At 43.3% G+C, this 144179-nt stretch overlaps 3 protein-coding genes across 4 annotated transcripts; 2 read left to right on the forward strand and 1 right to left on the reverse strand.

Moving 5' to 3' along the window:
- Positions 1–12013: 12013 nt before the first annotated feature.
- On the reverse strand, positions 12014–16210 carry NDUFC1 (NADH:ubiquinone oxidoreductase subunit C1). Its single transcript, XM_075929933.1, has 4 exons — positions 16053–16210; positions 14013–14116; positions 13005–13099; positions 12014–12159 (listed from the first exon to the last, which is right to left on the reverse strand). Exons 1-3 carry the CDS (start codon positions 16111–16113, stop codon positions 13010–13012), a joined length of 255 nt encoding a protein of 84 aa, XP_075786048.1. The 5' UTR covers positions 16114–16210; the 3' UTR covers positions 12014–12159; positions 13005–13009.
- Positions 16211–22437: 6227 nt separating this feature from the next.
- On the forward strand, positions 22438–95275 carry NAA15 (N-alpha-acetyltransferase 15, NatA auxiliary subunit). Of its 2 annotated transcripts, XM_089777984.1 has the most exons (21): positions 34404–37435; positions 40751–40923; positions 46168–46252; positions 47103–47207; positions 48067–48224; positions 50366–50500; positions 50685–50838; positions 54325–54444; positions 55568–55663; positions 55790–55896; positions 56384–56456; positions 58866–59035; positions 59479–59631; positions 60808–60936; positions 62523–62736; positions 68513–68706; positions 73106–73214; positions 74751–74849; positions 80647–80790; positions 83121–83218; positions 88363–95275. In XM_089777984.1, exons 2-21 carry the CDS (start codon positions 40894–40896, stop codon positions 88561–88563), a joined length of 2574 nt encoding a protein of 857 aa, XP_089634110.1. In that variant the 5' UTR covers positions 34404–37435; positions 40751–40893; the 3' UTR covers positions 88564–95275. The 2 variants fall into 2 exon arrangements, with proteins under 2 accessions (XP_075786046.1, XP_089634110.1); XM_075929931.2 differs by lacking the exons at positions 34404–37435; positions 40751–40923 and adding an exon at positions 22438–22769.
- Positions 95276–130276: 35001 nt separating this feature from the next.
- RAB33B (RAB33B, member RAS oncogene family) lies at positions 130277–143643 on the forward strand. Its single transcript, XM_075929930.2, has 2 exons — positions 130277–130805; positions 139183–143643. Exons 1-2 carry the CDS (start codon positions 130566–130568, stop codon positions 139624–139626), a joined length of 684 nt encoding a protein of 227 aa, XP_075786045.1. The 5' UTR covers positions 130277–130565; the 3' UTR covers positions 139627–143643.
- The last annotated feature ends 536 nt before the right edge of the window (positions 143644–144179 follow it).

Consider the following 144179-nt stretch of genomic DNA (forward strand, 5'->3'; position numbering starts at 1 on the left):
CAGCGTTGGCAAGCCGCCGCTTTTTTTCATTTTAATTTTTTTTTTAAATAAAGAACTGGAGTGAGGGCTCGGAAGAGCAGAGGCAAAGACAGAAAGACTGCGGGGAGAGGGGGCGGAGCCTGTCTGCATATGAACCCGGGGGCTGCCGGGAAGGGAGAAAGGCAGGAGGGAGGGAGGGAGTCGAGCGGGGTGCTGCCCAGAGGGCCCCCGGCGCCCCACCACCACCTGGGCCTTCCTGGGGCGAGGGAGGGTAGGCCGGAGGAGGCGCGCGGGGCGGCTGAGTCGGTCGGTCTCGCTGTGGTCGCCGTGAGCGAGGAGAGGGCGGCGGGCGGTGAGCGAGCGGGCGGGACTTAGAAAATTTCTATTCCCCCGCGCTGGGGGATGTCTTGGGAGGGGGAGAGTACGTCTGTGTGCGCCGTAAGGTGAGGTAAGCTCGAGTGTCGTATCCGCCCGGGGTCCTGTTTGAATATCGCCTGATTAAGCAACCGCCGTGGGATCGAATCCTTTGCTCCCTGGGACCCGATCGGATCCAGCCCTTTTTAGGGCTTCTGACCCCAAAACTCTGCAATCAACAGCCTTATTTCTAGGCCCCTCGGAAACCGCTCCGGAGCCTAAAAGTCTCCAGTTGAGTGCGGTTTCTTTTTTTTAGCCTGGAAGGGATTTAAACCCCTCCTGCGGTTTTTCTGCCGGCCGCTCTACAGCTGATCTGCAATCAGCTGTTCAGGCCCCGCCCAGGCACGTCTTTTGAGACTGCCTATTGGCGGAGGCTCTTCTGTTGCCTTAAAGCAACAGCTGCTCTTTCCTTTTTGCTACACTGGATCCTCTGCTATCGGCTGTGGATCTGCTCCGCTGGATCTGGATCTGGACCTTTGCTCCGCGTCTGCCTGGTCTCCTCGCCCCCCGCCCCCCCCCCCAGCGTCTGCTGCCCCCCCAGCAGACCAGGGAGACGCCGAGCAAAGCCGCGGGGAGCAAAGCCACTCCGCGTCTCCCTGGTCCGCTGGGGGAAACCCCCAGCGGACCAGGGAGACGTGGAGCGTACTTTCTCGCTGCGGCTTTGCTCTGCCTCTCCCTGGTCTCCTGGGGGAGGTTTTTGCAAAGGCAGCGTTGGCAAGCCGCCGCTTTTTTTCATTTTAATTTTTTTTTTTAAATCAAGAACGGGAGTGAGGGCTCGGAAGAGCAGAGGCAAAGACAGAAAGACTGCGGGGAGAGGGGGCGGAGCCTGTCTGCATATGAACCCGGGGGCTGCCGGGAAGGGAGAAAGGCAGGAGGGAGGGAGGGAGTCGAGCGGAGTGCTGCCCAGAGGGCCCCCGGCGCCCCACCACCACCTGGGCCTTCCTGGGGCGAGGGAGGGTAGGCCGGAGGAGGCGCGCGGGGCGGCTGAGTCGGTCGGTCTCGCTGTGGTCGCCGTGAGCGAGGAGAGGGCGGCGGGCGGTGAGCGAGCGGGCGGGACTTAGAAAATTTCTATTCCCCCGCGCTGGGGGATGTCTTGGGAGGGGGAGAGTACGTCTGTGTGCGCCGTAAGGTGAGGTAAGCTCGAGTGTCGTATCCGCCCGGGGTCCTGTTTGAATATCGCCTGATTAAGCAACCGCCGTGGGATCGAATCCTTTGCTCCCTGGGACCCGATCGGATCCAGCCCTTTTTAGGGCTTCTGACCCCAAAACTCTGCAATCAACCGCCTTATTTCTAGGCCCCTCGGAAACCGCTCCGGAGCCTAAAAGTCTCCAGTTGAGTGCGGTTTCTTTTTTTTAGCCTGGAAGGGATTTAAACCCCTCCCGCGGTTTTTCTGCCGGCCGCTCTACAGCTGATCTGCAATCAGCTGTTCAGGCCCCGCCCAGGCACGTCTTTTGAGACTGCCTATTGGCGGAGGCTCTTCTGTTGCCTTAAAGCAACAGCTGCTCTTTCCTTTTTGCTACACTGGATCCTCTGCTATCGGCTGTGGATCTGCTCCGCTGGATCTGGATCTGGATCTGGACCTTTGCTCCGCGTCTGCCTGGTCTCCTCGCCCCCCGCCCCCCGCCCCCGCCCCCCCCCAGCGTCTGCTGCCCCCCCAGCAGACCAGGGAGACGCCGAGCAAAGCCGCGGGGAGCAAAGCCACTCCGCGTCTCCCTGGTCCGCTGGGGGGAACCCCCAGCGGACCAGGGAGACGCGGAGCGTACTTTCTCGCTGCGGCTTTGCTCTGCCTCTCCCTGGTCTCCTGGGGGAGGTTTTTGCAAAGGCAGCGTTGGCAAGCCGCCGCTTTTTTTCATTTTAATTTTTTTTTTAAATCAAGAACGGGAGTGAGGGCTCGGAAGAGCAGAGGCAAAGACAGAAAGACTGCGGGGAGAGGGGGCGGAGCCTGTCTGCATATGAACCCGGGGGCTGCCGGGAAGGGAGAAAGGCAGGAGGGAGGGAGGGAGTCGAGCGGGGTGCTGCCCAGAGGGCCCCCGGCGCCCCACCACCACCTGGGCCTTCCTGGGGCGAGGGAGGGTAGGCCGGAGGAGGCGTGCGGGGCGGCTGAGTCGGTCGGTCTCGCTGTGGTCGCCGTGAGCGAGGAGAGGGCGGCGGGCGGTGAGCGAGCGGGCGGGACTTAGAAAATTTCTATTCCCCCGCGCTGGGGGATGTCTTGGGAGGGGGAGAGTACGTCTGTGTGCGCCGTAAGGTGAGGTAAGCTCGAGTGTCGTATCCGCCCGGGGTCCTGTTTGAATATCGCCTGATTAAGCAACCGCCGTGGGATCGAATCCTTTGCTCCCTGGGACCCGATCGGATCCAGCCCTTTTTAGGGCTTCTGACCCCAAAACTCTGCAATCAACAGCCTTATTTCTAGGCCCCTCGGAAACCGCTCCGGAGCCTAAAAGTCTCCAGTTGAGTGCGGTTTCTTTTTTTTAGCCTGGAAGGGATTGAAACCCCTCCCGCGGTTTTTCTGCCGGCCGCTCTACAGCTGATCTGCAATCAGCTGTTCAGGCCCCGCCCAGGCACGTCTTTTGAGACTGCCTATTGGCGGAGGCTCTTCTGTTGCCTTAAAGCAACAGCTGCTCTTTCCTTTTTGCTACACTGGATCCTCTGCTATCGGCTGTGGATCTGCTCCGCTGGATCTGGATCTGGATCTGGACCTTTGCTCCGCGTCTGCCTGGTCTCCTCGCCCCCCGCCCCCGCCCCCTCGCGAGCGTCTGCTGCCCCCCCAGCAGACCAGGGAGACGCCGAGCAAAGCCGCGGGGAGCAAAGCCACTCCGCGTCTCCCTGGTCCGCTGGGGGGAACCCCCAGCGGACCAGGGAGACGCGGAGCGTACTTTCTCGCTGCGGCTTTGCTCTGCCTCTCCCTGGTCTCCTGGGGGAGGTTTTTGCAAAGGCAACGTTGGCAAGCCGCCGCTTTTTTTCATTTGAATTTTTTTTTTAAATCAAGAACGGGAGTGAGGGCTCGGAAGAGCAGAGGCAAAGACAGAAAGACTGCGGGGAGAGGGGGCGGAGCCTGTCTGCATATGAACCCGGGGGCTGCCGGGAAGGGAGAAAGGCAGGAGGGAGGGAGGGAGTCGAGCGGAGTGCTGCCCAGAGGGCCCCCGGCGCCCCACCACCACCTGGGCCTTCCTGGGGCGAGGGAGGGTAGGCCGGAGGAGGCGCGCGGGGCGGCTGAGTCGGTCGGTCTCGCTGTGGTCGCCGTGAGCGAGGAGAGGGCGGCGGGCGGTGAGCGAGCGGGCGGGACTTAGAAAATTTCTATTCCCCCGCGCTGGGGGATGTCTTGGGAGGGGGAGAGTACGTCTGTGTGCGCCGTAAGGTGAGGTAAGCTCGAGTGTCGTATCCGCCCGGGGTCCTGTTTGAATATCGCCTGATTAAGCAACCGCCGTGGGATCGAATCCTTTGCTCCCTGGGACCCGATCGGATCCAGCCCTTTTTAGGGCTTCTGACCCCAAAACTCTGCAATCAACAGCCTTATTTCTAGGCCCCTCGGAAACCGCTCCGGAGCCTAAAAGTCTCCAGTTGAGTGCGGTTTCTTTTTTTTAGCCTGGAAGGGATTGAAACCCCTCCCGCGGTTTTTCTGCCGGCCGCTCTACAGCTGATCTGCAATCAGCTGTTCAGGCCCCGCCCAGGCACGTCTTTTGAGACTGCCTATTGGCGGAGGCTCTTCTGTTGCCTTAAAGCAACAGCTGCTCTTTCCTTTTTGCTACACTGGATCCTCTGCTATCGGCTGTGGATCTGCTCCGCTGGATCTGGATCTGGATCTGGACCTTTGCTCCGCGTCTGCCTGGTCTCCTCGCCCCCCGCCCCCGCCCACCCCCAGCGTCTGCTGCCCCCCCAGCAGACCAGGGAGACGCCGAGCAAAGCCGCGGGGAGCAAAGCCACTCCGCGTCTCCCTGGTCCGCTGGGGGGAACCCCCAGCGGACCAGGGAGACGCGGAGCGTACTTTCTCGCTGCGGCTTTGCTCTGCCTCTCCCTGGTCTCCTGGGGGAGGTTTTTGCAAAGGCAGCGTTGGCAAGCCGCCGCTTTTTTTCATTTTAATTTTTTTTTTAAATCAAGAACGGGAGTGAGGGCTCGGAAGAGCAGAGGCAAAGACAGAAAGACTGCGGGGAGAGGGGGCGGAGCCTGTCTGCATATGAACCCGGGGTCTGCCGGGAAGGGAGAAAGGCAGGAGGGAGAGAGGGAGGGAGGGAGTCGAGCGGGGTGCTGCCCAGAGGGCCCCCGGCGCCCCACCACCACCTGGGCCTTCCTGGGGCGAGGGAGGGTAGGCCGGAGGAGGCGCGCGGGGCGGCTGAGTCGGTCGGTCTCGCTGTGGTCGCCGTGAGCGAGGAGAGGGCGGCGGGCGGTGAGCGAGCGGGCGGGACTTAGAAAATTTCTATTCCCCCGCGCTGGGGGATGTCTTGGGAGGGGGAGAGTACGTCTGTGTGCGCCGTAAGGTGAGGTAAGCTCGAGTGTCGTATCCGCCCGGGGTCCTGTTTGAATATCGCCTGATTAAGCAACCGCCGTGGGATCGAATCCTTTGCTCCCTGGGACCCGATCGGATCCAGCCCTTTTTAGGGCTTCTGACCCCAAAACTCTGCAATCAACAGCCTTATTTCTAGGCCCCTCGGAAACCGCTCCGGAGCCTAAAAGTCTCCAGTTGAGTGCGGTTTCTTTTTTTTAGCCTGGAAGGGATTGAAACCCCTACCGCGGTTTTTCTGCCGGCCGCTCTACAGCTGATCTGCAATCAGCTGTTCAGGCCCCGCCCAGGCACGTCTTTTGAGACTGCCTATTGGCCGAGGCTCTTCTGTTGCCTTAAAGCAACAGCTGCTCTTTCCTTTTTGCTACACTGGATCCTCTGCTATCGGACAGAAAGACTGCGGGGAGAGGGGGCGGAGCCTGTCTGCATATGAGCCCGGGGGCTGCCGGGAAGGGAGGAAGGCAGGAGGGAGGGAGGGCTTTGCTCTGCGTCTCCCTGGTCTGCTGGGGGGGCAGCAGACGGGGGTGGTGGTGCGGGAGTGGGGGGGCCAGCAGACCAGGCATACGCGGAGCAACGATCCAGGCCTAGAAATAAGGCTGTTGATTGCAGAGTTTTGGGGTCAGAAGCCCTAAAAAGGGCTGGATCCCATCAGGTCCCACGGAGCAAAGGATTCGATTCCACCGCGACAGTTGCTTAATCAGGCGATCTTCCAACAGGACCCCGGGCTGGATACTACACTCGAGCTTACCTCCCCTTACGGCAAACACAAACGTACTCTCCCCCTCCCAAGACGTCCCCCAGCGCGGGGGAATAGAAATTTTCTACGTCCCGCCTGCTCGCTCACCGCCCAACGCCCTTTCCTCGCTCACGGCGACCGCAGCGAGACCGACCGACTCACCCACCCTGCGCGCCTCCTCCGACCTACCCTCCCTCGCCCCAGGGAGGCCTGGGTGGTGGTGGGGCGCCAGTGGCCCTCTTGGCGGCGCCCCACTCTCCTCCCTCCCTCCCTCCTGCCTTCCTCCCTTCCCGGCAGCCCCCGGGCTTATCTTCAGGCAGGCTTCGCCACCTCTCCCAGCAGTCTTCCTGCCTCTGCCTCTGCCTCTGCTCTTCCGAGCCCTGACTCCCTTTCTTGATTTAAAAAAAAATTAAAATGAACACAAGTGGCGGCTGGCCAATGCTGCCTTTGAAAAAATCTCCCCCAGGAGACCAAGGAGAGGCGGAGCAAAGCCGCAGCGAGAAAGTACGCTCCGCGTCTCCCTGTTCCCCCCAGGGGACCAGGGAGACGCCGAGTGGCTTTGCTCCCCGTGGCTTTGCTCTGCATCTCCCTGGTCTGCTGGGGGGGCAGCAGACGGGGGTGGGGGTGCGGGGGCGGGGGGGGCCAGCAGACCAGGCAGACGCGGAGCAAAGGTCCAGGTCCAGATCCAGATTCAGATCCATTTCCAGATCCAGCGGAGCAGATCCACAGCCAATAGCAGAGGTTCCAGTGTAGCAAAAAAGAGAGAGCAGCTGTTGCTTTAAGGCAAGAGAAGAGCCTCCACCAATAGGCAGTCTCAAAAGATGTGTCTGGGAGGCGCCTGAACAGCTGATTGCAGATCAGCTGTAGAGCGGCCAGCAGAAAAACACGGTAGGGGTTTAAATCCCTTCCAGGCTAAAAAAAAGAAACCGCACATAACTGGAGCCTTTTAGGCTCCGGAGCGGTTTCCGAGGGGCCTAGAAATAAGGCTGTCGATTGCAGAGTTTTGGTGTCAGAAGCCCTAAAAAAGGCTGGATCCCATCGGGTCCCAGGGAGCAAAGGATTCGTTCCCACGGCGGTTGCTTAATCAGGCGATCTTCAAACAGGACCCCGGGCCGGATTCTACACTCGAGCTTACCTCACCTTACGGCGCACACAGTACTCTCCCCCTCCCAAGACATCCCCCAGCACGGGGGAATAGAAATTTTCTAAGTCCCGCCCGCTTGCTCACCACCTGCCGCCCTCTCCTCGCTCACGGCGACCACAGCAAGACCAACCGACTCACCCGCCCCGCGCACCTCCTCCGGCCTACCCTCCCTCGCCCCAGGGAGGCTCGGGTGGTGGTGGGGCGCTGGGAGCGCTCTGGGCAGCGCCCCGCTCGACTCCCTCCCTCCCTCCTGCCTTCCTCCCTTCCCAGCAACCCCTGGGCTCATCTGCAGACAGGCTCCGCCCCCTCTCCCCACAGTCTTTCTGTCTTTGCCTCTGCTCTTCCGAACCCTCACTCCCTTTCTTGATTTAAAAAAAAATTAAAATGAAAAAAAGCGGCGGGTTGTCAACGCTGCCCTTGAAAAAACCTCCCCCAGGAGACCAGGGAGAGGTGGAGCAAAGCCGCAGCGAGAAAGTACGCTCCGCCTCTCCCTGGTCCGCTGGGGGTTCCCCCAGCTATTTTAGTAGAGGATAATTCCACATTTTAAATTTCATGTGTAACTATTATAAGTTTGTCACACATTGTACCCCAAATTCAGTTGTTGGTATGTTCAGAAACAGGAGCAGCCCGAGGCCAGCTGTGGCAGCTGGCACCCCAGGCAGAACACGCCATCGGTGCCCCCACCTACACGGCCGTCAGTGGCATGACGTAATCATCGAGCGCCCGGTTGAACGCGGCACCCTAGATGACCACCAAGTCTGCCTATACTCATGGGCTGCCCCCTGTTCAGAAATATATTAGGAAGAGAGTAACAGCTGCTGATTCCTGGGGGTGTTTAACTGGCTAGAAGAAACAGACTAGCTCCATGATTACAAAGAAGTTTCTGGATGTTTTATCTGGGTTGAAGAGTCTTCACTTCATGTTGTATTTGGGTTGAAGAGACAGGATGGGGAACCTCAGGCCCAGAGGGGCCAACGCGGCTCCTGGCTTGCCTGGATCCAGCCCCCAAGGCTCAGGGCCCCCCTACCCCGGTATTGGGACACCCATGCTAGCACTCCACTCCCCCCCACCTGACCCTACTGCACCGCTGAGCACACTATCTACTAGGCTAGGTTCTGTTGTGTGAAGGAAACATGGGGAGTGTCTTTCTCCTTCTCAGTTGGGGGCCACAGTAAGGGCTTGGGGGGTTTTTTGTTTCTCCTGGTGTGCAGTCCCCAATTGATTTTGTGGGTCGGTGGCCCCTGACCCAAAAAAGTTTCCCCATTAGAGCTGCTCATACAAATAAGGGCCAGAGGATCAAGTTTTACCTAAGACCTGCAAAGGAAACAAAATTCCGTGTTGCTTTGTGATTAATCAAGCAAACAAAGACCTTTCCACTTCCCCCTCCCACCCCCCAAAAAAAAAGATTTGCTCCTTCCACAGAAATTTTATCTGACCTGAGTTTCATTAAAGGTATGGTGGCTGCCTGCAAAAACAGTAAGTTTATGCCATCTCACTTTTAAAGGAAATAAAAACCTGTTTACCTGAGAGCGGAAATTATTTTAATTCAGTCTGGTGGGGTTTTTTTTTTTTTAAGTTAGCAAAACATTTAGAACAAAAGCTCTCTGCATCAACATTGTTTCTCCTCCAAGGACCTCCACTGCAATTGTTTTAAGATTAGACGCATGCACTGATGTAACCAAATAGATTTAAAATCTAGTTACATAGGTTCTAGCCCTTAATACAGATGCACTTAAGCAATTTTTAAATCACCCAAACAGATTCATTGATTTAAAATGATTACATATAAATGATTACATTAGAACTGGCATTCTAGATCAGTGGTTCCCAACCTTTTTGAACATACAGACCCTTTTTCAATCAATTAAAATTTCACAGACCCCCCCCTCCCTGGCGAGAGAGAAAGAAAAAGGAAAAGAAAAGTAAGGATCAGGCCCACTATGGTGAGCTCAATCCTTTTTTAAAAAAAAATTTCCAGCAGTACTGTCGCAGAGCACCAGGGATCCGCAGACCACAAGCTGGGAACCACGGTTCTAGGTGATCTTGGGCAAATTACTTCAACTCTTTGCTCCAGTTTCCTCATCCATAAAATGGGGATAATGACACTATGTAAAATTCTGTGTCAGGGCAAGGTATACTAACTTTTTGTATCCCAGTGTACTAAATTAAGTACATCAATGTTTAATTTCACAACTGTAATTTTCTAATACAAACACTTAGTTATCACAGTAAGAAAAAAATCAAGTAGAAACCACAACTCCACTTTTTTCTTTTAACTGCTGAAAACCTTTGACTTTTTTCTGTACATCCTAAAAAAGTTTTTCAAAACAAAGAATCTCAAATCCATTTTTACCCTTTCCAAGTAGTCTTTAAATAGGAAGAAAACATCATATATATAGACTTTGAAATGATTAAACATTTCATGCAAAAAACATGTTGAGAGTTGCAAACCATCTGTATGAGAGGCAGCAGCATGGGGCAGGGGAGAGGGAAGGAGTCAGTGCTCATGGGCAGTAAGGATCTTAGAAACTTTTTTTGTAAATGTGTAACAATACAGAGGTACAGTGGGCTTTTAAACTGGCTTCCTGTGAGCACTGGCTCCCATCTGCCCTCCGTCTGATAGAGACAGCAGCACGGGGTGGGGGTGGGGAATGGTGCTTGAAAGCTGGCATCCTGAATGTACCCCTTCTCCTGCTCCCACGTTGCTGCTTCTGTCAGCAGTGCAGGGGGAAGGTAGCTCCATAGGAGTGAGGGGGAAATCTCGCTCCCCTGGGGTACAGAGCCCCCAGAAGGGTCCGAGGCCAGAGGTCAAATCAGTGAGGCAGGAGAGAAACCTAGAAGGAAAAACTTTATGATGCATGCTGTCACTTCCAAGAGTGAAAGCAGCAGCAATGAGAGACAGATTCAGGTATCCTATATACAGAATGCTTAGACAGTTCAGTTGTTGATTGTTCTTCTTTAACATATCAAAGTCTCAGCAGAAGTACTCTGAAGCAAAATGCAGGACAATGTAGCACTTTAAAGACTAATAAGATGGTTTATTAGATGATGAGCTTTCGTGGGCCAGACCCACTTCCTCAGATCAAATAATGGAAGAAAACAGTCACAACCATATATACCAAAGGATACAATTTAAAAAAAATGAACACACATGAAAAGGACAAATCACATTACAGAACAGAAGGGGAATGGGGGGGGGGAAGGAAGGTGAATGCCAGTGAGTTAATGATATTAGAGGTGGGGAAGGGGAAATGTCTGTGAGTTAATAGTATTAGAGGTGATAATTGGGGAAGCTATCTTTGTAATGTGTAAGATAGTTGGGGTCTTTATTAAGTCCGGTGCGGAGGATGTCGAATTTTAGCATGAATGCCAGTTCAGAGGATTCCCTTTCAAGTGCAGATTTGAATGTCTTCTGAAGTAGGATGCAGGTTAGCAGGTCATTAAGACTGTGTCCTTTCTGGTTGAAATGACAAGAAACTGTTTTCTCTTTGTGATCTTGTCTGATATCTGTTTTGTGGGCATTAATCCTTTGGCGAAGTGTCTGAGATGTTTGTCCAATGTACATAGCAGACGGACACTTTCGGCACATGATAGCATAGATTATATTTCTGGAGGCGCAGGAATATGTGTTCTTGATCTTATAACTCACTTGGTTAGGTCCAATAATGGTATCAGCAGAATGAATATGTGGACAAAGCTGGCAACGGGGTTTGTTGCAAGGGAAGGTACCAGGGTTGGTATTAGTGTGGTATGTCCTGTGGTGGTTGGTAAGAATCATCTTGAGGTTAGGTGGTTGTCTATAGGAGACTATGGGTCTGTCTCCCAGAGCCTCTTTGAGTATGGTATCCTGTTCCAATATAGGCTGTAGTTTATTGATAATGTGTTGGACAGGTTTAAGTTGGGGGTTGTAGGTGATGACAAGTGGTGTTCTGTTGTTGGTTTTCTTGGGTCTGTCTTGAAGTAGATGGTTTCTAGGTATTCGTCTGGCTCTTTCAATTTGCTTTTTTATTTCTCTGGGTGGGTAGTTGAGGTTTATAAATGCTTGGTAGAGATCCTGAAGCTTCTGGTCTCTGTCAGTGGGATTAGAGCAGATGCGGTTGTATCAAAGGGCTTGGCTATAGACGATGGATCGTGTGGTGTGTTCTGGATGGGAGCTGGAAGCATGTAGGTAACTGTATGAGTCGGTGGGTTTTCTGTAGAGAGTGGTGTCTAATTTTCCATTGTTGATTTGTACGGTGGTGTCCAGGAAGTGGATCTCTCGTGTAGAATGGTCCAGGCTGAGGTTGATGGTGGGGTGTAGAAGTACTCTGAGACTTCTGTTCACCCCAGGAGTGCTAGAAGTAAGTTTTTACAGTACACAAAGCCACATGAGAATTTGAGTGGAGGAGTCTACAAGGCAAACTGTGACAAAGATAAGGGTTTACATGACAAATTGTGACAGACTAGGAGTATCCATGAACTTGAGATAGGAGGCATTGTAAGGGTCTTGATTAGAGTTAATTTGATTTCTCTCTGTTACAGGGAGAGAGGTCTGGAAAACTTTTTAACCCTTACAGCAGTTTTCTTTTAGAGAGTTTTGATTTCCTGCACAGTCCTCCCTTTAGACACAATTGGAGTTATTTGATTTTTCTCCCACAGGAGTGAGTACACGCAGGGAGCCAGTTTGACAGATAACTTCCTGCCTCTCTCAGAGGCAGCAGCGGGATGGGGGAAGCGGCTCCACAGGAGCTGTGGGATGGGGGGAGCTGGCTCCCCAACGTAACTGACAGAGGCAACAAGGGGGGGGGGGGAAGCGAGCTCCCCATGTGTGCCAGCTCCCGCAGAGCTGCCTTTTCATCTGTCCTAGGTAAATGAAGCTCCACATTTTTGTTATAGGGCAAATGAACCCAGAGTGCATCTTGCAGACAGGATTGGAGATATATTCTAGGAACGACTTCAAGTTTGCATGCAGATGTGTAAACATGAGTTGCAGTAACTCCTGAAGCAACTCTTCCAAGGCCAAGTGGCATTTCAAACAAGACTAGTACTTTGAAAATAATTTCTTCTTATAATGTTCACAAATACACATTTGTCCAGAAATACACATTTTAGCATTTATATACAGATTGCAACTTTGTTAGTACTTTTCTTTCACAAAACATGTAACACTGAGTTTATGCTAAGGTGAAATATCAATTGAACACACTTTTTCTGTTTGTCTTCAGAATAAAAGATGTGCAGCAAGAAAACAGATTCAACCATCTCCTTACATATTCATTACTGTTTATTTCACAGCGCACTATACAAAACATTGGGAACAGATAAATATCCAGATATTTTCTGATACCCTGTTGATCATTTCCTTGTGGATTATAACTATCACTCAGTCACTTCTTAGATAATATCTTCAATCTAGGAAAAAAACAACAAACTCATAAGGTTGACGTGGAAAATTAAATGTGTGATGTAATTAATATTTTCTGTGTTTGTTCCATTTTTAGCTGCACAGTAAAGGTTTTACCGAATATTGAATAGAAAATGATCAGCTTTAGGGGTTTGCCAATGTACAATGTTCTTTTAAAGCTGCATAGTAATTGCCTCTGAACCCATAACTGTATTTGTTTGTAATAGTAAATAAATGTTATTTAAACACAAATGAGAGAGAAATACCCATTTATGATTTGGTTTAGGCGGGATATTTTCATTTTTTCAAAAATAAAAGTGTGGCCCAATTCATATACATTGATTTATAATTTCCTCTATATAAACAGGTTATATAAATAAAAGACACAGGAATATTCTCTGATATGTGAAATTGGGAAAATACTGATTTCCATTATGGGCCTGATCATACAATAAGCTGAACAATTTATTGAGATGTCTTATTAAAACACATATATTATGGAACTGCCTCAGTACAAATGTCAAGACACATACATGCAAAAAGAGAATTCAGGCCTTTGCAGCCTTACAGTCCAAAAGCCAAACAAAGGCTTGGAAATGGTGATAAAACATACATTTAAATGAATATAGCAATGAAGTGGCACAGTTATCTTAGTTACTATTTGAGCTGGATTTTTTTTTTAAATTTTTAATGAGGGGCTGAGCTAAGTAAAGCGGGAATAGGGAACGGGGGTAGGAAACAAAGAAAGAAGAGGAACAGCCAACATCCATTGTTTAAGACAGGTCACCTTGCAAGAGACAGGTTTTTCTAAAAACATAAATCAGTCTACATACTTCCAGTATGTATTACGTACACTTACTATGAACATCCTGTGCATGCATCATGTTTCTCTCTCTCTCCTCTTCTCCTTTCATATTCTATTACATCATCATTATGTTGCTTGAAGAGCTAGAAGATGACCGTATGATTTAAAAAAAAAAAGACATTCAGGGAAAAAGCAAACTGGAACAAGCATTTTTGTAACAAATACAAGTAAGTTTTAGAATATTAAAATCTGATTCAGAATGCAAGCCAATGTTTGACAATTAGAGTTAGGAGGAGATTCTCTAAGAGAAAAAATTATCCCACTATGACCCATGGGGAGGTTTCTTACAACTTCCACAGCAGCATCTTTTGCTGGCCACTCACAGGAGACAGGGCACTGGATATCAGATATGTTGAAACAGTAATATGTTCCTCTGACTGCTGCTTATTTTGCATAACATGTTCATTTTACAATCACTACATGCTCCCTCCATCCACAGTCGTTTATCCTGGACCCTGATGTGTCTCAGACAGACATTTTATTTAAGAATTTGCACATTTATTTAAGAATGGTGCCCTGATAGTTTAACGCTTTATCTGGTAAACTATCAAAAAATATGAGTGTCTGTCGAGTCATAAACTTATGATTGTCCTAATAAGAGTCAAAAAGAAAAACATATGGTTTTATTATGGTTTCTCCCTACAGCATGTCCAGTTTTTCTTAGAGCAGAAAAGAAATTACTATTAAGCACCTCTACACACAAAAACACATACATGCCCACTCCTTGTTTGGGAGAGAAGTTGGTAGACCTATTGAACATTAATTTTTCAGTGTCTAGTCGTTTGGTAAGTGGTAGAAAAGAAGAATAGCTTCATGAATCTATAGCTTTTGAAGGAATACTACAGACTACCTGGGGCTTTAGCTTGAAATTTCCTTCAATTATCTTATCTACTACAGAAAATGAATTCATATACAACCTTATCTTAACAGTAACTACTGTTTTAAAACTTCTCTAATGAATAGTTAAGTATTCTCACATTCTTATACTATACTTACTAGGATCCACAGAGCTGCAGTGGTGCCAAAAGTCAGTCCAACCTTTACCCAGTTTGGGTTTGCATGGTCAGATTTTCTTGCGATGAATGCAGAACGAGTCAATGCTAAAATATAAGAATTTTACACGTACATGTTAGCTTCTGTTAAATTTATTTTGATTATCAAACCAATTCATGACAGTCTTGTCTGATGTGTATTACAGAGATTTTCTGACCAACTTTATTACTGATGCAGATGGTCTTCTTGCCATCTCATTTAAACAATTTCTGCAAAGATCATTCATTGAGCATAGGGATTAATCCAGGAAAGGGTGAGAAGCAACAGTGATAGCACAATTCTGACTAAATTACCTATTTCCATCCCTCCAGGAATGTAGGACTGTACCCTACTGTGTTTTACTCAGATGCCCCAATTTAGAAATTCTAAGCAATGAGTCTTCTATTACTTCCCTACATTTAGGCTACGTCTAGACTGGCATGATTTTCCGCAAATGCTTTTAACGGAAAAGTTTTCCATTAAAAGCATTTGCGGAAAAGAGCGTCTAGATTGGCACAGACACTTTTCCACAAAAGCACTTTTTGCGGAAAAGCGTCCATGCCAATCTAGACGCCCGTTTGTGCAAAAAAGCCCCAATCACCATTTTCACGATTGGGACTTTTTTGCAGAAAACAAATCTGAGCTGTCTACACTGGCCCTTTTGCGCAAAAGGACTTTTGCCTGAACGGGAGCAGCATAGTAGTTCCGCAAGAAGCACTGATTTCTTACATGAGATCGTCAGTGTTCTTGCGGAAATTCAAGCAGCCAGTGTAGACAGCTGGCAAGTTTTTCTGCAAAAGCACATGCTTTTGCGGAAAAACTTGCCAGTCTAGACACAGCCTTATTGTCTATTAGGGCTAATCATCACAAAGAAAAGAAATGAAAAAATACTATGTTGAAGACTGGTTAATCAGGACTTCAAAACTCAAAAAAATAAAAATGAAACCAGAGCAAGATGATGTGAATTTCTAGGGAAAAGCAGTTTAATATACTCAGGGAGAAATTAACCAATTATCTGTGATGACAGAACATTGCTAAGCTAAAGGGTGACATCAAAGAAAACCTTTCTAGATCTATATAACAGGCAATTATATTCTGCATTTCTATATAAGTGACTTGTGATCCTGGTAGTCTTTATTATGTTGTTGAGTACCAAACAGTAAGTTGTTATAACTCCTTTCAGACAATGTTCCCAAAGCACCTTATGTGTCTCAAAATAAAGGGGGGTTTGCAATAGGGATTTTACTCTTAGTATAAATGTTATATGCAAAAATGTTTTAAAACATAATCCTAATACTACCAGACAGGCAGTCCTGTTAGCCTGAGCATACCCATAGATAGCAGTAAGAGGTTGAGGGCAAACGGAGGGCAAGATTCGCCTCTGTCTGTTCCAACTTGTGTGTGAAAATATAGGGGAACAGTCTAGTAGTGAGTTAATCTAGATTTAGAACTGGTAATGAACTTAGAGGCACTAGAGAAGAGGGGTCGGAAGAGGTCATTGGTTTGCTCCGTCCAGGGCTGGCCCCAACTAGCCCCATTTAACACTGAAACAGAGACTAGGACGGGCAAGTCCCTTTAATGTTCCGCTTCCCATCATCGAATCTCTCCTAAAGCCCCAGCTGCTGGGGACCAGCAAAACCCGCTTTCTCCCCATAAAGTCTGCTCAGCGACCTCCCAAGGCCGTAAAGGGCAATTACGGGATATCTCCAGGGCAAATCCCACGTCGCGCGCCAGCTCCTAACAGCACGACCCCATTCCTGCGGTGCAGCGCCTGCCAGCCCCGCCGACACTCCAGGCAACGCGGCCGCCCCTCTGCTGACACGGGGCCGGGACAAGGGCGCGCAGGGGCCCAGCGGGAGGCTGAAGGTCGCTCCCAGCCCAAGCCGGGGGCCGCCAGCTCGCCCCGCGGAGCGCGGGCGTCAGGGGCGCTGCTGGACCCGGGTCCCGGACCCGAGAGAGAACACCCGGCCCGCGCTCCCCAGGGCGGGGCCCGCGCGCACTCACTGCGGCTCAGGCTCCCGGACGCCAGGAACAGTCGCTGCGCCAGCCCCAGTGGCGGCGCCATCTTCCCGCCCAGCTCCGAGTCCGCCCTGCGCCGCCGCAGCCGGGCCTGAGCAGCCCAGGGGCGGGGCCTCCAGGCGGAGCTGGGGCGCTGAGGGTTCCCCCTGCTGGGGAGAGAGCCCCTGGAGGCCAGTCTCGCCTCAGTCTCATTCTGACTGAGGGGCTGCCTGAAGCCCTGCGGCCACAGGGTGGGTCCAGCGCTTAATTTGTGCCAGGGCTTGCTAGGGCTGAGCCCCAGCACTTCTAAGCTTGGCAGTTCATGCTCTGCTGCTTGTGGACTTGTTGTATCAGGGATGCACGTAAAAATGTCTTAAGGAGCCCTACCTGTTTCATTACAAATAAAGCACTTGCAGGATGCCCAGCAACCTGCCCCCAGAAATGCCCCCTTGCTGGCTGTATAAAGTAGCATTGATTTCCCTCTCCTTCCCCCTTATATTTTCTATCCTTCCATTTACCATTGAAAACAGAGGGACAAATCAGTGTTTACTAGACCCTTCCTAAATCTGAATGAATCTCTCGTTTCTCACTCATCCCTGCATCTGCATTGTTTTAATTTGGGTGGGCGGGAGGGGGGGGGGATGTTCTTTTGTAACTGTCCAGTCTCACCTTCTAAGCACCATCTCTGGACCTTTTAGTTTTCTTCTGCATCTTTCTACTTGAAACCTTCAATTAGAGATTATCAAATTGACAGAATTCATCATCTAAGGTGAAAAAATCTCCCAGAGCTTTATCCCTTCAAAATTGGAAGGTACAGCAGTGCCAGACTCAAGTATTAACAAACCACATCAGGTGCCCAACAATCTATGCTTGACTTAGAAATCATGCTATTTACAAACAATAAATGTGGGGTTCTTTTTACTAGCCTTTTTTGTGCTTTAGAAATCACATTTTCAAGCTTTGCAGTTAAGGCTATCAATTTAGGCTTCATTTGTTATTTTGTGAAAAGCAAGTTCAGATAATGCCATGGCTCTTGGAGCTGAGGATTTAGAGAAGACACCGTGATACTCAGGAAATCAAATACCGTGATACTCAGGATAAAATCACAACATAGGGTGGTAGTAAAAAGGTACTTCAGAGACTAAAGACAAATGAAGTATAGATGAGATCATGATTAACATACTTGCACATTTCCTTGCTTTGTATTGTTTGGTGGAATACACTATCTAGTAACCGTAACTCACAGAGATCTAAATATGTGTGAAGATTTTCCAGCTTTTTAAAATTATGCATTAGTATGTAAGAATGACTCACGAGTCCCAAGCCTGCAAACACTTATACATGTGCTTACCTTTACTATCATGAATAGCCCTATCAAAATAAAGTAGACTATTCACCATGGCTACGTCTACACTGGCCCCTTTTCCGAAAGGGGCATGCTAATTTTAAACTTCAGAATAGGGAAATCCACGGGGGATTTAAATATCCCCCCGCGGGATTTAAATAAAGATGTCCGCCGCTTTTTTCCGGCTTGTAAATAATCCGGAAAAAAGCATCTAGACTGGCCCGATCCTCCAGAATAAAGCCCTATTCCGGAGGATCTCTTCGAAGTAGGAATAAGAGATCCTCCGGAATAAGGCTTTATTCCGGAGAATTGGGCCAGTCTAGACGCTTTTTTCCGGCTTATCTACAAGCCGGAAAAAAGCGGCAGACATCTTTATTTAAATCCCGCAGCGGGATATTTAAATCCCCCGCGGATTTCCCTATTCTGAAGTTTAAAATTAGCATGCCCCTTTCGGAAAAGGGGCCAGTGTAGACGTAGCCCATAAGTGGGATGTTGGCAAACTATGCGTCAGCTCATGACAAGGCCAAGAGCCTCGCTGACCAGTGACAAAAGTCTAGTTGGAAACCAGTGTGGCTTAGGACAGTTAAAATAGCTATTAGAAAATGTAGACTTGCTTGTAGGATGATACGTGTTAATCCTACTTGTAATATCTGTATTCCAGAGTATATATTGAGTGTTTGCATTGTAAATCTCTGTGATTGTGAAACTTACCAAACAGGAAAGGACGCATTAATAATGAAGGTAAAGTGTTCATCTTGCACACAAGATAACCCACTGAAAGCATGAGCCCACTTCCACACTCCAAACCCCTCAGCCCCACTCGAGCCCCTTCCCGCACTCTGAACCCCTCATTTCTGGTCCCACCCCAGAATCAAGGGGAAGCTCTGAGCCTCCATGCCCTAATATGGGGCTGATGTAGCCTGCAACTCATTTTCTCTGTGGATCAGTGGCCCTTGATAGAAAAAAAAGGTTCCCTCCCCCTGCTCTAAGACCTTACAAGGTAAGAGGTCCCAGAGCTCCAGCTGCAAACATTTACACTGAAATTAAACAGCCCCTTAGCCCAAACCCCTTTGCCTGAGTCAGCTGGCATGGGTGAGCTGTGGGCATCTAACTTCATTATAAATATAGTCTGAGGAGCAAAGGATTCCTAAAAATAAGCAAGAGATCCTGCTGGCGTGGTTCAGCACTAAAAGTTATATAGAGAGGATTTTAAAAACTTATATTATCTTTTTAAATCTAACACTAACTTGGCTGTGTCTACACTGGCGCGATCTCGCGCAAAAGCGGCCGCTCTTGCGCAAATACTTGCTTCCCATTTATACTGGCCGCTTGTTCTTGCGCAAGTACACTAATGTTCTAATGTAGAAAGTCAGGGTTTCTTGAGCGAGAACTCTGACACTCCCACTCAGGAAGAAGCCCTTTTGCGCAAGAGTTCTTTCAGAAGAGGCCGGTGTAGACAGGCAACATGAATTTCTTGCGCAAAAAGCCCCTATGCTTAAAATGGCGATCAGAGCTTTCTTCCAGAAGAGAGCGTCTACACTGGCCTGGATGCTCTTGCGCAAAAGCACATCTCTTGCCCAAAAGCACATGCCAGTATAGACACTCTCTTCTGGAAAAGTTTTTCCAGAAGAACTCTTCCGCAAGAGATTTTGCACGAGATTACACCGGTGTAGACGTAGCCACTTCTGTATGCTTTTTGTTTTAACTTTGCAAATAAGTAGGGGTGTTTTTTTGTTAATAAACCTTTACTTAATTAGAGGATTGACTATAAATGTTCTTTGGTGTGTGAGCTGAAGTGCAAATTCACCAGGGCTAAGTGACTAGTTTTTTGGGACTGGGAGTAACCTGAATCATAGAATCATAGAATAATAGGACTGGAAGGGACCTCAAGAGGTCATCGAGTCCAGCCCCCCGCCCTCAAGGCAGGACCAAGCTCCATCTACACCATCCCTGACAGATGTCTATCTAACCTGTTCTTAAATATCTCCAGAGAGGGAGATTCCACCACCTCCCTTGGCAATTTATTCCAATATTTGACCACCCTGACAGTTAGGAATTTTTTCCTAATGTCCAATCTAAACCTCCCCTGCTGCACTTTAAGCCCATTACTCCTTGTCCTGTCCTCAGAAACCAAGAGGAACAAATTTTCTCCTTCCTCCCAGTGACACCCATTTAGATATTTGAAAACTGCTATCATGTCCCCCCTTAATCTTCTTTTTTCCAAACTAAACAAGCCCAGTTCATGAAGCCTGGCTTCATAGGTCATGTTCTCTAAACCTTTAATCATTCTTGTCGCTCTTCTCTGTACCCTTTCCAATTTCTCCACATCTTTCTTGAAATGTGGCGCCCAGAACTGGACACAGTACTCCAGCTGAGGCCTAACTAGTGCAGAGTAGAGCGGCAGAATGACTTCACGAGTTTTGCTTACAACACACCTATTGATACAACCTAGAATCATATTTGCTTTTTTTGCAACAGCATCACACTGTTGACTCATATTCAACTTGTGGTCCACTATGACCCCTAGATCCCTTTCCGCCATGCTCCTTCCTAGACAGTCGCTTCCCATCTTATATGTATGGAACTGATTGTTCCTTCCTAAGTGGAGCACTTTGCATTTCTCTTTATTAAACCTCATCCTGTTTACCTCTGACCATTTCTCTAACTTGCTAAGGTCATTTTGAATTATGTCCCTATCCTCCAAAGAAGTCACAACCCCACCCAGTTTGGTATCATCTGCAAACTTAATAAGCGTACTCTCTATCCCAATATCTACATCATTGATGAAGATATTGAACAGTACGGGTCCCAAAACAGACCCTTGAGGAACTCCACGTGTTATCCCTTTCCAGCAGGATTTAGAACCGTTAACAACAACTCTCTGACTACGGTTATCCAGCCAATTATGCACCCACCTTATCGTGGCCCTATCTAAGTTATATTTGCCTAGTTTATCAATAAGAATATCATGCAAGACCGTATCAAATGCCTTACTAAAGTCTAGGTATATGACATCCACCGCTTCTCCCTTATCCACAAGGCTCGTTATCCTATCAAATATTATTGATATTATTGTGATTTCTGGTGTAAAGTGACCACCTGCCATATAATCTGTCTTCTTCAGTAACTAGATACAGTGAAATAGCCAGATGGATTATCTACAACTCCTTGGTAAGACTGTTACAGTGCTTCAGTTCACACTTGTTACTAGATTGGTGAAATCTAATTATAGAACACCAGAAGGCTTACCCCTATGGTAGCAGGCAAGATGGAGAATCGCAGGCCCCAGCTGGCCATTGTCTTGGTGGTGTGGCTGTCCTGAGTAAAATTCTCCCATGCGCTCACTGCCCCAGTGTCCACTCCAGTATTGTGTCCCTCCAAACTGCAGCCCCCTCCCTTTTCCATGTAATGGAAAACAGTCCCATTCCAAGGACTTCCCATTTTCCTGGCACAACCAAACCTTGAGCTTGCTTAAAGTTAGGATAACAGGAAGCTTTATATCAAATTTGGTGGTCCTAGCAGTTACCGTTTAGGAGGAGTTCTTGAACAGACTCATGGACAGACAGACAAGACAGACAGATGCACATTTCTAAAATACATAAATAAACAAAATTAGCTTGGGGTTTCTGCCCTATTTTTGACAGTCTTCTCTGAGACTGACATTCACAATCATGAGCTGTTCCAGACAGCATGACAAAAGTAAAATTAAACACACGAATACATCTTTACAGGCCTGGTATCTTAGTTTAGTTAGGTTCTTCTGAAGCTTTTCAAAGCATTCTTTAGACTTCTCATATGCAAATGTTGTGCACCAGTGTCCAGCTGTTTTTCCAACTAATTAATATACTAAACAGCTCATATGGCCTTATCCAAAGCCCCATTGAGTTCAGTGAACCATCCATCAGGCCCCTAGTGCAGAAGCTTTAGACACCCCATCATTAACCTTTTGCCATGTTGAAACTAGACCTTTTTTTTTCCTATTCTTTGTTTTCTGTTTCTTAGCAAGTTTAACTCTCATCTCATTATTTTGGATGTTAAAAATAGTTCAGATTATTCATTATTTAGGGTACAAAACTGTTTTGCAATATCATCTGCTGAAGATATCTACAGATATCCAAGTGGGCAGCAGTCATCATGTTTTTTAGGGTTCTAAGTCCCAGGAAGTAAGCAGAAGAGAGCAACAGCGACCCCAGCAACAGTCTTGGGGCAAGAGTTGATTAGCTCCTGAGATGTTTTGCTGGGACAACACTGTGAGGGTGGGTCCCAAAAAATAGCAGCCACCTTTTTTGTAACTCGACTGGTTCTGCAAGATTGAGGGATAACAAGTTGATGCTGCAGGTGGAGGTGCGGTGTCAAAGCTGCGTAAAGGGAGCTGGCATGGCCCCAAATGCGCACACACGGTATCTACTCAGCAGTTATGGTAAAAAGCCAGAGAGGGAGGTATGTTCCTGGGGATTAAAATGGCATCTACCCAGGCCTGATGCAGAGTGGGGTTTAAAGGCATAAAGCTAACAGGAGCGAATATCCCAATCATTCTAACGTAACCACAGCGCAGCCCCTTTCCCCCGACTTCAGCCCCACCGGGCTGGCACCGTACGGGCAGCGACCTTCCTTCACGAGAGGCGCCTACAACGCGCTACCTAGCACCAGCGACCCGCACGCCTGACAGCCGCGCCCAGCCTCGGGCGGGAGAGACACGCCCGCAGCCAGCTCGCGGGGCCGCTGCACCCCGCCCACAGCGGCGGCCCGGAGCCCGCCCTGCGGGAAGAGCCGGGCCGGGCCGTGAGCCGGGGAGGGCTGAGCGCTGCCGCGAGGCACCATGGGAAGTGCAAAGGCCCCGAACGGCCTCTTTCCAGCCCCGGCTCTCGCTGCCGCGGGGGCTGGGGAAGAGTCACCACAGCCCAAGCGGGGACGCCAGGGACGGGCCCTGAGTCACCAGGGCGGGACTCGGGAGCGGCCCCACTTCCCGGCATGCCCCGCACCGGCTCCCGAGCCGGCCGGCTGGGCAAGAGGGTCACGGCGCATGCGCGTTCAGCACCGTGACCCGGCTGGGGAAATCCTAAGCGGCGGCGGCCATTTTGGCGGCGCCTCTCTCCGGCCTGTTCAGTTACCACGTGAACTGTCGCCTGGGAGTCGGTGCGGGGCGAGGGGGGACCCGGCGCGGATACGGCGGCCTGGAGGGGCCGGGCCGGGGACAGACGCGAGCAGGAGGCGGCGGGGGCGGCCCGGCGGGGAGTCCCGGAAGGCGGCGGTGACCGAGCGGTGGCGGGAGACACCCCGCCCCCCGGAGCCTCCAAGCGGAGCCGGCCGAGGCAGCAGGAGCGATGCCGTCCGTGAGCCTCCCGCCCAAGGAGAACGCGCTGTTCAAGCGCATCCTGGTGAGTGAGCCGGGCGGGGGGCGCCTGGCCAGGCCCCTGGCTCCGGGGCGCGGAGGGAGCTGCGGCCCTGGCGGCTTGTCGGGGACGGGACCTAGGGGGCCCCCGCAGCTCTGACTGGGCCGCCTCTCGTCACCCCTGCTGCGCTGGTTGCTGCAGCCTCCCGGCTTCGGAGCCTGCCCCCCGCTGCTCCCTAAAGAGGAGCGGGAGGGCGGGTGCAAGGCTCCCTGCTCTCCCGGGTGCCTGAGAACGAAGGGTTTTCCCTGGCATCGGGCAGGAGGCCCAGGAGAAGAGGGGCCGGGGAGGGGCTGAGCGGGAGATAGGCGAAAAGTCTGCAGTTGAGGGGGAGTTTTCAACACCGTCCACGATAGTAGTCCCCGTCTGAGTCTCTTTCTCCCGTGCTGCCGTGGGTGAGCGATAGGGGGAGAGTTGGCTTCACTAGCTGGGTTTCGCTGAGGGGGGAGCACTGGTGAATTTTTATTGTGAATTATTTTCCTTATGGTCGGGTGAGGGCCCAGCACCTTGTGCACCTTGCATTTTGCATCATACGGACTACTTCAGAGCTGTGTAAAGAGAGTCACATGCGAGCTAGTGCGAGATCCAAGGCTTCTCAAAGTACCCCGAATTCACCAGTTCTGTTTCTACAGTAGCTGGAAGCTTTTGAGTTACGGTGGGTTTGTTTTAAAGTCAGAATTGGATGGCGAGGGGAGGTTACAGTTCTTGTCAGTCACTGAGGAATGTGTTTTTTAGGAGGTTGAAATGTAAAATAGTGAAGGTTTTAGAATTACTTCCTAGACTAATTAAACCTTGTCAGTCTAAAACATTATGACAGTTAACTTTTCCTGGATTCCGATTATGGCATATGTTAACGAAACAAACTCTGCTCCAGCAAATAATTACTAAGGGTGCAAATGAAGACTTTCCATAAGTGTGCTTGAAAAGAATGCATAATTCAGTATGCAAAGCAATATAATAAGAGCACATGAGCTTTGATTCAGTACAGTATGAAATTTGATTGTAAGGCACTTTGGGTGAATGGAGTATTGTAAGAAGATGAATCAATTAATGAATTATCGTCATTAATTTCATGATTAGAGCTTCATGATCAGAGCATCCTGTATTACTTAATCTTGAAATATCATGTAGAGCTCGCCTACATTTTTTTCCAAAATATTGCATGTTAGTTTAAATTCTATAGTATTTGTGTGTTTTTGAAGACTCTTAAAACTATTATGCCTTACCAGAGATCAGGAATGTTAAGTCAAATACTGTAATTTATTTGAAATGTTTCAGACTACAGAAATAGTAATTGGCGCCACAGATGAAGGCAGTTGATTTGTACAGAGAAACCGAAGATTGCAGTTCTATACATTTGTTGTCTTTAATGCTTGAAGTGTTTAGTTTAAAAAATACTATGCTAGAAAGAAATGTACAAAATTGTAGAAAATTGCATAATAAACCGTGCAAAGGTATGTATTATCATACAACATCAGTTAAAGAAGAAAAGTTACCACCCAAATGTGGACAGAAGTACATTCTAAATCCTTGCCATGCAATCTCTTCAGACTTGCTTTGAAAAGTTTCTCAGGTGTGAAATTGTCTTGGCATTCCACTTCAAAAGGTGTGGCTTGGAGTGTTCTGTCATAGCTGGATTTGAGTGAAGCTAGTATTAAGGAGCAATAAAGCTTGTCCCAGTTTTGAAAAAGTCAGTTTAATCTAATTTAGTCCAATTCATAAAAGCTGCGGTCTGTTCCAGACCAAACAGATTTTGTTTAGCCCGTGCAAAGGTTTGTTTTCACATCCTGTGTGGGGGTCTCTTTTTCCAATTAAAGCAACAACAACAACAAAAACCTATTGTCATCAAGCTACAGGGTGAATCTTTATAGCCTGAATAACTTCAGTTCCTTTGTGATACACACTTTCGTTTTTATTTTGTAATGCTCCTTGCTCTTTCTGTCCTCTTTCCTTTCGCGACCACTATTCACGTTTATAGACCACTGTGATTTTCAGATTTTTTGCGAAATAAAATATGTAGATAGAAAAATAAGTTTTTAAGTAGTCCAATTGAAAGCTTAACCAGTGAACATGTGGAATATGCCACCTTGTTTCAGATATGACATTTCTTTCTATAAATAAAAAAGTGACTTACAGTTTCAAGGCTTTTTCTGCAGGCAGAGGTGTGATCCAGTCTAAAGGGTACCCAAAAGATGTATATTGCTTCTCAGCAGATGATATTGTTACAAAGAACTTTTTTACCAGAATACACAACCATCCAAGCTAGAGATGTTAAAAGAAGTTTATTTTGGTAAACATGTACCCACTGCCTCTGTAAAGACAGCTCATCAGTTAAGTGTTTACACTATCACATCCCTAATCTAAACTGGTTCTTTAGGTTGTTATAAGATCAATAATTCAGGCAACTAAACTGCCATTTTATTTTTGTAAGCAAAGATTTAAAACGGTCATAGACACTTTGGACATTAAACCAATTTTGTATACTTAAGCAGAGTCTCACTTATTTTTATTATTAAGAAAATTTACTCTTAGTTCAAAACCTGAATGTTATGCCTTACAAAAATAGGACAAAATCTGATCAGTCTGTTGGGGAAATAATTTCTTTTAATCAGTAGAGGTTTGGAGCAGATGCCAATTTTTTTAAGATCTCAAGATTAAAAATCTATAACAGAAATCTTTATGTAGAAATCTGTTTGCAAACCAGTTCTTCCGCTTATGTATGTGTGTTTTATCGATGTTTGCTAAAAGCACTAACTAGAGTACGATCTTCCTAATCTGCTCATAGATGTGTGGCTGTTTTACTGGGAATGTGCTCTGTACCACATGTAATGTTTTGGCATTACTGTAATACAAACAATCAAAGCCTGAAAAAGTAAGTTGCCCAGATTACCATCTTCTGCTGAACTTTAATTTTGTAATATGTTTCTTTAGCCCAGCATTGGGCAATAACTGGCACATGGGGTGACTGTGGTTCTCCAGGGTTAGCCCCTGGCAGGCTGCTGCTGCAGTATTTACCTCCACCTCCACGGGGTGTGAACCAGGATGCGGCTTCCTGCAGCTCCTATTTGCCAGGGACGGTGTTCTGTGGCCAATGGGAGCTGCAAGCACCCCTACACGTAGTAAATACAGCACCATTGGCCATCATAGGCTAACCCTGGTGAACTGCCCTCCATCCCTCTACTTTAGCTCTTAGAGATATGAAAGTATGAAAATGCAAACCAAGATTAAACTAATTGACTGTTATCTTAAATCTGTGGACAGATGGCTCCAGTACCTCTGCTACTGCTAAGAGATTCCACAGGTTTCAGAAGAAGGAAGAAGGGTGTCCTGAGATGTCATTTCTCATGGTTTCATTTTGATCCCTTTGGACCTTAGTGAAACTGATATGAATTGAGTCTATTTCATTCAATTGCACTTGGACAGAATCTAATACTGGAACTGCTTATTGTGAAGGACTAAAATTGGGGTTGAGAAGAGGGAAAAGTAATAAACACCCACTTCACAGTCAGTAAATTATATAAAACAACACGTTTGTCCTTTCTGGTAGCTGATGAGTTGTAATGTAATGTGGAAATGCAGTTTCCTTGGAAGGAAAGGAGAAAGTGGAGTGAAGAAAAAGGCAAAGAAGGTAAAGTAAAATCAAGGCTTTGAGTTAAAGTTTACAAATAACTGATAAATTTTACAGTTTTTTTGACAAATATTCAGTTAATACTTATGCTATTTAATGAGCTTTTATGCACTGGGACTCAGGCCTAGATTCAGTTCACAGACACCTTGTGACCTTGGGTGAAGTCTGCTACTGCTTCTGTGAAAATGGGAATAATATTTCCCTACTTTACAGGAATGGTAAAGATTCATTTGTTCGTTTTTTATGCTCTTAGTACTATGTAAGTACTGAAATAGCTGTCTACCATCAATAATATCATGGAGTTTACTAGGGATGTAAAAGTCACATTTTGAATGTGTTCATTTTTTTGATTGTCTCCTTTGGTATATATGGTTGTTCCAATTTTCTTCCACTATTTGATCTGAGGAAGTGGCTCTGGCCCACGAAAGCTCATCACCTAATAAACCATCTTGTTAGTCTTTAAAGTGCTACATAGTCCTGTTTTTTGTTTCAGCTACACCAGACTAACACGGCTACATTTCTATCACCATTTACATGGGTAACCAGTGAGCCTGGGCACAGGTATCAGAGGCAGAAGCATGGGTCAGCAAGTGGAAACTGCCTGCCATCTCCCCAGATAACTGGTGAAATTAGCAACAATTACATAATTAAACACATTTTAATATATCTAGATTTTACACACAAAATTCTCTGCTCAAATGTTTATAGTATTTATCATCATTTGATTCTCTGTTTTCTTCACACTTACATGATTAAGCATGAAGAATAAAGACCCTTGCTTGTGATCCAAGATTTTATCTGAGGCCCTTACCTGACAGGAATAGGAAAAGTCTCCTAGTCAACTATAGCTGTAAATACAGAAATTAGGAATCCAGAAGCAAGTATGAATTTAGCAGAACCCAGAGGTTATGCGTTGCATGGTAGTCTGGATTGGGGAATAGTCTCAGTAAAGCAGATGGATGCAAACTCAACTGCTTTTGTATAGTATCTCCTGTCAACAAATACCACTTGCTGTTTTGTTCCAACTGAATCTAACCTGGTAATTTGTTTGGTGTCAGGAGGCTCTCCTCTTTTTCTTTTTCTGGACATCCTCAGTTTAGATAACATCTGTTTAGATAACACAAAATAGATCAATGCTGTTATCACTTTTCACTTTTAATTGGTGTCACAGATGTTGAGTAAGAGTAGTGCCAAGCCTGACCTTTCTGGACTTGATAGATGCAGGTCCTTGAGGAAGATGAGCAATTGTGTATTGCTGCTCTTACGCTGATTCTGTTCTCAGACCTAACATACTTCCATCTACTTCTGTGAGAGTCTTCATTTAAGCTATCAGAAACTCATGATCCCTGGTATTGAAAAATGTCATCAGATCTAGTAATATGGATCTTCAACTTCCATCCCGAGAGAGATGCTCCATCTGTGCTACAAATATGATCTTTATACCATACTCAGTCCTAAAGCCTGATAGAAAAAAAAATCTGGACTCCCTATAGATATCATATTAAAGATGTGGGGAAATTCCACAAAAGGTATCTGAGGAAATATTGGGCATCATGTGGCAGGACAGATGGCCCAATGTTAGTGTCCTTGCAGAGGCTGATTTCTGCAGCATCGAGGTAATAATTGCCCACAGGCGGCTATAATGGTCTGGTTACATGATCAGAATGCCAGATTTTTTTAGGCTTAGCTGAACACCAGGACAAGATCTTGTGGTGGGCATAAGAAGCATTACAGAGCTGTCCTTAAGAATGCTTTGATAAAGTGTGGCATTGATGCTGACACCTGGAAGAGGTAGATAGAAGATTGGGTAACCTGGAGAATCACCATCAAGAGTGGTGCCTGACACTTTGAGATCAAGTGTCATCTCCATGAAGAAGATCAGATAGCCTGACATAAGGAGCATACACAGGCCTGCATCAGTGCTGCTGGTGTCCGTGCCAATGGAGATAAGAGACCTCATGTGCAGCCACTGCCAGAGAGTGTTCCTTGCCAGAACTGGCCTAATTTCTCATTTCGCTCTCATTAGTTATAGGTGTCCAAGGAGAAATCTTACTTGATTCGAGGGATCCCAGAGAGAGAGGGAAGTCAGCTGTTGTTTTTATTTGGCCTGCTGCCACTTCTTGAATAACTTTCCCAAGAAGGAGAGACCAAAAATAAGGCAGTAGTTGCTAAGATAGTTGATGCTGAAAGATTGCCTTTTGAGCAAGATTCACACTTACCTGATTCATGGATTCTGATGAGTTTGTCAGCATGTATTCCTCACGGGATTTTTACCAGCAATGAATGGAAGAACAATTCAGATGGTTGTAAAGATGGTTGTAAAGATTTTTTTCTACAGCCCTCACAAAAGAAACATCGCTTCATTTCTTAAGACTCATCTGAAGTTAGTAGGGGGAAAGGTTTTTTCTTTTAAGTGATTTCAGTGGACCTGTGATACTTTAAATCAGTCTTTTATGAAAAGTGCTACTCAGACCTTTCCAAAATTGTATCTGAGTGATCATGGACAAGACTTGTCAGTTTTCATTGTGGCTGTTTATAACTTTGGGTATGTCTAGACTACTTTGCTCCATTGACGGAGCCATGTAGATGAGTTTACTAGACATAGAAAAATGAAGCGGCAATTTAAATAATTTACATCAAAATGGCCGCTGCGCTGTGTTTGGCGGCACAGCAGGGCAGTCTGGACGCACCACAGTCGACAGGGGAAGCCTTTGTCAACCACTCCGTTATGCCTCGTGAAATGAGGGTTACTGGAGTGGTCGCCAAAGGCTTCCCCTGCTGCCAAACAGCTGATCGGTGCAGCGCAGTGGCCATTTTGATGTAAATGAAGCTGCAATTATTTAAATCGCCGCTTCATTTTTCTATGTCTAGTAAACTCATCTACATGGCTCCGTCGATGGAGCCATGTAGTCTAGACATACCCTTTGTGTGTACCCAATGAAATAGATGAGAATCAAGTGGAGTTTTATTCTGTGGCACTTTTTTGGGAAACTCTAAGCAGCCAGTGCAGATTTTAGAGCTATTAAATAGAGAGGAGGAACTTAAATAGGAAGCTGCAAAAAAGATAAATAGAAATTACCCTGTGGTATCAGCTGAAATATGTTGGGGCATTTGATCAGTCCAAAATAGTTGGTCATTTGTAAACATTGACCAAATATCATGGAAATGTTAAAAATGGACAAATATTTTAAAGCATTAATTTATTAGAATAATAACTGTAACAAAAAAAAGTAAGACTTTGTGCTCTCCAGTAGGGATGAAAGGGAGTAGTCGACTACTCGCATTTCCCCCCTTCTCCTTCCCATGCTGCCTCTGTATCAGAGGCAGCAGGGCAGGGAGCTGGTACTTCCCAGCACCGTTTCCACAGTGCTGCCTGTCCTTCCTTTGCTGCTACCTTTATCAGGGAGTGGCAGGGAGGGAGGAGTAGAGATTGCTGCTGCAAGGGGAGGTTCCAACTCCCTGCTGGGACCCCCTGTGGATAGGATGGCTTGGCAGGCAGCCAGGCTCAATTCCAGCTCATGCCCAGTCTGGGACCAAACCCTGCTGAGGCTCTGAAATTTAAAACGCAGTAGGAGCCAGTCGGGGGAAGAGGAGTGGGCAGGCTGCCCGGCTCCTACTGCCTTTTATGTTGCAGAGCCACAGCGGGGTTTGCTCCCAGACTCAGCACAAGCCGGTACTGAGCCAGCTGCCTAAAAATAGAATTTTTATTGATTACTGGATTAGTTAAATACCAAGTTCTTAACATCCCTAGTCTCCAGTAGACTTAACTTAGACTCTTATGCTTCATTACCAAAAAAAAAAAAAAAAAACCCCACACACCAAATAAGGTTAACAACATTGTTTTAACTAAGAAAAAATAAAAACACAAAGAAAATAGTCTAAAAATGAACTGTTCAGTATGGGATAATTGTCACATTCTTTTATTATTTTCTTTGGTAACAGAAATAAAAAAAGCATAGCAATTGTAAAGGAAGTCATTTTTAAATGTTTTGTGTATGCAATAGGAGTATAGAAGTATTAAGGATTTCTGCTGCTTTAGCTAGATTACAAAATGGTCATGAACTTTTCCACCATGATAGAGAGAGCTGTTTTAATTCAACTGCTGGGATTGCACTTTGGGTTGTTTTACAGCTGAATGGATTGTTTCTTGCTTTATAATTTGCTACCTCCATCAGAATTGTTTGTATGTATATCCTTTAACATTTGCAACAGCTACTATGATGCCACCAGCTGAATCAAATTAATCATCAGAAAGCTCTTGACCCTAGAAATGTGGATCAAAAAGGCAGGCAGTAATATGGGAAAGATTATTTGTTTTTTTTTTTCTGTGATATCTTGTCTGGCTTTTTCTAATCCTTTCTATAAGTGGAAAGTGTTCAGTATTCTCATGGATATTTTTCATGTCCAAGATGATATCCTTGGTGTCTACAATATAGACTATATGACGTCAATGTACCTTACCATTTTTTATAGTTTTTTAATTACACAATCACAGAAATTTTCCTTTCCAGTGCGAATGGGAAGTTTGGAGATATTATTTATAGGAAGTCAGTGTCAGACCAATTTATCTTCCTTTGGCCTACCAACATCTGAAAACAAAAACAAGGATCTAGAATTTTTAACTACCCTGTCTGTAACCAGTTGGTTCATTTCCCAAGAAAGCACCAACTATTACTATGGAGTCTCCATTTCAGTGCCTCAGGTGTTAAGTGTTTGATTCAATTTGTAATAAGCTCTTAGGTTCTTACCCAAAGCACATTGAAGTCAATAGGTGTCTTTCTGTTGACTTCATGATCATAAGATCAGGGCCATAGTTGTTCAAAAGAGAAAACTTGCTGCTATTTTTACCTTGTATTATGCTGGGCATCATAATAAAATTTTAATTCTTGAGTAATTTTGAGTACCTTCTAAAATAACGTGGACATCTAAAATGTGTGTAGACATTTTCATACTTTTGATGATTACAGTGTGTATCTTAGTTGACTTGCCTTAAACCTGAAGATGAAACATTTCTGTTAAACTACATGCAGCTAAACTATCGAGAAGTAAGATCCAGTGTTTCTAGCATGCAAAGTATTGTAACAGCTGTTCTTCAAGTTGAACTGCAAAGTTAAAAATGTGTCCCCTTCCCTTTATGGTGCTATCTTTGTTTCTATACAAGCTGCACTTTGAAATCACTGTTAGTCCCTTCAGTGATAGAACTAGAATGGTTAAGTTTTATTTGCTTTGTTGTACATTGGCAGACTATTAGGTTTGGATTTCACAAAACTGCAGAGGAGTGTTTAAATGTTGAATAATAAAAATCTGTTCATGCATTTAAAATGCTTATTATAGTCTTTGTTCTGAACAAATCCTAACTTTCAAAGGTAAATTAAAGTGGAACATATGAGTGAGAGAGCGAACACAGGCAGCATTAGTAACTTTAAATATCTTTGCCATCATGATGATATTAAAGGAACACTTCAGTATAATAAGAGCAGCTGATTCATCTAATTATAAAGAAGAAAACAAGTGTTTTGTATATAATAGAATAAAACACACAGTAACTTCTGTGTAATGATTAGTTTTGCAGTTAAAAAAATGCTATCCAAAATACTACAAATCATTGATCTTTTTCTTTACATTTTGTCTTATTGCACAGTGCATCTTCTACAAAGTAGGGATGTAATAGCGTAGTCAATTAACCGATAAGGAAAAGTTCATAGGTTAATGCTATAGACTACATGTATTTCCCTCCCCGACCAGTAAATTTTTAGCAGGCTAGCCAGCAGCCTGGCTTAGTTCTGGCTCATGTTGGGTCCGGGACATATCCCCTCTGTGGGTCAGCATTTTAAGTGTATTAGGAGCCAGGCAGGCAGGCAGCCCTGCTCAGTTCTGGTTCACGACGGGTCTGGGAGCTCAGACCATCATGCAGACAAGGGCTATTGCCACCCCTCGCTGCTGCCCCTTTATCAGAGGCAGCAGCCTAAGGCGACAAGCAGCTGCTCAACAAGAAGAGCTGTTTTTTTAAACTGGCTCTCATCACGGACTAGCTCCTGCCTGGCACCCCACACTGCTGCCAGCCCGCCCCCCAGGGACTATAGAATAGTCGACTAACAACCAATGAGAATTCACGAGGTTACTCGACTATTCAATTAACCGATGTTTAACATCACTATTACAAAGGTCTTTTACTATCTATTTAAATAGCAAATTCTGGAAATCCCATTTCTTATAAGTAGATACTTAGGCCATGTCTATACATATAGTGCTGCAGCACTGTATATATAATGAAGGCACTCTCAGTCAGAGAGTTCTTCCATCAGCATAAAACCCACCTCCACAACATAGCACTGTGTTCGTGGATGTTTATATCAGAGGTAAAAACAATGACTCACCTCTCATAACTGTTGTTCTTTGAGATGTGTTGCTCATGTCTATTCCACTTAGGTGTGTGCACACTGCATTCGTGGATTTCAGGGATTTTTTTCCCCCCAGCAGTACCTGTTGGGCCAGCCAGGGAGCCCCCTGGAGTGGCGCTGCTTTATCAGTGCATATATACCCCTGCTGGCCCTCTACCCCCCTCAGTTCCTTCTTGCTGGACTCCTCCGACGAAGGTGAGGCAGGTAGGATTTGGAATGAACATGAGCAAGACATCTTGAAGAACAGCAGTTACAAGAGGTAAGTAACCGTTTTTTCTTTGAGTGCTTGGACATCCATTCCCCTTAGGTGACTCCCTAGCTCTACCACAGGAGGCGGAGACTAACTGGAAATGGACTGCAGCACAGCCCTGCCAAAGGTCGCATCATCTCTGGCCTGCTGCGCAATGGCATAATGGCTTGTGAATGTATGCACCAACAACCAGGTGGCTGCCCTACAGATGTCAAGAATGGGCACCTGTTCCACGAAGTCTGTAGATGATGCCAGCACCCTCATGGAATGGGCTGTAAGGGGGCTGCTGGCCTGTTGGCAAGGTCATAACATGTTTTAGTGCAGGATGTGATCCATGATGACCAGGGCTTGACAAACTGCGGCGAAATCCACTCGCCAGCCCCGCACTGCGCATGCGCACGCTGCCGGTGAACGGGGTGACTGGCTGAAACCTACTCGCCCGTGGCGAGTAGATACACTGATTTGTTGAGTCCTGATGATGACAAACGCTGGGCTGATATCGAGAAGCCCTTCATCCTTTTGGATATGGAAATCAAGAGTTGAGGTGACCTACGAAATGTTCTCATCCTATCTATATAAAATGCCAAAGCTCTCCTGACATGTAAGGAGTGCAGGGATCTCTGTTTACGGGTTGAGTGAGGCTTTGGGAAGAAAACTGTAAGGTAGATGTCCTGGGACATGTGAATATGAGATACCACTTTAGGGAGAAATGCAGGGGGAGGGCGAACCCTGTCCCTATCATTAAAGAAAGCTGTATAAGGTGGCTCAGAGGTGAGGACGCTCTCCTGGCCGATGTAATGGCACAAAAAAGCTACCTTCCATGTAAGGTGTTTCATGGAGCAAGTGTCCAAGGGCTCAAATGAGGGGCTCATCAGCTTCTTGAGAACAAGGTTAATATCCCAAACTGTTACGGGCTGGCAAATCTGTGGGTATGACTGTAACCAGCTTAATCGCTTAACCAGCACCTTCACAAATACCATCCTGCCCTCTTCACCTGGGTGAAACCGGAGGGACGATATGGAAAGGCCCTGCTGCCTAAGGTCTAGGACTGGGGTGGGCAAAGGAGCCTCCACGTGCCAAATCCGGCCTGCCAAGCTGCTGGATCTGGTCTGTGCCGCCCTGCTGTTCCCCCACCCCCAGGCCAATTGATACCTGGGGGCAGGGGAGTGTGTGAAGTCTCCCCACTCCAAGGGTGCACAGTGGCTAGAGAGAAATCCCGGCTGTTTTAAAACAGCTGGCATTTTTCTTTAGCTATCCTGCACCCCTGGCAGGATGGGAGCAGGGTGCAAGAAACTTTGTACGCTCCCTCCCGCCCCCAGGCTCTGATTGGCCTGGGGGTGGAGGGAGTGCGCGAGGTCTCCTCCTGTTGTGATGCCTAGAGGGAATTGCTGATTCTCTCTAGGGATGGGTGGGGGAAGCTTCATGTGCTCCTCCACCCCAGACCAATCAGGGTCTGTGGAGGGGGAGGGAGGAAGTCTCCTAGCCCTATCCCTTTTGTCCAAGGTCTCACCCGTTCTTGAGCAGCCCAGAGCCACTTCAGAAATTTATGAAGTGGCCCCCTTTTAAAATTTATTGCCCACCCATGGTCTAGGAGGTAGTCCAGAATGAGATGGATGGGGCCCTCCGCTGGCTTCACGCCCTCTGGGAGGCCCACAAGGAGAAGCACCTCCACTCTGCCAAGTAAGCAGTTCTAGTGGAGAATTTCCTGTTCTCCAACAGGACCTTCCTTACTGCCTCAGAACAGAGGCATTCAGCCCCAGTTAACCACAAAGTTTCCATGCTGGAAAGTGGAGCGATTGAAAATTGAGGTGGCACAACTGCCCCTCTCCGAGGTCCTGGGAGATTAGGTCTGGTACCAACGGAAGCACCATTGGTTCTTCTAATGGTAGGTCCAGGAGAGTTGGAAAACAGTGCTGGTGAAGCCATGCAGGTGCCACCAGGATCACAAGGCTCTGAACCGCTTGACCCTGATAAGGATCTTGTGTTTTAGAGGGAAAGATGGAAACATGTACAGTGGCAGGAGAGGCCATTTTACTTGTAGGGCATCCACCATAGAACCCGGCCCCATGGCCAAGGCAGGAGCAGTAGTCTGGACGCTTTTTGTTTCTGTGGGAGGCGCACACATCAAATTGGGGTTGACCCTACTTCCAGAAAATGTCCCACTTCCAGAAAATGGTCCCACCCTCGAGGGACCATTCTTGAGCCCTGATTGATCTGTTGAGCTTGTCTGCTAAGACATTCTGATTCCCCAGAAGGTATGCTGGTGGATATCATGGGTGATGCAAAAATCTCAAAGGAGCAGGGCTCCTGACACAGGGAGAAGAACAAATTGTTGATATAGTACATTTCTGCCGTGTAGTTTATCAGGACCAAGGACACCTCGTCTTAAGTGAGACAGAAACACCTGACAGGCTACATCTGACTTTGCTGAGCTCCCTGACACTTATGTAAAGGGACCGTTCTGTAAGGGACCACGAGTCCAGAGTTCCAAAAGATCCCATCCCATGTCTGATGCATCTGTGACCAGTTGCATTGATAGGCTCCCTGGTAAATGGAACACCTGCACAGACTACAGGCTCCTGCAGCCACCAGTTGAGGGAGTGCAGAATGTCCTGAGGAATTGTGAGGCACGTGCTGGGTTGTGCACTTTCATTAGTCATGCTCGCAGAGACCAGAGGCGTCGTATGTGCAAGGCTGCCTGCAAGGCCGTATGGGAGACTACCTTCCGATCTTCAGATAGGGCCCAGAATTCTTGGCGGGACTCCTGTGGGAAAAGCTCCCTGAACTTGTCTACCTCCTGCTGACCAGGTGTTATAAGCATATCTGCTTAACATCACCTGCTGGTTGACAATGCACAATTACAAGCCTCTCCATGGCATAGACTTGGGTAGCAGAAGGGCCTGGTTAGGAGGCCTGCTGCAGGACAGTCGATCCAGCGGTGGCAGCCCAACAAGTTCAGTCACATAGCCTGCTGCAGGAGCCCAAGTGAGGCAGCAGCAACCAGTCAAGGGGTCAGCAGCTGGAACCAGGAGTGAAGTCTGGCAATGGGGCTGAAATTGACCTTCCCTAGTCTAGCAAAACCCCTTGTTCAGGACCAGTAACTTGGAGAGCTTATTTAAATAATTTTATTTTGGAGAATCTCCTGCTGCTGTTGTAAAACCTCAAGGATTTCATTCACATAACTATTTTTCTTGTAGTTGTGAGGAAATATAATGTAACCCCCAAAGGTTTAAAGCTTATGTGTAACTTTGTACTTGAGAGCCCATGGGAATGTTCTGCCCCAGATTGCTCCACAACTTTTAAATCACTATGTTTAAATTGGTGAAACTCTATCCAAGTGTTTCACGTTGCACATATTATGTTAGGGATGAGAACATGTTGTATATGGTTAACTGATGAGCCAGGGCTCATCCATTAATGTGTACAGTTACACGTAGTGCCTCCCCTTCCCCACCTCGGTGCTACTGCCTATGTATTAGAGACAGCAGCAGGGGAAGGGGAGAGGCGGGAGCTGGTGTGAATGGGGAATTGGCTTTCAAGTCGGCTCCCTGAACATCCATGGAGCTGCCTGCTCCTCCCCCCGTGCCGCTTCCTCTGATACAGAAGCAACAGCACAGGGCCAGCTCCCCACGGGCTACCTCCTCCTTTCCCCCCCCATTCCATGTTGATCCCTATGAAACAGGGGCGCGGGAGAGTGGTTGCTTCCGTCCCTACCCTGCTTGTAAACATGTAACTGGTGAATTTTTCAGCAGTTACACATTTACATAAATAAACCCATTTTATTATTCCTAATACATGTATCTGAGTCTTTTGATGCATCACTCATTGCTGAGTATGATCATCTTCCATGGGCGTGTGGACACTCAGGTGGCTGTTCAGGCTGATCCTTGAACCACAAGTTCTGTTACAATGAGCACAGATGTTTCCAGGTACAGAAGAAGGCTGTTGACCATAATTAGAAGCCAGTCTCCCCTTCCTCCTGTGCTGCTTCTCCACAGCTTGTCAGCTGGAAAATTCAAAATGCAGGGAGCCATTGCGTAGGACTTCTCTCCATTCTGAGTGATAATGGGCACGTGTCTCCCAAGTGTCAATGCCAATGTTGCACTTCTTTAAGTTATTGTTTAGCAAGTCTTATAACGTTTCTGTTGTCCTCCCATGTAATAGTACCCTTCTTTCAGCTGAGAAAACAGGACCTGTTTTGGAAGGTGGTGATCTGGTATCTGGACAACATGACCAGTCCTGCAAAGTTGCTGATGGATGATCATTATCTCAATGCTGGTGGTCTTTGCCTCTTCCAAAATACTGATGTTAGTGCGCTTGTCTTCCCATTTGATCTTCAAGTTCTTGCGGAGGCAGCGTTGAAAGTCCTTGAAAGGTATCACCAAGTGATGTCCGTAGGTTGTCCAGGCTTTTTCAAAAGGTCCTGTAAACCATAGGCTTTTCGAAAGAACTGTGCCTAGACTGTGATTTTACTTTCAAAATAGTGCTTTTTCGAAATAGCGCCATGATGTGATTATGCAAATGGAACGCGGGAAATTCAAATCCCAGCTTCATTTGCAATTTTGAAGTGCCTAATTTACATCCCTCTGTCGAAAGAGGGATGTAGTCTAGACACACCCTAAGGGAGCACATAACTCCAGGCAACATCACTCTCGGGGGTCATTGGAACACACAAGCCTCTCCACCACTACAAGGTAGTGATCCGTGGAGAAGCGTCTAAGTCTTAGTGCTACTGTGTTGAAAATATTAAAGAAGCAGAATAGATCTGGTGTTATTCCTGTAAGGAGAAAAAATATTCAATTTAGTATTTGACTTCCTACTGGCTTCCCATTAGCTGGGGAAAAAATCTGGTTCAGATCTGTAATGATCTGAAAACTTCTTAGTAAGGGTTAAAAAAATAGATATATAAATAACATTTATTAGCTACTTTCAATTGAATATAATTAGCAAGAACAAGACAAAGGGAGAAGAGAAAAGAAAAGGATACAATCCTCATGACATGGACCAACTCCTTGTTGCTAAGAGCATCTTAACTATATACTTCCAGGAATGAAGACCATATTTCTTCAGGAGAAGACAATCTCTGATTTACCAAGAGGGAAATTCTCCAGACTTGCTAAATTGCTGAACTTGTACCTGACACTAATAGAAAGTTCAAATGCTTTTCTGCTTTCCATTTCTTTGCAGTACAGGTAGTCCGTGAGTTACGCGGATCCGACTTATGTCGGATCCGCAGTTATGAACGGGATCCTCCTTCTCCGTGGTCTCCAGCAGACCAGGGAGAGGAAGCAAAGCGGCGGAACACGTGGGCAGCAGGACAGCCACGCGCATCTGGGCTGTCCCGCTGCCCCCGTGCTCCGCGGCTTTGCTCCGGACGCCTGTGGTACAGCAGCTGGGGCGCTGCCGGTTGGTCCCATAGCGCCGCTCTGGGCGCTACTGGACCAACCCGGCAGCACCCCAGCTGCTCTGCCCCAGGCATCCTGATTCAGCCACTGCTGGTCAGTTTCAGCAGCGGCTGAATCAGGACGCCTGGGGCAGAGCAGCTTGGGTGCTGCTGAGTTGGTCCAGTAGCGCCGAGGAGCGGCGGCGCTACTGGACCAGCCCAGCAGCACCCCAGCTGCTCTGCCCCAGGCATCCCCAAGTCAGCCGCTGATGAAACTGGCCAGTGGCTGACTACAGGAAGCCCCTGCCCTGGGCTTCCTGGAATCAGCCGCTGATCAGTTTCAGCAGCAACTGACTTGGGGATGCCTGGGGTTCTTAAGTTGAATCTGTATGTAAGTCAGAACTGGCGTCCAGATTCAGCCGCTGTTGAAACTGATCAGATTCAGTCGCTGTTGAAACTGATCAGTTTCAGCAGCGGCTGAATCTGGACGCCAGTTCCAACTTGCATACAGATTCAACTTAAGAACAAACCTACAGTCCCTATCTTGTACGTAACCCGGGGACTTCCTGTATAGTATTTTTGTGATTAGTGAGATGTTATAATTATATTCAGGAATAAATAGCTAAAAATCACATGATAAATTAAAAATCAAATTCAAATTAAGCTTGATAAATGTTTTCAGAAACCTTTATTTAGTAACCACATGATATATGTCTGTGACCTAGTCTACAATTACAAAGTTAAGTTGACATAAGTGGCTTTGCATCAACCTTATTTGTGCATATGTCTGCTAGGGATGTGAAAGTGTAACTGTGTACATGGTTAACTGATGAGCCTGGCTCATTGCTTAACCTTCACTGATACACGCAGGCTTTCTCCCTACACACACCAGCTCCTGGGGAGTCGCTCCCCCCTCATTGCTGCCTCTGATACGCAGCAGTGCAGGGGGACAGGTGGGACCGCTGGACCCTCCACATTTAACTGCTGACATTTTCAGCAGTTATACATTTTAACTTCTTTAGCGTCTACTGAATACTTTCAGATTTGTCAGTGATGCTCAGTTAGTCACACAGTAATCTACCTTTCCAACTGAGCCCTGATTGAACTACTTAAGTTCATGTAGTGCAAGTGAAGACAGCGGGTGACCTGTATTGACCAAAACAGTGTTCCTGCAACTGACCCACAGTGCCCCATTCCCAGCTGCCGTAACTATTCTAGTCAATATTCTGAGTTCCATTGCTAGAGTCAAAGAGACTGGAAGCTACCCCCATACCCTGTTTAAAACACCCACTGAATTTTCCTAATTGCCCAGCTTGGTGAGCACATCTAATAGCTCTCCTTTGAGTGTTCAGCTACCCAACTTGACCAAACCAGCTCCACTCATTCAACTGACTTTTCCTTGATATGGACAGATGTATTGTGTCTCCTGGGTCTGTGGGGAGAAGAGCCTCTGCAAGCATAGCTGTAGAATATGGACAATCTTCAAAAAATAGCACAGAGGATGTAGAGAAAGGATTAAAAAATGCCATGTTAAAGTGAAGGAACTGCAACAGGCATACCACAACAATTGATCTTGTGCTGAGCACTTTTACACTGAAGGTGCATCTAGACTGGCAAAAGCTTGCCAGCTGTCTACACTGGCCGCTTGAATTTCCGCAAAAGCACTGACGATCTCATGTAAGATTGTCAGTGTTCTTGCGGAAATACTATGCCAGTGTAGACAGCTCAGATTTGTTTTCGGCAAAAAAGCCCCGATCGTGAAAATAGCGATCGGGGCTTTTTTGCAGAAAAGCGCGTCTAGATTGGCACGGACGCTTTTCCGCAAAAAGTGCTTTTGCGGAAAAGCATCCATGCCAATCTAGACACACTATTCCAAAAATGCTTTTAACAGAAAACTTTTCCGTTAAAAGCATTTATGGAAAATCATGCCAGTCTAGACATAGCCTGAGGGTACGTCTAGACTATAAGCCTTTTTCGAAAGAGATCGTCTAGACAACCACAAGACTTTAGAAAAAGCAATCCACTTTTTCGAAAGAGCACCCAGGATGCTCTTCAATAACGCCTTTTTTCAAAAGAGCTCTTCCAAAAAAAGTCATTCTTCCTTGTAAAAGCAGGTTCACCGCTGTCGAAAAAACCGCCATGTTCTTTAAATTTAATTTCTAAAGAACGCAACGACTGTCTAGATGCAGGTGAAGCTTTTTTGGAAAAAGGCCACTTTAAAAAAAAAAAAAAAAAAAACCTCTAGTCTAGACATAGCCTAAGCTTCTTGCCATACTTGGCAGAGTACTCATATCAGCACCCCACCAGGAAAACTTCGACGGCATCTGAGATTCCTGCCTGTAAACAGTGAAGAGGAGTAAGGAAAATGCAGTAAAGGGATCCAGCCATGCCACAAGCCAGAACCTACTAGAGACTCCATCACTGTCTAGCCAATCCTACTAACCAAACAGATGAGCCTGATGAAAAGGAAAGAATCTTGGGTAAGTGTGTGCATCAGTTTTCCCTTGCAATGTTTTAAATTATCTTGTTGGCAGGGTGCCATTTTTAAACAAGACACAGGTATTGACTTTGCATTTTTTTACTCTTAAGAGAAGAAGTAGTGGCACAACAACTAGAGGTAGAGTTGATATCTACTTTTCATTTTCTTATTGAGTTTGGTGGGCAGGAACAATCTGGTATGGTAATTTATGTAAATAGGGATTCCTCTTCTATTCTTCCATGAGATCTCAGTTAAACATTCATAGAAATATTCTGCAGTCCTCTCCCAAAAGTTTCTAGGGATGGATTCCTTATTTCCGCATGCACTATAGGATACTTTCCCGTGTCATTCCACAATGAGTGTGTCTGCCACCAGTGCATTAAACAGTCTAGAGGCATACAGGAGCAGCTGTGCTTTCTCTGTCTTTGTTTTCCTCAGGAGGGAGAGATTAGCTAAAATCCTCATGTCTTGTGGTAAATAGTGCCAGTATTCAGTGCCATTCCTCTATACTTGTAGCTATGGAATAAGGACCACATTTTTTATTCGTGCAATCAAAAATCGTTACTGACCTCCCTCCTTTTGTGATGGATCAGACACACCTTGGATGGGGCTGGAGATAGTGCTATGCGAAGGCACTCCAAAGCTAACGTGTTAATAAGCATGTTATATTAAATGTTTTGTTTTGTTTTTAATCTGGAATAAGGGAATGGAGTTCTGAAATTTCTTTTTTTCTGTTCTGACTATAAATCCAGTGATATATGTCTGTTTTAATCAGCAGCTGCTACCAGTTTGCCTTAGTGGATGTCTCTTGATGAGAAGAAGAAAGAAGAGGACTAGGGAGGACATGTTCAGCCAAATCCTACAAGCCAGTGTTGTATCATACCATAAAAAAAGGGCTGCGATGGCAGACAGCAAGGAAAAGAATACAGTGGACAGAAGATAGGCCCAGGAATCCAGTGGGAAAAGGGGAGGGAGATACGGACACGATGTGGCTTCTCAGGCACCAAACATAAAAGCAGAGAAGACTCTAGTTTACATACAGGTCCCGCAGTCCCAGACTCTGTACCCTTTGCGGGTAGAGAATTGTCTGAGAAATGCATGGTACCAGATCCTTACTTTCCTGAGCCTTTCATGTCGGCTCATGGGCCATCTCCTTACCCCAATTATTTCACATCAAGGGACAGCAGGGGAAATCACAGCTTCTCATAGCTGACTTAACCATGGCTGGTGTATATTTAGCCTCAACTTTAATTGCATTGCTATTTTTGTATGTTTTTCCTGAAATGTTTTTACAGCTCCAATAAATTTCTATTTTTGCAAATAAAATTTTCTTTATTAATTCACAATACATCATGAAAAATACATAGCAGTACTCAAAGAATCTAGTACTTGTAAATATACAGCACTCAGGTGTAAATGTAAATCAAGTACCGCACAATTCATAGCTTCAGAAAAAAATCTTGTATAAATGTACAGCAAATACTACACAGTTGCTAGTAGCACTCAGTCTTGTACCCAGAGAACAGTGCAGCACAGAACACTACTATGCTGATGGTTTAATTGCTTATCAAAGCCTTCTTCATCCCCATCACTGCATTTTAAGGTCTTCTAATGGCCAACTTGTCTGCCTGTTCAAACTCGGTGAACAGCTTCTCCATTTCTGTCCTTCACTCTGGCTGCAGCTTTTCCCCTTTTATCTCACACTTACTATGCAGGACACAATAGACAGCTATAATCATTGGAATATTTTTTGTCACTGAGATCTAATTTTGTGAATGAACACTATCAAGCATACCTTTAATCTATCAAAAGCACATTAAACTGTCATTCTCCATCTGCTCTTTCCTTGATGCTTTTCAAAGTGGCCTGTGTGTGGCTTTATGTGGGTACTTTTAGATGGTAGGCACAATGTTTGAATTTAGTAGTAAAAGCTTTACTCTTTGTCCTGTAAGACTACAGAAGGTGAACATGCGGCTCACCCAGTGGCTCATCCCTTTTGTCACTGGACAGCTACAGTGGCATTTGGCAACCTGATTTACTTTCAGAGAGATTATAGAGATGTGAAATTTGCTGCTTTTCTTAAGCTTTTCTGCTAACATAGCCAATGAAGATTATATTTTGCATTAATAATCTGTATGATGGAGACCAATTGATGCTAGCTGGCAAAAGGCATTACTTTTCTTCACAGGCTACTCCTGTCTACGATCTGACAAACACGCTGGACATAATATAACTTTTTTTTTATTATTTATCTACAACGGGTGATGTCTGTACTGAAAGCTTGTAACTTATCAGTATTTATAATAATTATGAGACATATATATATATATATATATAGAGAGAGAGAGAGAGAGAGAGAGAGATCATATTTAAGGATTAATGTAATTGTGTTGAAAAGTATTCCCTTATGGTCTTAGAGTAAAAGTTAGTCCTCAGGTGATGACCCATTCATAGGACAGGGAGTTGTCATCCTGCCCTGGCTAGCCAAATATGTAATGTGATATTCAGTTGCCTAACCTTGCCCCACTCAAGAACCGTCACTGGAAAATCACCAAAAACAATGCAAACAGTCAGAACCACTTGGAGGTTAAAAGGAAAAATGTAACAGATAAGATCGCCCTATTTATGAATAAAGACAAAAGATTTGATTAATTATGTGACTGGGCAGAAAAAGACCCTCTTCACCTATTCACTGAGGAGGAAACTTTATTAGTAAAGTAACTTAATTGTAGGCCCTAGTTTGTGGTCTGTGATTTTGTTTTATATGGTAACTGTTTCCAGCTCACTTGTTTTTACTGGAACCTCTATTCTTCTTTTTTATTTTTTTATTATAAGTGCTCATGAGCTGTGTGTTACAGAGGATTGATGATTTAAGGTGAAACTGTTAAATTGGGCTACCTTGTTTCTGTGGGAGCAGAGGATCTGATTTCTATGAAAAGCTGGATAGTGTACCTCTTATCAAGGGAACTCAGAGGCTGGTTTGCACCTCCAATAGCTAGGATAGCATGGAGGAGTTGTGGGACTGCCACAGGCTAGACTTACTTATGTAGTAACTGGGTACCGCAAGAACAGTCACAACTTCCCTTCTTCCCACTTGTCCAGCTAGAATATTTTCATTAAGCTATATTCCCATTTTAAAGGGACATGATGCCTAAGTTGATAGAACGCTTGTAAGGTATTTTTATTTAATGAAAATGGTAATCTGTTTTAAAGGAGTTAGATATTCATATAGATAGTTTTGATATGGCTTCCATAATGTAGATTTTGAATGAATATCAGTTGTTATGCAGGAATTAGGGCTGTCAATCGCAGTTAACTCACAATTAACTCAACAACATTAATTACAATTAAAAACATTAATTGTGATTAATCACACTGTTAAATGATTGAATAAACCAGTTAAAATTCACTGAATATTACAGGTGTTTTTCTACTTTTTTAAATATATTGATATCTATTACCACACAATACAAAGTATTGTACAGTATTCACTTTATATTCTTTATAGAAATATTTGCACCGTAAACATAAAAAATAGTACTTTTCAGTTCTCCTCATATAAGTACTGTAGTACAATCTTCATAATGAAAGTGCAACTTACAAATGTAGATTTTTTTTTTGTTACATACCTATTCAAACACAAAACCAAGTAAAACTTTAGCACCTATATGTCCACCTACTCCTCCTTCTTGTTCAGCCAAGTTTGTTTACATTTATGGAAGATCATGCTGCCTGCTTCTTATTTACAATGTCACCTGAAAATGAAAACAGTCATTCACGTGGCACTTTTTTAGCTGGCGTTGCAAGGTATTTACATGCCAGATACGTTGGCCCGTCTTGCTTTGGCCACCGTTCCTGAGGCATGCTTCCATGTTGGTGATGCTCATTTAAAAAAAAAAAAAAAAGTGTTAAATTAGTGGCTGAACTCCTGGGGGGAATTGTTTCTCTCTCCTGTTCTGTTTTACCTGCATTCTGCCATATTTTATGTTATAGCAGTTTTGAATGATGATCCAGAATATCTTCATTTTAAGAACAGTTTCCCAGCAGAGTCCATAAAATGCAAAGAAGTTACCAGTGTGAGATATTTAAAAATAGCTTCAGCACTCAATACAAGGTTTAAGAATCTGAAATGCCATCCAAAATTTGAGCGGGACAAGGTGTGTAGCATGATTTCAGAAATCTTAAAAGAGCGACAATCCAATGTGGAAACTATAGAACCTGGACCACCAAAAAAAGAAAATCAGCCTTCTGCTGGTGGTATCTGACTCAAATGAAAATGAACTTGCATTGGTTCTCTCTGTTTTGTATCATCGTTAAGTCAGACCTGTCATCAGCATGGACCCGTCCTCTGGAATGGTGGTTGAAGCATGAAAGGGCATACGAATCCTTAGCACATCTGGTGCATAAATATCGTGCAGCACTTTGCAAACACTTGTGCTCACTTTCAGGTAACATGGTAAACTAGGAAGCAGCGTTATCACCTGCAGATTGTAATCATACTAATTTGAGCATTTGGTAAACAAAATGTAGGACTTAGTGAACATGTAGGCTCTAAAATTTGTAATTTTTTAGTGCAGTTTTTTTACATATTTCTATTTGTAAGTTCAACCTTTGATAGAGATTTTACTACAGTACTTGTAGTAAGTGATTTGAAAAATACTTTTTTTCTAGTGCAAATACTTGAATAAAAAATAGTGAGCACTATACACTTTGTAGTCTGTGTTGATTGAAATCAATATATTTTAAAATAGCCAATATATTTTAATAAATGGTATTCTATTTAACAGTACAATTACTTTTTTAATTGCTTGACAGCCCTAACAGGAATATTATCTTCAAATATTAATCACTAATATTGTCACAAGTGTTTAGATAAACTACTTAGCCTGAATATGAGTACAGTATGAAGGTGGTTTTTTTAATTTTGATGAAATGCCACAGATAGTTAATACAATTATTAAGGATATGAAATGCAGCTTTTTCTGCCAGAAAAAATATATTGTTTAATGCAGTAATCTCCAATATATTGGTACAGGTGACTGATATTCTTAACACTATACTATGTCAATGGAATATTGCCCATTTGTGTTTTGAAATTAGAACTGTCCAAGCAGACATTTTAATATATGAAATCATAGTGCTATACTTTTTATTTAAACTTTATTTTAAACTTTATTTAAACTTTTTATTAAAACATTTATTACTTTTGTGAAGTAGCTTACTGATTTTTATTGTTCTTCTACAGAGGTGTTATGAACATAAACAGTACAGAAATGGGCTGAAGTTTTGTAAACAGATCCTTTCTAATCCAAAGTTTGCAGAACATGGAGGTGAGGCTTGAGATGGCATATTAAACGGTCATAGACTGCTTATGATACACTTTAAGACAAATAATACATATTTTAAGAGACTTTCTGTATCTCAGAATACGATAAATATTTTAGCATCTTTTTGTTTGTCCTTTGGATAAGTGATTTTAAGGGGAAATTGATGAAGTACAAAGTGTAACTTGGAAACCCTGCACCATAATGTAATACTTGGTTGCTGATATAACATTTTAAATATGTCCTTCATTTTATTTTTTCTATGTCTTGTATCTGAATAAACAGTACAGAATTTGGAGAATGGATGGGGTAGGAACACACAGGCTAGAATCGTTAGCTTGCTCTTCCAGCGAGGGAAAAGCAGTTTGAAAGAGGGGAAAAAAAAGGTTCCCTCACTCTTTGGTTTGAACCTCTTTTTCAAGAATTTGGGGGGGGGGAGGTTCCTTTTTACCTGTTCAACTGGAATGATTATTCTTTTCTGAAATGTTCTTCAAATGAATGCCTTTTCTGTTAAATAATGGGCTATTTAAGTAGACATGGCAGTCTTTTCCAGGAGGGGAAGACTGTGTTTGCCTACCATTTGTATACAGGGAAACCTAACATGCTTTGAAGTAGAATAGTGGTTCGCTTTAACTGGATTTAAGATACAGAATTTACAGTTGATGCTTTTAGTTTATTCAGTGAGGGTATGAGGTTTAATCTTTTGTAACTTTCAAAATAGAATGAGAATGTTTGTGTTACTAACTTTCCTGAGTCTAAAGTCTAAGGTATGAATATTTATATGCTTTAAGGTATTAGTTTATATGTTACCTGTTGAATAAAATAATCGGTACCAATGGAATCCTAATGTTTTTAGAAACCCTGGCGATGAAAGGACTGACGCTGAACTGTCTAGGGAAGAAAGAGGAAGCATATGAGCTAGTGCGTAGAGGCTTACGGAATGACTTAAAGAGTCATGTCTGTATCCTTTTTTGAATATACCTTCCATTTGTGAATGTGGAAAAGGTGGGTTTTTTTTAGAGTAACTGCTTATTTTAGGGAATGTGTACAAGAGCCAACATCTATTGCTGATCCAAATTGAAAGTGTACAAGTGGTAAGTTTAATATGTATACAAGTACATTCTATTTAGACTTCTGTGAACAATTTCATACCCAAATTGTTTGTCCCAAAGCTGTCCTTGGAAGCACAAACCATTAAAAACTCATTCTCACTTTTGTGGGAAGAATTATAGTTGTTGAATCAAAATCGTGTTCTTTTGCATTACGTTTGCAAGTATGACCTTTTTCCTTTGGAATTTCTTGCTGTAGCCCTGATTTTAAGTATGTACTTGAGCATGTGCCTAACTTTAAGCACACAATTATCCTATTGATGTCAGTGGGACTAGTGTCATGCTTGAAGATTAAATACATACATTAATTTTGTGCCTGAATTGAGGCCTGTATTAGATAACAAAAATACAGATAAGACAAGTTGATAGTTGTTTAAGATCTTTTCTATTGTTTTTAACTGTAGGAAAATTAATTGCAGTAGTGTGCAGTACATACATACAGGCGCTCTCTCTCTCTCTCTCTCTCTGTCTCACTCACACACACACACACACACACAACATGTTCTTGTAATAAATTGGAGAAAGTTTTATATCTTCAATTTTAATGGGTTTTTTTTTAGTACTGTTAAGAAAGATATCTCTAGTGTTACTGTCTGTTACAAAGCTGGATTTTATTTTTTTAAATTAAACCTAGTAAGCACTCTTTTTCTGCCATGCTGGATTGATTTTCTTCACCCTCAAATGCAGTAGTAACCTTAACAAAATTTCCAGGCTGGCATGTCTATGGTCTTCTCCAGAGGTCAGACAAGAAGTATGATGAAGCTATCAAATGTTACAGAAATGCACTGAAATGGGATAAAGACAATCTTCAAATCCTGAGAGATCTCTCTCTGCTACAGATTCAAATGAGGGATCTTGAGGGCTACAGGGTAAGTTGAGTATTTACATTTTATAGGTTTCCAGGGAAATACAGCAAGAGAGTTGGTTCAATAATTAGTAACTTGCATACATTTTAAGACCATAGGACTCAAACCATTAAAATCTTACATGCTTAACGCTCTTGACATTCATACTTGGATAAGTAGAAGACCACTTTTTCATAATTTTCATATAAAGAACGTAATTTGCTATGTTATCTTTATATCAAAGCAGAATTATTCACGAATGCAGCAGTTCTCTGCTGGGTGCCCATGGTCCCCTGCAATCTGTGAGCCCAAGCCCATGGGTAGAACTGCATGGAAACAAAAGGGTGGTCTGTCCTCAAACTTCAATGCAGAGTTGGGCAGTTCCACACCTTCTCCTCCTGCCTGTCCTGAGACCTTGCTCTGGCTAGGTTGGAGATAGGAAGCCAGAGAGAGGGCAGGGTAGGGCAGCTGCTGCTCTGGCTGGTGCTGTGATACAGGCAGCCATGGTGCTCCCCCATCTCCTTTCTGCTGCTGCTGATGGTTGGAGCTGTTCATCAGCTCTCAGCCCCTTTTGGCTGCTCACATAGCAAGTAAAAGCTGCCCCGGCAAGTGGACCAAGCTTGCAGAGCCCTCAGCAGCAACCGCAATCCTCCCAGACCGCCGCCTCTAGCTAACCCTCTCCTTGTACCTGAACTAAAAATCTCACTGATCACAGCCCCTGACTTTCCCCTGTCTGCCCCCTGAGTGGTTTTCACTGTTTGTGAGCTGTGTTTTCCCCCCTGTGAGTTGTAATTTTTGTGTCCCCCACCTGGTCTGCTGCGGTGAGTAAAGAGTAGCTGTGGCCCGGGGCTCCACCATGCAGAGTTGGCCCAGCCCTTTACCTGCTCCCACCCACCAAATAGAAACAAAACTATGTCTATGCCTGAGGCACATTCATTCCCCTCCTATCTCACCAGCGGCCAGAGTTCATGTGCCAGACAAGGGAAAAGCCTGAGATGGTTCTCTGTCACCCTGCCTGCAACTTGGATCAGAACCTTACCTCCCTCCTCCTTTCTGCTGGGCTCTGGAATTTTGTAGCATGTTCAGGGAGCCTCAGAAAGAAAGAGAGAACACTCTGCTAGAGTGGTGGCTCTCCAAGTGTGGTCCACAGACCCCTAGTGGTCCATGGCCACCTGGAAGGTGGGCCACAGCTTGAAGCTCAGCCGTCTCTGCAGCATGGAGCCCCCTCTAGCATTCCATACCTGTGCCTCTCCTTCTATGAGAATGGTGTACCAGTGCCAGCTTCCTGCTGTGTGGGGCGGAGGGAAGCTGTGAGCCTCATGGGCTGGATCTGGCTCACGGCGGCCAAGAGGGGAAATGGCAGTGCAAGGAAGTACTGCCTGGAGGCTCTCTCCATTGCTTCCATTGGCCAGGATCATGGCCAACAAGAGAAGCAGAAGGTGGTGCCTGGGAGAGGTGGGAGGCAGGTAAACATCCTCCATCCCCCACACTGAAATCTCCCTTCTGCTCGCTCCATCTCCCTTGTGCATCCCCTCATCCTGCTCCTGTACCCTCCCTCCCGGCCTGACCACCCATACACTGTGCTAGAGGACACTTTGCATGTTGTCTAATCTATCATTGTACTAGGTGTACACAGTAGGGATATTAGTGTATAGTCATGTAAATAATTAACTGATAAGCCTGGCTTATCAGTTCGAACGATTACTCGCACTCCCTCTCTCCTTACTGCCTCTGTATCACAGGAGAGGCGGGAGCCCACTTTTAAACAGGTTCCCCACAAGCACTGGATCTCACAGAGCCACCTGCCATCCCCTACCTGCTATGCTGCTGCCTCTGAACATCTAACATCGCTAGATTCTATTTATTTAGCATTTTTTGGACAGGAAAAAACATGCCTTGATGCCTACATCATTAATGTTAGTCTGGCTCATGAGGACAGCTTAGCTGGAAATAGTACTTCTTTAGTACTGTTTTAAAGTTGAATATTAATTTTTTTCACTTTACCAAGGTTAAAACTTCTTAATTTGGTACAGTTGCTAGTTTTTCCTTTATGATATGTTAAGTAGTCTTGGTAAAATGTATAAAAATGTTAAAACTATAATATTTTATGGAGAATTTTAGAAGCTATGAGAACAGGAAAATTAGTAGTCATCACTGTCTTACAGGAAACCAGGTACCAGTTACTTCAGCTCCGACCTGCACAGCGAGCCTCGTGGATTGGTTATGCAATAGCTTATCATCTGCTGGAAGATTACGAAATGGCAGCAAAGATTTTAGAGGAATTTAGGAAGACTCAACAGGTATAAAAAAGAAAACATGGATTTCTTCATCTGTTTTGATTAGCTGTGAGCTTAAAAAATGTAATTGTTTTTCAAACACACAAACTATTTAATATAATTTAGATTTTAAAAACAAATACATTCAGTTTACCCTAAGTGTAAATATATACCAGACTGAACGCTCATATGCCTTGTTGACATTCAGACATCTCCTGATAAAGTGGACTATGAGTACAGTGAGCTGCTGTTGTATCAGAATGAAGTCCTCCGAGAAGCAGGACTCCACAAAGAAGCCTTGGAGCACCTTGTTACCTATGAAAAGCAAATCTGTGATAAACTGGCTGTTGAAGAAACTAAAGGTAATTGCCTCCTTAGTTTTCTGTCATTCTTTGTACTTGTACATTTCTGCATTGTGGAATCTTATGTATGGATTCTGTATATATTGGAAAATCAAAGAAATAATGTAGTTTTATATAAGACTGAATTATGAAATGTATTAGATCAGTTTAATTCTACAACTAAACAAAAACCATTTTCACTGGACTTTAGAATAGTCATAAGTTCTGTTAACTTCATTTTTACAAAAAAGCTCAATTGAAAACTGCTTTGCAGTGTTTGCAAAAGCGGCGAGGAGTCCTGTGGCACCTTAGACTAACTGAAGTGTAGGAGCATAAGCTTTCGTGGGCAAAGACCCACTTCGTCAGATGCATTCGTCAGAAGTGGGTCTTTGCCCACGAAAGCTTATGCTCCTACACTTCAGTTAGTCTATAAGGTGCCACAGGACTCCTCGCCGCTTTTGCAGATTCAGACTAACACGGCTACCCCTCTGATGCTTTGCAGTGTTTGTATCCTATCCATTGCGGTATTGACATATGAGTCGGAGTCACGTAGACCAGTCATTTTTCATTGCTCAGAATGGGAAATGAGTAAGATAAATCAGCATTAACAGAGGGAGGAAATATATTATGAAAAGTGAATTTTATGATATAAGGAGCTGTCAATAAAACGTGTGGGAAACAGGGTTTTAATTATTTTTGACTGGATTCTGTCCCTTTAAGAAGTACACCATTGCTCACACCACATTTAATGAGTGTAGCTATTTGTCAATATGGTGTAACCTTTGTTTCTCCCCATTGTTGAGTATTAGCCAGCACAAGCTAATATTTCAGATTCTGCACCGCCTGATATGATGGTATAGTTCCTTGATGCTCATGTGTGTGTATATATAAAATACAGAAGGCTTTGGCATGAAAAATGCAATGTGAACATAAACTGCAATTACAGTATACTGCTTACATGGTATATCATATGTTAGGACAGCTATTAAGTCCTCCATTTAGATGGTTTAGCCTAATGGTGGTTAATGGTAATGCAGTGTAGCTGAAGCTGTGTCAGTACCGGGATATTAGCGACACCAAGTGGGTGAGGTAGTATAGGCAGTCCCCGGGTTACATGGATCCGACTTACATCAGATCCCTACTTACAAACGGGATGAGGCAACCCCGCACTAGCTGCTTCCCCCCAGCAGACCAGGGAGACGCGAAGCTAGCGCCGCCCCCGCCCCCGCCCCCAGCAGACCAGGGAGACGCAGAGCGGCTTTTCTCAGCAGACACCTCAGCTTGAGAATAAAGGACTGAGGGAAGTGAGGTGTGGGAGAATAAAACTGAGCTCTGGAGAAATGTTTGGCTAGAGTTTCCCCTACAATATGTACCAGTTCCGACTTACATACAAATTCAACTTAAGAACAAACCTACAGTCCCTATCTTGTACGTAACCCGGGGACTGCCTGTATATTTTATTGGACCAACTTCTGTTGTTGAGAGAGACAAGCCACCACAACTCTTTTCAATGAATGGTAATGATTGTTTAACTGCTATAGTATCAATATGCATTTGTCTTGTACAAAGTAGTTTGATAGTGAGTGACCAAATGTTTAATTGCTGTTGCAGTCTAATTTTGCGGACATTGATGTTCCATTGCCTTTGAAAGAATGGCAACATTCTCATGATGTATAGACAGTTTGATATTATAAAATGTAAATGCTCTCATACTGTTGTCTTGCAAGATATCAGAGCTTTGAAACTAGAAAACTTTTCCTGCTACCTTTCTTTTGAAATTCTGTAGAAAAAACTACCAATGCCATTGAAGTTCCCTGGTGAAGATCCAAGGACCTGATCCTGCACATATTTACACTCTTTAAGCACAGAAATAGTCCCATTGAAATCATTGAGATGATTCCCATGATTAAATATAAGCACACAGTGGTTTTTATCTTGCAAACACAAGTCAGGAAATGCCACAATTGATGTATGTTGATTTTGAGCTCTGTCCTTTGAGTTTCTATTATATCCTTAATTACAAAATCATGTACTGTTTATCAAGCATAATGTCCTACCACTTTTCTACAGTTTGAGTTGTATCTGAACTACCTGTAGTACTCTGTATACTAAGGGAACATCAGACAAATTTTGGTTAAGTAACAGGACTTAGAAATAGATCTGAGTCTTGAATACGGGCTTTTCTACAGGCTTCTTTGAGTTTGAACAAATGACTTAATCTGTTTTTCACTTTCTTAGTAAATATGCTATCATACTCTCCTATTTTTTCCCCAATAGACTTATGAAATTATATTATTAATGTCTGAGGTGTGTAGGTACTGCAGATAAATTGCACAGAAGAGTCAATAATAAATGGCTTTTATATATAAAAGATGCATAATAAAATATACTATGAATTTAAAATAACTGAGTAATAGTGAACATGTACTGGCATTTATAGGTGTTTAGAATTCTTACCTTCCATAACACAATTTGGGTCTTTTTGTAGTGAGAATTACTTTCTGGTTCTGTTATGCTTGGTGGGGGGGCCATGTCTATTTCTCCCTGTCTTGAGATTATTGGAGGTGGCTGCAATGTGAAGAATGATAGCCCAAGTTAAGATTTTTTTTGTAGTAAGTACTAGCTTATGTTGTGAAAAGTTCTGAAACAAAGAAGGCCAGTAAGACTTTGAGGTTTTACTCAAAAAGCTATACCTTCTTAACTACCAGATCACCTTTCACGAGTTCAGTCATGTATGCTTGCTTTCACAGGGTTTGTGGAGGGGTGTCATCATTTACATGATGTCTAGTTACTTTAAGTGTGTGTGCGCGCGCACGCATAACATTATTTTTACCTTTTTTAGTACTACCAAATCAATGCAGCTATGACATAGTTAGATGCATTCTGTTCTGTCTCTAGCATCAACAGAAATGTTAGGTACACGTGCTGGTCCAAATTGTACTCCTGTGCCATTCCATTTCCAGCTGTCAGTGAGGACAAAGCTTGCCTGCAGAATCTCTCAGTACAATAGTACAACTCAGACAAATAACTTGAAATACAAATCTGAAAAGGGTTTTCACACTCACATTTTGTAAACCTATTCTTTTACTTGCAAGTGGAAGCATACTTGATTTGGACGATCAACCAGGAAGAGCACATACCGGTTTTAAGCTCTTTCCGTAGTAGAACTGTACTTAAATATTTATTTGTTAAAAAATTTTAATCAAGATGCATCTGATTTTTGTTCCTCACTCTTTTAACAGAGTAACTCCTTCTACCTGTCTAAATCTTCAACTAAAAAGCTTAATGTGTTATAAGCTATGGCCATGAAAACGTGCTACATCTCAAAATTGGAGATATTTGTCAGTCAAATTAAAATTATACCTGGCATTGCTTCATGCCATTGACGTTCATGTCTTAAAACCTGGATTAACAAAGAATTGAGAGATGTCTAAATCAGATTAGCACTATGTTTAGCTGTTGCATTATCCCTCAAACTTAGTGTATAACTTTATGAATTTTAAACAGGAGAACTTCTGTTACAACTCTGCAGGCTGGAAGAAGCAGCTGAGGTGTATAGAGGATTGCAAGAAAGGAACCCTGAAAACTGGGCATACTGCAAAGGCTTAGAAAAGGCACTTAAACCATGTAAGTAATTACATCTTCTAATAGAGCACTGGTTTTCAAAATGTTGGTTGGGACCCAAAAGTGGGTCATGACCCCATTTTAATGAGGTTACCAGGGCTGCCGTGGACTTGATGTGGTTATGGAGCCAAAGGTAAAGCTCATGTCCCACCCTCTGGCACCCAAGCCTGAGGGTCCAGGGCAGTGGGGTTCAGGTTACAGACCCCTGGCTTGAGGCCAAAGTCCTTGGGCTACTTCCCCCTGCTCTTGGAAAATTGGGGTCAGACTTTGGCCTCTGTATCTCCCCACCCCCAGGCAGCAGGCTCAAGTGGACTCAGTCTTCAGTCATCAATTTTTGTAGCCAGAAGAGGGTTGCAGTCCAATGAAGTTTGAGAGCCCCTGTAATAGAGTATCAAGAATTTATTTTTGCTCAGTTGTCGTTTACTTATGCATTGAAAACAGGTAGTACATTCTTAAAAGGGTACTTATGTTTAACAACTTCTAGTCTAGTTTTTGATACGTAGTAAAGATTTATTGTGTTTTTGTTACTAGCATTGTTTTGTAAGATTTGCATGGCTTTTTGTCCTGATGTCCTATTTATCTTTATCTGGTGAAAACTATATAAATTAAAACATGATGGATTATTAAGTGCTGTAATCGTTCTGTTTATAAAAATGGTAGAAATAGAAGGCAAAGTTATTTTTAGAATGGATACTGTCAACTTAATTTTTTCCTCTGATGTTTCATTTTTGGTAATCATGTGTTTACAGTAAATACAAATTCCAAACAGAAGCATGATTTCTTTCTGTTTATTTACTTTGTGCCTTTGACAATATTTTAAATACAGTCCTTTGAACTATTTCTCTTATGTGGTTGGTTCTGGTTTTCTCTCTGTCTCTCTCTCTCTGTCTCTCTCTCTCTCTCTCTCTGTCTCTCTCTGATTCAGAGAACTCTTTTTAAATGGGAAAATGCAATCAACAAACTGACTGACAGAGTAACTCATAACCATTGTATCTGAAACTAATTTTCAATGACTCTTTTAAATGAGCTACATCACATAAGTATAAAGCTATTACTTGCTATGTATTCTGGGTTTAATTATCAGAAAATATCTTTTTAATAGCTTCCATATTTTGTTTTGTTCTAGCCAATATGCTGGAGAGGCTCAAAATCTATGAAGAGGCCTGGACTAAGTACCCAAGGGGACTGGTTCCAAGAAGACTTCCCCTAAACTTTTTATCTGGTAAAACAAATAAACATAGTTTCACATTTTGTTATTGTTGTAACTTTCTATTTGGCAATATAAAAAATTAAAATTGCAAAGTAATATTTGGTAAAAACAAAATCAACTGGTCTATTTCCCCCAAAGGTGAAAAGTTTAAGGAATGTCTGGACAAGTTTCTAAGGATGAATTTCAGCAAAGGCTGCCCACCTGTTTTTAATACTTTGAGATCATTGTACAAAGATAAAGAAAAGGTAAATGAATCTTATGGGGTTTTTTGGCAATAATTTGTGTTTATTCTTACACACTAAAGGAATAAAAAAAAACTTTACAAGTTGGAGCCTTCTTTGGCCTGGAAATTCAAGCTTAGATTGGGTTTCACCTGATACTACTCTGTATCACTGTCATTGACTTGATTTTTCTGATTGTTCTAGGTCACAGAAGCAAAAATATTGTGCTACATTTCCTACTGTGCAAATTTACATAGCTGTTTTCCAAGTCTGTTGTTGTACCAAACTATGAACAACTACCATAAGCCAGTGTGGTGTATGTGTTCACAGAATTGTGAGGTTTTCTCTCTACATGTTATAAGGAAAGCTGGGAATTGAGTACACTCCTCTCTGTACTATTGGAATAGTAGATCTCTTAGAATAATCAGTATGACTGACACCAAGGACATTCATATTGAAGTAAAATAACATTTGATCACAAATATTTTTTGTCTTATCTTTGCATGTGTAGGTGGCGATTATAGAAGAGTTGGTGGTAGGTTATGAAACTTCTCTAAAAAGCTGCAGGTTATTTAACCCCAATGGTGAGTGACAATGATTTAATATTTCATGAAAACACTATGCCTGTCATATGCTATATGTAACAACTCAGGCAGGCCCATAGAGGGGTTGAAGGAATAGAAGAAACTCTACATTTTTTTGAAAGTAGAGAAGTCAGCGGCTGCCCTCCTTGGAGTTTGAGCACCATAATATGTTCTAAATCTGTATTTGAAATGTATGCTGTTTTAGCCTAGGCCAGTGGTCCCCAACGCGGTGCCCACGGGCATCATGGCGCCCGCGGGGGCATTAGTGTCCACCCGCCAAGTGCTCAGGGCTGGCCTGGCCCCGGGCACGTGGCGCATGCGCGGTGCCGGAGCCGGCCCCAGGCGCATGGTGCACGGTGAGCGCCGGCCCCGGGGGCGCTGCAGATTGGCCGCCTGCGCTCTGGGCACGCGGCGCATGGAGGGAGCGCAGGCCCTAGGCGCGCAGCGCTTGCAGAGTGCCCCGGGCGCGTGGTGCTTGGGGGGGTGGAGGGGGAAGCGTCAGCGCCGGGCGCGTGGCGCTTGCAGGGGGCGCTGGCCCCGGGCGCGCGGTGCTTGGGGGGGGCCCGGCCCCAGGCGTGCGGCTATGGGGGGCCACGCCCCCTTGCACCCGGCGGGCGAATGGCCACGCCCCCTGGCGCCTGGCAACTTCAAATGGTTGGGGACCACTGGCCTAGGCAGTGCTCTGTACTCACTTCAAGATATCATATCTTGGAATATCCTTAAATGGGATGAGATGAGAATTATAATTATGGCCTCCATGTGAAAGAAGAATAGATTATGTTGTAACTGTATTGATACTATTTCGTATATATTGTTAATGTAGTAGTAATTTTTTTCTATTTACATAAAAAGAATTTTAGATCTAAAATTCCCATATTAAGATATTTTGCCTTATTCAATAATGACAACTGTTTCACAATCTTGTAAAATCCTTCTTTGGGACATTAATTCAAAATTCATCCTTCCTTGAACGTGCAAACATTATCTACTTGTAAACTTGCACCAGTTAACTAAAGATGTGGAGTTTTTTCCAAAACAGTTCAAGTAGCGTAGAGATGCTCTTAAGCTAAGAAAATGGCTTTCTTCATTTTGGCATAATCTCTTGTCATTTTACAGTATTAAGCTGAACTGAAATAAGGCAGTCTCTCAAAATCTAAACATAAACTTTTAAAATGTTTAAATTAGCACACATTTGTGTGAACATGGCTGAACAAAACTTTTATCTGTTTAATACTTTCTCTCCTATGAAAATTAAAAGTAAATATATGATTGTTGGCATAAGTACCGAAGAATTAAAGCCTTTGGGCTTGTTCTGGTACTGAGCAATCAGCTCCCAATTTGGCAGTGAATTTAACATTAAGCCTCTCTACTGAGTGGTGCTTAAGTGCTTTGCTGGATCTGGGTCTCAGCACCATGCAGGATCAAGTCATTTCAGAGTGGTTTATGTTGCACACAAAGGAGAGATCTATACGTGTGATTTAGGGTTACTTTTGAAAAAAATGGAATAAATGTTTCTATTCTAGATTCTATTTTATTCCAACACAATCTGTGTCCCAAGCTTTTTAAAGATACTTACACTGGGATAAGAATACATTGGTGACAGTAGTCTGAACTAGTTAAATATTTAAAATGTTTTAAATTGGTGTATTGAAAATATACTGATGTAAATGTCAAATTAGGACTCTGTGTTTGTCACAGAAGTTGCAGATTCTGTACCTTCCTTTGACCCCAGTGGCCAGTGTGGCTGATTCCAGGACTGCCTGAGCAGCTGGCCCTGGGGGTAATTGCACTGACTACTGTTGGAGCAGCTCTGCAGCCAGCTGCTTACATGGCCTCACAACCAGCTATATCAGCTGATGCTAGAGCAGCACAGTCAGATTCACGGCCTGCTGTTCTGGCGATCCCAGGTAGCTGGCCCCATGGACTGCCTAAGCAGCAGACAATGCAAATGGTTCTGTGAACTGCCTGAGCAGGAGTCTTGATGCCAGCAGGAGCAGCTGCAGCTTGGTGGCTTCTACAAGCCATCCCAAGGTAGCCAGAGCAGCGGCAGCCCTCCCCCTCAGGCAGCTGGTGTCTTAGGCTCTCCTCCCTCCCATCCAAGATTCAATTGGGGATATTTATGATATAAGTCATGGACAGGTCACAGACTGATTTAAAAAAAATACCCCTGATTAAATTTGTAGCCTTAACTATGATACATTTCAATTGTTAACATATGTAATTGGTGTATTATATCTTTGACCTAAAACAGTAATTTACATAGGTTTACATATGTTTCCTACTTTTCTGATCAGTGGGTTGAAAGCTAAATGTAAAGGTAAACAATAAATTCGGTACACTATATTAATAGATATTCCTTGTGCTACATGCTGTTACAATGGAATATATAACATCTTTTTTCCCCCATAGATGATGGTAAAGAAGAACCTCCTACCACTTTACTCTGGGTCCAGTACTACTTGGCACAACATTATGACAAAATTGGGCAGCCATCCATGGCTCTGGATTACATAAATGCTGCTATAGAAAGTACTCCCACCTTGATAGAACTCTTTCTTGTGAAGGCTAAAATCTATAAGGTAATGTTGATTGGTTTGTTCTTAATTATCAGATAGGACTTGTGTTTTGCAGTGAGACTTTCAATTGTAACTGTATTTAATAAACATATAATAAAAACACCCTAATCTGACCCTACTTCTCTATAACAAAGTGTTGTAGTGAACCCTCAGTTTATTAAGAGCTCTTAGGTTTGTGAATTAGCAAAATATGAATTAACAAGTTCTGTTTGGAGGTTGTATTGTTGAAGGAGGGAAACTGTAATATTGAGATGTGGTTGTGTTTGGGGGGGGGTTGGGTTTTGAGGTATGCTTTTGTTTGTTGTAAGCAAACTGCTTAATATTTTTGATTCCTTGTTGAAATTAACTCTCTTGTATAATGTTTAATTAGTTAGTGAGGAGTGGGCAGATAAGACTAAACTATGTGCATTTTACAATTCCCTTCCCTATTTGTTTTTATTTTTAAGCATGCTGGAAACATTAAAGAAGCTGCAAGATGGATGGATGAAGCCCAGGCCTTGGACACAGCGGACAGATTTATCAACTCCAAATGTGCAAAATATATGTTGAAAGCCAACTTGATTAAAGAGGCGGAAGAAATGTGTTCTAAGTTCACCAGGGTTTGTTCCAGTTACTGTACTTTTTGATTAACAAAATGTAGACATAATCAAGTGTGAAGTACCTTGAATATTTTAGCTGTCCTTCTGAGCCTCTATTTTGGGCAGTAATTAATTTTCTTTCTCTGCTGTGGCTGAGTTATGAATGTTGCTTGTGTCACTTGTAGTTTGTAGCTAGATTTCACATATACATGGTGATAATGGCGCCATAGTTAAGGTTAAGCTGAGCTTTGCACTTAGAAGGATTCAACTTCTTCGTTACATATGAAAAATTCAGTACATCTTCCCCAGAAGTACAAATGTTTCCGAGAATTTACACACAAATCTATATAGATTTTAAATTAGTTCTTAACATTCCTTTAGACTACTTTGTAAAATCTTTTTTGGTTCCAAATTATTTCAATAACAGAGACTATTCAAACTTTCCTCATAGAAGTTCCACATAGTTGGTAATAGTGTACTGTGATGGCCCTTGTCTCTGGAACAGGCTATTGCCATCCTCTGTCTGAAATATCCTGGCTGTAATGATTTCCGAGACACACTCTTAAGGTGCATTTTCTTCATTGGGCTGCTGCGGAGGTGGGATTTTGAGAGCAATCAGAGTTGTGGGGAGGACAGTATTATGTTCTGCAGGTTCTTTTAATTGTTTCTTTTTGTTTCGGTTAGAGACATACTTAGCCTCTGTTTTTGCTTTATAAATTAGAGGCTAAAAGGCACTGAAATCTCATGCATAGGCTACATGTGAAGAATTTTTGAGAATTGATGGTCACTTTTTGCTAGTGTTTTTCATAGCTGAAAAATTATTTTTCTGCAAAGGCTTGGCATTGTCTTTCATCAGATTACTCCCTTTCAGAATGACTGCTCTCCTATTGATTTATTTGGGCATAAATTTTCCTGGGTAAAAACCACTCCATCAGATGTATGCAAATAAATCTGTTAGACTTTAAGGTGCCGCAGGACTCCTCACTTTTATTACAAATAGACTCACAGAGCTACCACTCTGAGACTTATTCACTTTATTTTTGACAGGCACTAAGGCTCCAAGCTGCCCTTAGTTATTGCCTCTATTAATTTGTTCTTCTCTTCCTTTAGGGAAGGCAGGAGGGAGGAGAAAACTGAGGTGTGCCTGAGCAAGGGAATGTTTTTGGATTATTTCTAATACTTCTGTTTTGCTTTTAGGAAGGAACCTCAGCAGTAGAGAATTTAAATGAAATGCAGTGCATGTGGTTCCAGACAGAATGTGCCCAAGCTTACAAGGCAATGAATAAATTTGGAGAAGCACTTAAGAAATGCCACGAAATTGAGAGAGTATGTATCTAAGTATATTTAATCCATAAAAATGTCCAGTTTAGCTTTACTGCCATGACATGTTTCCATCTAAACATCAACATCTTTTGTTGGGCCCTTAGAAACCTTGTAGTTTCCTGTGATATGGTTTGGCCTTCCAAGTGTGAAGTGGCATCTATAGACTATACCCATATCTAATTGTAACTGTATTAAATAAAGATCTAATCCTGCAAACACAAATGTGTTTAATCTTACTCATATGATAATCCCATTGTGTTAAATGGAACTACTCATATGAATAAAGTAGCAGCTAGCCAGATAACCGTTTAACCGAGAAGCTACTCTTTATTAGTTAATGGTCCTGGTTAACTGCAACAAACACCCTCTTCTCCCATCCACCTCCTGACGTGCTCTGAATTTATAATTTGGACAGGCAGGCTGGCTCAGTCCTAGCCTGCTGATCCAAGTTTTAAATGAAGAGCATGCAGGAGAGCCATCTGCCACCACACACTGCTGCCTCTGTTAGGAGGGGCAGCAGGCAGGAACTGGTCCGTGTGGGGAGCCAGTTTAAAAAGCAGTGCAAGGCAGCAGCAGCTCCTGTCCATGGAGATCCCAAACACTGCACAGATAGAATCTGCTCTGGCAACCAATGGATACAGAGGCAGCAGAGCAGGGTGGCAGGCAGGAGTGAGTCTGCATGAGAAGCCAATTTTTAAATCAGCTCCCCTTGCAGACTGGCTTTGCCTGCCACCCCACGCTACTGTCCCTTTTACAGAGGCAGCAGCGCGGGGTGGCAGGGGTCTCCCTGGGAGTGGGATGGACAGTCTGCTGGTCCCACCCCCGGGGTCATCGAATAATCATGTATCTGGTAAAAATTGATGCAGTTCAATGATTATTCAATTAAACAATTTCTAACATCCCTAGAATAAAGTTAAGCATGTGCCTAAATGTTTGCTGGATTGGGACCTAATCTTCGTTAGTGTTGACAAACAAGGCCATTATAATTTTACAGTCCCAAGGTGTCAGAAAGTAGCCAGAAGATCAGAATGATTTAATCTCTGGTTTCACTGATGGAGGAGAAAAGTTGTGCCACAAGTCAAAACTTTGGTGTTCTGCAGTTACTCAGCTTGTGTGCTAAAGACTGTACTCATCCGCAAAGTCATTTTATTTCTTCTTAAAATTTAACATGAACTACAATTTTTTCCTCACAAAATAAGTACTTTTACAAGTCTGCTTTAGTTTTCCCTGGCTTTCCATTGACTGTAGTAGTGTCTGAAAGAAACTTGTGCTTATTGTTCCTGACTTGTTACTCTGCGTTGCTCCTGGAGTATTCTTTTTTAACATGGGTATTGGGCAGCTTGTGGAATTATTTTTCTTTTTTAAGGAGGAAAATGCCATTTTGTTACTTTATCCATAACTTAATGCATTTTTCTTAAGTCAGAGTACAAAAACTTGAATTGCTCTCACTAGCTGGGTATATAAGACCCTGATCCATTATCAGTTGTCTCGTTTTTCTTTAGTTTCATTTTCTTTTTGTAGTTGCTTATAAGAAAATATGTATTTGTTTTGTTTTCTAACACTTGCTAAAACTTGCTATTTTCTGTTAGCATTTTGTAGAAATTACAGATGACCAGTTTGACTTTCACACTTACTGTATGAGAAAGATTACACTTAGGTCTTATGTGGACTTGTTAAAACTAGAAGATGTACTTCGACAACATCCATTTTACTTCAAGGCAGCACGAATTGCTATAGAAATATATTTGAAGCTTCATGATAATCCCCTAACAGATGAGAATAAAGAACACGAGACTGATACAGGTATAAGAAATTTCCTGGATATATTTTGTTTGCAGTTTAAGTGGTTGAGTTATATTCTATAGATATAGATACTCGTATATTTGACATTCATAGTTAGCCTGGAGCTTCTAACAGAGTTGTGACAGCCAAGAATTGACTTGTAATGAGTGAATGCTGACTCTATTAAAAACTGGAGGCTGTGTGGCCTAGTGGAGAAAATGTTGGACTGAGATTGTGGAGACATAGGTTCTAATCTAACTGTCATTAGCTTGCTTGACAATATTGGGGCAGTCACTTTAATTCTCTTGCCACCATTTCCCCATCTGTAAAAAATGGGATAATAGCATAACTTTTGACCAAGTGCTTTGAAATCTCCATATGAAATATGATGGTGGTGTTATGCATTCTGTTTATACAATATAGGTATTTATGTTTATATACATTAATGTTAATAATACAGTATACATGCTAACATTAGAATTTTGCAGTGGTCATTCCAAAAAAATCTTTCAAGCCCTTGTATAATTTCCAAAAGAAAAACCTCCGAACGTAATTTGAGAATGATTGAGAAAATGCTCCATGGTCATGGTGTCTTGTCTCAGGGTAGCAATCTGAGGGATGATTGCATTAGAAGCAGTTGTTCTTCCAATAAGTTGAAGCATAATTTGAAGGCAATGTGCAAAGGGTAGAAACTTGAGTTGTGCTGTTGTGACATTCTCCAGGGTAAAATCTAGACTAATGGATAGCTGTGTCCCCTTAATTCTAACCTTGGGTGCCTTTTACATTGTGTTGCTCTGACAGCAACCACTCCTGGTCAACTTACACACTACTTTCAGCATGTAAATCACTCCCAGTTATACTGTAAGAGTGCTATAGCCAGCCACCCTTCAATTAAACTGCAGGACAATACCAGCGAACTCCCATTCTCAGACTTTCCTCAAGAAATCTGTGTCCTGTACTGCTCCCTCTTGGACAATGAATGTTCATGTAAAGTTTATCATTTCATTAACAGAAAATTATATGCACAAATCTTGTTATCCGAAAAGAAGTTTCCCAAACATGTTAGTTTAAACACACCCTGGTTTAGGTAAAACAATAAAACATGTTTCCTTCTTTGAGTGATGTCCCCATGGGTGCGTGTTGGGTCGTCCTGACACTGCAGATTGGAGTTTTTCACAGTAGTAGCCAGTCGGGCAACACATCCGCGATAGGCGCCTTGTGCTATTCGCACCTTTGCAGTTCACGGGCACTGCCCGTCCTCTTCTCAGTTCCTTTGCTACCACTCTCCATCTCGGACAGAGCTCAGTGTCTCTCAGCTTTATCTAGATAAGAGTTAAAATATAATTTTAATATTTTTCCCTTGTTAATTCATTTACTGTTAACAAAAATCTTATATATAGTTTAAAAAAAGGGGTGGGGAGACAGCATATAGTGGGAACAGGCCCAGGTTGTGGCCTTCCCTGACGATTCATTCCCCTTTCTCTTCATTATAACTCTTTAAAAAAAATAAGAAAAAAATGAGAAGGAACAGAAGAGGAAAAGAGCAATACAACAGCCTATGGTGTTTAGCTGTTAGCCTAATTGGCAATATGTCAGGAACTCCTGGATTTTAAAAGTATGAACCTTGTGACAAATATATGCTGGCCTCTGATGGCCACTCTTCATGCATTTGCTGCCTTCAAGAAACACACGTCTCTCAGAAGTGTGTCCATTGTTGCAGCCTTAAGGCCAGAGCACATCAAGAAAGAGAGCTGAATCTCCGCATGTTCTGCTTTGACAAGCCTTTACAGCCCTCGGACTATCGAGACACTAATACCCAGTCTGAGTCTGCTAACAAACAGAAGAGATGAGCGAGTTGTCTGACAACAAAAGCACCTGCAAAGAAAAAGGTGTGTGCATCCTGTTCCCTACCAGCTAAGGTCTGTACGGGAGACAAACTGGCCCAGATGTCCCTGGGAGACAAACCGGGGACATCCGGCACTGGGCATGGCACTGAAATCTCACCATTCCCACCCTTTGGCACTGCCCCGAGTGGCACCCAAGGCATGAGAACTGGACAAGACTCAGGCACTGGCTACACCGCAGGTGCCACCTAAAATACCAGCACTGGTTAAGGCATGGTCAAAATCTGCTAGACTACTGCCAAAGACACTGAATGTGACACTGGTTCCTTCTCCCCTGGCACCACTGCCTCCCATGTTTGGCACCGCGTTCCTTGGCACCAATAGACGATGTCTTGGGCCAGCATCATTCCACTTCCTGCAGGCATGACTGTGGTATCCTGGTGCCAACTCCACTGCTGCGGTTCAAGGCAGTCGTCACCATTGCCCCCTTCATCAAGAGAGTCTCCTGGCTCACCCACCCAGATCACCAGAGCTCTCCAGTCATTGGATGACCAGAGGAGTGTATTCTTTTCCCAACACTTGTGTCCTGCCAGATCCCATGCACTCTGTGACAGACATAGACCAGTCATCCTCCTCTCCTGACACAGCGGTGATACTGGCCAATCCATCGCCAGCAGATGACTTGAAGCAGTTCCAGGAGCTGTTCAACCATGTTGCCACTGGTTAGGAAGTCACCCTTACTGAAGTTCAGGAAAAGCAGCATTGACTTTTAAAGAACTTACAACCCATGCTTCAGTCTAATTTGGTGCTCCCAATTGATGAGGCAATAACAGAGGCAGCCGATGAGGTATGGCAAATGCCAGGCTCAGCTCCCTGAACTAATAAAAAGATTGATAGAAAATACTTTGTCTTGTCCAAGGGTATGGACTTTTTTATTCTCCAACACTCAGCCAAATTCGTTAGTGGTTAATGCAGCCCATCACAGGGCAAAGTTGCCACAGTTTAAGACCTCTGCCCAGGACAAAGAACATAAATGACACTATTTATGTGGTCAAAAAATATACTCCTTATCAACATTACAACTACATATTACCAGCTATACTGCTCTGCTGGCAATCACAATTTTGACAGTTATACAAAACTGATGAGCTCCATAGAACATCTCCCAAATCTCACACACCCAGTTGTCAAATCCATAGTGCAAGACGATTTATACCACATCTCATACTGCCCTTCAGATGGCATTGAACGTAGCGGACACAACACAGCTGCACAAGCAACCAGGATATTGATAGTTATGCACCAAATGTCGTGGCTTCAGGATGCTGGAATTCCTAAGGAGCTTCAGAGCAAGGTGGAGGGCCTCCCCTTTGATAGGGACAAACTCTTTGCAGTAAAAACTGACAAGGTCCTCCACTCCAGTAAAGACTCCCATACAACTCTGCATTCATTAGGGATGTACATACCACCCTATCACTGAAGGTGCTATACCCTGTATCAAAGACAGGGAGATTTCCCCCATACCATCGCCACCCACAGAGGGATTTTGATTAGGATCGTTCCAGAACAAGGGCCTGAAAGAGGCAGTCTCCCAACATCTGTTCATCAACCCAACACTCTCTTCAAAGCAGCAGTTTTTGAGTTTTTGGTCAAAGGTCTGCCCGACCTCTCCCAATAACTCACAATGATGCAACAGCATTTTATGATTATTTGTGCCCCTTTTACCATCAGTGTGTACCAATGAGTCATCGAGAGAGTAAGTAAGATCAGGATACACCATTCCCCTCTTCCCTCCCTACCCTCTCTGTCCCTCTTCAGGGACCTTCTCACAAACCGCTCCTGAAGCAAGAAGTAAACAGTTTGTTACGCATGGGAGCCATAGAGCGAGTGCCTGACCAATGCCAGGGGTGAGTGTTACTTCCTCACAGCAAAGAGGACATGTGGTTGGAGACCCATCCTTGATCATCGCAAACTAAGCAAATACCTCTGCAAGCAGTGGTTCAAAATAACCACGCCTGCATTGATCATCCCGGCACTGAACAAGGGAGACTGGTTTGCAGCCCTCAACCTCCATGATCTTTATTTTCATGTGACCATACTTCCATTGCACAGGCAGTTTCTGCAGTCCACAGTAACCTCCAAACATTTTCAGTTACCAAGTCCTTCTTTTCAGTCTATCTTCCCCTCCCAGAGTCTTTTTGAAGACCCTTGCATTCGTCATGGCTTACTTATGATGGCAGGAGTTATGATTGCCTTATCCCCTGGTCGATTGCCTTATCCCCTGGTCGATTATCTGGCCCCTCCCATGAAGTGATCTGCAACATGGTGCTATTCACCAAGAGACTCTTTGGCTACGTCTAGACTGCATTGTCTTTTGACAGAGAAAGGACTTTGAAATTGCAAATGAAGTGCTGATTTACAAATTTCATGCTTCATTTGCATAATAGATTCTGATCGCTTTTTCGACAAAGGATTTTTCGGGGGGGGGGGGGAAGCCCTCTATCTAGATGCGGTTCTTTCGGGGGGGGGGGGGAACCCTTTTTTAAAAGAACCTGTAAAACTCATTTTTTCAGGTATTAGGGTTCTTTCAAAAGAGGGCTTTTTTTGAAAGAACCGCATCTAGACCGCGTTTTTTTTCCGAAAAATCCTTTGCTGAAAAAGCGATTGGAATCCATTATGCAAATGAAGCGCAAAATTTATAAATCAGCGCTTCATTTGCAATTTCTAAGTCCTTCATTTACATTCCTTTGTTGAAAGAGGAAGGTAGTCTAGACATAGCCTTTGAGACCTAAGGCTCCTTATAAACTAACCAAAAAAAAAAAATCTATGTTGCACCCAACTCAAGTTCTGGAGTTCATAAGAGCTCATCTAGACTCCACTACAGCCCAGGCCTACTTACCAAACCAATGCTTCCAGGTTATACAAAATCTTATTTCCATCTTTGCATCCAGCCCTACAATCCTAGTGCTTATCAGTCTGCAACTAATGGTTACAATGAAAATAAAAAATAAAATGCAGCTAACACCTAATTGAACAAGCAAAGTAATTTCAAAGGAAAACACAGTCCTTATTTTATCAGTTTTACTGGTGAAATCTTTTCATCTATGATCTCTTCTCAGTTCATTGATGCTTCCTTTGTCCTTCAAGTTGTCGGTAGGAATCCAAGGAGAAAGATCATGGGACATCTGTCTCCCTTTCCTATAGCTCTTTGAAAGTTAGGTCTAGCTGAGGTTCAGGAGATAAGAAGTCTGGGAGAACACAAGCCTATAGCTTTTTTTTTTCCTCCCAAAATGTAAATTTCTCTCACCCTTTTTCCGGCTGAAGAAAGACTTTTCAACCATGTGATTATCCATTTGATTTTGTTTACACCTGGCTGGAGCATCACTTTTGCGTTTTGTCTTTGAGGAACAGGCTTGTGCCTGCTTTTCTAAACTTGGAACATGTCTTAGTAATGTTGTACATTAGAATCTTATAACTTTACCTTTAAGTGTTATCACACATACTTTACCAGGACAATAATGATAATCAAATTATGGCTTTTTTCAAATGATACTTCACAAGGTATACTCTGTACAAAAATCATTATAATTTGTAAAAAGAGTGAACATGAGAGTTCAGACTATCTCAGACATCTTTTGCTTTTTGATCCGTTAAGTCTTCTATGTTAAGTATTTGAAGGGGACTATGGTTTTATTTTAAAAATATCAGTCTTGTCTGTCTTAACTGAAGAACAGCTTGGATGATTTGTGGACTGGAGACTTCGATACCAGAGAAGTGCTGAAGAAGGGTGCTGAATCTTTATTAGAAGTTAAACCTAATAACACCATACATTTAAAGATTTAAGTGTTTACCTCAAATATTTTTGCTAAGTGTTTAGGTAAATATGTAGTTTTTTAAAAAAAGATAATCCATGTGTAATCACCCTTATATTGTAACATATTGTCTTTGTGCAGCAAATATGTCTGACAAGGAGCTAAAGAAACTTCGTAATAAGCAGAGAAGAGCACAGAAGAAAGCACAATTAGAGGAGGAGAAGAAGAATGCAGAAAAAGAGAAGCAGCAGAGAAATCAGAAGAAAAAAAAGGATGATGATGATGAGGAAATCGGTGGCCCAAAAGAAGAACTTATCCCTGAGAAACTAGCAAAGGTACTTACTTGCCAGAACAATGTTAAGTAATTGGCTATCAGATTAAAATCGGCTTTTCAGAATATTGCCTGCCTCGAACTCCAGATATCGTTAAATAATTTTATTCTTACATATATTCCATTTAAAAGTGTCTCAAATTGAAAACAAAAGTTTCTGGAATAATTTCTCTGGTTTGTAATCTACAAGTGTTACAGAGGATCTGAGTTTCTCTCTCGTCCTTCAAAGACAACATGCATTGCAGCAAGAACTGCTGGATGCTCCCTCGCAGGAAGTAGAAATATTGTCATACATGTGTTGTACTAGGAGGTCACTAATTACATCTACCATCAAGTTTAGCAGGTTGAAAATCTTCATATTCTGAAGGTGAGATAGATACATTCACTATTACATTCTTTAACAGGTATTGTGGAACTATTGAGTCAGGAATTAAAAAGTAACTGAAAAAGTTTCAGTAAAAAGATAGGGGAAATTGTGAAACATTTGTGTGGAATTAGTCGTAGACGGGGAGGATGGGTTTGAGATTGGATTACAAGTTATGTAATAGTTTTACACTTGACTACAGTGCAGTAGTCAGAAGGAGAACAGCATATGAGAAGAATGTTCTGCGCTTCTGTTCTTGCGAAATATACATTTTGAGTAAGAGCAGGCCTGCCAACAGCAGCAGTAAAGGGGGGCACCTGTCCTGAAGCCCAGTAATTCAGAGGGGCCCAGAGCTCCCAGCCACTGCTGCTGTTACTGTGACAGTGGCCAGAGCCCTGGGCCCTTTAAATTGTCAGTGGAGCACCACATGTTCCTGGTGGCTCAGAGTGACACCCACTCCAGACAGTGCAGAGGGCTGTCTGCACAGTCCTGCCCCTTCCACCTGTGCCCTTACCGGAGCACAAATCCAGATCCCACCTTGCTCAGGGGACCACATTTGAAGTGTGGTCAACAGCACAGAAGAGAATAGGACAGATGGGGAGAGCAAATTAATTCCATGAGGATCCTGAATAGTATTGGGGATTTATAACTGAAAGGTGTTGTAGTGACAGGAAGCATTGATTTGAAAAGATTGATTTGGTTTTTGGTATGAAGGTTAAATAGTTACGGATTGGACAAGTTGAATTTTAAAGACAAACCTGAGTAAAACCAGAGAAATGAATTACACTAATGCAGATTAGTTCTGTTGAAGACCATGAAAAAGAGCTGTGAAAGAGGAATAGTTGAGTGATAAATGATGATTTTGTATGAAGTGTATCTGTGAGGCAAAGAAATGCCAGCATTGAGTATTAGAGAAACTTTTCTAACTTTAAATTTTTTCATTATCATGAGGGTAGTTTCAGATGACAGACCTCAATGAAAACTTACTTTGAAACTCCTGTTTGTGAAAGAATGTATTACCAGTGATAAACACTAACAGCTGACTCTTTTTTGAATTGCTTCGGTCTCAAAATATTAAAAAAACCCTTATGGTAGCCTCAGATGAAGTAATTGTCTAAGCACAACAGCCTCTAACTAATCCTTAAACTAATATATTTAGAAGGCAGATTATCTATTTTATTAACTATTAGGGAAGGATCTCTGGCAAAACAAATCTTTCAAAATGGGGAATATTGTAAATGCCTTGATCCACAGAATGCTGATTACACTAGCTATATTAGCTGAGCTGGTGGCAACTGCTCCCCATGCCTTTTTTGGGTGCATCTGTGCTCAGGATCTATCAGTATCTCCATGTGCAAGTAGACACTATGGGATAAGGGTTAGTAGAAGAGTGTCTCATCACTGGAGTAATACATTTCAATATGCTTTATTTCCTGCTCTGAATTTGTCCTTTGTTCCTTTCCAACTGGAAAAAAAAATTGGGCTCTGATGGGCAACATTAAGGGTCTGCTTCAGAGAAAAAATGTAAAATGACTACTCTGTTTCTGATATGATGAGTAAGGGCAGTAATGGCTACGTATAGTGATTCCTTTTCCACTGGCACTACTCGAGAGAAGCAAAGCCTCTATTTTGTGTGCAGTACACACATTTTATGAAGAATCATGGTATTGAAAAGCAGTGTTTGAGTATGTGATTTGAGCTAAATACATACATGTTATTACCTCATCAATACTGCACCTTCTACTGAACCACAGGTGGTTTGTCAGATGGAGTACCACTGTTTTGAATTCTGTATTGCAGGGGTGGGGAACCTTTTTAAGGTCAGGGGTCACTGACCCACAGAAAAATCAGTTGGGGACTATACACAAGTGAGAAGCAAAACAAAAACAAACCCCTCCTCCCCCCAAAACCCCAACTCCTTCACTGATGTGGCTCCTGACTGAGAATGAGAAAGACACTCCTCTCATTATCCTTACACACCAGAGCCTTAGGGGGGGCCCAGGCTAGTAGATTTTGTGTGTTCGAGCTCTGTGGATGGATAGCAGGGGAGGGAGGGAGGGGAGAGGGGGCTTGGAGCATCAGTGTGGTCTCCTCAATGCTGGGGGGAAGCCCTGAGACTTAGGTTCCTCACCCCTGCTGTATTGTCTTGCAGCCCTGTGCACTTCCTGAGTGCCCTTCCCATTTTACTCCTGAGGGCATTCTGCACACAGTATTTTAAAATTCTGCAAGTTTTATTTGTCAATAAATAAATGCAGAAGCTCCTGTATATCAGTGGGGAGACCTGCCACTGGATGTGCAAAGTTTGAAAGATCACCCTGCAGCCCTCCCACCTTCCACCCTGGCACACAGTGATGAAGCTTCACCGGCCCTGACACAGAACAGGGCCAGGGCCTGCCTCAGAAACACTCTTGTATCTTGCCCTTCTGACAGGTACACCAGGTGTGGGGCGAGCAAGCTCAACCAGGCAGGATTCAAGTGTGGCAGGGCTTAGTGTGGGGGGATCCAGGTGTGCTGTGAGAATTCCCCCAGGAATATCATTTGGACCTTTCTGCTCCTATGACATCCAAGCAGAATGTTCTTCAACCAAACATCAGCTTGTCCCCCAAGGTCCTCTTCTATCAGAAATGTGGTAGTTTGTGGAAACTGCCAGTAGCAGGAGGGTTGATGGCATTTGAGGGTGCTTTGAAACCGATATGAGGAATAGCTGGAAGAAGTGGGGAAGAAGCACTAGCCATTTTCTGACTTTTCCAACCAGAAAACTTCCTTAGGTTCATCGGAGACTCCTGTAATCCCAAACGTAGGATGTAAGACCTCAGGAAGCCTACAGAAAAGGGAGGTGACTGGCTGAGAACACAGGGCTTGGAGCAGTGTGAGAGGAGCTGGTCTTTTGGAATGGACTTCCTTAAAATGCTTCAGGAGAGGGGAGAATCCCCAGTGAATCTTCAGAGGTTCAGCAGGAGCCCTCACAAATCTTTTAGAGAGGAAATTGCAATCTACTAATGAGCCCCCCCCCATTGTCTCGTTAAATTTTGAGATACAGCTGTACTAGAGAAAGAGCTAGAGATGTTTTCTGTTTTTTAAAATGAACTGAGCAAAAGATTCCTAAATTTACGATATTCAGAGGTGCTGAGAACTCCAAAAATAACAATAGTTTTTCTTTTTGTAGAAAATAGAACCCAAAGCAAGAGAGAGAACTTAGTTTAATGAACTTCCTTAGCTGGGAGCTCAAGACAGATATTTAGTCATTTGGGCTACGTCTACACTGCAAGGTTTTTGCGCAAAAATCCATGGAGAGTCCACACCACAAATGCACTTTTGTGCAAGGAAATCAAGAGTAAAACGGCGGAACAGAAGGCTTTTTCTGCCATAGGTAAACCTCCTTTTACGAGGTATAACTCCCTTCTGCACAAGAGATCTTGTGCAAAAAGGCAAGTGTGGATGTTCCAGAGGTTGTTTGCACAAGAAACCCCTATGGGAGAAAACACAGGTGCTCTGATGGCCAGTCTGTGAATGGCCATCAGAGCTTTCTTGCACAAGAGCGTCCATGCAGTGTGGACGCTCTCTTGCATGAAAGCACATCGCTTTTGTGATGTGCTTTGAGGTGTGGACGTGCTCTTGCGCAAGAATTTTTTGCGCAAAAACTCTTGCGCAAAAGGCTTCTTGTGCAAGAAGCATGTAGTGTAGATGTAATCTTGAAGTCTACCCTAACGCTTATCAGCTTCTTAGATGGGAAAGGTGCTATGGATCGGCAGCTCTACTGACTGTTGAGTGGCATGTCATCTGAGAGCTAGATACCTGAGCATACATTTTTTTTTTTAAAGGCAGCCAACGCGTGCTACTACTTTGACATCCATATTCTTTTACCAATATCTGAATATATCTGACATGCAATATATGAAATAATTTATATTCAGGACATCCAGTGTGCCTCACCCTGTGAAAGCAGTTATGTTGTTTGTTTCATATTCCTGTTCATAAAGGGTAAAATTAATGTCATTTATTTTATTCCCATTAAGTGTCACATTTCTTGCACTTTTAGATTGAAGCACCTTTGGAAGAAGCCATTAAATTTTTAACACCATTGAAGAATTTGGTAAAGAATAAAATAGAGACCCATCTTTTTGCTTTTGAGATTTACTTCAGGAAAGGTAGGTGAAAGAACTAATAGAATAAATAACTTTGTCGTTATCACACTAGAATAATGTAATATATTTGAAAATTAATAATACTGACCTATACTGCTACACTAGTTGATGGATGTAGCTTTTGATTGGAAACATTGCCCGCCCTAATTTTTCTGTGGAATAACAAGGACCACCTTTTCTCAAATCTGGAAGAGCTGCCATTTATCCAGTTATCCAGTTGCGGGTACAGAGGCTTGCTTTGGGGGGAGGTTGTTTGTTTGATATAATCTTTAAATCCTTAAGGACCAGAGATTAAAAATGTACAGACTTGCATATTTCCAGTTAGCTTGCTTGTACCCATAGTCATTCATGAATGCAAGTTAAAAGCATGCAGATTTTTACATTTGGATTTGCATTTAATCTGATTTCAGGTCTATGTTCTTATGTAAGAATTAGGGATGTAAAATCACATTTACTTTGGTTAACCAGTTAAACTTTAAGTTTAACCGGTTAAATGGGGATGGGCTGGAGAGGTCTCACATTGCTGCTGCAGCCCCACTGGCCTGGTGGCTAACAGCATGTGCAGGAAAGGGGGGAGCCAAGGCAGGGGTGGGGAGGGATGCCAGCTCTTTCTCTCATGTACACTCTGCTGCTGTTTCCGCCCTGTCCATGAGTCTGCATGGGCTGGAAACTGGCAGTCCTCTCCCCCTTCACCTGCCAGCGCTTCTGCCTCACCTGCAAACCTGCACAGTACTCCTGCTCCCCTGTTGGGCTTGAGCAGCGCTCCGGTTGTGGTAGGCCGCTCCCGGGTATTGGTTAATTGTTACCCAGTTAACTGGTTTTACCCATTCGCATCCCTAATAAAAATAAATAATATTTAGATTTTTTTTAAGTCTAGTTTCAGATTGGGATAAGTTCCTAACATCCGTTTTTGATCCACACAGTACTGTTCTCTTCCTTCCCATTGGGTCTTGGATGAATAACAAATATCATATTGCTTCTTAGAATTCTGTGACATAGACTACCTCAGAGTTATCTACACTTGCCTCCAATGGTGACCTGGGCTGGGCACTGATGCCTTATGAGGTTGATTCTTTCCAGCTTTTCAGTTAGGGGGGAAAAAAGTGATTTGAACGTCCTTAGGCATTTTTGCTATGCAGTACCTTATCACAATGACCTTAAGTTAGCCATATCGTACTACATGGGGATAAATTGTACTATCAGTACAGTAACACAGAAGGAACAAGATATACAATTGCTGTCCAGACTACAAGTTTTAAATAGCTAACATTTAAGTTTATCAAATTAAACAAAGTTTTTGTTTAAGTAGCTTGTATCTCTGAATTCACTCACTAACTGTAATGAAGTAGGGATACTGTGAACAGTGAATGATTTGCAAAAGAATCAGCGAAAATACATTCATCTTTGATTTGTTCTGGTCATAGACATTTCAGATAAATTATCATTCTCAGTCTTAACATCTAAAACTTAATTTGATTTCATTTAAAAGATTTTCAAAATAGTTCTATACCTAGCCACTACCATTATGTCATTTTACAGAGAAATTTCTTCTGATGCTGCAATCTGTGAAGAGAGCATTTGCTATTGACTCCAGTCATCCTTGGCTTCATGAGTGCATGATTCACCTCTTTGGCAGTGGTATGTATCTGCTGTATATATCTCTACACATACTGTGCCTGGGGGAGTTCTGTGGCCAAAAAAAAATTCTTGGCCAAAAACTTTAAAATTTTGCTCACGATATGCCAAGGGGCCACTTCAAAATTTTTTGAAGTAGCCCTCGTTCACCATGATTGGTCTGGGGGTGGGGGAGCCCCTTTGCCCCCCCCCCTTCCCACTAGGCACCCATGCCCTAGAAGAGGCTTGGCACACTTCCCCACCTCCAGGGCCTGGGGAAGCGCGGGAAGTCTTCTCCTGTCATTTGAGGAGCACGAGGCACTTTGAAGTGCCGTGGGCTCCTCACGGGGCTGGGGCAGGGCAAAGGATTGGCCTGGGGGCGGGGGAGTGTGCGAAGTCTCCTTCTCCCCCCCACCCTCCCCCCCCCGCGCAAGTGCCACATGCTCCTGGCAGGGCGGGGGAGCACACGAAGCCTTCTCCGCTCTGCTCCCGTCCTGCAAGCAGCTAATTGGCCTTGGGGTGGGGAAGCAGCAGGGCCTCCATGGGCCGAATCCACCCGCTTGGCAGGCCGGATCTGGCCCACGGAGGCCCTTTTGCCCACCCCTGATCTAAATAATACAGTACAATCATGCCAGTTTCAATTACTGTACTTTGGTAATTTCAAATACCTGCCAGCAAGTATGTCTGTAACAATACAGACAACAAAAAAAGATTCAGGATATGTATTTTTTGATAGACACATTACTTGCTGGGCATATTGATACATAACTTTGAGTAATTAATTTAACCCGCAATTCAGAAATGTATTTCCCACATCCCTCAGATGAATTGCAAAGGCTGATGAAAGGGGATAATGGAGGAGCTGAGGGATAAGAAAATAATTACTGGGAAGAAGCCTAGAAGCCAATGTGGAGGGTTGCTGAATATGAGTGGGAGGTTTGAAGTGGTTATTTTGGGAGCAGGAATTTAAGGAGCTGGGGCGCCTCACCCATGTAGATCCCGGCTAACCCCTAGCATCTTTTTCAGTCAATCACATTTGACCCCATCCCCATATGTCCCTGCATTCTACTTTTCTCTTTACCTCCCATTCCCATTCAGCCCATCTTAAACCGTCCCCCACTAGCCCTTTTGAATCCCAGTCTGACCCACCCCCCAACAGTCCCATGTGTGTCTCACTGTCCCCCCACCGTTCCCCCCCCACGCAATATTCTGTTCCTCCTCAACTGGCCTCACAGGTTGGGAGGAATGCAGTCTCTTTACCCACCTATCTACAGAGTTGCTCCCACCTAGGACTAGCTGCTCTTTGTTCTGGTGCCTCAGAAGCCCCTGGTGGAAAAATAATGTTTTCTGTGGAAAGAACACATTTTGCAGGGAACATGAATTCTGCACATGTGCAGAGATGCACATTCCTCCAGGTATAATATATATTCTGTCTACAGCTATCTTTTGTGATCATTTGTTTCAGTTTACAAACAATCAACACAATTAATTAAAAATATTTAATACCAAATTACAATAATTCCTCATTTAACACGGTAGATACGTTTCAGAAAATGATTGTGCTAAGTGAAAATGTGTTATGCAGGGTCTCTTCTCCCCTTGAAAATAATGGAAAAGGTAGTGGTTGTGCTTGCACTCGTGGCTCCAGCCTGCACTTGTTAGCAGCTGGGACCGGGACATAAGGTTGGGGGAGGAAGGGTCCCTGGGGAACAGCACGGCGAGCAGCGAACCTCCGCCGCTTTGCAAGGAGGCAGGGGAAGCCCAGCGCAGCTGCCGGCAACCGGCCAGCGTGGGAAGCCAAGCAGCCAGCTGCAAGCGGGGGGCAGAGGAGAGGGAGCAAGGTATCTGGCCAGAGGAGGTCACCAGGGAACAATGTGGCGAGCGGCAAACCTCTGCTGCTTTTGCAGGGAGGCAGGGGAAGCCCTGCACAGCCGCCGGCAGCCAGCCGGCTAGTCGGGGAAATCGTGTTATTGTGGGGACAGTCATGTTGTTCAAAAAACGTTCCCTAAAAAAAAATTGTGGTATCACGAAAAGGAGGAATTACTGTACATATGGTAGAATGCTTTTTAGCTGAATACATTCTTTTTTTAGATTAACAGTTCAGTTTTGACTACTCCTGAGTGACTTAAAGGACAATTATAATGTTAAAAATCATATTCTTTAAACAAACTGCTTGACCTGTGCGATTAAAAGTAAAGAATTTTAAGTCAAATTTAGTTTCTGCTGTGTGTGTTCTGTTGTCTTTTTTGCATATCTTGCAGCTATGAAAATTAAAATTGGTGAATACAGATTTACCTTTGGTAAATGTTTTACTTTCAGATTCATAATGATCATTTTAGAGTTATTTTTCCCCCTTCTACGCAATTAGTCAAAATTCTAGGTACCTTAACTGTACAAACAATCGCCTTGATGGAAACAGGGTACTGGAGAACAGGGATGTTAAAATGCGGTTAAGTAAAATTGTAACCACTGAAAATTTGTAGCCAACTCCCATCTCCTCTCTCCACCCCCCTGCAGCAGCATGGGAAGCACTTGAGGCAGTTGGGGAACATACAGGGTGCCTGCGTGTAACCATGACAGTTAACCAATGAACCCGTGCTCATTTGTTAATCATGTACATGGTAACACTTTCACATCCCTACTGGAGAGACATTTTTCATTTTAAATGAGAGGTAGCCAAAATACTTGATTGTGTTTGGTGGTATAAAAGATTTTGTGGGGATGGTAAAGATTCACAACACAAGCTCTGTCCAGCTCCTTCAGTCAACAACACCTACGTGGGCTGTGCTGTTAATGGAGCACTTCTAGATTAAGTGAAGACTATGTAGCAAAACTCATTGCCACCATACCACCAACTTGCATATGGGTAGATAAGAAATATTATGCATCTCCTAGGGATTCAACATTTTTGGTTTCCCACACACTCCCCTAATTCCATGGTAATTGAAGTTAATGAGAAGAGTAAACAGTATTACTGTAGATATATCCCATTATAAGGACTAGAAAAGGTAAGACGTTTTTGGCTGGAAAGTTTACTCACCTGCGACCTTCTGGTTTCAGATAGCAACCTATCAGGCAATCATGGCCAAGTATAACTTCACAAATTACATCAAGTTTGCAGGATTTATTGAGCCTTTTCCATGGGAGCATAATAGGGAGGACAGTCTTTTATCTACTCTAGATTTCTTAAGAGTTTAGGGAAGTTTTACCCCTTGTTTAAGGATCCTACTTGGGATCTCAACTTGGTACATAGACACCTTAAGGGACTCTGCTTGAACCTATGGCAACCTGCTTCTTGCTTCACTTAGCTATGAAGATGGCTTGTCCAGAAGCTACCACAATAGCCCACAAGGTTGGAGAAATTGGGGTGTTGATGACAAACCTTCCATTTACAGTATTTTTCAATAAAATACTTTTACAACTGTAAATTTTTTTACATACATTTTTACATAAAGTGGTGTCAGATTTTCATCTTAACTAGGCCATTCATTGATCAATATTTTACCCTGAACTACATAGATGTTGGTGTGAGATCCCCTATCTTAGTTTAGATGTTACATGGGCCTTGGCCTTTTATATACAGTAGACTTCCGATAATCCAGCACCCTTGGGACCCAGGGGATGCCGAATTATTGGATATGTTGGAGTATCGGGAGGTACTCTGGTGAGGTGCTGTGACAGGTCTTACGGGACCCACGCTGCGTGTGTGGGGGAAGGGGGCCGGCGAGGAATGGTGCAGCGAGGTGTGAACCATCCGCCGTGTTGCAGGGAGGCGGTGGAAGCCCCACGCAGCCAGCTTGCAAGCGGTGGCGGTGGAGAGGGGGCAAGAAGCAGGCATCTGTTTAAGGCAGGCATGTGTCTCGCCCCCTCGCCGCCACCGCTTACAAGCCGGGGGCTGGGTTTCCCCACTTGCAAGCCAGCTGCATGGGGCTTCTACTGCCTTCCTGCAGCACGGCGGAGGGTTTGCCCCTCGCCACGCCGTTCCCCCCCCACCCCACCTTAACTAGCTGCCTGCCTCTTGCCCCCTCTCCTCCACTACCACTGCTGCTTGCAAGCCAGTGGCTGGGCAGTTCCAATTGCCTGACTGGCCTGAGCACTTCCGGGTTCCGGTTGGTGCCGGGCTATCGGGAGTGCCGGACCACTGGATTGCTGAACAATTGGAGTTTTACTGTAAATGGGATCAAGGAATTTTGGAAATCAAGACTCTGTCCATCCTAGAGAGATCCAAGGAGTCCACAATCTCTATAAAGACTTCTAGGTGGATCTCTGGGTTTATCATGGCAGCTTGTGCTCTGCTTCCCCAAAGGTTGATACCACACTCTGGCCTGGTCTATACTGAGAGTTTAGGTTGAACTTAGTCACATTAGATTGATTTTTTCTACACAATGAGTCCACACCACAAAGACCGTTCTGTCATCTCAGTTTCAGTACTCCCACTTTTCACAAGGAGTAAAGCTAAATTTGACCTTGCATGGTTGACTTTATGGTAGTGCAGACATAATGCTGTGAAAGTCAACATTCTTGGTCTCCAGGAAGTATCCCACAGTGGCCCTCTGTGATTGCTCTGGCCAGAACTTTCAACTCTGCTGCTCTCCAGGTGCACAGGAAAAGCCCCGGGAAAATTTAAATTTTATTTCCTGTGTTGCAAGCAGACCTCAGAGTAGGCAGCTCACCACAGCAGCACACCTGACTGACCATCAATGCCCAGGGTTGCAAACGAGCACCAGGATGGAGCATGTAGGTGATCCTGGACCTCACTGCTGTGTAGGGAGAGAAATCTGTTCTCACAGAACTACTAACCAGCAAAAAAGAAACTCATATCTATGTCAAGATTACAAAGATATGAAAGAGAGAGATATGCCAGGCATACTGAGCAGTGCTGCATGAAAATAAAGGAACTGAGGCAGTCATGCCAAAAGACAGAGGAGGAAAACGGACTGTCTGAATAATCACTGCAAACATGCCACTTCTGTGAGCAGATGCCCTCCCCAACATCAGGGCCTGGCTGTAAAATGCCTTGGGAGAAGCGGATTGTCTCCAAAGTTATAAAAAGGTCCAGACTGTTGGTCGCCCGCCGCCTCATTCTCCTCACCATCCACACTGTCCTCCACTTTGCTGTCCAAGGTTGCCAGAGGTGTGTCTTAGGAGGAATCCACAGATTGGCTAGGGAAGTTAGTTGGGTTCCATCCCAACCCTAGCATCGCATGCAGCTGCTCACAGAAGTGGCATGTTTGGTCAACAATAATTGTGGTTCATGAAGATGTTGTGGTCAGTGTAGATCTCAATCTGTCCTCCATCCCTGCTTTATGGTATATTCAGCTGCCACTGGCTTCAAATTGCAAGGGAATTGTGGAAGGATCTTAGTTGCCTCATCTTTTATAGCCCAGTATGATCTATGACAGTCATTGTTATTCAGATGTCTGGCCTTGAATGCATAAGACATATGCACACTGCACAGTAGGATCCACACTTTCTACAACATCTCGAAGAACCAGAGTTATTGTAGAGTAAATCATTATCTTTGTCAATTTCTGGGCACCGATTGTTGTAGTATTTGCCATCTCTGTAATGAGGTGACCTTTACCGTCAATATAATCTGTAAAAGCAAAGTTTGCAATGCTTCATCTGTGAAAACTTGTTAGTGATAAAGTATAAAGAGGAAAAATAGAACTTAATGAATTTTCAGTTGACACCAGTTTCTTTGATTTATACTAATGTCAGAATGGATTATATTTGTCACATCAATTGTATTTTGTTTTGATGAACGATAGAAAATATCCATATCTATGTTAAATATATGTTTTTCCTTTTTACCCAATAGTATCTGAAAGTAAAGATCTACCTGATACAGTTAGAACAGTGTTAAATCAAGAAATGAATCGGCTTTTTGGGGCAACTAATCCAAAGAACTTCAATGAAGCTTTCCTTAAAAAGAACTATGATTCACTACCACATAGATTATCAGGTACATTGTTTTTGTTATTTCTGAATTTTACTGTTTCTGCAGATTTACCCCCAAACCCTTAGCTTTGTCTTTCTCTTTCCCACTTCCTGAGGTCATCTAGCACTGGCTTCTCTCTGTTATCACACCAACAGTGTAAGAATCTACTCTTGCCATTTGGAATGGCATTCTTGTATCCATTCAGAATCTCAGTTGAAAACAACTTTTCTTCCTTTCCTATGTATCTTTAATATCTCTTCCTATATCTCTCAATTCTTGGCTAAAAATCTTTGGATCACATCTGGCCTATTGACATTTCTGGTGTAAGTGAAGTGTCATAGAAGATTTTTTTAATACTAATTGTTGTTTAACTCTCTTACATGTTTTAGGTTACAGTTTGTATGAATGTCACTTTTACAAAATAATTGTTTTATTGATTCTTTAAGTCAAAATGTCTTGGTAATGGGAAGTTTCTGTGACATGGAAAAACTGGATATTTTAAAACACTTTTCTTGCTAGTTCCATAGATTACAACCTCAAATGGCATGGGCAACAAGTGGTAGTTGGTCAAAATAGATCATAAATTGTGAGTCCTGTAGTCTAATATACTGAACTTAAAGATTCAGACAGCTGTCATCTGCAATGTAGTGTTTGAAATCTTGAGTTCTTCTGCTGGAGTTTAACTCAAACACTGTCTGAACTGATTAGCTCCAGTAGGGCAGAAATCTGTAGAATGGTCTATTGCTACTAGAGAACACTCTTTTCCTTAACCTGGAGTTGCAGTCAGATGTCCTGAGTCTACATATTCTGCTGTGAGCGAATTGCTGTGAAACTTGCTAGCCAAGTGTCTCATCCCCTTTAGTGTCTGTTCCATGTAGATCAGTGGTTCCCAACCTTTTTTATGTCGTGGACCGGCAAACCCACTCACAAACGTATGGCAGGCTGGTAACATATTTGTATATTCATTATGCAAACATTACACAAACACAAATATGCAAATAAAATGTTACCAGTCCACCTAGCCCCAGCCCAGTCCCTCGCTCCCCAGTGTCTAACACATTTTGACCCCCTCTCCCACGCCCCATTGCCTTTGACCCGTTAACCTCTGACTGTTGGGGTCAAACATCCTCTTGCCCTGTGCCCTCACCCATCACCTTTGGGCCTGCATTCCCCAGAGTGAGGCTGCCCCCTCTAGGGAGCGTGGCCATTACTGCCTACTGCCGTGTGGGGAGTTACTTCGTACCCCCTCCCTCCCCAAGTGCGCCTTGCACTCCATGGGTGTGGGGGGAGTGCAGAGCTCTGGTCAGCTGTCATTATGGATGATGGGAGGAGAGAGGGAGGTGCCCCCTCCTGAGCGCCACCGCTGCTGCCAGCAAAAGAGGCTGGGGAGGCCCTTCCTGCTCTGCCTCAGCCCCCATGCTGCTGCCAGCAAAAGCAGCTGCATGGGCAGGAGAGGGAGCTGAAAGCCCTGGGGAGGCGTCTCCTGCTCCTGCTCCTCCACCTCCTACCGCCATGGGCAAAAGTGGCTATGCAGGCATGAGGAGCGGCCATTGGCAGCGCTTACGCCCCCCTCCTTCTTTGTGCCACCTTCTTCCCCAAGTGCAGAGAGGGGGAGAGGAAAGGAGGCGCCTCCTGCTCCGCCTCCTCTAGCTGCCGCCTGAGCCACCAAGGCTGCTGGAGCTGAGCCACCAGGAACAGATGGCTTGAACTCTGACCGCCAGCAGGGTCACAGCCTAGCAGTGGGCCATGGACCAGCAGTTGGGAATCACTGAAATAGATAAGTTTTCTATACTGCTACTAGTTACACCATTAGCTGAAGAGGTGGATGTCTGTGTTTTGTATCTAAAAGTCTTGATTTTTCTGATGACCCAAGTTGAGGATCAGTGAGATTGTGTGGATTTTGAGTTTTTTGTTTGTTTTTGGTTACAAGAATTTTGCCCTTGATTTTTTTTTTCATGTCCATTCCCCAGTTGTAAAATAGGGCATGAATACCGCCTAATCTCACAGTTGTGCTGGAAAGATGGTATTGTGAACTTAGCATACATATCCATGAGGAAATTAATATTTTTTGTACTCAGTGCAGAATTTTGGTGGTTTACATTCAATGTGTGGTTGATCCCTTATTTAATGAAGAGGATAAACTGAGACACCGAGTAACTGCTCATTTATTCTATGAAGTAGGGTTCTGAGGAAAATGTAATGTAATCATGGTAAAAGGTAATCCTTTTGGGCCAGTTTTGAACTCTGATCTAGAACTCAGTACTTCCTTGTTTTTCTTGAGCTATGCAATCTTTATGTAGTATAGACTCATTTGACTTGATACTATGCTGGAGAACATTATTTTTCTCTTGTAGCTGCCAAAATGGTCTACTACTTGGATCCTTCCAGTCAGAAAAGAGCAGTGGAGCTGGCAACGTCCCTTGATGAATCACTTACCAACAGGAATCTTCAGGTAAAGAGGGAAGATTTTATATTTTTGGAACCTGAATGTTTGCCTTTTCTAGATACTTGGTTCTTGTGTTTTGTCCCCCTGCTGCATTGGCGCCCTTAAAGTTTTTGGTTCTGTAAGCAATATCATTTCGGTTGTTTGGGAAGTTTAAGATTATATTAGAAAGTTGGTAGAGCCATAAACTGTATTTATATATATACATTTAATTATATTCTGCAGATGGGCAGAACTTCCAACTTTAACACTTTCTAACTGACAAAAACATCTGAAAATAGCTTTTTACCCATCTTTACTGCTTTTGCCACAGATATGGGAATATTTTATTTTGCCCTTTCTGGAGGGTGTGGCCTTGGAATTAGTGAAATATGCTTCTCTCTTTCCGGAAGAAATAATATTAGAAAAAATTAAGACAATATGTATCTGATGACTGAAAATCTAGCATTGTGACCTCAGATAAAGGTCATAAGAATTACAAATGTTTGAGGGATAGCTAGCTGAGTTAGGCTATGTCTAGACTATGCTTTATTTTTCAAAGAGGATATGCAAATTAGTCTAGACATAGCCTATCTTCTTCCAATCTCACTTTTGAAAGAGGGTCTTTTGAAAGTGAAAGTAGTCTGGACACGGTTTTTTTTTTTTTTTTTTAACCCCCCTTTTCTCCTTTTTCGAAAAACCATGTAAATCTCATTTTTTAAGGAAGAATGGTTTTTCAAAAAAGGGGGGTTTTTTCCCTCGCGAAAAAAAAATGCGTCCAGATTATTTTCACTCTCAAAAGACCCGCTTTTGAAAGTGAGATTGGAAGAAGATATGCAAATTCCGGGGGAATTTGAATACCCTCTTTCAAAAATAAAGCGTAAGTTAGACATACCCTTAGTGTGTAACTGGAAAAACTTAAACAACAAATAGTCTTGCAGTACCTTTAAGACTAACAAAACATTTGAATGGTATCATGAGCTTTTGTGGGCACAAACCACTTCGTAAAGATATTTTTAATAAGTCAGAATGGAGAGATCAAAATTGGATTAATTTACAAAACTCCTGAATTTCCTTTCTTCTCCCTGCTTCAATACCAATGACATTAGACACTTGACACAGACAAGTGCTGGAAAGAGGGATGTTGGGGGGGAAGGGAAACCGAAACACTCCCTGGCTGGGAGTGATTTTCCATTATATACAGGTTTAAAGTTTGGTTCAGTGGTTCTCAGCGCTCCCACTATAAAATCTATTCCAACATTCTTGCACTTACTAGAAAATGTGATTTTTTTTTTTTTTAAAGCTGTTCTTTTTCATTATGTTCCTTGGCTTATGCTCCTAGTACTTGACTGGAGTCCCCATCGCTCAGAAAGCTGAGCCATTAGGCTCTAGCATTGTATATAACCCCAGCTGTAGAACCCAAGTACCCCTTGTGCTACTAACTGTCCAGTTCCTTCCTTACAACAGAGATCACTGTCCTTAAGTAATTGTAAAAGACCTTTCTATCTCTTCACATTCTTAGAGAACTAAAATTCAGGTTTATTCAAGCAAATTTAATAAACTTTCTATAGCACTTGATGTTCGTTCATTTTAAATTAAAAATATGAATTAAAAAAGTATCATCATCTCATGTCACTAGTTTCTTATTCCTAGTATAGTAAACTAATTGTGGAGGTAAATGGGGTTTTTTTCTATATAACAGTCCTAAAGTAGAAAATATTATTTCAGTGATCCTTTGAGTACGCTCTTTACAGAGCTGCTAGCTCATATTGGTCAAAACATCACTTACATGCAGCTGTCCAGGATTGTGTCACTATTTTTTTAACTAGTGAAGGGAAATCTGAATTTTAGAGACATAATGAATGATTTCAGTAAATACAGACTAAGAATAAATTAAATAGTCACTCACAGGGTAGGATTAATTTCTAGCATGCTCATCATTCAAGACCCACTGATTATCAGGCAGTCACATGTATTAAATACCCTTAGCCTAACAATTCCAAAAATTATCTGTGTAAAGAAATTGGATTTTGAATTTCTTTGAGTAACTCACATGAAGGTCTTTATTCTTTGCAGTGACTACATAGAGAGAATCAGTTCAGGGGCTGTTTAATTGCTTTGTAGAGTAATGAGCTGGAGCCTGGGCTCTGGGACTTGCCCCACAATTAAACAGCTCCATAACTCAAGCCTGAGTCAGCTGACATGGGTAGCCATGGATGTTTGATGACAGTGTAGAGGACATATCCTTTGAATCTATCACTATAAGACACGTTTTCTAGTCCTTTAATCGTTCTTATGACTCTTCTCTGAACTCTCTCCAACTTATCAACTTTCTTTTTGAACTGTGAGCTAAGGATGTTAAATAACGAGTAATTTACTAGTGGAGTAAATTAGGCACTTCCATATTCTTCCTTTGAAATGAATGAGAGCTGGGGTAATAGAAATCTATCTGATAGAGGCAGCATGGGGGGAGGTAGTCAACTAGTCCTTAACATCCTTACTGTAAGCATCACAACTGGACACAGTATTCCAGCAACAGTCACACCAGTATCAAGTACACAAGTTAAATAAATGCTCTATTCCTACTCAAGAATTCCCTGTTCATACATCTCAGGATAGCATAGGTTCTTTTGACTACAGCATCACACAGGAAGCTATGTTTAGCTGATTATCCACCATGACTTCCATATTTATTTTAGTCACTGTTTCCCAGTTTAGAGCCCCCATCCTGTAAGTATGGCCTGTGTTCTTTCTGCATAGATGTATATTTACATTTAGCCATAATTAAATATATATTATTTCTTTGCTCCCAGTATATCAAGAGATCTACACCACTCCGAATCACTGACCCATTCTTTTCATTATTGATTACTCCCTCACTTTTTGTGTCATCTGCAAACATCAGTGAAGATTTTATTGTCTTACTGTGATGATAGAATACCATTTATTTACATATTTTTGGACATTTTTTACATTTTCAAATATATTGATATCAGTTACAACATAGAATGCAAAGTATATTCTGTGTAGTAGAAATCATTATATTTAAAAATGTAGAACATCCAAAGCATTTAATAAATTACAGTTGGTATTCTATTATTTAGCAGTGTGATCAATCATGATTCATTTTTTAATCTCAATATTTTAGTTAATTGCTTGAGTTAACTCTGATTGACAGCCCTAATAATACTGTCAGGTAGTGTAGGGCTAAGAACCAGTCTCTGTGCAATCCCTCTGGAAATACACCCACTTGTTGTTTCACTATTTACAGTTACATTTTGAGACCTATCACTGAGCCAGTTTTTAATTTATTCAGTGTGTGTGATGTTAATTTTATATCATTCTAATTTTTTAATCAGAATGTTGTGTGATACCAAGTCAAACACCTTACAGAATTCTGAATGTACTGTATTATGTAAACACTAATGCCTTTATCAACCCATATGTGTAATCTCATCAATAAAAAATATCATATTAGTTTTACAATCCATATTTTCTATAAACCTTTGGTGAATAACATTAATTACATTACCCAATAACTCCTTATTAGTTGAGTATCAGCTGCTCCATTATCTTGCCCAGGATCTTTGTCAGGCTGACAAGCCCGTAATTACCTGAGTCATCCCATTTACCCTTTTTGACAAATGTAGGGAAACTACATGTAATTCTCAAATACTCATCAAGTAGTATTCATCATCATATTTAGCCTTATAGTAAAAAAAAAAAAAAAAAAAAAAAAAAAAAAAATTTGCCACCAATGTTTTAAGTGCTCCATCTGTTACACCTCCCAGATGTTTTATTTATTTAGTGGGTGTCTTTGTAATTTGAAGACTCTTCTCCATGGTTTTCTCTGTGCTATGTCATTCTCCAAGTCTAGTAACTTTTGCATGTGTGCTTATCAGAGTGTATTCATGTATTCTTTCCAAGTCCTTCTGCTTATAGGCCCACTTTAATGCAGTGTTCTAAACCATTTTTAACAATAAAAGACACATTTATTATTCCTGTAACTAAGATCTATTGCAAGGCATCTATCTTTGATAAAAAGAAAATATATTTCTCTGTTACTTTGCAGTAGTGTTTGTGTGCCTCTAGCTGGACATCTTTTTGACTTGAGTTGGAGATTTTGTAATAGGTTTTGTTTTGTTTTTAATCTTTGTGTTTAAAAAATTACACTTTTTTTAATGGTGTTAATGCTTAGAAGTACTGTAGTTTATTTAGAGCTCAACTGCACTGGTGTGCACTGGGCCCCACTTGAACCCATTGGCTGAGGATTTTGAGCAATGAGAGGTTCCATTAAGGGACATCTATACTGCAGGCTAAAGTCGAGTTAAGATTTGCAACTTCAGCTACGTTAATTGCGTAGTTGAAGGAAGAACACTCTCCCTTCGACTTCCCTTGCTCCTCGTGAAATGAGGGTTACAGAAGTTGGCATAAGAAGCCAATTATTTCAAAATTTCTTCAAAATAATAGACTTGCAGTGGAAACATGCACTCTGTTATTTCAAAATAAGCATGAAGTGTAGACATAGCCTTACTTATATATGAGGAGTGTTACTGCAGGAATATGGATTTTTTGCACTGCAAAATATCTATAAATGAAAAATAACTACTTAAGTAGTAATGCTTTGTTTTATAAACCCACGTGAGTCCTTGACATAGTTACATAATTATAAAGTCCAGATATTTAGGAAAAATACTCCCGATTTAATCTAGAATAATTATGTAGGTAAAGCTAGAAACAAAATTTAAATTAAATGCTTTACTGCTGGAATTACTGACCTCTAGAACTGTGGGGGGAGGATTGGCTCTTTGCTCTTCCAGTTTTTCTTCCAGCAAATTCAACAAAGTGAAGTGATAATTATTTATGTTAAAAGACTGTGCAACTAGTAAGGCTAGAAACTTCTCTTTACCAGATGCTTTGATGCTACAGAGTAAATTTAGTGTTTTTACTAGTGTTTGTAGCGTTTTATGCTATAAGAAGGCTAAATCTAGAAATATTTTTATAACTTTCCCAAGTATTCATAATGTTCTTTATATGTATTTACTTAGAAAAATACATATTTAGGAGTAGGACAGATGCTAAAAAATAACTTCAGAAGTATTATATATTTTAATGAGTGTCCTAGATTAATATTTTTAAGAAGGTTTAACACCTTTTTCTTTTGTTTTAATTAGACTTGTATGGAGGTATTAGAAGCTTTGAGTGATGGTAGCCTGGGAGACTGTAAAGAAGCAGTTGAAACTTACAGAGCGAATTGTCATAAGCTTTTCCCTTATGCTTTGGCTTTCATGCCACCTGGATATGAAGAGGATATGAAGATCACAGTTAATGGAGATAGTTCTGCAGAAACTGAAGAACTGGCCAATGAAATATGAACAATTTTGTTTAAAAAAAGAAAAGAAAGAAAGAAAGAATGAATTACATTGGTCCATATCTGGTGTATAATATTTTTGTCACGCACCTGCTGATTTGTTCTAACTTACACAGAAAAAGGAAGGAGTAAAAATATTGCCTTCAAATAGTTTTACTTTTTTTATCCTGCTGACAAAGTATATATATAAAATATCTAACATATGGATATAGGTTGTTCAGTTTCTTAAGAAAAATTAAAAGCTGCTAAAATTGAAGAAAAAAAAAACCCTTATCCTTACCTACCTACCCCATGTTTTTAAACTAATTTATAAGAAATCTGGAGGTTCATAGCCCTCAGAGCAGGTGTGTGGCAGAAATATTACTTTAAATTTGTCTTGTGAGATTACTATTATCTCAGACAGCAAAAATGCTGTTTTAGCACTGGATTCTTTCACTGAGCACAAAGAGTTGTTGGGGCTTTAGCATCTGACTGATTTTGATACGGAGATGATTCTGTTCATAGGAAGTACTCGTGAATCACTATTTACAGAGAAATCTACAACATATATGTGATGTTGTAGAGACTGGGACATATAAATATCAAGCAGAATTAAGAAACATAAGGTGTTCAATAAGCTTGTTGTGTCTCCGAAGTTCACGTACATGATCAGTTTGGTGTTCTTGTACCACAGTTTTTAACTGAAGGAACCAGTTAGAACTATCTCTTCATTTTAATTAAACTTGAAAAGAAAGAAACACTGCTGTTCTTGAGTTGAACCTCGCAGCATAGTTTGGCCAAACTTGTTAAAACTGTAATGCAAGAACCAAATGAAATTATGCACTGTGATGTGGCACCAACTAATTAGAAAGATAGTGTGCATTTTTTCACAAAGAGTGAAAATAAAATGAGAACATACTATGGCTTGAAGTTACAAAGAGCGGAACTCCTGGCTATCCTTTTATGACTGATCAAGAGACTAATAGTTTAAAACCTCAGCAGGCCTTGTTCACGTTATGCAGAGAAAAACAAGTGCTGCAGTTTAGATACCTCTGGAACTTTTCCACAGTGTCACAGGTTTGTAATACTTGAAGCCCTACATTTCTAAGAATATATTTCTTGCTCAGTTGTTTCAAGCAAACTCAAGACTTTGTAACTTTTAAGGGGCCCAAGTTTTTTTTTTTTTTTTTTTCAAATAACAGACCAGCTTCTTATTCCTGCAGTTACAGATGTAATTTCCTTTGTCAAACATAAGGTACCAAATATAATGCAATAAAATGTTTTGAAAAACAGTTGTGTGAATATTTCAACCAGTCTGCGTTGGACTTTGTAAATTACTGGCTGAAGAGAAGTGCAGTTCTGAGTCAATTTAATATGCTGTTCAGGTCCACTGTTAATGTGTCACTGCTGATGAGTGGACTTTGATTGTATATTAAGTTCTAATGCATTATATAGTAGTGCTTAGTGTCAGGGAAATCCAATACAAAATGCATTACTACTTAGCTTCAAAATCCCAACAACAAAAGTTATGCTGACAGCTATTGTGGACTGTAATTCATCACTTAAAAAATAAAGTTCAAGCACCTGCATTAATGATTCAGATGAGAGAAGTGCCCAAATGCTTTTATGGACCGTAAAGTAATGGAAGAAATTGACCATAGGCTAAAAAGTCAGTGCCTTCTTTGTTGCAATATTTCAATTACAAAATATCATGTTTAAGTAAAAGTATAAATTGTATCTTTTTCATATTGTGGAATTTAATGATTGACACTTTGTATATTTGTGGCCTTTGGGGGGCTGCTTTTTTCTCTAATCCTCCTTTAAAACAGGAAGGGCAATTTTTACTATTTTTTTCATGTAATGCATTCAGCACCACTTATTAGCATGCTTTACATGGATACAGACTTATCCTGGTATATGCAAATGGTGTAGTTCACGTTGTAAATGTAGTGAAATGTAAGTTGCATTGCCATATTTGTGTTAAAACTGCCAAGTTTTCAGGAGCTAGAATACCTTGGAAACTTTTTTACTGAATCTGTGATTGGTGCTTATGTATAGATCCTGACCCCATCTTCAGTCCAAGATATTTGGACTGCACCTCTTTGCAAATACTGAATGCAATTCAGCCTTATCCAGAAGGGTCTGAGTTTTGACCATAATGCTTCAACGCTCGTGACTCTTTCTCTGATATTGTAGGCAGGCAGATCAGTAGTCCTGCATTTTCTAGATAATTGTGAGTAAGCAGGGAGCAAAAATTTTTTTTTCCTAATTCTCTGTTTTGGGGCTCTTTTGTATGAATGGGACTACCCTCTAAACTCATTCTCTCAATGTTTTTCTCTTCATTACCATTGGATCATGCAAAACTGGAAAAATCAAAAACCAAGAGACATTCCATTACCTTTATTCTGCCAATGATATGGCTTGTTGGGGCCTCTGTTTCCCCCCGACACATAAATTAGCTGAAGTAACTACAAAAACACCTTCACATCACTCCTGTTGAAAGCGTCACCCTGATCAATCCTTCCAGGCACAGTGTTTCATGATAAACTCAGAGCTCTCTAATACCCGCTCAGAGGACTGTGCACCTATAAGGCAAGATAAGCTAAAGTAATTTTCCCTATGTAAAGAGAGCTTTTAAAGTTCTCATGCTGATCTTTGAAGTATCATGGAGCAAGTGTGTCATCCATCCATATTTACCTATACCTTCTCTAGCTTCTAATTTTGTACATGGAGCATACTTGGTGGACAAGAATGTATCGAACGGCTGGGATTCAAGTTTTGGAACCATTTCTAATGAGAAATGCAGAGGAAAGAGGGACTATCCAGAATGATTCATTCCTTCAGCTAGTGGTAACAAAGCTTCCTCCCTTCCCTCTGCCTCCAATGGTAGCAGCCCACCTTCCTATTCTGGACCTCAAAATACCCTACATGGAAACACAGTTTTTCGAAGGGGGACACCCAATACACAGAACATGATCAAGGTCAAGAAGACTTCAGAGCCTCAGCTTCCTAAAGAGCACAGCAGTTGGGTAGGCCCTCGGAGATGTTCAGTATCACCTAAGGAAGAAGTACTTCCTATTGCTGAATGCCAGCCAGACCTGTGGAAAACTACTTGGTTCAATATTGTGATCCAAATATACTGAATTAAAATCAGACAAGATGACAATCATAGCATACATGGTACAAGAAGATGAGGTCTAAATGTTAAAACAAAACGGGCTCTTTCCCTTAGAGCAAGTCACCTAGTTTGTCTCAGGGTAATCCATATAGAGAGGAGACTTAATACAAAAGATGACAAAGTTGTCAGCAGATAAAGTGATTCTTGAAGCAACATGGTATATAAGGAAGACAGCCAAAATGCAAAGGGTGAGACTTTTCAGGAGGGAAGCAGACCGAATTTCATTGGGAAAGATGGCAGAATGAGTTGTGACTTTCCCCTCTTCACTTGCCTGAATGCAACACCCAAAAAAGAAAGTACATGCTAACTAACAGGAAAATACCTTAGTAGAACCAATCAAGTCATGAGTCCATCTTTGTTTCCTTCTCACTTAAATACCAGCCCTTGAAAGCATCCAAATCTATAGCTAGGTGCATCAAGTTCTGCAATATTGAATAATGTTACACCACTGATAAGTCAATTAGAGAGAATCTGAGCTCATGCTACACATTCCATGAAAGTTTCATCTTTCATCGATTCTTTCATTACTGTCTCTTTCAGGAGGAGGAGCTGCTCTAAACAGTGATCCCAAAATAATAGAAAGCTACCAGTTGTAGAGAACACAGAATATTTTCCCTGTTTATTTCTTACCCCTTTGTATGATTAGAGCAGAAGTCAGCAAATATTAGGAAAACAGCCACTTGATTTTTCTCTTTCTGGAATTTAACTTACCCATCCTTTTCACACTCTTGAGATCTCTACACCATGGCATCTTCACACCTCATATGTATAATTAGTAATGCTATTTAATAGTTTAATAAATAAAGGGTTCAAACATAGGGTTAAGACCTCTTTATGAGATGTTCCCTCATAAGGCCAATATAACCATTGCAAAATTACCATTCCAACAAGGATGGTTCTGTTGTGGATGCATGCCACCAGCTGCACAAATGGAAAACAACTTGGTATAATGTTGTGATCTAAGTGTGCTGAATTAAAATTAAATACTGAATTAACTCATATGACTGGTTTAAAAAATTTTCACTTCTCCCTTGTTTCTTGGGAGTAGGACAACATTTGATCCATATCTTGTGTTTCCATAACTCATTTTTAACTGCAGTCCAGTCTGCACTGGCAAAGTTGAGTAATACTGCAACTGACTTGCAGAGTGCTCTGAAACAACCCCAAACTGCCTGTTTTATAAAGTTTATCGGAGAATGGATCACTATAATACAACTTTTAGAGGAAATGACAAGAACAGTCTTCTTATATTGAGTACTGAGCATGAATAAAATCTACTTTAGCAAGTTCAACAAATATGGAGGAAAAAAGTAATGTACATATACTGTTGTGAGCATTTAAATATTTGTTAACTTGAACCCTCTGAAAATAAGGTTGATATAAGCATTACCAAGAAATAGTTTGACTAGCCTTGCCATAAAAAGATTAGAAGGAACACAGAAATTGCCATAGTAGATCACACCCAAGGTCCATCTAGTCCACTATCCTGTCTGACAGTGGCCAGCACCAGATGCTTTAGAAGAAGATATAAGAACCTTGTAGTAGATAGATGTGGGATAGTAGGCCCTGTTTCTAGACAAACACACATCTCATTTTGATCTCTAACAGAGATTGGCATAAACCCTGAAATCCAAGGTTTAACATCCCTTCCACAGTTTGTGATAATTAGGATAATCTGGATGTTTTTAATATTCAAAAGGGACTGAAAATTTTATAAGGATCTCAAGTTCTTGACCTCACTGGGTATGCCTAGCCTACGTTCCTCTTTTGAAAAAGGAATGCAAATGAGGGAAATCGAAAATGCAAATGAAGTGCTGATTTATAAATCTTGCACTTCATTTGCATAATCTCGTCCGATCACTTTTTCGAGAGGTTTTTCAAAAAAACAGTTGGGTGAGATGCAAATGAAGCTCAAGATTTGTAAATCTGTGCTTCATTTGCATTTTTGATTTCCCTCATTTGCATTCCTCTTTCGAAAAAAGAATGTAGTCTAGACACACCCAATGACTATTAGCTGATTTCCTTTAATTTAAACTTCAATTCCATGAATGAACACCAAGCCTATATATGATGTTGAAATTTAAGGACTAATCACCGTTCCTTTCTCCAAATACTCAAATTAATATTACAAATGTAACTTATACTTGACACTGACATAGTTTTGTTTTGAAGTTAAATAGTTTAGTTGTGCATGATAGTAAAAAAAAAATTTTCAAACATCAGTGGCCAATTGTCTCTGAAGAAAGGTGCTATAAATGTAGAATAATTAAAAATGGTAAGAGCAATACGGGTCACATTCATTTGCCGATCACTAGCTAATGGTATGATCCAAATTTGGTAGGCGGTATTGAACTTGGTGAATCTCATCTGTGCCATTTTTAGAAATGTGTCAATTGCAGAAAGTCTATTGGATCATTTGAGGGATGAGTCTAAATTGTCATGTTTGTTTCTTGGAAAGCAAAGCTACAGCATATGAGCAAATTATCAATTTGGTAACCGTTGGAGGGATTTACGGGAAGGAGCTTTTCCTCTCCAGAACATACAAGCAGCAATGAAAATGAAAAAGAAGTTGGTACGCCTGCGGAGAGTGAAAGCCATCACATTAAGTGGCACCATCAAGATCCAGCTTTTAGGCTGATATTTTTTATGAAGTTAAAAATAACACATTGTGTTGATATGAAAACATAACTATCTTCTGAGCCTGTAAACGTCACCATGTTGCAGTAAGAAATCTGCCGTAGTAGTGTGTGCCATTTTTCAGTGGTGTGACAACAATTGTGTCCACACAAATGCCTGCCTTCAATGTTGGTTTTTGCTATTTGTTTTGAAGGTTAAGAAAGGGGGCTTGATCCACCTGCAAGTCACATTATGGAAGGGGGGCCAAGGGAGGATAGAGAGTAAAACAACCAGATGAATTACAAGTTGATACATCAAGAGGTTTGTAAAAAAAACTACTCCACCACAATTCAAACTGTTTGTAACATGAGACAATGGTGACCGGGCAGCCACCACCAGCTTCCCCAGGGCTGGAGCTGCAGCCGGGCAGTGGTGCAGTTTAGAATGGCTTTCCTAAGCTACTTATACTTCTAAGTCATTAACAGAGCAGTTAAAATTGAAACACAAAAATACCAATCAAAAATTAACTCAGCACTAACTCCAAATTAAACACACCCCCACACCTCAGTCCCATTCTCACATGGATTTCACAAAATTTTAGTCCTTTTATCATTTAATTCACAAACACAAGGTCATCTGCTTGTCTTGTAACAACTGCTTATTTTAGTTTCTGAAAATTGAATGCAATAAAAATCTCACTTTTTATGTCCACTGCAAGCTTCAGAGTCTGTCAACTGCAGCAGCCTCTGCAAGGTGCATGCTAAACTGCAAGTACTTACGTTGTAAACTGCCAATTTATTCACAACTGCACTGATGTTTTCTTTTTTTGTCAGCAGTCTTGCCACCTGTTTTTTTTACACATTCTCCCTTGTGAAAAAATGTGTCCACATCAGAGTTGTCAAATGGTAAGAAACTGATTTGTGAATAAAAGTGCTGAAGTCTGTTCCTTATTTGTGAGGTCACATTATTGAAAAGCCTCTTGGTACCTGAGAAAAAGTTATGAATCCTGAATGGACGCGCTAGTGCTTTTTTTATTACCATGACTTCTGAGCTGCTCAACAGAGTCCTCTATACTATACTCGCTTCTATAGCTCCTTCCAGCCATTCAGTCCACATTCAGGGAGGGGGAAAGCAGTACTGGGAAGAGATTTTGCCGCGAACATGGGGGCTGGTTTGTTCAGTGGGGCATTTTCAGTTGCAACTCAAGGGTGCGGGGAAGGGTGGGAACAGGATAGAAATATTGCATCCCTGCCTGATAAACCATCATCGGTTCTATAGAAAAGACTCCAGCTGCCAACCACAGCGGACTTTCAGAGTGCTCGGAAGCCTACACTGAATGAGCATGGGGTTTGGTAGGCAAGGTGCTCAAGTGGGAATTGCCCTTCCTTTTGAGAGCAGAATGAGGCTCACCAGACCCTTCACAAGTTGTGGCAGGCTCTTCTGGACTCATCACTCTTTTTACTGCCTGGTCTTTAAAATGGCTGCTTCAGGGAACAAAAACAATGCCATGTGGCTTAGGTAACTAATCACAAGAGAAATAATGAATAGTGAGTTGTCCAAGCTGTTCGACAGCTACTTAAAAAGAACAAATACCTTTAGAGAAAATCAGGACAGTGTCATGACCAATTCATTACCCCCTCTAAAAAAGCTATATTTAGATTTACTATTTAATGACTAACATGATTACTTAAGAATTTTACAACCCAGTTAGAGGGAGACTGCTGAACTGGAATTAATTTACAAATTTGATACCGTCAACCTGGGCTTGAATAATGACATTAACCGGTTAACACACTACAAACCAACTTCTCCTGTCTTTGATATTTGCATTTTCACATCAAAAGCTATGAATGGGACACATCCAGCCTACTTAGCTTCATTAACACACGTCCTACAATTGACAGAACTGCTTTTCTTGAATTCTGTTCTTTCCTGTCCAACTCATCTGATGAAGTAGGTTTTACTCGTGAAAGATCATAATGCTTTATATTTGTGTTAGTCTCTTAAGGTGCCACAGAGCTATTTGTTCTTAAAGCTTACTTATGGTTGACTTTGGTTAAGCTGCACAGGGAAAAGCAGTACTGCTAAAGATCAGTGCATTTAATAAAACTGGAACACTAATCATTAACTGTTAATCTGATCCCACACATGTTCTGGTGTGTTTAGCCTTTCTAATGTAAAATTGTCTCCTGTGTAAAATAATTGTTTGCCAAACCAGTGTCATGCCAAGAAAAGATAGTCTGAACTTCTTTTAAACAATGTCCTTTTCCTTTATTATATTTTAGATGGTTGTTTACTACTTTAACTTTTTTCTTTTCTTAGTCCTGAGTAGTTTCTTTTCTACAGACTATTGTCTTGAATGAGATCCTAGAGGCAGAGGTTATATTTGACTTGCATAATAAAAACACTGACTGTGTGACCTTCATGAGGCCTTGAAGTCCAAAAGATCTCAAACTTGGGAAGTTACCATTTGGACAGGGATTTGAATAGGTAAACTGTCAAGTCTTACTGCTCCCTGGTATATGTCAGTTCCATCAAATATGAATGCCTCTCCAGCTTTTACATATTTTTCTAAGTTGTTTTGAGTCTGAGGGATCCTCTAAAAGATTAATAAATATCTGATCCTTTTATCTGTGCAGATCAACATTTTATTGTTATATGTCACGGCATCTGTTCATTGTTTTGATGGCTACTCTGGAAAACTCTGCAAATATCCAAGTTCTTCAAGAAGTGTCCCTATGTGTGCTACACTGAAGGAGTGCTTATGTCCCTGTGCTGCTGATCTGAGATCTTTGGTAGCAGTGTTTGATAAGCCTCACATGCATTGTCTCTCCTTATGCCCTATTCTCTAGTCCCAGTCAAAACAAAAATAGTCTTTACTTTTCTCTCTTTTTCATTGGGAACTCCTTCCCCCAGTAGGATATGCCTGTTTCACTAGACTTCAGGAAGTGCCTCTCCAGTAGAGAGGCCATCTCTGTAGCAGATAAGCATTTACGCTGCTTCGAGGAAGGCCACATCTCACACAAATATGGTCTCTGCCAATAACTTAGACCCAGGTCTCTCAGAAAGATGGGAAGTTAAGATGGAAGATCATATTTATGGAGGCAGCCTTCCATCCCTTCCCTAGACCCATGCTGAGTCTCACTTGACAGAAGTCTTCCCCACAGCCCTCAACATCCCAGGGATCAAAGAAATCAGCCCTGGACCCCTCTTGCAAGTCATTGAAAAAGAGAGCAGTGAACTCTCAGGGTGAGACCAACCTAGCTACAAAAGATCTGTGGCGGCATCTATATCCTGGGTACTGAGACAATTCCAGCCTGGTATCCAAGGCTCAAAGCTCTGAACCATCAGGTATCACAGACATGTGTAAGGGCCTAATGAGCTACTCTCCATACCCTTAAGGATTCCAGGGCAACTCTCAACTCATTAGGAATCTACACATTTGTACAAAATAGGAAATTTAGTCCACGGCCCCTTGCTCTCATGAATCTCAGAGAAAGAAAAATAAATTTCTCAACTATAAACCAACAGGCTTACAGCCTTCCACATCAAACTAATCCATCTCCAAACACCAATTTTGACATGTTGGTTGAGATACCACCAGGTCACCTCTCTCAACTGCTCCAGTTACTATCTTGCCACATTCTGCAATACCTGGGAACACACAACATTGGACCGATAGGTCTTGGAAATTATTCACGATTGGTATTCCATCCATTTTACCTTCCTTCCCTGTCCACAACATAAGAATATAAGAATGGCCATACTGGGTCGGACCAAAGATCAATCCAGCCCAGTATCCTGTCTCCCAACAGTGGCCAATCCCAGGTGCATCAAAGGGAGTGAATCGAACAGGAAATGATCAAGCGAGCTCTCTCTTGCCATCCATCTCCACTCTCTGACAAACTGAAGCTGGGGACACCATTCCTTATCCATACTGGCTAATAGCCATGTATGGACTTAATCTCCATGAATTTATCTAGTTCTCTTTTAAACCCTGTTCTAATCCTAGCCTTCACAGCCTCCTCAGGCAAGGAGTTCCACAGATTGACTATGTGCTGTGAGAAGAAGAACTTCTTTTTATTTGTTTTAAACCTGCTGCCCATTTGGTGGCCCCTAGTTCTTATATTACGGGAACAAGTAAATAACTTTTCCTTATTCACTTTCTCCACACCACTCATGATTTTATACACCTCTATCATATCCTCCCTTAGTCTCCTTTTTTCCAATCTGAAAATTCCAGTCTCCTTAATCTCTCCTCATATGAGAGCCATTCCAAACCCCTAATCATTTAGTTGCCCTTCTCTGAACTTTTTCTAATGCCAATACAGGCAGTCCCCGGGTTACGTACAAGATAGGGACTGTAGGTTTGTTCTTAAGTTGAATTTGTATGTAAGTTGGAACTGGTACATATTGTAGGGGAAACTCTAGCCAAACATTTCTCCAGAGCTCAGTTTTATTCTCCCACACCTCACTTCTCTCAGTCCTTTATTCTCAAGCTGAGGTGTCTGCTGAGAAAAGCCGCTCCGCGTCTCCCTGGTCTGCTGGGGTGGGGGGGCGCTAGCTTCGCGGCTCCCTAGTCTGCTGGGGGGAAGCAGCTAGTGCGGGGTTGCCTCACCCCATTTGTAAGTAGGGATCCGATGTAAGTCGGATCCATGTAACCCGGGGACTGCCTGTATATCTTTTTTGAGAGGAGGAGACCACATCTGTACGCAGTATTCCAGATGTGGGCATACCATGGATTTATATAAGGGCAATAAGATATTCTCCATCTTATTTTCTATCCCTTTTTTAATGATTCCTAATATCCTGTTTCTTTTTTGACTGCCGCTGCACACTGCGTGGGCGTCTTCAGAAAACTATCCACAATGACTCCAAGATCTCTTTCCTGATTAGTTGTAGCTAAATTAGTCCCCATCATATTATATGTATAGTTGGGGTTATTTTTCCCAATGTTCATTACTTTACATTTATCCACATTAAATTTAATTTCATTTCAACACCATTTCCCATTGGATCGATAGGTCTTGGAAATTATTCACAATTGGTATTCCATCCATTTTACCTTCCTTCCCTGTCCACAACACCATTTCCCATTTCTTTTCAAGGAATCTTCTCGTGCGAGTTTTCTACAACAAGACATAAATCAGCTCCTACAGTTGGAGCCATAAAGTCAGTACCTCAACATGTATGAAGCAAAAGCTTTTATTCTTGCTATTTCCGAAGACCCAATAACAAGGGAGATTGGAGACCTGTCCTAGACTTCAGAGAGCTCAACAACCCTCACTCCAGTGCAGCACCTGGAATTCATAGGGGTCAACCCAAACTTGCAACAGGCCAGAGAACTCCTACCTCAACACACATTCCTCTTTTTGGCCACACTCAGAGACTGTGCAAAACAGCTCCCAGATACCAACCAAACATTGTCTTTAACATTTGGGACATATGGAGGCAGGCACCACATGCCAGGATTCAAGAGCAGTGTCTCCAGGTGTGGTTCAGCTTGGTGGACAGAGAAGACTAGATAAACCTCTGTTACTGCCTGCCAAAGTCAAGCTATCCCTGAACTGGTGGAAAGAAAGAACCAGTGAATGTTTGCAAAGGGACCCCTATCATGCAAATTACTGTCATTACTTCTCATCTCCAATGCATCTGTCATGGGATGGGGCACATATCTAAATGGCTTTTTAATACAAGGCAAGAGGGCATCATGGAGATATCCCTACACACCATCCTCCTTGAGCTCACAGTGGTCAGGAATGCCTGTTCCTATTTCTGTTGAGCAAAGGAATGCACACCAGAGCCCTAACCGACAACATAGCATGCATGTATTACAGAAATTGTAAAAGAGGAGCCAGGTCACAATCAGGGATATTAAATATCAGTTAATTGATTAGTTGAAGCGACGAGGAGTCCTGTGGCACCTTATAGACTAACTGAAGTGTAGGAGCATAAGCTTTCGTGGGCAAAGACCCACTTCGTCAGATGCATGTAGTGGAAATTTCCAGAGGCAGGAATAAATATGCAGGCCAGGATCAGGCTGGAGATGACCAGGTGGATCCAATCAAGGAGGGATGAGGCCCACTTCTAGCAGCTGATCTGGAGGTGTGAATTCCAAGAGAGCAGAAGCTGCTTTTGTAGTTAGCAAGCCATTCACAGTCTTTGTTTAATCCAGAGTTGATTGTGTCAAACTTAAAGATGAACTGTAGCTCAGCAGTTTCTCTTTGAAGTCTGGTCCTGAAGTTTTTTTGCTGCAGGATGGCTACTTTTAGATCTGCAATTGTGTGTCCAGGAAGACTGAAGTGTTCCCCTACAGGTTTTTGTATGTTGCCATTCCTAATATCAGATTTGTGTCCATTGATTCTTTTATGTAGGGACTGTCCTGTTTGGCCGATGTATATAGCAGTGGGGCATTGTTGGCACATGATGGCATATATTACATTGGTGGATGTGCAGGAGAATGTACCAGTGACAGTATGGCTGATCTGGTTAGGTCCTGTGATGGTGTTGCTGGTGTATATATGTGGGCAGAGTTGGCACCGAGGTTTGTTGCAAGGATTGGTTCCTGAGTTCGAGTTATTATGGTGCGGTGTGTAGTTGCTGGTGAGAATATGCTTCAGGTTGGCGGGTTGTCTGTGGGCAAGGACCGGCCTACCTCCCAAGGCCTATGAAAGCGAGGGATCATTGTCCAGGATGGGATCATTGTCCAGTCCCTACGTAAAAGAATCAATGGACACAAATCTGATATTAGGAATGGCAACATACAAAAACCTGTAGGGGAACACTTCAATCTTCCTGGACACACAATTGCAGATCTAAAAGTAGCCATCCTGCAGCAAAAAAGCTTCAGGACCAGACTTCAAAGAGAAACTGCTGAGCTACAGTTCATCTTTAAGTTTGACACAATCAACTCTGGATTAAACAAAGACTGTGAATGGCTTGCTAACTACAAAAGCAGCTTCTGCTCTCTTGGAATTCACACCTCCAGATCAGCTGCTAGAAGTGGGCCTCATCCTCCTTGATTGGATCCACCTGGTCATCTCCAGCCTGATCCTGGCCTGCATATTTATTCCTGCCTCTGGAAATTTCCACTACATGCATCTGACGAAGTGGGTCTTTGCCCACGAAAGCTTATGCTCCTACACTTCAGTTAGTCTATAAGGTGCCACAGGACTCCTCGTCGCTTTTGCAGATTCAGACTAACACGGCTACCCCTCTGATACTTGATTAGTTGAGTAGCCTCATGAATTTTTATCGGTTAGTCGACTAGTCTAGTCTCTAGGAGTGGGGCTGGCAGCCAGTATCAGAGGCAGTGTGGGGTGCCAGGTGGGAGCTGGTCTAAAAACCAGCTCCCCTTGCGGACTGGCTGCCAGTCGCCCAGTGTTGCTGCCTCTGATAAAGAGGCAACAGTGCAGGGTGGCAGCAGCCCCGGTGTAAGGTGTGTCTGAACTCCTGGACCCAGGGCAAGCTGGAACTGAACCAGGCTGCCTGCCCACCTGGCTCCCAATACACTTTAAATTCAGAGCTACAGCAGGGGTAGGTTCTAGATCTGGCATGAGTCAGAACTCAATTGGGCTGCTGGCCAGCCTGCTAAAAATTTTACTGGCAAGGGTAGGAGGAGGGAAATGAGTGTAGTTTATAGTATTAACATACAAGCTTTTGCTTTTCAGTTAACCGGTTGATCAGCTACACTATTACATCTCTAGCCACCATCCCTCTGTGCAGAACCAATAAGGCTATAGATCTGGTGCATCTCCCACATCATGACATCATTACTGCACACAGTGAGTAATTTCTTCACAGCATCATAGGGAAGGTAGATAAACATTGCTATCCCTTTGTAAAAGATGGGGAAACTGAGGGACACAACGCCACTGATCTGGTCCAAGTTGTACCATGAGCATGTGGCAGAGTTAGGAATAAAAGCCCAGCATCCTGACCCAGATATCCTGCTCTTTCCGTTAGGTGATATTTGCTTTGGTGGAAGAAAACATGAAGACAACTATGAAATGGTCTGGAGGTATATTTAAAGATTTTTAACTGGCTGTAGATACTTTCATAGCACATGTGCATGCACACACGAAATCTGTGGCCTAAAAATGAATATCTGCGCTATCTATGTGTGGATAACTAATTTCTTATCTGATTTGTAGAGACAAGAGCTTCATGGAGCTGTGACTTGTACAAATATTACCTTTATACAAATTCTACTATAAACAGACATACCGTGTATTTTCAGAAAAAGTTGGGTATTTCAAAGGTGGATATGATGGTTATCATTTTTTTTCTGATAGAAAACCTAAAACTAGACCACGATCTCTTCCTACCTCATAAGTTTCCATGACCTTTGTTGTATTTGACTCGCTCCTGAGCTTCTCAGAAACCAGAGCGACACTTTGCCATCTGTACCAGAACACCACTGTTGTGGTAGATCTGTGCTTCCTAGTATATGCAATTCCCATTAGAATGAAAAGCTCTTCCTAAGTAATTGCTTTGATCGGATGGATTGCTTGGGGGGGAGGGAAGGAGAGGAAAAGAGTGTTAAGTCAAAATACTCATTTGCAAATTTGTCATTACTCCATTATATTTGTTTTTCTGGCAGAATAAATCATTGTCTTTTGATGTTGTTGTTGTTTGGGGGGCAAGAAGGAGTTGCAAGATATCTTGTTCATTTAAATCAAAGCCTTTTTGTAGAGTTCTAGATTTTTAGCTGTTGTCCACATATTTTTTTTTTGCAGCATTCCAGTCAGCAACATCCACGATTTAGCATTTTCACTTCATTTTATTTGCAGTGTAAATAAGTGTCTTATTACAAAATTGAAGTTGTATTTGGACATATTTTGGCTGTGAATGCATCTTTTCTTTACTGCAAAATGAACCTTTTTGACTTGGAAAAATTCCCAGTTTACTTTTCCTTACAAACACTTGTCAGGGATGCTCTAGATCAGCAGTTCTCAAACTTTTTGGGCTCTGGAGCCCTTTACATGCGTAAAAATTTATGCAGAGCCCCAGCGGTCCACTGATTGTATGTGTTGTACCTATCGATGTTTCCAGTTTGTCAACCTCACAGAGCCCCTGGAGATGTCTGGGGCTCCGCAGAGCACAGTTTGAGAAACATTGCTCTAGATAATATTTAGCCCTGTCTCTGTGCAGGAGACTGAACTAGATGACCTACTGAAGTCCCTTCCAGTCCTACAATTCTAGGATTTTTTCCCTCACCCATCATTTGTCTTTAGTTTGGAAATTCGTCAGGCCAGGAACCATTTTTATTCTTGTTTGGACAGTGCTTGCAGAATGGGACTCTATGTGCTACAGAAATTTAAAAAATCCCATCTTCTGATCATTAATAGATGTACTGGTTGAAGTGATATGGATTATTAAACTAAATACTACAAACCCTTGCTCATGTGAGTTGTGCCAGTGATCTCAAGGACTGGGTGTGTAAATAAAAGTTTTCCGTACCAGGGTATAAGTTTGTACTTTCTGTGCATCAATATTTATTCTGGGAATTACTTATCAGACAGCCCAATCCTATTATTATTCATTACGTGTAAATAAGCAGGCTATGACCCTCTCTTTATAATTCTCTTCATAAATATACTAAGTAAAGAATTAGAATAATCCCCACAGTCACATTCAGCAAAATTATTGTTTCTTCTGTTTTGGAATTTCAAACTATTTTAAAACAAAGCCAAAATGTTATTTCTACTAACAAGAAAGCTTTGGTGCCAGCCAGCTGGCAAATTCAGCTACAATCAAACAAGTTTAAAAGACTGCAGAACTGGGGGAAATTCCACCTTGAACATGAAGAGATTTGTACATAATGGTACGGCTGGTACACTATTTATTTGCAGTCTGACAATATAGGCAAAGTTCTTTCTCTTTTAGGAAAATTGCCTCCTATTCAGTATAATAGTTGGGATTATAAAATGGTCAATCAAAGCTACTTTAATCACTTTAGATAAATAGAATGTAGAGACAAACAGAGTTCAGTATCTTTGTTTCTTCCTGGACTGTCTCTTTTTCAGAGCCTGATCTTCAGAGAGTACTCTAAACTAAAACAAAATGATTCTGTATTAACTGTCACCAGTCATACCACTTGACAAAAAACCCAATTTAACTGCTTGGTAAGACTTTATTCAGATTACCAAAGCAACCATATTAATAATAGCTAGTCAGGTTTCTCTTGCTAGAGAAGGCGCTCTCTAAATAGCCAAAACAACTGATCTTACCAATAGTGCTTACATTACAACATGAGTATTGAGAGTCTCTGGGTTAGGCTAAAAGGGATTAAAAACAAAGGTGATGTCATGCTAGGAGTCTACTACAGGCCACCTACCCAATGTTGAGAGTCTCTGTGTTAGGCTAAAAGGGATTAAAAACAAAGGTGATGTCATGCTAGGAGTCTACTACAGGCCACCTACCCAGGTGGAGGAAGTGGATGAGGCTTCTTTTAAACAACTAACAAAATCATCTAAAGCCCAAGATTTGGTGGTGATGGGGGACTTCAACTATCCAGATATATGTTGGGAAAATAACACTGAAGGGCACAGACTATCCAATAAGTTTTTGGACTGCATTGGAGACAACTTTTTATTTCAGAAGGTTGAAAAAGCTACCGGGGGAAACTGTTCTAGATTTGATCCTAACAAATAGGGAGGAACTGGTTGAGAATTTGAAAGTAGAAGGCAGCTCGGGTGAAAGTGATCATGAAATCATAGAGTTCACAATTCTAAGGAAGGGTAGAAGGGAGAACAGCAAAATAGAGACAATGGATTTCAGGAAGGCGGATTTTGGTAAGCTCAGAGAACTGATAGGTAAGGTCCCATGGGAATCGAGACTGAAGGGAAAAACAACTGAGGAGAGTTGGCAGTTTTTCAAAGGGACATTGTTAAGGGCCCAAAAGCAAGCTGTGTCGGAAAGATAGAAAATACGGCAAAAGACCGCCTTGGCTTACCCACAAGATCTTGCATGATCTAAAAATAAAAAAGGAGTCATATAAAAAATAGAAAGGACAAATTACAAAGGATCAATATAGGCAAACAGCATAGGAATGCAGGGGCAAGATTAGAAAGGCAAAGTCACAAAATGAGCTCAAAATAGCTACGGGAATAAAAGGAAACAAGAAGACTTTTTATAAATACATTAGTAGCAAGAGGAAGACCAAGGAGAGGGTAGGCCCACTGGTCAGTGAAGAAAGAGAAACAGTAACAGGAAACTTGGAAATGGCAGAGATGCTTAATGACTTCTTTGTTTCGGTCTTCACCAAGAAGTCTGTGGGAATGCCTAACATAGTGAATGCTAGTGGGAAAGGGGTAGTTTTAGAAGGTAAAATAAAAGAACAAGTCAAAAATCACCTAGAAAAGTTAGATGACTGCAAGTCACCAGGGCCTGATGAAATGCATCTTAGAATACTCAAGGAGCTGATAGAGGAAGTATCTGAGCCTCTAGCTATCATCTTTGGAAAATCATGGGAGACAGGAGAGATTCCAGAAGACTGGAAAAGGGCAAATATAGTGCCCATTTATAAAAAGGGAAATAAGAACAACCCAGGAAACTACAGACCAGTTAGTTTAACTTCTGTGCCAGGGAAGATAATGGAGCAAGTAATTAAGGAAATCATCTGTAAACACTTGGAAAGTGGCAAGGTGATAGGGAATAGCTAGCATGGATTTGTAAAGAACAAATTATGTCAAACCAATCTAATAGCTTTCTTTAATAGGATAACAAGTTTTGTGGATAAGGGAGAAGCGGTAGATGTGGTAAACCTAGACTTTAGTTTGATATGGTCTCGCATAATATTCTTATGAATAAACTAGGTAAATAGAACTTAGATGGGGCTACTATAAGGTGGGTGCATAACTGGCTGGATAACCATGCTCAGAGAGGTTTTACAAACCTCTCTCCTCTGATCCTACTTTGGAATACCAAAAGAAATTACTCTGTCTCCTTAAAAGCCTCCCTACAGCTACTCGGGAACAAATCCACACAGAAACACCTTCTGACCCCCGACCAGGATTTTTCTATCTGCTTCCCAAGATCCATAAACCTGGACACCCCGGACGCCCCATCATCTCTGGTATTGGCACACTCACTACTGGCCTATCCAGCTATGTAGACTCTCTCCTCAAACCCTACGTAACCAACACCCCCAGCTATCTCCGAGACACTACTGACTTCCTAAGGAAACTACAAAACATCGATAACCTCCCCAATAACACCATCCTTGCCACCATGGATGTAGAAGCACTATACACCAACATCCCACATGAAGACGGATTACAAGCTATTAGAAACACTATCCCAGAGGACACCACTGCCAACCTAGTAGCAGACCTATGTAACTTCGTTCTCACCCACAATTATTTCCAGTTTGAGAACAACTTATACCTCCAGATCAGCGGCACAGCCATGGGTACACGCATGGCCCCACAATATGCTAATATCTTTATGGCTGACCTAGAATGTTTCCTCAACTCCCGTCCCCTTTTACCCCTTCTCTACTTACGCTACATCGATGACATCTTTATGATCTGGACGCAGGGCCAAGAAACACTGGAGACATTCCACAGAGATTTCAACAACCTACACCCCACCATTAACCTCAGCCTGGACCATTCCACACGCGAGATCCATTTCCTGGACACCACAGTACAAATCAACAATGGAAAATTAGACACCACTCTCTACAGAAAACCCACTGACTCATACAGTTACCTACATGCTTCCAGCTCCCATCCAGCACACACCATACGATCCATCATCTATATCCAAGCCCTTCGATACAACCGCATCTGCTCTAATCCCACAGAGACCAGAAACTTCAGGATCTATACCAAGTATTTATAAACCTCAACTACCCACCCGGAGAAATAAAAAAGCAAATTGAAAGAGCCAAACAAATACCTAGAAACCATCTACTTCAAGACAGACCCAAGAAAACCAACAATAGAACACCACTTGTCATCACCTACAGCTCCCAACTTAAACCTGTCCAACACATTATCAATAGATTACAACCTATACTGGAACAGGACACTAAACTCCAAGAGGCTCTGGGAGACAGACCCATAGTCTCCTATAGACAACCACCTAACCTCAAGATGATTCTTACCAACAACCACAGAACATACCACACTAATACCAACCCTGGTACTTTCCCTTGCAACAAACCCCGCTGCCAGCTTTGTCCACATATTCACTCTGCTGACACCATTATTGGACCTAACCAAGTGAGTTATAAGATCAAGAACACATATTCCTGCGCCTCCAGAAATATAATCTATGCTATCATGTGCCGAAAGTGTCCGTCTGCTATGTACATTGGACAAACGTCTCAGACACTTCGCCAAAGAATCAATGCCCACAAAACAGACATTAGACAGGATCACAAAGAAAAAACAGTTGCTTGTCATTTCAACCAGAAAAGACACTGTCTGAATGACCTGCTAACCTGCATCCTACTTCAGAAGACATTCAAATCTGCACTTGAAAGGGAATCCTCTGAACTGGCATTCATGCTAAAATTCGACACTCTCTGCAGGGGACTTAACAAAGACTCCAGCTATCTTACCCATTACAAAGATAGCTTCCCCAATTATCACCTCTAATACTATTAACTCACAGACATCTACCCTTCCCCACCTCTAATATCATTAACTCACTGGCATTCACCTTCGTTCCCCCCCCCCCCTGCATCCCCATTCTGTTCTGAAATGTGATTTGTCCTTTTCATATGTGTTCATTTTTTTAAATTGTATCCTTTGGTATATATGGCTGTGACTATTTTCTTCCACTATTTGATCTGAGGAAGTGGGTCTGGCCCACGAAAGCTCATCATCTAATAAACCATCTTGTTAGTCTTTAAAGTGCTACATAGTTCTGTATTTTGTTTCAGCTACACCAGACTAACACGGCTACATTTCTATCACTATCATACTCAGAGAGTAGTTATTAATGGTTCACAAACCTGCTGGAAAGGCATAACAAGTGGGGTTCCACAGGGGTTGGTTTTGGGACCGGCTCTGTTCAATATCTTCATCAACGATTTAGATATTGGTATGGAAAGTAAGCTTATTAAGTTTGCAGATGATACCAAGCTGGGAGGGGTTGCGACTAATCTAGAGGATAGGGTAATAATTCAACATGACCTGGACAAATTGGAGAAATGGTCTGAGGTAAATAGGAAGTTTAATAAAGACAAACGCAAAGTGCTCCACTTAGGAAGGAACAATCAGTTTCATACATACAGAATAGGAAGCGACTGTCTGGGAAGGAGTATGACAGAAAGGGATCTAGGGGTTATAGTGGACCACAAGTTGAATATGAGTCAGCAGTGTGACACTGTTGCAAAGAAAGCAAACATGATTTTGGGATGCATTAACAGGTGTGTTGTGAGCAAGACACGAGAAGTCATTCTTCCGCTCTACTCTGCACTGGTTAGGCCTCAGTTGGAGTATTGTGTCCAGTTCTGGGCACCGCATTTCAAGAAAGATGTGGAGAAATTGGAGAGGGTCCAGAGAATGATTAAAGGTCTAGAGAACATGACTTATGAGGGAAGACTGAAGGAACTGGGTTTGTTTAGTTTAGAAAAGAGAAGATTAAGGGGGGATATGATAGCAGTTTTCAGATATCTAAAAACTGCAGCAAGGGAGGTTTAGGTTGGACATTAGGAAAAAGTTCCTGTCAGGGTAGTCAGACACTGGAATAAATTGCCCAGGGAGGTTGTGGACTCTCCATCTCTGGAGATATTTAAGAGTAGGTTAGATAAATGTCTATCAGGGATGGTCTAGACAGTATTTGATCCTGCCATGAGGGCAGGGGACTGGACTCGATGACCTCTCGAGGTCCCTTCCCATCCTAGTATTCTATGATTCTATAAGTGCTTATGGCACATCTGATTTTTATCACTACAGATTGGACCTCCCTGGTCCAGCACCCTTTTGATGAAGTATTGACAGGCACATAAATGTAAACATGAGTGCAAATGACTTACTGTGCTCTGAAAGTATGACACTTGAGGGAAGACTAAATGGAGATGAGGGAAAAGACCTCTTCTGGGATTCCATAACAGCAATTGAAACAAAATGGCCTAAATGCAGGGTTGTAAGTCTATAGGTCTATCCAAATGCAGGATGATACTATGAACAATGTGCTGATGTGAAGAAAAGGAGGAAGGGCTGGATAGAGTCTAATGAATGTAAATCAGTGATGTACTTGAAAAGATAAGCAGAAATGTGCAAAATAGAGTCTGGAATATTTTTCCAAATAAACTAACTAAAGCCAAAACTTCTTGTCTCTTCCCCTGATAGATACCAGCGTAGAAGGGTATTCCAACTACCTAAAAGAGTAATATATATATATTTTTTAATTATGGCCCTCTCCTGCAAAACCTTCCTACCTATTTATTGAGGTGTTTACTGCAGTACGTAGTGCCACTGAAGGTTAATCCTGGTAGCAAAAGCCAGGAATTTTTTTTTAAACAAAGTTGCAATCACGGTATATATCTTCATTTCCCCCAGCTATCTTTTTAATGGTTGTTTTTAAATGTTTCTGTAGCAAACTGTACCTTCCTGAACAGTACAAATCTGCACCAGAGTTCGTTTCCTAGCCTCCTTTTGCTACATCACATTCTTGAAAGAAATACAAATTTGAGTGGATAATAGCAATGGAAACCAGATGCACGTCAAGTGGCATCCTGATCTGGAGGGTTTGGGCTATACGGGTAATACAGCAGTAAATGGTCACTGTTGCCTATTCACTTTTTAATGTCTCGAAGGAAATTGCTGTTTGTGTTGGGTAGAAGAGTTAAGAACATGATTTTTTTAATTGTTCATGTGGACCCCCATCTTACTATCCTTGAGCCAGCAACAAATCCCTCCCCAAATTGAGTTTGGAGTAAACAGACTTGAACCCGACATGAAATTAAGGAATTGGAAAAAGAAACGGAGGAAGTTCAGGTTTTAGTCTTGTCCTCAGAGAAATCAATTAATGATTTTCCATGACTAAAATAGGAACAGAATTGTACTTTTAAGTAACAAAGTTAGGCAGGGAAAAAGCAGGGACAATAGTTAGGCAGGGAAAAAGCAGAGTGATATAAATATATTTTAATATTCTTGCAATACTTTGCATTGACAGCTGTTAACTAATAGGAAAGGACTACATAAAACTTCAAACAAAGTAATGAAAATACATGCCCTTAATGTCCTTATGAATGTAAATCTATGGAGCAATGTTCTTAATGAACTGAAACCTTAGAAATTTGGCCAAAATGTTGTCTGGGCACTGTGCTATTAAATTTTATTCTTGCTAACCAGAAATGATTTATTAATGGCTATGGCTCACACAGATAATTATAGATGGATCTTGACATTTGGTAAAACTGCCTGCACTGTTCATAATGCATACAGAGAGAGCCTTCTGCTCATTGTGTGTAAAATTGCACATGGAAAGAAACTGGGATTATGGATTTTGATTATAAACATTTCATGGATCAAAATGTTCTAATATAGCTTTAATTGCTCATTGTCAAAATTGTTCAAACCTATGGTCTAGCTGCGTAAAATAAAGTTGTCCCATCTCCTTTGGTTCACCATCACACTAAAACCACAGGAACCACTTTGGGGAGATTATTTTAAAGCTGGAGGTTGCATGGGACATGCATACAATTTTTGTGTACGTTGATGACATATTGATAGTGTCCTACCAAATTCACAAAACTCATGAAAAATGAGTCATGGACTGTGAAATCTGATAGTCTGGGTGCTTTTATCCTATATTATACAGATTCAATGGGGGGAGACCATATTTAATGGCAGGGGAAGCCAGCAATTCTCAAATTGAGGGTCCTGAGCCAAAAAGGAATGTCGGGAGGGGTGGGGGGAGTTATTTTAGTGAGGGTCATAGTATTGTCGCCCTAACTTCTGAGCTGAATTCAGACCTAGGTGGCCACTGGCCAGAGAGCAGCAGCTGCTGGCTGGGCACCTAGCTCTGAAGGAAGTGCCCTGCTTGCAGCATCGTGTAAGTAAAGGTTGGAAATATCATACCAGATGCCACCCTTGCTTCTATGCTGCTACTGGCAGTGGCTCTGCCTTTAAAGCTGGACTTCCAGCCAGCAGCCACCACTTTCTTGTTGCCCAGCTGTGAAAGCAGCACAGCACGGAAGTAAGGTTAGCAGTACCACAACTCCCCTCCCCCCACACAATGACTTTGCAAACCTCCTCCACTCTAAAATTCTTCTTGGGTCAGGATCCCCAGCAACTACAACACTGTGAAATTTCAGATTTAAATAGAAGAAATCATTAAATGTATTTTTAAAATCCTGTGACCATGAAATTGACCAAAATGGACCATGAATTTGGTAGGGCCTTACATATTGGCCTAACAACTGACTCCAATTCCCGTGATACTCTGTATACATAGAAGTGATTTAGTTATCACCTGTGCTATAAAAACCTCACTGAATATTTAATTATTTTAGTCCTCTTCATGACAAATTTACCACTACATGCTACCTTTAAATAGACTTCTGTAGTACAATATCGTATTTAGGCACCAAGGAGCTGATCCCAGAACATTTCTTCTTAGTACAAAGAATAGTTCAGTTTGTGTCAAGTGACTACTCTGGTCAGGATTACTCACATGAATATGGATTGCAGGACTGAAGCATGAGTTCTCTCTCTCTCTCTCTCTCTCTCTGTCTTTGCTATGTCTTATGTGAGCAAACTTCCACTGCAGTAGGTTTTGCTTACGTAAGAACTGACTAACATCTGTACAATTAAGCCTATTAATGCCCATAACACTTGAGAACATGTACTGATATGAACCCCCTTTGCTTCAAAAAATGAGAGATGAATGTTCCGGTCACTTAGAGAGAATACCTGTCTTTTGTAACCATGAAGATCTTTATGCAGATTTGTCATGTTCCAGGCAACAGCATTGTCACCAGCTAAATGCTAAATAAAGGTTTTAACTATGAATTTCTGTAGCACCTTCTCAGGATTTCAATGGTTTTTATAAACATTGCTTACGTCTCTCAGAATAACTATGAACTGGTAATTTCACAGATGTGGAAAATAAAGCACAATGGTTAGACTTGCCCAAGGTCACACAAGATGACTGGCAGAGATGGGAATTAAACACTGCTGACCTTAATCACATAACCATCCTCCCTGCCAACGAATGATAGATTCATAGACTCATCAAGTTTAAGGCCAGAAGGGACTTTTAGATTGTCTAGTCTGACCTACTGTATATCACAGGCCATTAAACTTCACCCAGTTAAATTGTATGGAACCCAACAATTTGTATTTGGCTAAAGCCTAACCTCCAAAAAGGCGAACAAGTGATGGAGAATATACCACATCTCTTGATAGTCTGTTCCAATAGTTAATCACTCTCACTGTTAAAAATGTGTGCCTCATTTCTACTCAGCCAAATAATAAATTGATTTGTATGGAATAATAAAAACAGAATATTTGTTTAAGTTTTTACCCAGAGTTGGTTTCTCACATTTCAAGTGAGAGTTTCAAACGTGATCAACTTCAGACTATTGATGCCACAGGGAGCATTTCACCACTGAATTTGATAGGAGCCAAATTAGGCCAAGATTGAATGTTTTTATAATTCCAGTCTAACGTATTATTGGGTACCATTTTTTTAAAAACATTACATATATTGATGGTCCTTGGAACAAATAGCAATACTAGGTATCTATAATTGAGCTGTGGTAAACAATTAAAAACTTGAGCTCAAATTAAGTAGAAAAAAAGGGACCACTAGTAAATTGAATTAAAAAAGAGAGAGCTAGAGAGTTAATCAGTGCATTCTCATCCTGAAACCTCTTGGTAAAATTTGTTTGAGTTTTCATTATTGTATATATAGGGATTCCTCTTTCTTATCACCATTTTTAAGCACTTAATTTTACACAGAATAATCTTTGGATAAGAATAATCAGCCCTAAACATGAGGCAGTAATGTTCCAATGATGTAATATGGCTCATTATCATCACTTCTTACACGAATCAGCATCTGGGCTCCTTTTTTTTCCTTCATTCCCTAGGTCCTAGGAAGACTGACTGTGACAGCAGTGGTGCTGCCATCAAGAGTGAAAAGTTACTGCTCTCAAATTTCTAGAAAAGATCAAGTGAGCTCAGATACTGTACTATCCCAGTAATACGCAAATCCAAAATAACCTTACTAAATATACTGTACTACCAGAATGACTTGGCTACTTACAAAAGCTGTATGATTAGAACAGAGATAAGTGAGACTCCTTTCCATATTTCCAAGCAGATGGAAATCAATTACTGAAAGACCATGGAAAATTAGACAAGACAGTACCTAAGAAAACTGTGTGAAGCAATGTAGTCTTTTTATGTGGAACACATATATTTTAAGAGAGTTGTATTTCTAATCTATAATAGCCTCTCAGGGTACACAAATAGCTGATGTAATTTTTGCATATCTCCTGAACACAACCCTCTTATAATTTGATCCATAACTGTTTGAATGTACCATAGCTAGGGAATGAAACTATTTGCTTCACTGATCCAATCCTTTTTTTAGATCCTCATCTCATCAGTCAAAGGGAGGCCTGAAGACCTTTGCCAGGAAATAATGCTGTCATTTAATACAACATCAAACTTTAGCTTGCTGGTATTTAATTTTGTGAGACACCCACGCTGCTTTATTATTCTGGCCAAAAACAGGTCCTACTTTTTGCCCAAAACCTGTTTGATCAACTAATAATTAAAGTTGCAAGGCAATAATGGGATTAAAAAGACATACTGGAGGAAAATAAATATTGGAAATGTAATACAAGAATGCTAATTAAATCCATTATTAAATTGAACGAAACTACTAGTAATAAACAACATATAGGGAATGAACTGGTGACCTTTCTCTATAGGTTGAACCTCTCTAGTCCAGCAGTCTCTGGTCTGGCAAAATCTGCATTCTGGCATGATTTTAGTTAGGGATGTTAGTGTATAGTCGAGTAAACGATTAACAGGCTTATTGGTTAGTACTATCGACTAAACACATCTCTCCCTCCCCCCCTGCTGCCTCTACATCAGAGGCAGCAGGAGGCAGTGGGAGTTGTTGTACACGAAGATCTGGCTTTAAACTGGCTCCCCACAAGCACCAGATCGACTGTCCCCTTGCTATCCCTGCACTGCTTCCTCTGATAGAGAAGCAGCAGCATGGAGGGTGAGAGAGGCAGGTGGGAGCCAATATACACAGGGAGCTGGCTTTCAAGCCAGCTCCCCGCACGTATTAGCTCCCCTGGACCTGCCCTCACCCCCTGCTTTGCTGCCTACTACAGAGGTGGATCAGCTTCTGTCCATGGGAAGCTCAGACCCTCCTGGACAGGGGCTGCTGCCACCCTGTGTTGCTGCCTCTGTATCAGAGGCAGTAGCACAGGTAGCAGGCAGCTGGTCTGTGTGGGGAGCTGGCTTTCAAACTGGCTCCCACCTGCCACCCCACGCTGCTGCCTTTGTTAGAAAGGCAGCAGTGCAGAGTGTCAGGGGGCTCCCCGGGAGTGGAGCGGAGCGCACTGGTTGCCAGCCCTGCCCCTGGGGACTATTGTATAGTCATGTAACCAATATTTTATGCAGTTACACAACTATTCAATTACATGATATCTAACATCCCTAATTTTAGTGAGCCAGATGTCCACTTATGGGTGTGGCCAAGTTCTCCACAGTCCCATAAAGTTTATTTAAAGCCCCCCAGTCCTGACTCTCAGCATTCTGTGCTGTTGTTTAGCTCTAATTTACCCCTAAATGTCTTCTAAGAGCCCAGTAAGTAGTGGAAGTGTTGGTAATGCTGCTAGACGATATTGAGCTCCTGTGCTCCAGCAAATTCTCTGGTTTGGCACTAATCAGGTCCTGAGGGTGCTGGACTAGAGAGGTTTCAACCTATAATAGCTTCAAGGATTTTTAATATCTCTACAGAAGATGATGTGACTTTTTCTCACTAACAGAAATGTCTATGTAACAGTTTTGTGTGTCACATGCCAAGGCATTCAGAAAAGGTCCAGGCAGTAAATGAAGAAATGTAAGAAAGTTCAAAGTAGACAGGGACTGTTCATGAGACCCTGTTCTAGATACAGTGCTATATAAAATACAATGCTATTTTACTTCCTAATGGTCCAGTCAGGCAAAAACTTTACTACTTGAGCACAGTGGTTACTATCATGAAGTTGAATGGGATTTCCTGTGGTAAAAAAAAGCACTATGCATGGTAATCAGTTTTTTTCTGGAGCATGCCATTAGTTTGTTTGAAAACAAAACAGAAGTTGTTGTTAGATTTGGGCAAACCATGGTGTTAAATTAAATTGGACTATCAACATTAGCAATAGGCCTAAAACACGTGACTCAAAAGGGGCTTGTGAGAAAGAAGAGCTGGTTTAAACTTGCAGTAACATTTGAAATACCACTGTTTATCTTATTTATGATTTGAGCTATAGTAACAGAAAGAAAAAAGGGTTAATTGGAGCCTCAGCCCCAGCTCTCTCCCCCAGGCCACCAGGTAGGGAAGGGGCCAGACCGGGGCCTCACCAGGCCAGGCCGTGCCCAGCCACTGGGGCAGGGCCACGCTCTCACCAAGCCCCACTCTGTTCCTCCGACTGCCATGGGGGGAGGGAACGCAAGGCAAAGCCAGCCCCAGCTCCACCCCCTTCCCCTTCTCCCCCTGCAGCCCCAGTTCTCTCCCTGAGGCCAGCCCTGGCCCTACCTCCTTCTTCCCCACAGCCTTGTCAGACCCTGCACTCTCCTTCCCAGCCACCAAGCAGTAGTGAGGGGGGAAAGGAGGGAGGCCGCAGCATGACAGCTGAGCACTGGGGAAAGGGGAGGGAGGAGGCAGGCAGGACTCCAGAGTGACATCATGACGTCTCTGTCATTCCACAGGAAAAAGTAGACAGGGACTTTAGAAATGATTTTTTATATAGAGAGAAAGATTTGAAATGAGAACTTTTTATGCTATGGCAGATCATTGTGTTTTGTAAATATAAATACCATTTACAGTGCTGTGAAAATGAGTTTTGAGAATCCATAAACATGATGTAAAACCCATGAGACTTTTCTTTCATTAAGAATTGTTGGGGGGAGGACTTGAAGTGTACTTTCCAAGATTGAGTCAGATTAATCACTGGTATAAAGCCATTGAACTAAATGGAGAGATTATTATTATTACCACATAGTTACAGTGCCTAACTAAAATACAATAAAGGTCATTTTAATAAAAGTTAGTGACATAACAGTTATCTCATTTCATAAGTAGAATTACTGCAACATCTGATCATATACCACTCTGTGTCAGCTGCTGGTAAGTGCTGACTTTCTCATGGCAACCACTGTGCTAAATTGTCCCCTATAGTTTTAGTCAGCTCAGAGCACTGAGATTCATCTAAATTAAAATAAATGCACATTCATCTAGTATTGCTTATTGTATCCATATTTTAAAATTGTGAAGCCTTGAAAGAACTGGAGCAATCAGTTGTAGAATACATTGACTATTGTCTAGAAATCAATAGGGGCATTGAACCTTTTATCTCTCCAAGTTTCAATATGATTTTGGAGTCACTATTATTAGCAAAACTTCCACTGATTTTAATGGCAGCATGTTCAGGCCCTTAATTTGCAGTGCTGTCTCAGTCTAGCTTTCTAGTAGATACTTGTTCAATTTGCACACCACCAGAGAATGTTCGACAGAGTGGTGGTTTGATCCTGGCAAACTGGATTGGGAGAGAGACGAGATCTGGGGTATAAACAGCACCTACTTGAATTGAATTTTATTCTAGTCAGAGTTATCAGTTTGTCACTTTCACAAATTCACAATCATCTAGGGGGAGTTTCTGATCCCCCTCAGACAATGACAGTGGAAGAGAGGTACTCCCATACTTAGTTTTTAAATGTAAATTTATTCCTTAATTTTCAGCCATAAAACCTTGTAGACGTTAATTTTCAGATGTAGACACTTTCTTCCATTTTTATATGACTGACAAGTTAAAAAGTGCCTTTGAGGGAATAATTATCTATTCTTGAAATGCTGAGCAAGTCCAGAACATTTTGTAACTGTAGTTTCAAGCAAGCACTTCCTTAGAATTCTTTGGCATCTGCCAAAGAAGACTATCAACAAACTTGCACACATCTGCATACTGAACACATTTGAATGTTATATTCAAAGCATTTGTCTCTGTAAAGGAGAAAAACTGCTTTCTCAAATGCTTGAGTAACAAGAAACATTTAAATGTATTCTGTTATTTCTGTCCATTGCTTGTTGTGTACTTGAAGGTTGGTAAGTCTTAAGAGGCAATACAAAGTTAAATTTAGTTATAATGAGTGCTGAAACAAATGTCAATGATTTACTCATATTTTAGACTTTAAGCTACTACATATCTGAAATGGAAAATACTGGGAGATTACAACAAAGAATGATCAACTAATTCGATTTCTGTGGGAGTTATGGTGCTATCAATCTGCTAATATCAGGTCCAAATGCAGACAGTCCACAATTCCATTGTTAAGAAGTGCTCAACCCCTCTTGGGAACTGCTGCATGTCCTCATAAACTCCGAAGCCAGAAGGCGCCATCATGATCATCTAATCTGATGTGCACATTGCAAGCCTCACAGCCTCATCCACCTAATCCTGTAAAAGGCCCATAACACCCCTGGATGAATTACTGAAATCCTCAAGCCTTGACTGCAAGGCTTCAAGTTATAGAGAATTCCACCACTTAATCTAGTTCAAACCAGCAAGTCGTCCATGTCAAATGCTATAGAAGAAGGCCAAAAAAAAAAAGTCTCTGCCAATCCGCTCTTGGTGAAAATTCTTTCTCCACCCCACATATAGGGTTAGAACCCACTCAGGCTACATCTACACTGCACCTCTCTTGCGCAAAAGCCTATGTAAATGAAGCATGATTAGCATATTGCTGTACTTCATTTGCATAATTAATTAGGTGTCGTTTTTGCACAAGGGGCTTTTGCGCAAAAAGGAGCTGTACAGACGGCTCCTTTTTGCACAAAAACCCCCTCTTGCACAAGAGCTGTTCTTTCTCATTTTTTCAGGAAGAATAGCTCTTGTGCAAGAGGGGGGTTTTGCGCAAAAAGGAGCCCTCTACAGACTGACAGCAGTGGAGCTGGCAGCAGCGGGGCTGGCATTGGGCACCCTGACTGGGCCAGTGGCAGTGGGGCTGACATCTGGCAGTGGGACAAGCCAGCGGCAGTAGGGCTGGGGATCCTGCCAGGAACAAGAGCCCTTCCAAGCTGGCGGGCAACTTCCCAAGTCCAGCTTTCTCTCTCATTCAGGACTGGTTAGGTCCTGAGGGTGCCAGACCAGAGAGGTTCAAGCTGTAACAAGTCCGGATGGGCTGCATGCCATTGTAGGCAACTTCATCATACAATCACCTCCATAAAATTATCAAGCTCAGTCTTGAAACAAGTTGACTTTGTCCAGACTGCATCCCTTTTCCATAAAAGGGATGCAAATTAGACATATCGCAATTGCAAATGAAGCGGGGATTTAAATCTGCCCCGCTTCATTAGCATAAAAATGGCTGCCGCTTTTTTCCGGCTCGGAGCTTTGCCGGAGAAAAGCGCCAGTCTAGACGCGGATCTTTCGGAAAATAAAGCCTTTTCAGATCTTACGGAAAATAAAGATAAGGGATCTTTCGGAAAAGGCTTTATTTTCCAAAAGATCCGTGTCTAGACTGGCGCTTTTCTCCGGCAAAGCTCTGAGCCGGAAAAAAGCGGCAGCCATTTTTATGCTAATGAAGCGGAGGAGATTTAAATCCCCGCTTCATTTGCAATTGCGATATGTCTAATTTGCATCCCTTTTACGGAAAAGGGATGCAGTCTAGACACAGCCGTTAGGTTTCTTAATTCTTGGAAAACTATTTCAGAACTTCACTCGTCTGATGCAAGTGCTGCAAAATAATGAAAACATGCTAAAGCTTAAATTAGAAAGATACTTCAAAAACCAAATGGTTTATTTCTCTTTCAAATTTTTTCATTTTTATCTCCAAAATTAATTGATCTTGATTTATAGATTAAGTAAATTAGAAATATTTGCTTCTATCTAACACATCGATTAGGGAAATGAGCCGTATATTTCACAAGAGTTGCACAATCATGCTATGAAACTAAATAAAACAGCTTGGTTCCTAATTCTGCATCTGTTGAAGTCAATGGAAATTCTGACATTGAGTTCAGTGGAAGCAGGGACAGGACCTTGAAACTTAGTCCAAGTTTGTTGGAAAGTTTGCAAACCTGTTGTGGAAATCTCAAGCAAACTTGAGATAAGTTATGGCTTTCTCATCAAAACGATATAGTTTTGGTTTTGCATGGTTTTCATGCAAAACCAAGTGACATTCAGAAGCCTGAGTTTGGGCATGCATAACCCCCAAGCAGACAGAAACTAATGCAAATATTCCCATGAATCTCTGAAAACCCAAGCTGCTAATTTTCCATAGCTCTAGCTATAAATTATAGAAACATAATTGTCACCTCGTTGTTCAACTGCCACATGGACTAAACAGTATTGTTTATTGAAAGATACATACAAAGAGCAGTGTTCTGATCTTTAAGCAGTCGTACATACAAGACATGTTCAAGATGTAAAGCTTGAATTTTTAAATTAGTCCTCAGTTATCAATAACCTTTTATAGAGTGGAATCTTTTCTTCCCATAAATGAATTGTATTGAAAGAGGATGAAGGAAACTGTTTTCTCTTCTAATAGTTTATTTGACAAGAGTATAAAGAGGCCAGTATCTTTTAAAAGTCGGTACGTGAGGAAACATTGGTACAAACTGCAACAGTCCCCACTAAACTTCATTTAATCTCCTTCTATTTTAACCTTTACTTACTACTTTGACAGATAATGCAATCCCATGCAATAACTTTGGGGACCATATTGTATTACAGGTAGTGATGGTTTCTGAATGATCGTGTTCTACTCTGTGAGAGAACAGTTCCTACAGAAACTAAAAAACAATGTGTGTGTGTGTGTGTGCGCGCGCGGTAAGGGGGTGTGTGTGAATATGACAAATCACTGAGCCTAAACAAGTTTAGGGAAGTTCTCTCTTCTGGGCTGCTTGGCACATACAGGTTCAGGCTGGGTTTTCCAGACACTAAGAAACAAAAGGCTTTTGAAACAAAAAAAAAAAAAAAAAAAATGCTGTTTGAACTGACTGTTGGCCATCCTTCTGATCCAGCAAAGGGACAGGATCCTCTGTTCAAGAGAGTCCCGAACCCGTGTTATAATGACCTTCCCCTCCGTGTAGACCAGAGATAAGCAATAACTTTTGAAGGGAACCACTTCACGAATTTCGGTAGTGGCTGTGGGCCGCCCCGGAAAGGGAAGGGCCTTGGGCAGAAAAGCCAGACACTTTGTATGCTCCCTTGCCCACAGAACCTGATTCGCCTGGGGATGGAGGAGCAAATGAAGTCTTTGCCCCCTGCCAGTGGCACACGGCACCTTGAGAGAACCACCAGTTGTTTTGAACATCTCCAGAGAGCTTGACAAAGTGTGGGGTGTCCAATCCACCTGCTGTAAAATTAGAATTGAGTCAAAAATTCTGTGGCCACTAGATGGCCTATAGATACTGTAACTGAAGAATCCACTATACCATGTTTAGAATTCAGTTTAAGTATCTGCAATCTAACTATAATACAATTTGGCCCTGTCCCCATATACCTTCTCTTACTGCTCTTTTTATACTGCCTCTCAGTTGCATGTTTTTGTACCTTATCTCTATCCCAAAATGCATTGATTTACAGTAAAATTCCAATAATCCGGCACCTTTACGACCCAGAGGGTGCTGGATTATCAGATATGCTGGACTATCAGAAGGGGGGGGGGGCTATGAGAGGTCTGGCCGCAGACCCCTCATAGCCCCCCGTTCCGATAGTCCGGCTCTGCCCCAGGCGCCCCTGATTCAGCCACTGCTGATCAGTTTCAGCAGCGGCTGAATCGGGGACGCCTGCAGCAGAGCAGCTGGGTCGCTGCCAGCTTCGTCCGGTGGCGCCGACCCTTGGCGCGGCGAGACCAACCCGGCAGCACACCTGGGGCAGAGCAGCTGGGGTGCTGCCGGATTGGTCCGGCAGCGCCGCTCCTCAGCGCTACTGGACCAACCCGGCAGCACCCCAGCTACTCTGCCCCAGGTGTCCCCAAGTCAGCCGCTGCTGAAACTGATCAGTGGCTGACTCCAGGAAGTCCGAGTCAGAGCTGCTCTGCCCCAGGTTTCCTGGAGTCAGCCGCTGGTCAGTTTCAGCAGCGGCTGAATCAGGACGCCTGGGGCAGAGCAGCTGGGGGGCTGCCGGGTTGGTCCCACAGCGCCGAGGAGCGGCGCTGCTGGACCAACCCGGCAGCACCCCAGCAGCTCTGCCCAAGGTGTCCCCAAGTCAGCCGCTGCTGAAACTGATCAGCGGCTGACTCCAGGAAGCCCGAGGCACAGCAGCTCTGCCTCAGGCTTCCTGTAATCAGCCGCTAGTCAGTTTCAGCAGCGGCTGAATCGGTGGCAGCTGGGGTGCTGCCCGGTTGGTTCCGCAGCCCCGAGGGGCAGCACTATGGTACCTACCCGGCAGCACTCCAGCTGCTCTGCCCCCAGCTTCCCGGATTCAGCCGCTGGTCAGTTTTAGCAGCGGCTGAATCCGGGAAGCTGGGGGCAGAGCAGCTCCAGTGGTCCAGCTGTGCGGCACACTTCCGGGTTCCTGATGGTGCCGGACCATCAGATGCCAGACCATCGGAGTTTTACTGTAGTTACTCAGGGAAGAGAGGTGTCATTTAAAACCACTCCCCTTCAACTAGGTGGCCAACTATACAGTCAGAGCCAGTGTCCAGCCACTCAGTTAAGGACAACAGAAGGAACAGTTGTTCACCACCACATAAACAAAAGCGGTTTTTAAAACAGTAGATACCATTGTAGCAGTTAATGTGTAAACAGTTTACTCAAATACCTGTACAGGATTCTGTGCTAGGTAGGTCAGATACTTGAAAACTGTTTCATTTCTCTACCCTCTCTGCAACAATATTTTACTTCTTTTAGTGTGGTAATTTTCCTTGCAGTGTTTTCAGATGGAGTCTGCATGTACTTGATGTCTACATAATACTCTTTCCCAGGCTGTAGGAACTGGTGTGCCTAAAGCATCTGCTAATAGACAGTTCCCCATTTCTCATCTCATTATAAGATATGCCACTCATTTTAGGCCCAAATGTATCTCTGTCACAAATGAACTTATCTCGTTTGTTATAGATGACAGGAAAACATTCAAACATTGTGAGATTTTACCACCAACCCCTACCTTCTCCCTTCTACGCATACAAGTCTACACTACACGGAAGATCAACACTACCAAGGTGGATCTTCCAGGGTTCGATATAATGAGTCTATTGAAGACCCACTAATTCAAACTGAGAGGGTGCCCTTGTCAGTGTCAGCACTCCTGCTTCTCACAAGCGTTTGCTCCTATCAACTTACCACTGTGTGGACAGTGATTTAAGATACGTCAACTCCAGTTATGTAATTAACATAGCGGAAGTTGCATATCTTAAATAAACCTTCCTCTTCAGTGTAGACCAGGCCTCACTGCCCCAAAGCTAACTCAGGTCCTGGAGAATTTCAGCCTTAGATTTAGTATTGTCTGCTTGAGAGAGACTTGTTCTGATTGCATATGACTTGATAGATCTGTTGATTAGTGTCAGAAGAAATGATGAATCATTAAATGAGCATGGAAATTTTTCTTGTTAAAAATAAACCTTAACGATCTGGCTTCCTCTTATTGTTGGTATCTTCCTTTGGGTTATTGTCTTCATTTCTCTGTTGGAATAAATACAACAATTTATAAATAACAATTGAAGTATTGCTTTGGCAAACAACAAAAGTTGAAGTCTATATTAAATTTCTCTTTGGTTGCACTTAATTTTTTGAAATTTGGGCCAAAAAGTCACATACTTGTTCTCAGTCCAAAGGAGAACTAGACTTTTAGGCTACGTCTAGACTGGCATGATTTTCCGCAAATGCTTTTAACGGAAAAGTTTTTCCGTTAAAAGCATTTGCGGAAAAGAGCATCTAGATTGGCACGGATGCTTTTCTGCAAAAGCACTTTTTGCGGAAAAGCATCTGTGCCAATCTAGACGCGGTTTTGCACAAGAAAGCCCCGATCGCCATTTTCGCCATCAGGGCTTTTTTTGCACAAAACACTTTTTAGCTGTCTACACTGGCCCTCTTGCACAAATACATTTGCGCAAGAGGGCTTTTTCCCAAACAGGAGCAGCATAGTATTTGCGCAAGAACACTGACAATCTTACATTAGATCGTCAGTGTTTTTGCGCAAAATCAAGTGGCCAGTGTAGACAGCTGGCAAGTTTTTAGACAGCTGGCAAGCTGGAAAAACTTGCCAGTCTAGACGCAGCTTTAAAGTTTAAGCTACTTTACTTTAAATGCATTTGTTCCTTAAATCAACAAATTCCTGTTGTAAAAAAATGTCCTATGATCTAATATATGCATCTAAAATAATATATAACCAAATGTAACAATTCAAACTGGTTTGTCAAAAAAGGTTAAAACATCAAAACTGCTCATTTCAGCAGAAGTTTGAAGGAAAATAGTGTGTTATATTTAGTTACATGTTCAAATAACAGCAGAAAGTATCATTACCAGGGAATGGCTCACACAAGATTACACTAACAGAGGCACCAAAAATAATCTCAGTAGACTGCCTTTAGCACTTACTTGTTCCTTCCTTAGCCCTTGCAAGGGTACCATTTAGAGGAGACAGGGTGGGACTTGTGCCCCTCCCCCCACTCTTGTACCAGAGAAACGGACTTATTGGTAGAAGATGTGGGCATCCACCCCAGGCAGTGCTGTGCACAGTGCAGAGGTACATGCTGTGCCCTCTCCACTTGTGGCAGAACACAATGGGCCTAGCTGGGCTGGAGCAGCACCCGCCTGCAGCGGGCACTGCCCAGATTGGCCAGAGCAGCCCCCACCCACAGCATGGTGCCATGGACCCATCCTAGCCAGAGCAGTCCATAGCGCAGCAGGCCCAGCCTGGCTGGAACAGCTCCCCACCCTCATCCCACCAAGGGATCACGGCTAACCGGTTAAACATTGCATTTAACTGGTTAATTTTTTAACTGGGATTTTTATATTCCTAGTCTCCATTGAGTATGGCATACAGATGTCGCAGCTCATTGACCTTATGGTATACAGTAGACAGCTTCTCACAGCTCTTTGGTTTTCAAGTGGCATTCCTGCAGGTTCCTGTTGTGCATCTTCGTCTGCATCTGTGTGCAATCTGCTTACAAATCTTGATGTTTCAAGGATGGGATCAGAGCCGGGCCTGCACAGCCTCTTCTTCCCACCCAGTTCCTATTATCTATTCCAAACTAGAGTGTATTTGGAGCATGTAGCTGTGCAGTTGCACTAAACCAGGGTGGAGAACCTCAGGCCTGGGGGCTGAATGTGGCTCCAGATTGCCTTGATTCAGCTCAGGGGCTCCCAACCCAGCATAGGGGAGCCCACACTGGTGCTCCATCCCCTACTCCCATTACCTCCACATCTGGGCTGGAGCACACAAAATCTACTACGGTTGGCCCCCCTAGGCTCCTGTGTGTGAGGGGAATGTGTGTGTGTGGAGGTGTCTTCTTCCTTTTCAATTGGGGGCCAGATCAGTGAAGGGTTTTGGGTTTTTTTTCTTGTTTTGTTTTACTTCTCACTTGTGTGTGCCCCGACTGATTTTTCTGTGAGTCTGCAGCTCCCCCCGCCCCGCCCCTAACCAAAAACGGTTCTCCACCTCTGCACTAAACCAGTGTTTCTTAACCAGTGGTACAAGTACCCTTAGGGATACTCGAGAGAAGTCGGGGGGGGGGGGGTACGTCAACACTAGTGATGTGAGGTGAGAATATTCTCTGGAGAGAACGAGAATATTCTGAGAATATTCTCCAAAAGATTATTTCCCAAGAATTTTTGAGAATTTTCTAATTTGTCATTTCCTCTTGAAATAATATATTGTATTCAACTTTTAGAACACCCTGAATGTTAAAGAGCTTTCTTGATTATTCAAGATAGTTTGAGAATGTTAAAGACTGTTCCAGAATCGTATGGAACTTTCTAGAACATTCATGAGTCAGGAATTCTGACTGTTATGGAACTTTCTGTAAGCATCACAAAAAGTATATAATGAGGCAATAACACATTTATTCTCTTTTGTGAAAGGTGTAATTGTGTTTTCATCAGTATGAAAAGAAGAACTAAGCCTGAAAGTGATGTGTGGGATTATTTCCTTCATAAAACAGTTAAAGATAAAGTGTTATATGAATGTAAGTACTGCAAGGCTGAATACATCAGAAATGCGACAAGTATGAGAAAGCATTCTTCCAATTGTTTGAAGACTCCTGCTTACATCAAGGAAAAGGCAACAAAATTATCAGAGTCCAGAAGCAGATCACCTCAACCATCAACTGCATCAACATCTATAGAACACTGTGATAGTGCTAGTGAATTTACATGACCACCTTCCACATCTAGTTCAGCCAAGGTGTGTCACTCTATAAGTCACTACTTTGATTTTATGAATGAAACTGAAAACAAAGTTTTGGGTGAATTTTTTGCACAAGCTATATTCGCATCGGGATCGCTTCTTTCACTGGTTGAAAATGAAGATTGGATTACTTTCATGCAAAAATTAAGACCATCTTACAAGATGCCATCCAGGTACACACTTTCTAACAAACTTTTGGAAGCTGAATATCAACGTGTTGATGGTCTTATAAAAATAAAAATTGCTGAACCCTCTTCTCTTGCACTGCAGTGTGATGCTTGGAGCAACCAAAGAAATGAATCTGTTATAAATTTTATATCATCAACACCCCAACCAGTGTTTTTCAAGACAGTGGCAACCAATGTTGAACGCCATACTGCTGAGTATATGGCATTCCGTATGGAAGAAATAATGACAGAAATAGGCACTGAAAAATTTGGTGCCATTGTCACTGATAATGCTACAGCAATGGTGAAATCCTTATCAATGGTTAGCAAAAAATACAATCACATTGTTATGTACACTTATGCTGCTCATACACTAAATTTGTTAATTGGTGACATCAGTAACTTAAAATCTGTTCAAAAAACTGAAGCTATCTGTAAAACTATTGTGAAGGAAATTAACAAATCGCAAGTTTTACGAGTGCTTTTTACTGCATTTCAAAAAAAGAAAAATCAAACTTGTGCACTTAAATTGCCAGTTAAAACTAGGTGGGGTTCTATTTTATATTCTTTGAAAAGATTATTAAAATAAAAAATTGTCTTACAGTGCCTTGCTGTCCATGAAGATTTACAGACTAACCTTGAGAATATTCTCCGAAAGTTTATTCCTGAGAATTTAACATCACTAGTCAACACAACTGAAGTTTGGAGAAAACTGAATTTTTGTTTTAAGTTTTACAGTACTTTTATTATTTTGGTACTTTTTACACCCAAAAATTGTATCGCCTTCCCAGCTATGATTAAGTTGTTTAAACAAATGTGTTGAAATGGTAGAAAAAAAATTGTGTGTCAGAAAACAATAGGTACTAGGGCCGTGGTCCCCAAAACGGTGCCCGCGGGGGCATTTGTGTGAGCCCGCCCTGTGCTCGGGGCTGGCCTGACCCCAGGCACGTGGCGCATGCATGGTGCCGGAGCCGGCCCCAGGCACATGGCACATGGTGAGCGTCGGTCCCGGGAGTGCCGCGGATTGGCCACCCGCGCTCTGGGCGCGCAGCGCGTACAGGGGGCGCAAACCCCGGGCGTGCGGCGGGGGGGAGCGCCGGCCCCGGGCGCGCGGTGCTTGGCGGGGGGGGGAGCGCCACCCCCGGGCGCGCGGGGGGGGGGAGCGCCGGCCCCGGGCGTGCGGCACTTGGTGGGGGGGCGCAGCAGCCCCAGGCACGCGGCTATGGGGAGCCCGGCCCCCCGGCGCACGGCTATGGGGGGGGCCCCGCGCCCAGGCACGCAGCTATGGGGGGGGCCGCCCCCCGGGCGCGCAAGTGTCCCCGCCCGCTGGCGCCCGGCGGGCGAACGGCCACGCCCCGTGGTGCCCGGCAACCTCAAATGGTTGGGGACCACTGTACTAGGGGGTACTTATAATTTTTTTTAAAAGGGGGTACTTTATAGAATCATAGAATACTAGGACTGGAAGGGACCTCAAGAGGTCATTGAGTCCAGTCCCTTGCCCTCATGGCAGGACCAAGCACTGTCTAGACCATCCTAGATAGACATTTATCTAAGCTACTCTTAAATATCTCCAGAGATGGAGATGCCACAACCTCCCTAGGCAACTTATTCCAGTGTCTGACTACCTTGACAGTTAGAAACTTTTTCCTAATGTCCAACCTCTCTTGCTGCAAATTAAGCCCATTGCTTCTTGTTCTATCTTCAAAGGCCAGGAAGAACAACTTTTCTCCCTCCTCATGACACCCTTTTAGATACTAAAAGCCGCTATCACGTCCCCTCTCAATCTTCTCTTTTCCAAACTAAACAAGCCCAATTTTTTCAGTCTTCCTTCAGAGGTCATGTATTCTAGACCTTTAATCATTCTTTTGTTGCTCTTGTCTGGACCTTCTCCAATTTCTCTGCATCTTTCTTGAAATGTGGTGCCCAGAACTAGACACAATACTCCAACTGAGGCCTAATCAGCGCAGAGTAGAGCAGAAGAATGACTTCTTGTGTCTTGCTCACAACACACCTGTTAATGCATCCTAGAATCATGTCTGCTTTTTTTGCAACAGCGTCACACTGTCGACTCATATTTAGCTTGTGGTCCACTTTAACCCCTAGATCCCTTTCTGCTGTACTTCTTCCTAAACAGTCGATTCCCATTCTGTATGTGTGAAACTGATTGTTCCTTCCTAAGTGGAGCACTTTGCATTTGTTCTTATTCAACTTCACCCTGTTTACCTCAGATTATTTCTCCAATTTGTCCAGATCATTTTGAATTATGACCCTATCCAGGGGCGGCCCTAGACTAGCTGCCAGCAACTGGCGCCCTAGGTGAACCATGCAATCGACGCCCGCCCCCCCCCGCCCCCAAGGGCAGATATAGACTGAGGTTTTTAGTTCTGTGCCTGGGGCGGGCTGGGGATGGAGTTCTGTGGCTGGGAACGGGGAGCTGGGGATGGAGTTCTGTGGCTGAGGAGAGGGGGGGCTGGGGATGGAGTTCTGTGGCTGGGGAGAGGGGGGGCTGGGGATGGAGTTCTGTGGCTGGGGAGAGGGGGGCTGGGAATGGAGTTCTGTGGCTAGGGAGAGGGGGAAGAGGTTGTATGGGGAGAGGGGGGCTGGGGATGGAGATCTGTGGCTGGGGACAGGGGAGTGGGGAGAGGTTGCCGGGGGGGGGAGGGGAGAGACTGCACTCGCCTCCTCTCAGGATCTCCCCCCCCCCCCCGAGGGAAGCCGGCATGCGCCTCTCCCAGGGCGACTCTTGCGGCGCACGGGAAGCCGGCGCCTGCCTGCCCCGGGACCGACCCCTCTCCCATGGTGCGGGGAAGCCCCTGAGCACCTCCTCCCTCGGGGCCAACCCACTCCTCCCAGGGTGCGGAGAACCCCTGTGCGCCGCCTCCCCCGGGGGCCGATCCCCCTCCCGCAGCCAGAGAACTCCCGCATGTGCCTCTCCCGGGGCCGACCCCCCCCCCCGGCACAGGGGAAGCCGGTACGTGCCTACCCCGGGCTGACCCCTCTCCTCCTGTGGCACGGGGAAACCCCCATGCACCTGCTCCCCCAGGGCCAATCCCCCCCCCCCATGGTGCAGGGAACCCCTGTGCACCGCCTCCTCTGGGGCCAACTCTCCGCGCTCCTCCTCCGGGGCTGACTCACCCCTCCTGTGGTGCAGGGAAGCTAACGCGCTCCTCCTCCAGGGCCGAAGCCAGGCATTAGGGGAAGAGGAAGGGGAAGTGGCAGGGAATTTGGCACCCCATTTAACTCGGTGCCTTAGGCAGCTGCTGAGTTTGCCTATAGGCATGGGCTGCCCCGACCCTATCCTCCAAACCTTTCTCCAGAAGGTTGAGAAACACTGCACTAAATAATGGAGAGTTGCTTGATGTGGTAAACAGGGTAATCAAGAAAAGGAATTTTAAAAATGTAAAAAATGTGCAGGGCTTTACAGGGGAGAGGTACCAAAAGATTTACTTGGCCCTCTGTGCAGTGGTGTTCACAATGGTGGCCAGACTGTAGCGTAGGGCATTGTGTGAGAGTTGCTGGCAGACAGGTAACAGTCTCTTTCTCTACACTACAAGCAAAATGCGTCAGTCACAGAAACTTTGGCTCAACACTTGTTGGAGAGGTGGTTTTGCTACGTAGGCGTTAGAGGCCACTCATACTGACAAGTTTAAGTGCACAATTAAGTGAATGCAAGGCAATTTCGGTTACTTTTTACAGAAGCAATCCTTCACCCATAAAAACTGCAGGTAGGTTACAGAGGAAAAGTAGCCAAAGGCAGTGGGAAATGTCTCAGTTACCTTGTCATGGTCAGTGACAGGGAATATTACAAATGTCCTGTCTCTTATAAGCGGGGAAGGCTACTGATTCACGCTGCCCCCCCCCAACTCATCCTGTCTCTGGCTCAGCCCCTGATTTGCCCAGGGTGCTGCTGGATCAGCCCTTGCAGGCCTAATTCTCATTGGTGGGGCTCACTAGCCACCAGTCACTGGAGAGTATCTGCTGGCGATACCCCACGCGGCCGCTCTAGCGAGCAGCCCTGCCTCGAACGCTCGGCAAGGGGCGGGGCAAAAGGAGGGGCCACCGGCCGATGGGCGGTGCCGCCAGGGGTGAATGGGGAGGACGCGGTCCTGTGGTTGTGGGGCGGGGCCACGTCTGTCCAATCACGCTCAGAGTCCATCAGCGCCGCTATTACGCTACCCACTCTCGGGGAAGGGGCCGGTAGCGCCCTACGCCTGATCCCACTTCTCGCGATATTTCTAAAACAACAGTTGTGTGCCTTGAGGGAGAGTCTCCGGGAAGTCTCGTAAACCCGCCAATCAGAGACCTAAGCTGAGCGGGAAGGGGGCGGGACAAACCACTGTACGTGGCGGGCGCTGCAGTTGTTTCCATCCCTGCCCTGGCCGGGGTTGCGAGAGGAGACGGTTGAGCGGCAATGAGCACGCGCCCGTGAGGAGCCGCGGCGGACGCTAACGGGCGCGCGCGGCAGAGAGGGGCCTCCGTGCCCGATCCCTTCCGTCCGGGCCCTCGGGAGGGGGAGGAGGATGGAGGCGGCGTCCGAGCTGGACTCTTCGCTGGAGCTGAGCTACTCCAGCGTGGGCCCCGGCGGGCTGCCCCCCGCGCGCTCCCGCATCTTCAAGATCATCGTGATCGGGGACTCGAACGTGGGCAAAACGTGCCTGACCTACCGCTTCTGCGCCGGCCGCTTCCCGGAGCGCACGGAGGCCACCATCGGCGTGGACTTCCGCGAGCGCGCCGTCGCCATCGACGGGGAGCGCATCAAGGTACTGCCGGGCCCGCGCCCTGCTGTGCTCGGCGCTGCTCCCGCGCCCGGGCTCGCCTCCCCCCGGCGCGGGACCCGCTACCCCCGGCCCTGACACCCCGGCTCCCTCCTGCCACGCGGGCTTCAGGGCCTGAGTGGCGGCGGTTGCTGCCGGGATGGGTGTCACGACCAGTGGGGGAAACCGGCTGGTGAAATCTCAGCCCCGGCTCCCGTGGGAACTGGCGCGTCGGGCAGCGAGAGGCGCGTGCGCGGCTCCATGGCCGGGCACACCCATCGCCCATGAATTGATAAATAGGAGCTGCCTTCCCTCGGTGCAAAGGGGCTGCCGAGCAGGTATGGGGGGACCCCTGCCTGTGCAGTTGTTATGCTGGACTCTTGCATGCTGGGATCCGTAGTCCCAGGAACTACCGGGTCACATCTCCATAGCAAACTTCAGGGGACCATATTTGGTTTGGCCACACCTGTTTCACAGTTTTGTGCACAATGCTTGTCAGTATTAAAACTATGTAGCACAAGATGGTTTATTAGATGATGAGCTTTCGTGGGCCAGACCCACTTCCTCAGATCAAATAGTGGAAGAAAATAGTCACAACCATATATACCAAAGGATACAATTAAAAAAAAGAACACATATGAAAAGGACAAATCACATTTCAGAACAGAAGGAGGATGCGGGAGACAAGGGGAAGGTAAATGTCTGTGAGCTAATGGTATTAGAGGTGATAATTGGGGAAGCTATCTTTGTAATGGGTAAGATAACTGGGGTCTTTGTTGAGACCCATGCGTACAGTGTCGAATTTTAGCATGAAAGGGAATCCTCTGAACTGTCATTCAAGTGCAGATTTAAAAGGCTTCTGAAGCAGGATGCAGGTAATTAAGTCATTGAGACAGTGTCCTTTCTGGTTGAAATGGCAAGAAACTGTTTTTTCTTTGTGATCCTGTCTAATATCTTTGGCATTGATCCTTTGGCGAAGTGTCTGAGACGTTTGTCCAATGTACAAAGCAGACGGACACTTTTGGCACATAGCATAAATAATATTTCTGGATGCGCAGGAATATGTATTCTTGATCTTATAACTCACTTGGTTAGGTCCAATAATGGTATCAGCAGAATGAATATGTAGACAAAGCTGGCAACAGGGTTTGTTGCAAGGGAAGGTACCAGAGTTGGTATTAGTGTGGTATGTCCTGTGATTGTTGGTAAGAATCATCTTGAGGTAGGTGGTTGTCTATAGGAGACTATGGGTCTGTCTCCCAGAGCCTCTTGGAGTTTAGTATCCTGTCCAGTATAGGCTGTAGTTTATTGATAATGTGTTGGTCAGGTTTAAGTTGGGGGCTGTAGGTGATGACAAGTGGTGTTCTATTGTTGGTTTTCTTGGGTCTGTCTTGAAGTAGATGGTTTCTAGGTATTCGTCTGGCTCTTTCAATTTGCTTTTTTATTTCTCCGGGTGGGTAGTTGAGGTTTATAAATGCTTGGTAGAGATCCTTAAGTTTCTGGTCTCTGTCAATGGGATTAGAGTAGATGCGGTTGTATCAAAGGGCTTGGCAATAGATGATGGATCATATGGTGCGTGCTGGATGGGAGCTGGAAGCATGTAGGTAACTGTATGAGTCAGTGGGTTTTCTGTAGAGGGTGGTGTCTAATATTCCATTGTTGATTTGTACTGTGGTGTCCAGGAAATGGATCTCTCGTGTAGAATGGTCCAGGGTGAGGTTGATGGTGGGGAGAGATCCATTTCCTGAACATCACAGTGCAAATCAACAATGGAATATTAGACACCACCCTCTACAGAAAACCCACTGACTCATACAGTTACATACTCCCTGCCTGCTGTGGGTAGGGGGCTGCTTCAGCCCCTCAGGGCCGCCACAGACAAGGGCATGCCTGGGCTCATTGCAGGAAGAGGCTGCCATTGTCAGGCTAAAGGAGCCCCTGCTTGAGGTGCGGGCAGGTGGTGCTCCCTCCCTCACCTCTCCTATTTAATTGGTTAACCGGTTAATCATCATTTTTAACCGGTTAACCAGTTAAACAGGAATTTACATCCCTAGACATCCCCAGACACAGTTGTACCATCAAGACTTGCACTTTTACCATTATTGTGTGCCTCACTGAGGGGAAGTAGGATATGCTAGTAACACAGTTTTAATGATATAAGCCTGTGGGGTCCAACACACTAGCTGCTAGCCACATGTCGCTATTTATCCAGTTGAGTCTGGCTAGTTTGCCAAAGCAGTAGCCACTACAGTGATTACTGCTTCAGAACTTGTTGGACACCATGGCTGTGTTGAGACTGGCAAGTTTTTCCGCAAAATCATCTGCTTTTGCGGAAAAACTTGCCAGCTGTCTACACTGGCCGCTTGAATTTCCGCAAAAGTACTGATGATCTCATGTAAGATTGTCAGTGTTTTTGTGGAAATACTATGCTGCTCCCATTCGGGCAAAAGTCTTTTTCCGAAAAACTTTTGCGCAAAAGGGCCAGTGTAGACAGCAGAGATTCGTTTTCTGCAAAAAAGCCCCGATCGCAAAAATGGCCATCGGGGCTTTTTTGCGGAAAAGCACATCTAGATTGGCCACGGATGCTTTTCCACAAAAGGTGCTTTTGCAGAAAAGCGTCCTGCCAATGTAGATGCGCTTTTCCGAAAATGCTTTTAACGGAAAACTTTTCCATTAAATGTAGACGTAGCCCATGGGTATAAGCTGTATCCATAGTAGAAGTTCTTTGCAAAGCTCTGGTAAAGTACACATGGCTACTGTTCTACTGTGCCTTGGAGGAATTGCTAAGTAGGGATGTTATATTGTGAGTAATTGACTAATCGATGCATTTTGCATCGACTATTTGATTAATCGATAGGACACCTCCGCCTTGAAAATATAGCAATAGCTGTAGGACTTTTGCTACACTTCAAAGGAGAGAGCACTGCGTGGAGCCTGGGATCAGCTGGGGACTCCCCTGCTAACACCAGGCTCTGTGTGGTGCTGACGCTTTGAAATACCACAGGGAGCCCAGCATCAGGCTCCACTTGGCATTTCAAAGTGGTAGAGCCACATGGAGCCCCGGGGTCAGTGGGGGAGTCCCATGATGATCCCGGGCTCCACAGGGTGCTTGCCCCAGGCTCCGCATGCTGGTGCTTTGACGTACCCTCTCTGCTTCTACCTCTCCAACCCCGCCCCGCTTTCTGCTTCTTTCTGATAGAGGCAGCAAGGAGCAGGGGAAGCCACTAGTTAACTAGCCTGTCAACTAGTCCTTCACATCCCTATTGCTAAGCATAGATATCTTCCCTTGTAGCTCTGGAAGGGATTGTGTATTACTCTCCCCTTATTCTGTGCTGTTCTTCTCCCCCTCCTCCAAATAGCTGAATGACTGGTGTTCTGCTGGCTACTCATGCACAGAACACTTCCTTTGCAGCTCTGGAAATGCTGTGTCACTGGTAGTAACACAAGCACACTTGTCTTCTATAGGTTTTTTTTTAAAACCTGGAATTTAAAAGAATACATGGGCAGCCAGTGTTTATCTTAAGTTTTGTATTGAGACTAATGTCTTTTAGGTATTTTTGAAGCAGCAGGGCTTCATGTGTTATACACATGAAAGCTATGTCATCAGGGTCTTCTGAATTTTTACTTCTCATCTATTTGATTAGAGCAGTAGAAACCCCTTGTCTTAACACTTTTTTTTAGTTGACTTATATTGAGGTAAATAATGACATAAATGAAATAAAATGGAGAAAATCCCATAAATCAAATCGCATACCTCGGAGCACCTCACTGATTTGCAAAGCAAAATGTAGTGCAGACAAATACCTGAAACAATTATGTATCCATGTAGGGCTCTTACTCAATGGTGGGCAATAATTTTTGATGCAGGGGGCACTCCAAGATTTTGGTGAGTGGTCAAGGGCCACACTTTTCTATGGAGGACTTGTGGAGTCTGGGACGGAGGTTGGGTGCAGAAGGGAGCTTGGGATAGAGGATTGGAGTGCAGGAAAGAAAGTGGGGGTCTGAGAGGCAGTTTGGATGAAGGAAGGGGTTGTGAGCTGGGGTAAAGGATTGGGGTGCATAGTCTGGGAGGGGATAGGGTGCAGGAGTAGATTTTTGACCTAGGAAAGGAGAGAAAGAGGGGGTACAGCATCTGAAAGGGAGTTGTGACTTGGGGTGGAGAGGTGCAAGAGTTTGGGTGGTGACCTGGGTTTGGGGGAAGGTGCAGAGAGTTTGGGTTGTGACCTGGGCCTGGGAGGGTGGGGTGTGACCTGGGGCAAGGAGTTGAGGAGCGAGGAAGGTAGAGTACCAGAGGCAGGCAGCTGGTCTGTGAGGGGAGCTAGTTTTTAAACTGGCTCCCCTCATGAACCGACTCCCACCTGGCACCCCAGGCTACTACCTCTGGTACGGAGGCAGCAGTGCAGGATGTCAGGGGGCTCCCCGGGAGAGGGGCCAGAGCGCACTAGCTTCTAGCCCAACCCCTGGGGCTATAGAGTAGTCGATTAACCTCTAAGAATTCATGCATTATGACTGTTCTGTTACCCGCTGTCTAACATCCCTAGATTAGGGATGTTAATAAGTAACCAGTTGAACAGTTACCTGGTAAGCATAACCCTTAGTGGGTGACATTTACTGGATAATGGTTAACCTGTACCTAGGAGCGGGCCGCCCTCCTGCAGTTGAGCCAGGAGTGGAGGTCTGCTCCAGCCCTGCTAGGCTCCCCACGCAGAGCTGCTGACTCCCAGGCCCATGAAGATGCTGCCAGGGGCAGCTGCAGAGGCAGCCCCCTACCCGCCCTGCTTTAATCTATTAAACATAGTTTCAGCAATTACCCAGCTAAGTGGGATTTTACATCCCTAATGCAGCTAGAATCTTGGAAGAATTAACCAGCAAAGCTTTACACATCTCTACTGAGCATGTGATGCTTGTAATTTTTTGGAGATTTATAAGTTGGCCAATTTTGGGTGACTTTCCAGAAATGGGAAAATGCACATCCCTCATACCTGGGGAAGCCCCTCCCCGTCTTCCTCCAAACTTCCTGTCTCTATTCCAAAGCATGGTGATACTAGAGCTTCTCAATGGTATGGTTATAAGGTGCGTGGGTTTGGGTTTTTTGGGGGGCAGGGGTTGTTTTTTTTGGGGTAACAGGGACAAAATATTTTTCACTAGTCTCATTCTCAGAAACCTTTTGAATAATTTTAGTTGAAATTTTTCAAAAAATTCATCCTGAGTCAACTGACACGGAAAATTTCAGCCCTAGTAGCTAAACATTGGCAAAATTATAAGTAGCTACAAACAGTTTCCTAATGGAAAGTGCTGGGAAATCTTATCTGCCTATAATGATACTGGTACTTTTTCTTTAGGGAATGGACTTAACATGACGACTTGTAGACCTCTGAATAGACATCCTACCCAACATCTTGGTCCTTACATTCGTTTAATAAATGAAGCTAGTATTAGAGGTGTAAATCTGATGATCTAATCTCATGATTTATCCAGTTCCTTTCAAAAGATCTGGAAGGACCCTTGTTCTTCTCTCTCAGCCTTAATTGCAAATCACTATAATAGTTGGGAAATGGAGGGAGAAGGAAAATGAAATTTTAAAAATAGCTTTCTTGCATTTAATTTGGGTGCTAATTGCAATACAGTATACCTTTCCAAGAATACTGTGCATATATCAGGAAAGCGGTTAAGAGAAACACTAAAGTAACAGCATAAAATGTGACAGATATCAAGTGATCTCTCATTTATGCTCAATTCAATTGCCTCAAAGCTGTATATTCCAAAGCTAATACATATCTTAAGAGTCCTACTTAGTGCACAACCAAACTCTTACTTCTAAAAAGCATTTTATGGACATTTTAAAAAGCAATGCTGTGTCAACTAAAGACAAATTAAAAGGTTTCCAGCGCTACACCTGCACCTAAATCACTCTGCCAAATTTCATGATTTATGGTTGCATCTTCCTATTTTTAAATTTTTCTTTCTCTTATTGCTATGTGAAAGACATCTGCAAAAGAAAAACAAATCTTACAAAAGTACTATCAAGTGGACAAAGTAAACAACCAAGGTTCAAAATAGAAATTCCAACTATAGAGCAAAGAGGAAGTCAGCTTCCATTGTAGACTAGGGGTGAGGAAATTTTTTTGTGTTGGGGGGCTGGAGACCCACAGAAAATCGGTCAGGGGCTGCAGACAAGTGGAGCGGCAGAGGGCTGGAGCACCAGCATGGGCTCCCCAATGCTGGGGCGGGGAAGCCCTGAGCCTGGGGAGCCAGATAGAGGTAAACCAGGGGCCACATCCAGCCCTCAGACTGTAGGTTCCCCATCCATGTTGTAGATCAACATGGTGGGGAACTTGTTCCAAAAGAGGGGAGAGAGGGAATGACATATTAACTGTAAAGCTTGACTAGTTATCTGTAATCTGCCATTGTGGATAACTTGTCTTTATACATGCCCAACTTTGAAAACACCAAATTTCCTGAAGGCGATACCTTGAAAATGTTACCTGTTCAGTTATTGAGAAGGTTGTAGGTACAGAAGTATGTCTGATGTAGAGCTCTTTCCTCTGACCAGCTCTGTACTGTCAGTACAGGCAGTCCCCGACTTACACGGATCCGACTTATGTCGGATCCGCACTTATGAACGGGGCTTTTCTTGCCCTGGAGCTCACGGGTGGCGGGTCGCCACCCGTGTCCTCCGGGGCGAGAAAAGCTTCTCCCTGTCTCCCTGGTCTGCTGGGGGGATCCAGCAAAGCTGCTGGACCCCCCCCAGCAGACCGGGGGACAGGAGCAAAGCCTTGGAGCATGCCCGCAGCGGGACAGCCCAGGCGCGCTTGGGCTGTCCCGCTGCGGGCATGCTCCGTGTCTTTGCTCCCCGTCTCCCTGGTCTGACCAGCAGACCAGGGAGATGGGGAGCAAAGCCTCGGAGCTCGCCAGCAGTGGGACAGCCGTGGCGCGCCTGAACTGTCCCGCTGCCTGCGTGCTCTGCGGCTTTGCTCCGGGTCTCCCAGGTCAGCAGACCAGGGAGACGGAGCAAAGCCGTGGAGGACTTGGGCAGTCCTGCCACCCCGGTCTCCCTGGTCTGCTGGGGGGGAGGTTCAGCTAGTGCCCCCCCCCCCAGCAGACCAGGCTTTTCTTGCCTATTCCTGGGGTAGAGCAGCTGGGGGCTGCTGGGTTGGTCCCACAGCGCCGCTCCAGACCAACTGGGCAGCACCCCAGCTGCTCTGCCCCAGGCGTCTTGATTCAGCCGCTGCTGGTCAGTTTCAGCAGCGGCTGAATCAGGACGCCTGGGGCAGAGCAGCTGGGGTGCTGCTGGGTTGCTCCAGTAGTGCGGAGGAGCCACGCTACTGTAGCAACCCAGCAGCACCCCAGCTGCTCTGCCCCAGGCATCCCCAAGTCAGCCGCTGCTGAAACTGACCAGCGGCTGACTACAGGAAGCCCGAGGCAGACTTGCTCTGCCCCAGGCTTCCTGGAATCAGCCGCTGATCAGTTTCAGCAGCAGCTGACTTGGGGACGCCTGGGTTTCTTAAGTTGAATCTGTATGTAAGTCAGAACTGGCATCCAGATTCAGCCGTGGTTGAAACTGATCAGTTTCAGTAGCGGCTGACGCCAGTTCTGACTTACATACAGATTCAACTTAAGAACAAACCTACAGTCCCTATCTTGTAAGTAACCTGGGGACTGCCTGTACAGAAGAAACCCTCTTCAGCAAAATGAGTGTTCTCTGAGAGGTATATTTGTTGCTGCTTCAAATAAAGGCTTTTTATTACTGCAGATTTCTTGTGTAAGATTTTTACAAAATATCAATGCCAGTAAAGTCTTACAAAAATCTGTAGTGGTGATCAAGCTAAACTCACAATTTTTTTATATCTTTTATTATGATCAGGCAGCTGTGTGAACTGTATTTGCCATAACATTTTGTAACCTTCAAAAACTGTGGTAGCTTGTTCATCAAGAACTAAACTATGTGGTTTTCATTAGGAATGTGAATGACTAGTCGACTATCTGATAATCAAATGCTTATCGGATAGTCGACAGGCTAGTTGACTAGTCGCTTCTTCCTCCTCCCCCATCAGAAAGAGGCAGCAATGGGGGGAAAGGAGGGGTACTTCAAAGCAGTAACGCTGCCTGGGTCTAGACCCCAGGCTCCATGCTGCACTGCCTCTTTGAAACGTCATGGGGAGCACGGGGCTAGCAGGGGACTGCCCTGCTGGCCTCGTGCTCCCCACAGTGCTTTTGCCTTTGAAATGTAGCAACAGCCCTATAGATTAATAGCATTCAGTGAGTCAATTACTTGAAATTTAACATCCCTAGTTTTCATAGTTTAGAATTATTTATGTCTTTGTCCAACATGAATTGAAAACAGTTCTGCTTGTGTTTTCTTTGTTCCTTTTTGCCCTTTCAGATCCAGCTGTGGGATACAGCAGGACAAGAGCGCTTCAGAAAGAGCATGGTGCAGCACTACTATAGGAATGTACACGCCGTTGTGTTTGTGTATGATATGACCAACATTGCTAGTTTTCATAGTCTGCCATCATGGATTGAAGAATGCAAACAGCACTTGCTTGCCAGTGATATACCACGGATTCTTGTTGGAAATAAATGTGACCTGAGAAGTGCTATTCAGGTGCCTACAGACTTGGCTCAGAAGTTTGCTGATACTCACAGTATGCCATTGTTTGAAACCTCTGCTAAAAACCCCAATGACAATGACCATGTGGAAGCCATATTTATGACACTGGCTCATAAGTTGAAGAGTCACAAGCCATTAATGCTTAGTCAACCCCCAGATAACAATAAGATATATTTAAAGCCTGAGCCAAAACCTGCCATGACTTGCTGGTGTTAGATCACAATTATGCAGTTATCACCTTTTCTTGTTTGCAAATACTCTAAAAGTATGATCTTGGCAGAGTTCGAGTTTTAGTAGCAATCATGTATGATCTCTTTGGCACTTTAATGTGTGTTTCTTGTGTAGATGTGCCACTCTTGTATCTCTGCACTTTGTTCTATCTCAATAACTGAAGCTTCGCTGTACATACGCAGAAAAATCCTTTCTAATGAAGGTTTAGCACAGCTAATTCACTTAAGTTACTTGTTTATTGAAAGCATTTCCATCGTATTGTTAATAATCTAGTTTATTTATTTTTGGTTAGCATTTTGTTGATCCTTCCACATTATGCCAGAGTTTTGGAGTAGCCAGAGGATTCCCATCTTTGGCTTAATAGAGGATGAGTGTTTATGAAATGCTGGTTTCGTGGGCATTTTGGATAATGACACAGAAGACTTTAGGGCTTGTCTGCACTGACACTTCACTGCGCTGTAACTTTCTCACTCAGGGCGTGAAAAAACACACACATACCTCTCGAGCACAGCAAGTTACAGTGCTGTAAAGTGCCTTTGTAAACAGGCTCCCAGTGCAGGTGTCGTGACCACACTGCCACATTGAAGTGCTGCCTCGCCACTTTAAACTCAGAAATGTAGACAAAGCCAGTTTCACTGCATCTCCAGGCAGCTATAGGTATACATATGTGCTGTGAAAAGAGGGCAATGAATGAAATCAACCTAAAATGTGAATGGGGGAACACCATTGATCTCAGTAGTTTGCCATCCCACCTCAAATCCTGACTATTCATACACGGCAAAGGGGAGAGAATCCACAAATTCTCCTTGTCCTCAAATAGTAGTTTAAAGCATACAATTTGATAAATTATTTGTAGTTTGTATCCCACATGTGTCACTCTATATAAAATTGTTTGGATATAGCACAGGGATGGGATTTGAGAGGATCCAGGTTTCTAATCTTAATTCAGTCATATGCTGCACAATAGCGGGGAGAGCTAAATCACAGTGGAAGTTAATTGGGGCTGGAGAATGTTATGCATTAACAACACATGAAATCTTGTTGCTTCTGTGATTCCAGTGGAAAAAGTTCAGCTTCACACAACAAATGAATAGTTGTGGAATAAGAACTATCACTCTGTGCAGCATGTTCCCCTCTTAAAGTAGCATAATTGTATCTTGTATTGTACATGTCTGGTGGCAAGCTAATATCAGTAGTCATAATTCTCAGGACAACTTCCAACCTAAATAAAATTTCTTTACTTGGATCACGTAAGAACGTATATTGTTTCCGAATTGTGTATCCCACGGTAAATACATGCACTCCAGTAATCTAAAACTTGAGCAAGGCTAAAAGACAAATACTAACTTGCGTTTTGTTTTGATAAAACTATCTGAAAGTAATTTGAATGAAGAGAAAACTTGTGTGTTCTAGGGACTGAAATGCTTGGAAACAGTGCTGGTTCTGGTGTCCAGTTGCCACATACAAACCTGTGCCTTAGCTTTTGAAAATGTCAAGGCCATTGTTTTAATGGTATTAAACTGGTTTTTGCCAGGAGAATATGAAAGTAGATATTCTGTGTAATTGAACTTGGCAACAAACTTCCATGATTGCATTCAGTTTATGCCCACGTACATAATAATGAAATGATCTCTTTTTCTCTTTACAGAACAGAGAAACTTGAAATTCTTTAAATACAGACTCATATAAATTAAATATGGAGAAGACCTACCATTTCATTTTTTTCAGCCCCAAACAGATTTTCTTTAATAGATCTTCAGGTTAAATCCTGCTTGGGTAGTCCTTTAGAGCTCTTCTGCAAAAATAAGATGAAGTAGGTTTGGTTGTTTTTTAGTTTTGTTTTTAAATCCTCTTCTCCCTCTTAACTCGGCTATTAACTTTGATCATGAGGAGGTCCAACATCCATGATTAAAACATCAGGGGACCTGACAAAACTATAGAAAGTATTGCCACCATTTCATTTCAGTTTTTTGTATGCTTATTTGAAGGTCATTTTTCATATTGGAAAGCATTCTGGACTGCACGTAACTGCATGGTTACATCAAAAGGGAATGTAAGCCATAACTTAATTTAATGTATAACATTTATATACAATCTAACAGTAGCTTGCTTTGATTTGTACCTTCAAAGAAAAAAAAATTAAAAATGAGGAACTCTGCTTACAATATGTATGCTGTAGAATATTGACTGAAAACTAACCACGAACACTGTTTTAGAACTTTATCATCTATTTTCCTTGTGGCCATGTTATGGTAATTAGCAGGGCTCGCCAGCCGCGCGGTTCTGCGCTGTGCGCATGCGCAGATCGTTCTGCGCATGTGCAGATCGCTCCATGCCGGCTCTTCCGGGGTGTAATCTACTTGTCACAGGCGAGTAGATTACACTATTTGTCGAGCCCTGGTAATTAGATAACTGAAGCAAGATAATTATATTAACCAAACTACGAGTAATAAAGAGAGTAATTATTCTATTAAATTCTACATTGGTGAAGAAGAAAATGTACTGGCTTTATTCTAGGTTTAGAAAGATCTATCTGGCCTAATCATGAGGAGATTAAGGATTTTTAAGATTTTTTTTAAAATTATTTTTAAGCAAATTATTTTTTGTAAAGCCACAACTGTGACAATTTTATTTGTGCAATACTTGAAAAGAGGAACTCATCTGTTTCTAACCTTAAGTAGAATTTGATTTACAGTAATTACTCGTTTAATGCATGCCTGCTTAATACTTTTTCACAATAGCATGAATTTTTTGAGGGAACGTTTTTTGAATAACATGACTGTCCCTGTTTTTGAATAACATGACTGGCCCTGTTGCTGACAGCTGCGCGGGGCTTCCCCCGCCTCTCTGCAAAGCAACGGAGGGTTCGCCACTCACCGCACCGTTCCCTGGCGACCCCCTGTTGCCGGATGCAGTGCTGGTCTCGGCAGATCCGTCGCAGGGCGTACTGTACTCCCAACGCAATCCCCCTCCTCTCTCCTCCCCTTCCCTTCCCCAGAGCCAAACACCTCCCCTCCCTGCCATAACCCAGTCCCCTTTCTCCACTAACCTTATGTTCTGGTCCCGGCTGCTAACTAGTGCAAGCTGGAGCCATGAGTGCGCATGCGGCTCTTAGCAGCCCCGGCGCACTTCTGGGTTCCAGCTGATGCCCTATTGGGAGTTTTACTGTACTGTACAGTACATCGTCTAATGTTGACGTTGACGACTCAGCACCAACAGAAAATTGACTTTGACACCACCACTTGAAATGCAACCCCCAGCTTTTCCATTATTTTCAATGGGAAAATTGACCCCGCATAACACATTTTCACTTACGTTTCAGAAAATGATCATGTTATCTACCGTGTTAAATGAGGAATTACTGTACTAGGAGCTTAAATGATTTTTAAAAAGGGATTGATTTTAAATATATTTGTAGTACTACAAATAACTATGGTTTACAGTCCTCTTAGAGGATTTTATTTTTTCACTCATATTCTTAATCCTCTTTCAAAGGATTGATCTAAAGTGTTTGTATAGTATTACAGTATTTCAACAAACTTTATAATCTTAATTTTTTTATTTTTTAATATTCTAAATATTCTCAGGCCTCTGAGAGAAAGGCAGTAAATTATGTAAACAATATAAATGTTCAGCTCTCGTAATAAGCAGCTGGGAATCTATCAAATTTTATTTGAGCAAATTACTTACAATTTGTAAATAAAGGCCCTGAATCTTAACAACATGAAATAATGTTTAGCTATGTAATCTAGTCTTTTCAGCACCAAGCATGTTTTGATATTCATATCCTAGAGACATTGTAATCTTTAATTCAGGATCCAATATTCTTCCTGGCTTGCTGTAGTAATTAATGTTCCATTGTCAGAAAGGATATCTAGGTATTGAATGTTTTGTGTATGTATTTTCATTCTACCAAAATAAAGTCTTTATTTTGTTTGTTTTTAATAAACAAACCAGAGGCACAATCCCAGCAACCTAATAAACTGGCTTTACCACAAATAATATCCATGGTTTTTCATTTGTGGTGTTTGGGGGACACGAAACTACAGGGTGGACCTCCCTCATCCAGCACCCACAGGACCTGAATGAGGGGATTTGCCAGATCAGGGGAGGTTCCTCCCAACACAGCCCATGCTGTCCTGCTGCCCCCAGCTAGGACTCCAGCCTAGCCCCACCCTGCCCAGCTGTGGCTGCCACAGGGGTCGGAGCTCCGCAGCCAGGGATAGAGCTCTGCGGCCTCCACTGCTGGGGCCACAGCTGCGCCACTGCCAGTGCCACAGTTTTGCTATCCAGGCCTTTGCTATGCCTACCCACAGGGGCCTGAGCTACCTGCTGTTCCCTCCACACCGTGGCTCCTGGCTGAATCTTCATGCCCCTTCCTGCCCCATGGCCCAGCCTCCCTATACCTGGGCTCTGTGGTCCAGAAACATCCCTGGTCCTCCTGGATCACAGATGTTGCTGGACCAGAGAGTCCTGGTTAAAGAAGGTATAACCTGTATTGGTTGGTATGTACAATATAGGATAGGTAATAACCAGTG

The sequence above is a fragment of the Pelodiscus sinensis genome, chromosome 4 (genome assembly GCF_052426305.1).
Source record: "Pelodiscus sinensis isolate ZL-2025 chromosome 4, ASM5242630v1, whole genome shotgun sequence".
Classification (NCBI taxonomy): Eukaryota; Metazoa; Chordata; order Testudines; family Trionychidae; genus Pelodiscus; species Pelodiscus sinensis.

Excerpts from the sequence above, each read along its gene's own strand:
- RAB33B (XM_075929930.2), top strand. The coding sequence starts at position 130,566 with ATGGAGGCGGCGTCCGAGCTGGACTCTTCGCTGGAGCTGAGCTACTCC. Across the intron at positions 130,806-139,182 it reads TCGACGGGGAGCGCATCAAG|ATCCAGCTGTGGGATACAGC; the intron begins GTACTGCCGGGC and ends TTGCCCTTTCAG.
- NDUFC1 (XM_075929933.1), bottom strand. The coding sequence starts at position 16,113 with ATGGCGCCGCCACTGGGGCTGGCGCAGCGACTGTTCCTGGCGTCCGGG. Across the intron at positions 14,117-16,052 it reads GTCCGGGAGCCTGAGCCGCA|CATTGACTCGTTCTGCATTC; the intron begins GTGAGTGCGCGC and ends CTTATATTTTAG. Across the intron at positions 13,100-14,012 it reads CTGCAGCTCTGTGGATCCTA|CTCTTCAAGCAACATAATGA; the intron begins GTAAGTATAGTA and ends GTCATCTTCTAG.
- NAA15 (XM_075929931.2), top strand. The coding sequence starts at position 22,716 with ATGCCGTCCGTGAGCCTCCCGCCCAAGGAGAACGCGCTGTTCAAGCGC. Across the intron at positions 56,457-58,865 it reads CAGGTTATTTAACCCCAATG|ATGATGGTAAAGAAGAACCT; the intron begins GTGAGTGACAAT and ends TTTCCCCCATAG. Across the intron at positions 59,632-60,807 it reads TGTGTTCTAAGTTCACCAGG|GAAGGAACCTCAGCAGTAGA; the intron begins GTTTGTTCCAGT and ends TTTTGCTTTTAG.